General features: G+C 43.7%; 4 protein-coding genes across 16 annotated transcripts; 2 read left to right on the top strand and 2 right to left on the bottom strand.

The window, feature by feature from the left end:
- Nucleotides 1–38,679: 38,679 nt before the first annotated feature.
- Nucleotides 38,680–76,875, bottom strand: USHBP1 (USH1 protein network component harmonin binding protein 1). 8 transcript variants are annotated; one of them, XM_016432368.2, is made up of 16 exons: nucleotides 76,062–76,875; nucleotides 66,449–66,610; nucleotides 65,986–66,057; nucleotides 65,476–65,645; nucleotides 53,535–53,653; nucleotides 53,099–53,238; nucleotides 52,773–53,006; nucleotides 51,058–51,180; nucleotides 49,466–49,554; nucleotides 49,161–49,301; nucleotides 47,517–47,693; nucleotides 47,127–47,376; nucleotides 45,877–46,086; nucleotides 43,713–43,801; nucleotides 43,447–43,569; nucleotides 38,680–42,792 (listed from the first exon to the last, which is right to left on the bottom strand). In XM_016432368.2, exons 3-16 carry the CDS (start codon nucleotides 66,040–66,042, stop codon nucleotides 42,612–42,614), a joined length of 2,103 nt encoding a protein of 700 aa, XP_016287854.2. In that variant the 5' UTR covers nucleotides 66,043–66,057; nucleotides 66,449–66,610; nucleotides 76,062–76,875; the 3' UTR covers nucleotides 38,680–42,611. The 8 variants fall into 8 exon arrangements, with proteins under 8 accessions (XP_016287854.2, XP_056678252.1, XP_016287853.2 ...); XM_056822274.1 differs by lacking the exon at nucleotides 76,062–76,875 and adding an exon at nucleotides 70,018–70,330 and having other exon boundaries at nucleotides 38,680–41,997; XM_016432367.2 differs by lacking the exon at nucleotides 76,062–76,875 and adding an exon at nucleotides 70,018–70,328.
- A 93-nt stretch (nucleotides 76,876–76,968) lies between these two features.
- On the top strand, nucleotides 76,969–86,602 carry BABAM1 (BRISC and BRCA1 A complex member 1). Of its 4 annotated transcripts, none has more exons than XM_056822277.1 (9): nucleotides 76,969–77,176; nucleotides 78,125–78,457; nucleotides 80,608–80,666; nucleotides 81,624–81,744; nucleotides 82,510–82,588; nucleotides 83,159–83,177; nucleotides 83,358–83,487; nucleotides 85,036–85,122; nucleotides 86,194–86,602. In XM_056822277.1, the coding sequence occupies exons 2-9, from the start codon at nucleotides 78,182–78,184 to the stop codon at nucleotides 86,392–86,394; spliced, it is 972 nt and encodes a 323-aa protein (XP_056678255.1). In that variant the 5' UTR covers nucleotides 76,969–77,176; nucleotides 78,125–78,181; the 3' UTR covers nucleotides 86,395–86,602. The 4 variants fall into 4 exon arrangements, with proteins under 4 accessions (XP_056678255.1, XP_001370012.1, XP_056678256.1 ...); XM_001369975.5 differs by having other exon boundaries at nucleotides 77,036–77,176; nucleotides 83,153–83,177; XM_056822278.1 differs by having other exon boundaries at nucleotides 77,098–77,339.
- Nucleotides 86,603–88,695: 2,093 nt separating this feature from the next.
- Nucleotides 88,696–95,738, top strand: ANKLE1 (ankyrin repeat and LEM domain containing 1). 3 transcript variants are annotated; one of them, XM_007489771.3, is made up of 8 exons: nucleotides 88,711–89,007; nucleotides 89,513–89,665; nucleotides 89,934–90,039; nucleotides 90,159–91,866; nucleotides 92,152–92,323; nucleotides 93,802–93,961; nucleotides 94,068–94,197; nucleotides 94,358–94,662. In XM_007489771.3, exons 1-8 carry the CDS (start codon nucleotides 88,850–88,852, stop codon nucleotides 94,528–94,530), a joined length of 2,760 nt encoding a protein of 919 aa, XP_007489833.1. In that variant the 5' UTR covers nucleotides 88,711–88,849; the 3' UTR covers nucleotides 94,531–94,662. The 3 variants fall into 3 exon arrangements, with proteins under 3 accessions (XP_056678251.1, XP_056678250.1, XP_007489833.1); XM_056822273.1 differs by lacking the exon at nucleotides 94,358–94,662 and having other exon boundaries at nucleotides 88,696–89,007; nucleotides 94,047–94,174; XM_056822272.1 differs by having other exon boundaries at nucleotides 88,704–89,007; nucleotides 93,802–94,197; nucleotides 94,358–95,738.
- A 131-nt stretch (nucleotides 95,739–95,869) lies between these two features.
- Nucleotides 95,870–103,858, bottom strand: ABHD8 (abhydrolase domain containing 8). Its single transcript, XM_001370032.4, has 5 exons — nucleotides 103,532–103,858; nucleotides 98,716–99,466; nucleotides 97,954–98,124; nucleotides 97,491–97,707; nucleotides 95,870–96,982 (listed from the first exon to the last, which is right to left on the bottom strand). Exons 2-5 carry the CDS (start codon nucleotides 99,456–99,458, stop codon nucleotides 96,818–96,820), a joined length of 1,296 nt encoding a protein of 431 aa, XP_001370069.1. The 5' UTR covers nucleotides 99,459–99,466; nucleotides 103,532–103,858; the 3' UTR covers nucleotides 95,870–96,817.
- Nucleotides 103,859–114,892: the final 11,034 nt, after the last annotated feature.

Here is a 114,892-nt window from a genome sequence, read left to right as displayed (position 1 = left end):
AGCCATCATCTCCCCGCCCCCAGCCTCAGCCCCAGCCTGAGTCACCTGTTCAGGTGTGGGGTGGAGGAGAATGGCCTCCTAAGGCTCCTGCCAACTCTGGGAAGGTGGAATCATCCCCCACCTCCAAATGCCTGCTAAGAATTCCCTGCCAATCACCATCAATGCCACAAAGTCCCTCTTGGAGAATTTCCCCCAAAGATCTCCCCCTGGGTCCAAGGACCCAGAGCTTGCTGGGCTCAGGAGTTTGGGGGGAAGGGGCTGGCTTGCTTGGGCCAGATCTGACATCTCCACAAAAGGCCTTCCCACTCACCCACCTTCCGCTAACTAACCTCCCTGTCCCCAGCCTACTGTGTTCTCCGTCTCCTAGGAGGCTGGGGGTGAGGGGAACGGGGGCTCCGAAGGGGAAGAGAACTCTGGGTGGATCAGACGGGAGGGGGGCTTCCGCCAAGGATGGGGCTCAGAGAAGAGGCAGGGCGCTTGGATGGGGGGAGAGGGGCGCCCTGATGACTCAGTGCTGTCAGGGACCCCTACCCTGACCTAGGCTAAGGAAGGGCTTGGGGAAGAAATGGAGGAGGGGAGAAAGAAGAGAAACCCTGGTCTCCGAAGGGGCCTGTTTAACCAGAATCTGTGGCTGAGGGCCAGATTCTGGTCATTCTTAAAGCGGGAGGGGACTTCACCCCCCCAACCCCCACCCGGACACATTCCTGCTGCCCTGGGGGAGGGGAACAGAGGGCAAGGAGTGTCTCAGGGCCTCCCTCCCCATCCTGGGCCTCTTCCCAGCCTGACCAATGGCCCCGCCTGCCTGCCCTTCAGGCTCCCCACTAGCACCAACGACCTTTGGGCCCCAGGAAGGGGGGGGGGGCCTCAAGTTAACATTTGACCTTGTGGGCCAGGCTGTGCAGGCCTGGGGGCTGGGGGCGGGGAGGGGGCTGGGACAAAGGCGCCTGCCAGGCCCATCTGGCTGTTTTAGGGCTCAGGCCTGTGAGAACTGCCAGCCAGACCTTTCTCAGTCCTCTGGCCCAGGGGGGAAGTGACCCTCGCTCTAGCCCCGCCCCCTGGAGACCCAGGAGTCCATAGACTCGGGATCATCGCTGAGAAGTCCCTTTAGAAATTGGGTCAGAAATGGGAGAGATTTTAGAATACAGAGTTGGCAAGACATTTTGAAAATACTGTCAGGATTAGGAGGGCCCTTAGAACACAAAGTCAGAGCTGAGGGAGCCCTTAGGACCCAGAATATCAGATCCTGGAGGGCCCTTAGAACATAGTATCAGTGCTGGAAGGCCTTCAAACACAGAATGCCAGAGCTACAAAGAAACCATTTAAAGTCCAATTTTTTAATTTTACACTTGGCCAAAGGGAGACCCAGAGAAAGGAAGTGACTTATCTAAGGTCATACGGTCCATTATAATGTCAAAGCTGGAATACAGCCTGGGTTCTAATGCCTAACCCAAGGCTCTCTTTCCACAGTATCATCCTGTCCTTATAATTGCCCATTATATAAAATTATATATACACACTCAGTCCCACTCCACCAGGAAATAAGATGCAAAAACCAGGGAAGAGGAATGACTCACTACTGTAACCAGAACCCCCAGGCCTACAAAAGTCAAGTCACAGTTGACCAGGAGCTCTGGAAGTTGGGAGCAGACCCAGTTTAGGGGGATCTCTGACCCTCCCCCTTCCCCCTTCCCCCTTTCCCCTTAGAGCCCAGAGCTGAGAGAGGGGCTCAGCTGGTGGGGCTTGTGTAAAAAAAGCAGCCCATGGTGGGGAAATGAGCCCTTTCCTCACTGACTAAAGAAGAGAGAAGGCAGCTCCCCTCCTGGGCCCTCTTGTCCCCTACTAGACTTGACCTTGGAACAATGGCTTGTCTTCATTCCTAGCATTATCCTGGGATCTAAGCTCTCTTCTAGGAGAAAGAAGAATTCTTTTCCAGGTCAGAGAGCCTTCCCTCCAGTCCCAGGGACACACACCTTTCACTGACTTTTCCCTCCCCTCTAAGGGGGCTGCTTAACAAAGGACTGATCTCCCCAATCCCTGGAGTCCTCCAGGGGAGCTTAGACCCCACTTGACAGAGATGCTTGTAAACATTTCCATTCCAATACAAAGTTAGACCAGATACTCTGGGATTCCATTCAACAAACACTAGACTGTTCAAGGCAGTGTACCCTGGGGGAAAGAAGGCCAAAAGAAAAGGGAAAAAATTGTCTCTCCCTTCAAGGAGTTGACATTCTACTGGGGAACTTTTCATGGAAGCACCTAAGTAAACAGAAGGTATTTAATTTAAGGAGGAAATATTTCCCCATGGGTGGTACTGAGCCTTGAAGGAAGTTACAAGGATTCTAAGAAGCTAGGTTGGAAAAGGGCGTGTGCTCTCCAGGTGAGAGGCGCCGCTCACACCAAGGTGTAAAGGTGAGGGGCGGAAGGTTACCTTTGGGGAACAGCAAACAGATCAGTTTTTCTAGGCCCCAGAGTCCTGTATATGAAGGAAGGAGTTCATAGGAAATCAATCAAAAGGTGTCCTGGAGCCATATTGTAAAGCACCTTAATGAACAGACTGAGAAGGGAGTCACTGAAGACTTCTGAGAAGGCAGTGTCATGGAATTGTAGATCTAGAGCTTTAAAGGACCTTTAAAGGTTACCAAGGGAAAGGTGTGTATGTGTGCAAAGGGAAGGCATTCCAGAAATCAAAGACTCCCTGAACAACTCCATTTTGCAAATGAGGAAACTGGGGCCCCAAGAGGATAAAGAACTTGCCAAAGGGCATTTGTAGTTTAGTTATTTCAATCATATCTAACTCTTGGTGAGCCCTTTTTTGAGATTTTCATGGCAGAGATATTGGAGTGGTTTGCCATTTCTTTCTTCAGATAATTTTGCAGATAAGGAGACTGAGGCAAATAAGTGACTTGCCTAGGGTCACACCACTTATAAGTGGCTGAGGCAGAATTTGAACTCTGATCTTCCTGATTCCAGACTTTACCCTGTATCAACTGAGTCACCTAGCTGCTTTTGCCTAGGTCAGACAGGTAGCAAATTAAAGAGCTGGAATTGAAATTCAAGTCCTGAGCCTTGGAGTTCAGCAGGCGTTCCACTGCATTAGGCTATGTCTCTTTGTCAAAACTGTGCTTTTGGGATGTTATTCTTGCTGTTTGTCCTTCATTATTAAAGCAGACCAATGACATCATAGGATGATGTCTTGACTTGTGGATGAATTGGATTTTAGTGAGATGATGTTGCTCCCTTTTCCAGAGTCATCAAAGTCCAGTGGCAGGACACAAGTCAAGATGACCCGTGATGGCTATGGATGGATTGAATGACCATGGCATCTTCTCTGTCTGATATGTTATTCTAAAAGCTCAATGGAGGTTGGTTTAGAGAGAGGATACATTTAAGGCAGGGGAGGCTAGTTAAAAAGCTATTGAAGAGGCAGCTAAATGGCTCAGTAGATTGAGAACCAGGCCTGGAGACAGGAGGTCCTGCCAAGGGTCACACTGCTAGGAAGTGTCTGAGGTCAAATTTGAACCCAGGACCTCCCGTACTCTAGGCCTGGCTCTCAATCCACTAAGCCACCCAGCTGTCCTCCTACTTAGATACTTATTGGAAGGTAAGGGTTTAAAAAAAAGTAGAGAAAGGTAGGATTGGGAGATCCACTGGGAAGGGGAATGGAAGAGAAGAAGGGTAAGTTTGATTATATAACTTGTGAAATCTTGTATGGATATTTGTTATATGTAATGGGTAAAAAAATAAGAAAAGAAAGACTATTGCACTGTGAGAAGGGATTAAGGGGAGATTGGTAACCCCATCAAGAAGAGGAAGAAGGGGACAGGCAGATGCAAAGGGACAATCTACCCGGCTGTGGAGGGTGAGGAAGGGAGAAGGCTTAGGGATGACTCAAGTTGGAAGCCTGAATAAGTAGAAGGAGAGATTTGGGGGCTGACTTAGTAGGAAAAGGGAATTGAATTACTTGTCAACTCCAGGAAGGGGGAGGGAAGACAGGAGGGAGACAACATGAATTTCATAATTTTGGAAAATATGTGTGGAAATTTGATGTTGAAATAAAATATAGCTAAAACATCAATAAAATAAACAAATGAATAAATTTTTTAAAAAGAAGTAGAGAAATTTAGAGAAAGGATAGGAGTTGTTGTCTGGAGTCTTTTGAGGGAGAATATGAGGACTGCCATTTTGGATCTCCTGAGTAGGTAGGGGATGCTTATAGTGCAGCTATTTGGCCCAGAGGTTAGAGTTGGACATTAACTTGGCAGGGGAGGGGGCATCTGAGGAGAGATGCTTATCAAATCCTTTGGAGCTCAGGAGGTCACGAGAGAGATTAGAGAAACGAGAAAGGAGGGCAGGGGACAGAGCCTTGGAGGACATAAAAAACCTTAATGGGAGGGAACAAAATGATAATGCCCTAAAGAAACCCAAGGAGCATTCAAAAACAGAAGAAAGCAATGTCACTGAAGCCAGGGAGGAGAGGGTGCTTTGGAGGAGGGGAGAGAAGAGAGGGCGGCAGTGTCAAAAGCTGCCAAGAGGTCAAGAAGGAGGAGGACTGAGAAAAGGGCATCGGGTTTAGCTGCTAAGTGATCCTTGGTAACCTTGGAGAGGATGCAGGGAAGCAGGGAGGACCGGAAGCTGTGTGGCTGGGATTTGTCTGAGGATCACAGATTTGGCTCCGGAAGGGACATCAGTGCTGGCCTGGTCTGTATCCTGGACCCCTCTGGCAGTCAGTCCCAGGAAGCCTAGTATCTGGACCCTTTCTCAGAGTCATGTTTTGAAATGAATCATAAAATGAAATACATAGTTATAAAGGAAGTCAACTATATTGGAATCTAGTCAAACTCCCAGAGGAGGCTCCTGTAGCCCTAAAAGCTTAATCAACTTTGTTCTAATTAAACAAGCATTCTCTGACTGCCTACTGTGTGCAAGCAATAATAGATATAGAGACAAATACAAAATGTTCTTGCTTTAAAGTTTACATTGTATCAGAGATGCTGGCAAATCATTTGTTCTAAACTATTTTATTTTGTTCCTCAATGACAGAAAATAACCATTTTGGGCCTGTTTTGAAAGTTTGAGCCAGACTCTCCCCCTCCCTTCCTCTCTTCTCTTCCCTTTCCTCTTACACAGATGTGTAACAGTGTAAAACATTTTCCCATATTAGTCATTTTGCAAAAGAAAAATGAAGAAATGCAGTGAAATAAAGCATCTGATTCCTTCAGTTCTTTCTCCAGAGGCAGATGGCATTTTTCATCCCAAGGCCTTTAGGATTGTGTTGGATCACAGAGGATTCAAGTAATTTCAAGAGTAAATGGGGGGGGGGGGGCAAGCTGGGTAGCTGAGTGGATGGAGAGCCAGGCCCAGACATGGGAGGTCCTGGGTTCAAATCTGCCTCAGACACTTCCCAGCTGTATGACCTTGGGCAAGTCACTTAACCCCCATTGCCTAGCCCTTACTGCTCTTCTGCTTTGGAACCAATACACAGTATTGATTCCAAGATGGAAGGTAAGGGTTTAAAAAAAAATAAATGGCAGCAGGGCAGCTAGTTGGCTCAGTGCCAGACCTGGAGACAGGAGGTCCTGCATTCAAATCTTAGACAAGTCCTAGCTATGTGGCCCCTGGGAAAGTCACTTTACCCTCATTTCCTAGCCCTTACTGCTCTGCTGCCTTGGAACTGACAGTTGGTAATGATTCTAAGACAGAAGATGAGGGTTTTAAAAAGAGAAGATAGGACCTGAGCTTGGTCTTAAAGGAAGATAGGGATTTAAAGAGGGGAAAGTGAAGAGGGAGAGCATCCTAGAAATTGAGGACCACTTGTGCAAAAGAAGGGCCCTGGGATGCAGATGATGTAACTTGCCCAAGGTTATTTATACAGGTAGGCAATAAAGACCCCTGATTCTGGGTGGGCTTGCTGAGCACAAATCCATGACATTTTTTTCATAGCACCTACATGGCTTTTCTAAACTGGGCCAACCTAGTGTGAACTTCAAATTACTCCACCCTACTTAGATCCTGCTTTATGGGAAGATAAAGTTGTAAACTCCTGATTGAACAATGAAGATATTTAGCTCTCACCTTATAGTGAAGTTAGAACTTTAAGCTAAGTCTATTTTTAGATCTTATACAAAAAGGTGTTAAGTAACTATAAAGGTTAAATTAATCACAAAAAGGTCAAGTATCTTAATACAAAAAGATGTTAAGTAACTATAAAGGTTAAATTAATCACGAAAAGGTCAAGTAACTTAGAAAAGATGAACTTAACAAAGAAGTGTTAAGTAACTCTAAAAATATGATCTAATCAAAGAAGATGAGAACTAAAGAATGGGCATTTAGAGGAGGGGACACAAGAGTAAAAGGTCTATATATTGGCGCCACTTCCTCTCTCTGGTACTGTTGGGTGGCGAGTTGGCTGATAGCAGCCTGCTGGGCCTTTTGGCATCTTAGTGTGGCTACAAGTTATTGTCCAGTTTGGTGGTGAGTTTCTGGCTGAGTTTTCCTCCTTTACTTTCCAACTTTATCCTCTTAGAAGTCTCTAATCTTCTTCAGAGACCTAGAGGTAGGGATTTTAAAACTCCCCCTGGCACAGGCCAGGCAGGAGAAATCCTATATCCTCTTCCCTCCTTCCCCTTAAATTCCTTCCCTCTATATTAATTAAAATACCGTAAATTTCCAGACTGACTTGGGTATTTTATTTGGGATTTCCTCCAGCGACCAATTAAAGCTAGATTTTAAGTCACAACCCTAAAATTATCTTTACAGTCGGTTGTTGTGGTCAGCTAAGCCTTCTCAGATAGTACTGCTAAGTGGCGACAGCCCATGATTATGAAACATTTAACAGTATAATAACACTTCTATAGCAATGCCAAGCCTTTTAGTGAGACAAGTACTAGATGCCTTATTTTCCCCATTTTACAGATAAGAAAATTGAGGATCAAAAAGGGGTGAGTAACTTGATCACAGTGGCCCAGCTGGTAAGTTTGCTCTCAAGCCCACATTTTTAGGTTTTAAATTAAATGAATGACCCCAAAAGTTACTAAACTATACCTACCAAAGGAAAGAAACTACTACTAGGCTCTACACCAAAGAAATCATCATCAGAAGAATACATACAAAATATTTATAACACAGTTTTTAATAGTAGCAAAAAATTGGGGAATGACTGAACATGAATATAATGGAATATTTTTTCATTTTCCCCAATTACATGCAATAACAATTTCTGACATTCATTTCCCAAAAATTTTAGTTCCACATTCTCTCTGTCTGTCTCTGAGATAGCAAGCAACTCGATCTAGGTTGCCTGATGATTCAAAATGTATCTCTACATACTATGGAAAAAGACATATAAGACAAAAAAAATCATGAAAAACATAAAGTGAAAAATAGTCAACTTTGGTCAGCATTCAGACTTCTTTGGTTCTTTCTCTGGAGGTGAATAGCCTTTTTCATCATGAATCCTTCAGAATTGTCTTGGATCAGTGTGTTGTTAAGTATAATATAAGTAATTCACAGTTGATAATCATACAATATTTCTGTATATGATATTCTCCTGGTTCTGCTCACTTCCCTTTGCATCAGTTCATGTAGGTCTTTTTAGGTTTTTCTGAAATCCCGCTTTGCTCATCATTTCTTATAGCACAATAACATTCCGTAATGGAAAATTCTTATGACAAAAGGAATGGTCTCAGAAAAATATGGGAAGGTTAGTAGAAACAGGCACAGAGGGAACCAAACAGAAACAGGAGGATGAGTTTCTAGGCCAAGAAAAACAACTTAGAAGAACTTAAGAAGTCTGACCCATGAAATCACCAACAAGGATTCCAAGGGACGAATAATGAAGCATGTTACCCACCTCCTGCCAAAAAACCGATAGACTCAGGGTGCTGAATGAGAAATATATTTTTGGACATGGCTGGTAGAGGAATTTGCTTTCATTGACAATGCATTTCTGTTTTGAAGGTTTGAGGTTTTTTTGTCATTTGGTGGAGGGGGGGAGGTAGGAAGAGAGGTTATGCTTGTTAATTAAAGAAACAAGAAATTATATATATTTAAATCATGGGCATGATATTGAATATCCACTTCCCCTCCCAATTCCTGACTGGGGGAGGGAGAATGTGGGCTTGAGAAGGGAGAGAGATCCCAGCATGAATGTGTCTACCCTACCAGGTTCTTCTTCTGGCCATCCACACCTGTACAGGTGAAACACACCTGGGCTCTCCCTAGCAGGGAAACAAAGACCAGAGCTTGGATTACTGAGCTGGGGCTTATGGGCCTCTCCTTGTTTCCCCCTCACCACCATTATAAGGACACCTGTGGTCACTAATCCCTTGTCCCTGCAGGGTCTAGTGGGCCTCCGCCCTTCTCCAGGGACCCCTTTTCTGCCTGGGAAAATACTCTGTTGCTAGGACAAATCCCTGGTTGAATAAATGGAGAGGGAAGCCCTCCCCATGGAGCTCACAGGCCTCTATCAAGGTTGGAGGTCCATTATGTGAGCAATGTGATGTGATGGGAAGAGCACTGGCTCTGGAATTTGGAAACCTGAGTTTTAGGCTTGCTTCTTCCACTCCTTGATTCCCTGTATGACCAGGGCAAAGTCCTTTCTCCTCTCTCAGGATCTCAGTCCCCCTATGTTAAAAAGTTGAATAAGAGGATCTCTGAGTTTCCCTCAAAATAAGATTCCAGGAATTCAATAGGGAGAGCAGAGGTAGCCAGCTCTCAGCACCAGAAGGGGCTGGCAATTCAAACAGCCCTAGGGGAGGATGGATACAGCCCCAACATAAAGGGAAAGTCACAGAGCTAATTCTAGGCTTTTCCCATGCCTCAACTTCAGTTTCTGTTTCTGTAGAATGGGAGCAAGGAGATGATGTCTGTGGAGATGGCAATAATAATGAATATGGGAATGAATCTGACCAGGATACATTTTCCCAGCTGCCTTGAATGGGTCCTATAACTACTAGCCTAGCATGATCAGTGTTACTCCACTATACTGACCGAGGAGGAGATTTACAGATAAGGGAGAGGTACCTATCTTGGCTATAAAACCTGACCTGCTTGTTATAGGCATAAATCCTGCATAAGAGTAAATACCTTCTGGCCCTGAAGGAAACCCCTAAATCTTACAAGTGTCTTCAAGGTTGTTTCCTGTTATCTTATGGGGAATAAGTCCTGAGTCCTGATAAATAATCAAGCTAGAATATAACTTTCCAAATGGAGGCTGAGCATCTCCATCTCCTGTTGTAGGAATTATAACTCCCCTAGTTTACTCAGCCTTCCCCAATTTTCCACAAACGAAGAAGTAGAAAACTTGAAACTGGGAGCTCCAACACAATTGTGTCTGAATTCTCTCTCTCTCTCTCTCTCTCTCTCTCTCTCTCTCTCTCTCTCTCTCTCTCTCTCTCTCTCTCTCTCTCTCTCTCTCCCTCTCTCTCTCTCTCTCTCTCTCTCCCTCTCTCTCTCTCCCTCTCTCTCTCTCTCTCTCTCTCTCTCTCTCTCTCTCTCTCTCTCTCTCTCTCTCTCTCTCTCTCTCTCTCTCTCTCTCTCTCTCCCCCTCTCTCTCCCTAAGGAAATAAATAAGTGCTATGGAAATGATTTTTCTCTTTGATTATGACACCTTCCATCCATAGGAAACTCAAATTCTGTCTAATCAAGTCTTGTAGGGAAATGGTAAGAACTGGATTTAGAATCAGGAGGCCTGGGTTTGTATTTTAGCTCACCCACTGAGGGATATTAGCAATATCATTTACCATCTCTTGGGCTTAGTTTCCTCATCTGTAAAATAAGGGGGTTGGGCCAGATCAAAGGCATCAGACACCCAGCATTCCTGCAAGCAGCCAGAACCAGGATGAACATGACTGGGAAATATTTAACAAAAGAAATAAAAATATTACAGAACATAGTTAATGTTAATCTGTGGTTTTTGTAGTCAATATGGGATCCAGAGGGGTCTTTAAGGTGTTCCCATGTGTCTATTTGAGTTGGACACTTCTGGCCTTGGAGTGCTCCAAAACCCATGATCCTCCAGTCTTGTCCATGGCTCCAAAGGTGGCTTGGCCTGTGGATTTGCCTGGGGTTTCCCTATCTCTCAGAGTCTGTGTTTCTTCCTCTGGCTCCCAGGGCTCTCTAGGTCTCTGATTCTGAGATCTGCATCTCAGTCTCTTCCCTATCTCTCCTTTCTCCCCCAGCATGCCAGGCCCTCCCCTGCAGTGCAGTGTTGGCTCTAGCCCCAGTCTCCCCTGGGAAGGACCTGATTTGAATGAGAAAAAGGCAGGGAGCTGACCTTCAACCTGGGCCGCCCCAGGGCTGTTGAGGCCAGAGCCTCGCCATAGGAAGGCTGGGCTCGGGGAGGGGGAGGAGGAGATAGGGGCGATTGTTCTCAGGCAACCATCTACTCTCCCGGTGCCTGGAGGGGGGAGGGGGAGAGAGAAGGCCTGGGTCACCGCCGCCACGCCGGGAAGACTGCTTTCTGTTGTCTCTTCCCAGCCCCACTTCCTTCTCCTCAGGGACCAAAGGAGAGCAGCTGTGACCAGGACTGGTGGGGCATTGCTCTGGGCCCTTTCAGCAGGAAACACTATAGGCTGGTAGAGACCCCCAATACCAGGAGAGAAACAGATAATTGGAACAGCAACAACAACAATAATAATAATATCTAACCTGTATAGAATACTTTAAGGTTTGCAAAGCACTTTACAAAGATTATTTAGTTTAGTTTTCACCATAACCTTGGATTTGTTGCTGTTCAATCATTTCAGTCACATTTGACACCCTGTCAGGGTGGTCTTTGGCAGAGGTACTAAAATAGTTTGATATTTTCTTCCCCAGCTCATTTTACAGATGAGGAAATTGAGGCAAGTGGGATTGAGTGATTTGCCCAGGTCACACAGCTAGTAAGTGTCTGAGGCCAGATTTGAACTCGGGAAGCCTGACTCTCTATCCATTGTACCACCAACAACCCTGGAAGGTAGGTGCTAATATTATTGCCATTTTACAGATGAGGAAGCTGAGTCACAGAACAGTTAAATGACTTCTCTAGAGCCATATAGGCAGAAGGTATGTGAAGGGGGATTTGAGTCTATGTTTGTCTGACTCCAAGTTCAGGAGTATGTCCATTAGGACAGTGGTTTCAAAAAGGGGTGAGGGGCAAGTGCTCCTGGGGAATGATAGGTCATCAACCAATTGGAAAGTGGAAAAATGGGTTGACTCTCACCCCAGTGATAATCCCAGTATTCTCCAAAAACAGGTGCTTCCAACACCCCCCTCCCAATATATTAGGGCTCTACCCTCTGCTGTTCTCTCTCTCTCTCTCTCTCTCTCTCTCTCTCTCTCTCTCTCTCTCTCTCTCTCTCTCTCTCTCTTTCTCTCTCTCTCCTCTCTCTCTCTCTCTCTCTCTCTCTCTCTCTCTCTCTCTCTCTCTCTATATATATATATATATATATATATATATATATATATATATACATACATATATATAGTTGTTGTTTTATAATTGTTTGCATGTGGTCCATTTCATTAGACTATGAGCTCCTTGAGAAAAGAAACTATTTTTGGTTCCTGACTGTTCTCAACCTCCCTTAGAATTCTGGTTCTCTATAGGCCCCGCAGAACAGTTATAACGTAATCCCTACCAGAGCACCCACAGACACTGCAGTAGTACCTGGGCCACTGGGAAAATCCCCACCCCTTTCCCCAGATCATGTCAGGCCTGTAGCAGGTACCCACTTGAAGGGCAGGTTTTGCTTTTACCCACAATGTCTGGTGTCTAAGAGCTTCCCTGCCTCCCTTCTTTTCTTTTTGGTGGGACAGAGTGGAATATTTTATGTCATTATACTTCCTAGCAACTCATCCCTCTTCCAGATTCCCCTGTTCCTTTCCTGGGGCACCAAGTTACCCATGCTTGAAGCCCTGTCATCCTTGACTTCCCATTCTTCCTCACCCCCATCAGTTGCCAAATGTTATTATTTCTCCCTCCCCAACATCACTCCCACCCATCCCCTTCTTTCTTCTCAAACAGACCACCACCCTTATCCTTTCTCACCTGGACTATTGCAACAATCATTTTTTTTAAACCCTTACTTTCTGTCTTAGAACCAATACTAAGTATCAGTCCCAAGGCAGAAGAGCAATAAGGGCTAGGCAATTAGGGTTTTAAGTAACTTGCCCAGGGTCACACAACTAGGAATTTTGTATGAGGGCAGATTTGAACCCAGAACCTCCTATCTCCATGTCTGGGTCTTTATACATGGAGCGGCCTCCCTGCCCCTTCCGTGAACTAGTTTAAATTTTTTTTTAATAATTGTGTTTCAATATAATTGGTTTCTTTTGTATTTCTCTCTATTTTTATTTTATACATTTAAAAAGATTCTGAGAAAAATCCCATTGGCTTGTCCTATGGATCCAAAAGGGTCCATGACACACAAAAAGGTTAAGATAATTAGAATTAATAATTCTAAGACAGAAGATAAATGTTTTGGTATTTTTTTAAGTTTTATTTAAATAGATGATTTTGAATAATTTTCCATGATTACAAGACTCATGTTCCTTCCCTCCCCTCACCCCTCCCCCTTCCCATATATAACACACAACTCCGCTGGGTTTAACATGTGCCATGGATCAGGACCCATTTCCTTGTTATTAGTATTTGCACTAGGGTGATCTTTTAAGAGTCCACTTTCCCAGTCATAGAAGGGTATATTTTTAATGCTATTGTTGTCACTTAGATAAGAATCATAGGATCAGATCTCTCAGACTGTAAAGGACCTCAGAAGGTATCTAGGCAAAGCCTTGTCCCCCAAACACTTGACAAATCATCACCTACCCTGTCTTTGCTTGAAGACCTCTCTAAGAAGAATCAACTATCTCCCAAGGTAGAGAGCCCTAATTCAATATCATATCATCTTTTCTTTTTTTTTTAACTCTTACCTTCCATCTTAGAATCAATACTGTGTATTGGTTCTAAAGTAGAAGAGTGGTAAGGGCTAGGCAATGGGGGTCAAGTGACTTGCCCAGGGTCACACAATTAGGAAGAGTCTCAGCCCAGACTTGAACCCAGGATCATCCCTCTCTAGTCCTGGCTCTCAATCCATTGAGTCACCCAGCTGCCCCTGCTATCATACTATCTTAAGAACCATCCTAACTAATCAGGACACAATAAGAAGCTGAGACATCTCCTGGTGGAACTAGGACACAGTCCCAAATGCAGGTGGTAAACTATCCCAGAACTGCCTTTAGCAGCAGTTCTCAACCTGTGGGTCATAACCCCGGCGGGGGTCGAAGGACCAAAACACAGGGGTCACCTAAAGTCATCGAAAAATACATATTTCCGATGGCTTTAGCCGCTGAGAAATCGCGCTACTTTACAGCAAGATCTTGGAAAGAACGGGGACCCTGCTGCCCGCACATTGTACTAATATTAGTTACCTATCAGCAGCCCTCCCCCTATGAGTTGCAATGGATTTATCCTGTTGCCTGGAGACCGGATTCAAACAGAGACCCAGAGAGAGCACCTGGGCGCTGGCTCCAGAGGGGTTAAGAACGAGTCCTGGAGTGGATAACTCCTGGAGCGGATAACGGAGCCGAGTAACCCCAGCAAAATGAGGCCTCAGCTCGAGCTGGAGGGAGCCGACAGGAAGAAGGCAGCGTCTGCGAACCCCCTCCCCAGGCAGGACTTACCTCCCACCCCAGCGCTCAGGCTGCCTCCTGCTGGATTAATATTTCTCAACATATAATTAAATATTGTTTTTGTGATTAATCACTATGTTTAAATTATGTTTGATTTGTAGCAATGAGAATACATAATGCATATCAGGTATTTACATTCCAAATCATAACTGTAGCAAAATTACAGTTTTGAAGTAGCCACCAAAATAATTTTTTGGTTTGGGGTCACTGCAACATGAGGAGCTGTATTGTGGGGTCACAGCATTAGAAAGGTTGAGAACCACTGGCCTATAGGAATGGATATCCAAAATGGTTGACTTATTTGGGTGACCTCTTGAGATCTTGTATGATATAATGTTAGGGTATAGAAAAGCTCTCATTCAGTTGTGGTAGGTGGGAGGAAGCCTAATGACCCAGCTTTGCTGAGGGACTCAGGTCTCTCTCAAGAAATCTGTGTTTGGCTTGGAGTTTGCCTCTTTGGTTTTTTTTTTCAGTTTGACTGAAAAATATTTGTCAGAGTAGCCCAAGATTACATTAGATTCTTGCTATGATATCACGCTTCTAGATTCCTATTGGGTCTTCTGTCCATTAATACTTCCAAGTGAGCTATAAGTAGTACTGGGGCCCAGTGGATAAAGCATGGACCTGGAGTCAGTAAAAGCTGAGTTCAAATCCAACTTCAAATGATTACTAGCTGTGTGATCCTGGGCAAGTCATTTAACCTCTGCCTGCTTCAGTTTCCTCATCTATAGAATGAAGATAATAGTATCTACTTCCCAGGATTATTGCCAGGATCAAATGAGAGCACTTGGCATAGAACCTTGGGTAATTGGAATCTGAACCCCAGAACTACAATTCCCAGCACCCCACTCTCCTTCTCATGTTACATGCCGATATAGGGAGGATATAAATTTGGTGTAGCCCTGCCTCTCACTCTCTCTTCCTGTGATTGGGTTTAGTGGAGGTGGCGTGGGGTGAGAGCCAGGAGAGTTTTTCCTCATGTGGTCTGTCATGGGGAATTTAGGAAGAGGAAAGGTTTATACAAAGGGGAAAAACACACTTAAATAAATGAGTTTATTAACAAAGAAAGGGATGATGGGGAAGGAAAAGGGGAAAGGTTTGCGTCTGACTGCGCAAGATATTTAACCCTCTATAGTTCATTTCCTAAACTTAACCTGTCTAACTCACTCAGCGAAAGATTACTAAGGATAAGCCCGACAGGGAACCCAGAATCTCGCACACAGAGTCCTTGGGGGGTCAGGTAACAGGCATCCAGCTGTTGAGTCCTCAGATGCCCCCGGAAAGAGAGAGAAGCTCTTCCAAAATCACTGTCCACCAGAGCGAATGGGGAACTTCCTCTCAACCTCTGCTCGGTGGCATTATAAGGCAGACAGCTGGTAGATGGATTTGTCCAGGGAGAGTCTCAGATCCACACCTCCAGGCTTGAACTCCAGCACCAGACTCTCCTCCTTCAACAGCTGAGAACTTGGACCCAGCCAGCTCTTGGAGATTCTAGGCTTGAGGGCTGTCGCTCAGACTCTGCAGCTTCTGTGCACTTTGTAACTTCTCCCGCTACAAGTCTTAATTTTGTTAGATAATTAGGTTTTTGTTTACTCCTATTTCCTTTTATTCCTTCTACGTTAAGTGATTATTAATAAACTTTATAAAATATAATTCTTGGCTATTAATTTAAATCTTACAATCTAGAATATAGTCGGCTCTATATAAATGTTAGCTACTATTGTTGTTATTAGTTGTAGATAATTCTTGATCATTAGATTAATAAATTATTATTGATTGAACACTGTATAGTATATATACATTATTAATCATTATTAATATCAGGTTTAGAAATAATATAGGTATTTTTACTTATGCGTTATTAATAAGTTACTATTAACTAACAACAGATAGCATTCAGACTCTACATAATGTTAGCTCATTTGACCCTGGAAACAATCCTGTATTGACAAGCATTTATTAATCTCCTCCTGTGTGCCAATAGCTGTACTAAACTCTGGGGACACAAGCAAGACAAAAGACAGTCCCTGCCCTCAAGGAGTTCCCAGTCAGTCTAATGGGGGAGATAACCCATAAACAACTGAACAAAAAAGATTTGGGTAGGATAAATTGGAGCTCATCAACAGAGGAAAGGTATTAGAATTAAGGGGGATAAGAAAGATTTCCTGTAGAAGGTGGGATTTTACCTAGGACTTAAAGGAAGCCAAGGATATTAGAGATAAAGATAAGGAAGGAGAATACTATTATTATTCCCATTTTTACAGATGAAGAAACTGAGGATAAGCAATTTGTTCCAGGTCACACAGATAGTGCCAGAGGCAGAACTTGAATTTAGGTCTTCCTGACTCCAAGTCTTGTGCTTTTACTTATTTCCAAATATGAACAAATCTAAAAATCTAATTGCTAAATATTTCTGCCCCCCCTCAAATTCTTACCTTCAATATTGAAATCAAGGCAGGAGAGTGGTATGATAGGGACTAGTCAATGGGGATTAAGTGAAACCAGGACTAGCCTTCTCTATACTTGGCTCTCAATCTACTAATCCTCCTCACCCCTCCCTTTGCTAGATCTTGTAAAGGTGAACTGCTGCCTAACCACCACCCCCTCTTGAGATATGCCAGGTTGATTATTTGAACCAGAGTGTAAGATTAATCTTATTTTCCTAGCTGTGACCCTGGGCAAGTCACTTAACCACAATTGTCTAACCCTTTCCACTCTTCTGCCTTGGGACTGATATTTAATATTGATTCTAAAACAGAAGGAAAGGGTTTTATAAAAAACAAAACAAAACTGTATAAGTCAGAGTTGGAAGGAGCCTTTAAAACCATTTAGTCTGATCCCCTTATTTTTCAGATGGGGAAACTGAGGCTCAGAAAGGGCAAGTGACTCTTATTTAAGGTCATATCTTGACTCCTCAATGAAATTCAATTCCACCGATATTTCTTCATCTTCCATAATGTGCATCTAACTATGTATGTATCCTCTGTACCACTGCTATCATTTATAATGACGATGGGGGAGAAAGACAGAGGAGCTGTAAGTATGAATCAGCAGTGGCATGTGGCAGCCAGAAATATGAATGCAATCTTGGGCTGCATTAAGAGAGGCAGAACTTCCAGGAATAGGGAGGTAGTCCCTCCTCTGTCCTCTGCCCCGTCAGCTCACATCTGGAACCCGTGTTCAGTTCCAGGCATCTGGATTGGAGAGGGATATCGATAAGCTAGAGAGTGTCCAGAGGACAAGTCAAGTGGCAAAGGGCCTTGGATCCATGGCATGTAAGAAGGAGTTTAAGGAAGTGGGGATGTTTCAAAGAGAGCCTCGGGAAGGACCTGTAGCCAGGTTCAAATAGTTGAAGTGCTATTACAAGGAGGAAGGATTAGACTTGTTCTATTTGGCCTCAGGAGGCCAAACTGGAAACAGTGGGTGGAAGTTACAAGACCAATTTAGGTTTGATATCAGAGAGAACAATTTCCAAGACTTGTGGCCCAAAGGTAAGATAGAGGGAAAATGGAAAAGCAGACAGAAAGCTTGGCCTCTGAATCTGGAAGATCTAATTTCAAGTGCCCCATTGAAACAGATTGAGTGACCCTGGGTAAGTCACTTTACCTCTTAAGGTAACCCTTTAAGATAACAGATTGGAGAGCGAGCACAGACTTGCATTCCTTATCTGTATTTCTGATTCCTCTTCTGATGAAATCAAAGGCTGTTTTGTTTTGTTGGTTTGGGGGATGGTATTTGCCCGTCCTTGGAGGCTAGAAGACCCTGGGTCAGGTATAATCTAGGGGGAATTCCTTTTGTGTCTGGGTCAGACGAGTTGGCCTTTCAGATCTCCAATTCTGTAATTCTGGGAAGGGGCAGAGACAGCTTTAGCTGGGTCCAGTGTTTCCAAAGGATGCTGGCGGCTGTCTCTTGGTCTGGACACAGGCTCAGCTGGCTTCCTTCCTGACCCACCCCCAACCCTTGTCTGCTCCCCCCCTCCCCATGTCCCTCAACATTTCCATGTGAAAGGGGTGGTGACCTTGGGTGCTTCTTCCACTCTTTGCCTTCTGACCCTTGATCCCTACACCATCACCTTCAGTCAGGCCCCTCCAGAGGGGATGGATGGATGGACAGGCAGCGCTTATGGGTCACTGACCTCTGGGGGGAACAGGGCCACTGAGGACAAAGGGGAGAGGAGGGGCTGGGGGCCACAGCCCCACCATGGAGGCCAGGCTCCCCTCCCCTTCTTGCTCTCCCCACCAGGGCATTCAGCAAGCAATGGGGGAGGGGATGGAAAGAGGGAGGCCAGGCTCTGATCCCCATTCCTGGACACATTGCCTTGGATATCCCCTCTGCTGGCTTTAAGCACTGCCCCACCCCACTTTTCTAAAACAGATCCTGAGCCTTTCCTCAAGATATTTAACTCACAAATCCTCTTCCAGCCGCCTTTCTTCCCCTTCTAGGTGGCCCTGGATGGTCACTATGAGATTTCTGGAGTGGGGTGGGGTGGGGTGAGGTGATGAGGGTCAGGGGCACGTGTGAATGGACTCTGGCACCCCCTAGAGGTAATCCCTTTCCGACATGATGAAATTCTAAAATGGTAGAAATCTTAGAAGGTGGACTTGGCGAATCTTGGGATTCACAGAAGTGGGGATATCCCTGCTGGTCTTCATCCCTCCTAACTCCTTGTCTCTTCCCTTGTCTCTCATGTAGCTTCAGCCTCTTCCTGTCCATTGGCTTCTTTTCCCACTTTCTTTGAATATGATCCCTAATTCTAAAAACCTTTCCCTTCCCTTGTTATTTCTGTCCCATTTAGGTAGCTACCTTCTCATCTCTCTCCTCTCCTCTCCTCTTATGCTAAACTTCTTTTAAAATGTCCAAACACTGGAATGTAATGGGCTTCTCTACTAGTAGCAATGCAGTGATCCAGGACAGTTCTGAGGGACTTATAAGAAAAAGCACTATCCACATCCAGAGGAAGAACTGTGGGAGCAGAAACACAGAAGAGAAACAACTGCTTGATCACATGGTTCGATGGGGATATAAACTAAACAATTACCCTGGTGTAAATATCAATAATATGGAAATAGGTTCTGATCAAGGACACATGTGAAACCCAGTGGAACTGCACATCAATTTTGGGGGGAAGGAGGAAAGGAGGGGAGGGAAAGAACATCAATCACGTAACCATGGGAAAATATTCTAAAATAAATAAACTTAATTAAAAAAATAAAATAAAATATCCAGCCAAGAGGGAAGTTTGGTGGCTCAGTGGATTGAGAGTCAGGTCTAGAGATGGGAGGTCCTGGTTGCAAATTTGACCTCAGATACTTCCTAGTGACCCTGGGCAGGTCACTTCACCCCGATTGCCTAACCCTTATTGCTCTTCTGTCTTGGAACCAATACATAGTATTGATTCTAAGATGGAAGGGTAATAGTTAATAAGTAAATAAAATGTCCAACTGAATGGAAAGATTAGTAAACCTACTATGAATAAAAACTGGGGAGAAGATGCATAGTTTAACTAGAAACTTGGTGAAAACTCATTAGCAATTTGGTGGGAAATGATTTTAAATTCCTATTTCTCACATTTTAGTTCAGCAAATTTGTTTTAAAACTTTCAAAAGCTACAAAAAAAGATGGAAGAAAATGGAATAATGTAGATTTAAAAATGTAATGGGGAGCTAACTTTATTAAACTATTAGAAGGAGTTATTAAGGTTAAGATAAATGCTCTTGACAATGTTATAATTTTTAATATTTACAACAAAAAACAATATAGTAGCTGGAAGAGTTGTTTGGTGCCTATGATCCTTGTGTTACAAGGGAATCACTTTAAAAGACTGATATATATTAATTTAAGGTCGCCAAGGAATCAGCTATGTAATTCCTAAGTGAAAAACTCAAGTCAGCCGTCAGCCTTTTTTGGAGTTTAATTACAATAGGAGCAAGAAAGGAATTAGAGATATATATAGAGAGAGAAAGGGGAGAGAAGGGAATAGGGCTTAAATACCCCTTCTGTTTAGGCTGGGCCAAAAGGCCCAAGCCCTTAGATAGCTGGGGCAAAGAAAGGAGATCAGTCCCTTTCACTCACGTGTCCAAAATGGAGAAACAGTCTCAGAGGCCCCCACCTTCAGCTTCCTTCAGAGCAAGCTTCCTCAGAGCCCAGGAACCACACCGACCAAAACTCAATCCCTCTCTCTAGTACCCAGACCCTCCTATCTTTAAGGACACCATCCAAGTTGCCTCCCCTCAGTCCTCACATCTACCAATCACTCTTCATCAATTTCCCTTTCAATGGAGGCTCTCGCTTAACCCAGGACCGCCCAGAGGTTTCTGGCTTTTGCACATGTCTGTTGAAGGTCATATTTTCAAATGATTAAATCTATACTCCTTTGCTACAGCCCTTTCTAAATCCTGTTAACTTGAGTATGGTAGAGATTGGAATAATTAAATTTTGATCTAGGCTGCAGCCCTTACTCAATCCTATTAGGACTGAATAGGGTGGAGTATCTCCATTGTATCAATTCTAAATCAATCAAGACTCAAAGAAATTCCTGTTCTATGCTTAAGCATAGGTCAAAGTCCTTTCCATTGTTCAGCAAAGGGTTTCTGTCCTAAAGTAATCTTAAGAAGGGAAGAGAAGGAACCTCCCATGCCAATGGAGTTCCCATTCCAATAGACTATCAGTAAGAAATTTTCCAAGTATGAAATATCCCAATGGTGAAATTACCAACAATTATAAGTCTAAGGAAATTTGAGGTTTACAATCCCCCCTGATGATCATTGGGAGACTAGTCTCCCCATTGATCATTTAACATAATCATTTTGTAGTTCTAAATTCACTTCTAACTAAAGATATACACAATATTCAATTTTCTAAGAGAAATTAGAATAGTGAGAGAGGAAATAGAAAAGAAAAGAAAGCAAAACCAATGTTTGCTAGGCGCATTGACAGAAAGCCAAATTAGGGGCAGTCCCTTTTGGCATAAATGTTACAATAAATGTTCAATCAAAAGTTCAGTCCAATCAATCACATCCAAAGTTCATTCTTGATCTTCTTGATGAAGTGTAGGTTTTTGGCATCTTTCTGCAACAGTTCATTCTCTGGATATAAAAGTTTCAAGCTTCTTTCTTGAAGATCTTTTCTTGAACAAAATCAAAATCTTTGAATTTTTTATAAAAGTAAAATCTTAAACAAAAGTCTTGGATTTTTATAAAAATAAAATCTCAAACAAAAAAAATTCAAAAATTCTTAGATTTTAAATTAAAATACAATCCCCCCTGAAGTAAGTATTAAAAAAAAAATATCAAGTTTAGCTCAGAATGCAATGTTCAGTTATGGGGTTGTATGTGTCAATTATCAAAAGAATAGAAAAAATAATCAAAAACATAAGAAAAACTCAAAATAGACCTTGTATAGGTCCAGTTTAAAGTAATTTCTATCCCACAAGTATGTAGGACAGAATGCAGTAATATTTCACTTAGCCATTTGTAGCCAAGACTACAGGAAGTTGCCATAATATAAGAGGAAAAGAATTAGAATTCTATTTTGATGGGGAAATGTCATTCCCTTGTCTGATTTTTTTTCCTTCAGAGATATAGGGAGCCAGCATGATAGTCAAGCTTTGTACTTGTTTGAGTACTTCGAAAGGAGTGTAGATACAAGGAAGTCCTACGACTTAAACATAAGTTAAGCGTCGCAACCTTGAGTCTCACTTTAATATTTCTAGTGTGCTCTATTGGCACTATTCAGGTTTAGTCTGTGCTCCTTGTTTTTATCCCTTTTCCTGGAATCAGACACAAACATTAATCACAGTCCTATAATATTTTATCAATAAATGGCAGGTTCCGATAGTTTAAAGCTTTTAGGCATATATTGATATTATAGCAAGAGTATATATATTAACTTGTATTACTGCAGGGAAAAAATATTAATATTAATTATGTGTACCTTCAGTACAAAAAATGAGAAAAAAAATCAAATATTCTGATCAAAAAATAAAAGAAAAGAAATAAGAAAAAATAAGAAAAAAAATCAGTAATTCAATATATTCTTGAGAGAAAAAAAACCAGCATCCATTTGTCTATGGATTATTATCTCCAATTCTTATGATAAGATAGAGTCACAATTCATATGATAGGATAGAGTCAATCAGTCTCAGCAGAAGATGCTTTCTTCACATGTGAGCAGTGAATCCAAGAGTCTCTTTCTCCAATCTTTATAGATGTTGGAGTAGTTAATAATATTTGGAATGGTCCTTCCCATGAAGGTTCAGTTGCTCCAGTTCGCTTGAAATTCTTGATATAAACTTTATCTCCTGGGTTCAGGTCATGCAGAGAAAAGTCTAATGGTCCAGCTTGTACTGCAGCTCCGGATTCATGAAGTTCACGTAGTTTGTGCTGTAACTCCTGTATATAGGAAGCAATAGTAATATCTCCCCCTAATAGCGATGTATAAGCCGGGGAGAAAGGCTTAGCCTGTATAGGCGGATGTCCAAAAGGCATCTCAAATGGTGAAATATGTAAGTCTCCTCTAGGTCTGCTTCTAAGATAAAATAGGGCCAGAGGGAGAATTTCAGGCCATTTTAAATGGGTCTCAGTGCATAATTTGCCAATCATAGTCTTAAGTTCTTTATTCATCCTCTCCACTTGGCCTGAGCTCTGGGGGTGATATGGAACATGGAATTTTGGAGTTATCCCCAAGCAAGAATATATTTGATTTAAGACAGAATCGGTAAAATGACTCCCTCTATCGGAGTCAATACGTGCTGGTAGGCCAAAACGAGGAATAATTTCTTTTAAAAGTATCTTTGCAACAAAATCTGCTGTGGCTCGGGTCGTAGGAAATGCTTCTGGCCATCTGGTTAGTTGATCTACAATTACTAGACAAAATTTATAACGTCCAGCTTTTGGCATTGTAATGAAATCTATCTGTAGATGTTCAAAAGGTGTGTAAGCCAGAGGACGTCCCCCAAAGGCTTTTCCACGATATGCATGTTGGTTATATGCCTGGCAAATAGGACAGGCTGAACATACTTTAGAGGCTACAGTAGTTATACCAGGGGCTATCCATACTCTCTTGACAGAGTCCACGATGCCCTGGGTGCCAAAATGACCATTTTTATGAATAGATTGGCAAATTTGGTTATAGAAACTTCTAGGGAGCAGGGGTTTTCCTTCAGGTGACACCCATACTCCATTAATTTGTTTTGCTTTAAATTTTTGTTTCCATTTTTCCACTTCCTTTTCATTATAGGAGAGTGATAAATTTAAATTATCAGTGGTTGTTAATGTTAAAATTAATCCAGGTCCTTCTATGGCTGCTAGTTTTGCAGCAGCATCTGCTCGGTCATTTCCTCTAGAGACAGGGTCAGAGCCACCTGTATGGGCAGAGCAATGAACTACAGCTAGGGCTTTAGGCAGTTTGAGAGCAGAAAGAACTTCATTTATAATTTCTGCATTAGCTATGGATTTTCCAGCTGAGGTTAAAAATCCTCTTTGGAGCCATAGCATCCCGACTGAGTGACAAATGCCGAAAGCATATCTAGAATCTGTATAAATTGTTGCCTTTTTATCCTTGGCAATTATACAAGCTTGTTTTAGAGCTATGAGTTCTGCTCCTTGAGCGCTAATGTTAGAAGGTAGTGAAGCTGACCATTCAGTGGCAAATTCTGAGACTACGGCAGCTCCAGTGTAACGTATGCCATCCCTCATAAAAGAGGAACCATCGGTAAATAAAATCAGATCTGCATTGTCTAAGGGAGTGTCCAAGAGATTATCTCGAGGCTTTTCTGCCATGGACACTAATGTTTCACAGTTATGTAGTGGTTCTCCTGAAGTGGGTAAATCTGGAAGCAAGGTGGCAGGGTTAAGAGTTGAACAGTGTTTCAAGGTAATATTTTCACTATTTAATAAGGTTATTTCATACCTTGTAATTCTCTGATCCGAGAATGCCTGTGTTCTATGTTTTACCAATAATGCTTCAATCTCATGTGGGCACATTATTGTTAATGGACATCCCAATACTAAATCAACGGTTTTTGTTACTAGTAAGGCTGTAGCAGCTACTCCTCTAAGGCATGGTGGTGCTCCTGCTGCTACTGGGTCTAGTTGGGCAGAATAATAAGCAATTGGGCGCTGAGAAGGTCCCAAAGTCTGAGTTAACACACCAGAGGCTACTCCTCTTCGCTCATGCACATATAAAGTAAATGGCTTGTTGTAATCTGGGATGCCTAGAGCAGGGGCAGACATGATAGCCTTTTTCAGATCTGTTAGAGCTGACAAGTGTTCAGGCTCTAATTTGAGGGGTTCAGGAACCGAATCCTTTGTTAATGCTATAAGGGGTTTAGTGATTTCCCCATAGCAAGGAATCCATTGTCTACAAAACCCTGTTGCTCCTAAAATTGCTCTCAGCTGTTTCTTAGTGGTAGGAGCACTCAATTTTTGAATGTTCTCAATTCGTTTTGGAGAAATATAACGAGCACCCGCAGTCAAGATGAATCCCAAATATTCTACTTTTTGGAGACACCATTGAACTTTATCCTTAGAGATTTTATGTCCTCTTTTGTGCAATTCCAAAAGAAGGTGTTTGCTATCTTCTTGACATGTTTCTGCATCTGTTGAAGCCAAGAGTAGATCATCTACATATTTGATTAATTTGCTATTTTTAAATGTTATATTGTCTGTGTCTTGGCTCAAAATTTGCTCAAATAAGCTCGGACTTTCGACATAACCCTGTGGCAGCCGACACCAGGTATATTGTGAGCCCTTCCAGGTGAAAGCAAAAATATGCCTGGAGTTTTCATGTATTGGTATGGAAAAGAAAGCTGAACACAAGTCTACTACTGTAAAGTATGTAGCTGTGCTAGGAATAGATGAAATAATAGTATGTATGTTAGTAACTACGGAGTGTCTCTTTATAACGTGATTATTCACTGCCCTTAGATCCTGTACAAATCTATAGATGTGTTTGCCATCGGGTCCTTTTTTTGGTTTTTTAATTGGCAGGATGGGCGTGTTGTATTCAGATTTGCAAGGGATTATTATTCCCTGTTCTATTAATGAGTTAATAACTGGTGTAATACCCTCAATTGCCTCCTTTGAGAGGGGATACTGAGGGATAGAAGGAGGTGGGCTAGATTTAGTTTTTATCTGCACAGGAACAGCAGATTTAAGTAAGCCTACATCAGAAGAAGATGTGGCCCAAAGAGACTCCGGTATATCTTTAGGTATTTCAAAAATGGAAGGTTCTTTTGCTTCCTGGTTTTCCGAGAGAAGTACAGGGAGTAAATTTAAAGATTCCTCTGGTACTTCTAATGATAATGAGCCATCTGGGGAGCAGGTTATTGTGGCTCTGAGTTTGCATAGAAGGTCCCTCCCCAGCAAATTTAAAGGGGAGTCAGGCATCAAAAGGAAGGAGTGTTGTACCTCTAGGGGTCCTACAGACACCATTCTAGGAGGAAGTCTTTTAACTCTTTGGGTTATTCCTGATACTCCCATTACATTCTCTGAGCCAATAGAATAACATTGTAAATCAGGTGTTCTCTTTAATACAGACCAGGAAGCTCCGGTGTCTAATAGACAATCATAATAGGTGTTACCCACTTTTAAGGTAACATGGGGTTCATTAGTATGGGGAGGGCAGTGGATAGGGACAACGGGTAGTAGGACATCAGGGTCTGGGAAATCAAAGGTTGTATCCTCTGATTCCTGTGCCCCAGCCCCCCCGGGCACCATCATTGTGTTTGGGATATTCCTTGGGCACCCCCCTGAAGGGCACCTCTCTGAGGGTCATTAGTACCTCGAGTAATTTTTGGACGAGCGCCATTTCTCATATATTGTTGAGTATTATCATTAAAATTTTCTTCAATTTGAGCATTGTCATTAAATTCCCAATTCCTATTTCTATAATTCTGGTTTCTAAAGTTCTTATTTCTATATTCATTATAGTTATTTCCATAGTCATTATTATAATTTCTAGAATTCTGGTTTCTATAACCATTATCATAATTTCTATAGTTATTTCTAAAACCATTATTAAACTGTGTATTCCTTCCAAACATCTTAAGAAAGGTTCTACATTCCATCATTTTGTGGCCCTTCTTCTCACAGAAGTGGCAAGTAATGGATTGATAATTGGATTTCTGGAGAGGGGCAATTGTCGTTGGTTCATTATCATGCCCACTTTCTAATTTAGTTATCCTATCTATTACACATCTCATTTTTTTCTTCATTTCCTCCATGTCATCATTATTCTCTTTCTCCTTTTCTTCGTTTCCCTTAAAAACATATATAGCTGTTTTTCGCAATTCTTCAAGGTCCATATCTGACCATCTTGGGCATTGTGTTTTAAAATAATTTTTAATTACTTTGCAAGAATTGTTTACAAAGATTCTTCTAACTTGTCTTAAACTATTCTCTTTATTTAAGTCCCAATCTAAGTATCTGTCCCCAAACTCGATAATTCTGTCCATAAATCTGGAGGGTGTTTCGTTTTCCTTTTGCTTAATTTTTTCCAGTTCCATCCACTTATCTGTACTGTCCGCACATTCCTTCATGGCTGTGAGGATGGCCTCTCTACAACGGTATAGTTGTAGATAGTCCTCAGGATTATTATAGTCCCATTCGGGATCCTGAGATGGCCAATGTGCTGCATTACGCCCCCGGGTTTTGTTGACATGAGCAATTATTTTATTTTTTTCACGTTCACTTAAAAAAGCCTGTAGTAAGCTCTCAACGTCCTTGTAAGACGGATTATACTGAAAAAATATGTCTCCCATCTTTTTTGTTACTAGAAAAGGATCTTGTTCATATGTGGGGATATTTCATGTAAATTCATTTATTTCTTGGGGAGTAAACGGTATCCTATGTCTTAAAGTCACCACATCCCCATTTCGTCCTATTTCAGGTACTTCTCTTAGAGGAAACAGGCCTCTAGTTGAATTTTGCACCTGTGGGTCAGTTTGACAAGGACAGGTTTCTCTAGGAGGACAAGATCTCCCTTGCATTGGAATTTGGTTTTCTGTAGGAGAAGTTACATGAGAAGCTGGGATTGCAGGGGAAGGTTTTTGGGGATTAAATTCAGACAAGATTTGCACTGCACGAGAGAAGTAGTCTGTTAACTGGGCTATAGGGAAGGTGTTTTCCATCTCTATTTCAGGGAAGGAAATTTCCTCATTCAAAGGTTCAGAAACAGGTCTGTTTCTGGTAGAGTGGGTGTTTGCCCATTGATCCTGTAAGAAACATTTTAGATCTTCTAATTGGGCTTGCATTTTTTCCTCAATTTTTCCTATTTTATCTTCCATATCTCCCATTTTATCCTCAATATTTCCTATTTTATTCTCAATATTTCCTATTTTATCCTCAAGTTTTTCTATTTTATTCTCAATATTTCCTATTTTATCCTCAAGTTTTTCTATTGTATCCTCAATTTTTTCTATTTTATCCTCAATATTTTCTATTTTATCCTCAATATTTTCTATTTTATCCTCATTTTTTTCTATTTTATCCTCAACATTTTCTATTTTATCCTCAATATTTTCTATTTTATCCTCATTTTGTTTTATTTTATCCTCATTTTGTTTTATTTTATCCTCATTTTGTTTTATTTTATCCTCATTTTGTTTTATTTTATCCTCAATATTTTTTATTTTTTCATCTCTAAATATAGTATTGAGGATTACAAAAATGACAGTACCTATTAATATAAAAATTTGGAGGTATCCTTCATTCCTCAATGCCCCTACTTCTTCAGCTGCCATATAATTGTCAAAGAATGTAGTACTCATTTTTATATATATATTTTGTAATTTCACAAAACACGTGGGGAGCAGGGCAAAGCAACAAACTTTCCACAGGGTTTTTTTTTTTCTAATCCAGGAAGTTGTTCCTTAAGGGAAAGGATATTTAGAAACAGTTCTTCCAGCCAGGACTTTAGAGTCCTGTTGCTGAGATTTAAAACAGCTGTTTTCTGTCTATCAGAGTCACACAGCTGGGAAGTATCTGAGGTCCGATTTGAACCCAGGACCTTCTGTCTCTAGGCCTGGCTCTCAATCCGCTGAGCTACCCAGCTGTCCCTTAAGATTAAAGGGAAGAAAAAGAAAAAAACTGCTGATTCCAATTTAACTTAAGGAGAAAAGAGAAAAAGTTTTTTATACTCACGTGTTCTAGCAGCTGTGTCTTTAAGCCAAGTTTTTTGTTAAAAAAAAAGAACTAAGTGGTGAAACAGTATAGTAAAAAGGCAAGGAAAAAGTTTTATTGAGAGGATTCTTTAGACTCCCGTGTGGTCAGCCACAATGTTACAAGGGAATCACTTTAAAAGACTGATATATATTAATTTAAGGTCGCCAAGGAATCAGCTATGTAATTCCTAAGTGAAAAACTCAAGTCAGCCGTCAGCCTTTTTTGGAGTTTAATTACAATAGGAGCAAGAAAGGAATTAGAGATATATATAGAGAGAGAAAGGGGAGAGAAGGGAATAGGGCTTAAATACCCCTTCTGTTTAGGCTGGGCCAAAAGGCCCAAGCCCTTAGATAGCTGGGGCAAAGAAAGGAGATCAGTCCCTTTCACTCACGTGTCCAAAATGGAGAAACAGTCTCAGAGGCCCCCACCTTCAGCTTCCTTCAGAGCAAGCTTCCTCAGAGCCCAGGAACCACACCGACCAAAACTCAATCCCTCTCTCTAGTACCCAGACCCTCCTATCTTTAAGGACACCATCCAAGTTGCCTCCCCTCAGTCCTCACATCTACCAATCACTCTTCATCAATTTCCCTTTCAATGGAGGCTCTCGCTTAACCCAGGACCGCCCAGAGGTTTCTGGCTTTTGCACATGTCTGTTGAAGGTCATATTTTCAAATGATTAAATCTATACTCCTTTGCTACAGCCCTTTCTAAATCCTGTTAACTTGAGTATGGTAGAGATTGGAATAATTAAATTTTGATCTAGGCTGCAGCCCTTACTCAATCCTATTAGGACTGAATAGGGTGGAGTATCTCCATTGTATCAATTCTAAATCAATCAAGACTCAAAGAAATTCCTGTTCTATGCTTAAGCATAGGTCAAAGTCCTTTCCATTGTTCAGCAAAGGGTTTCTGTCCTAAAGTAATCTTAAGAAGGGAAGAGAAGGAACCTCCCATGCCAATGGAGTTCCCATTCCAATAGACTATCAGTAAGAAATTTTCCAAGTATGAAATATCCCAATGGTGAAATTACCAACAATTATAAGTCTAAGGAAATTTGAGGTTTACACTTGCTAGCCCTAGGAGGCTGGCAGGGCTGGTAAATCTCTTGAATTAGGGAAATCTAAGCTGCAGTAGGGTTACAGCCAATTAGGCATTTGCTCTAAATATGACAACTCACCCCAAACCCTCCAACCACCATCAGAAATCCACCAGGCTTCCAAAAGGAGAGGCAAACTAGTCTAGGTCAGAAAAAGAGCAGATTAAAGTTTCCATTCCAAGCCAATCAGTATTGATATTTCCAGCTTACTCAGACAGGAGATTTTCTTGAAAAGGTATATTTAGGGGCAGCTAAGTGGCTTCAGTGAATTAAGAGCCAGGCCTAGAGATGGGAGGTCCTGGGTTCAAATCTGGCCTCAGACACTTCCCAGCTGTGTGACCCTGGGCAAGTCACTTAACCCCCATTCCCTAGTCCTTACTGCTCTTCTGCCTTGGAACCAATACTTAGTATTGATTTAAAAACAGATGATAAGGGTTAAAGAACAAATTATATCTATATGCCTCAAAATTATTTTACTTTGCATGCTTTTGAGTAGTAGTGAGGCTGAACATTTTTAAAAAGTGATAATTAACCATTTATGTTTCCTCTGCAGGAAAAGGGTCACAATTCTTTCATCATTTATCCATTGTGGAGTGGGAGTTGCTTTTTAAAAACTTTAAATAGTTTCTCACTTGTTTTAGATGTTATATTTTTGCTCTTAGATTTGCCATAAGTAGTTCTCCAATTTGTTATTTTTATTTTTTGTGGGCATGCATACAAATTATAGAAATATATGTATCTACATAGTATATCTAAATCTCTCTATAGAGATAAAGATATAGATATACAGATATACTTTGTATACATACATTCAGATACTTTGTATAGAAATATATATTTATATCCTTTGTATATATACACACACAAAATAAAAATAACTGAGGAGTCTTTGTTGCAAACTGTCTTTCTAGAGAGATATACTTTGTATATATCCATATCTATTTCTATACCTATATGATTTACATATTTGTATATATAACACACATATAAAAAATAAAAATAACAAATTGGAGAAACTACTTACGGCAAACACGAGAGCAAAAAATTGACATTTAAAATAAGCAAGGATAGCTAGGTTATGCAGTGGATAGAGTGGTGGTCCTGGGATCAATATGACTCCTCTTGAGTTCAAATTCAGACACTAGCTGTGTGAGTCTGAACAAGTCACTTAACCATGTTTGTCTTGGTTTCCTTATTTGTCAAATGAGCCAGAGAAGGAAGTAGCAAACCACTCCTGTATCTTTGCCAAGAAAACCCCAAATGGGGTATAAAAATTAAAATTAGATCTAAATAAATAAAACATTATATTTTAAGGGATTTATTAATGATCATTAGGAGTAAAGGAATAAGAGGGATACAAAATAAAGACCACGTGCCCATGGCTGATTAGCCATCTTAAAATCCCCGCACTTGGCTTACTACTGCCACCAAGCTCGCTGTCATCATACCAAAAAGAGAGAAAGTAGGACTACCCATTCACTAATATCCTCTATCTATAGGAAGTATATAATGACAGGGAGTCAGTGGGCTCCTGGGAAATGTAGTTCTTTTTTTTAGGGTAACAGATTTTCAATTATACATGCTCCCCTGAGATCTGTGGAAGACTAGTCTCTCCAATGGATCTTGTAAACATAACCAACTTTGAAGTTACAATAATTTGAGGATAAGAGGAAAAGAGAACAAAACCAATGATTGCTAGGCGCATTGACAAAAAGTCAGTTAGGGGGCAGTCTCTTCAGCATAAGAGTATACATACAAAACAACTGCATTCAATCCCACAGAGTTCAGATCACCACACCCCAAAGTTCACTCTGGATCTTCTGGTGCAGTGTGTGGTCTGTGGAGGTATCTTTATGGTGCCTTCTCCAAACAGTTCACTTTCTGGTTTCAGAGAAGTAGCATGTTTCTTATCCTAAAATTATTCTCAAAAAGAATTTAAACTTTGCATTTTAGAATAATAATGCATTCCCTCTGAAGAGGGGGTTGAAAAACACAGGGATTCACTTAGGGATGCATGACTGAGTTATGAGGTATATGAATCAATTGGTAAGAGAAACCAAAAACACCCCCCCCCCAATCCAAATAAAAGAGAAAAAATAACTTTTGGATGAAATATAGACTATCAAAGTCTTGTGTGTAAAAATTATAAGTAAAGGAAAATAAACCTATAACAGGTCCTTGAATCAGGGCTCATTTAAGTCAATTTCTATCCTACAAGTGTGTAGGACAAAATGCAGTAATATTTTACTTACCCATTTGCAGCCAAGACTACAGGAAGTTGCTATACTATAAGAGAGAGAAAAGGACTAGATTTTTGAAGCAAATGGGAAACAGCATTATTTGGTCTGATTTTATATATTTTTCTCAGGGAAACTGGAGCCAGAACAATTGATGTTACGTATTTGATATAGAGTGTGTGTTACAAGGAAGTCCTGCATTTAGCACATGTTAAACAGCTGCAATCTTGAGTCTCACACATGATCAAGTCTTTGTGCTCTTTGCGCAGAATGTCATCAATCCACATAGGATTGGTTTGGTCTCTTTGACCTTGTGCTTGATTGTGCTTGATTGGCACTATGCAAGTAGCTTTGTGCTACTTTGGCACTATGCAATAGCTCTTTTTGTATTCGCTTCTCCTGGAATCAGACAGGATCATTAAGCAAAGTCTCATAATTAAAAAAAGTAATTAAACACATCATTTTTTATAGTCTAAAACTTTTTGGTTATGCATTAATATTATAGCAAATGTTAATTTAAACTTATATTACTGCAAAATCAAAAAAGTTAAAGAAATCCTCCCAATACTGGTGACATGTGCTTCAAATACAAAAAGGAGAGAAAAAAAACTGAAATAGTATATTACACATGCAAGCAAAAACAATAATAAAGTTTTTTTTAATAAAAAATATAAAGCTTACAATCATTGACACACTGGGTCAGCTAAGGAAAGGTAGAATACAAAGGTTTCTTCCCCCCCCCCCCCCCCATGAGATCCATTTCCTCTTCAAATTTAGCAATGATCCACTCTGTGTGAGTGCAAATGATTTTCACAAAGCAAGAGTTTGTTATAAACAACAGTAGTGCAACAGGTAATGCACATTCAAAAAGTATCAAAATCCCCAAAGTTATAATAACCCATTTAATGGCAATAGCAAACAAACCCACTATCATTAGGATTCATACGAGTCTGCTGTATGACATTTAAAGCTAATGGATACTTGTCACAATTTTTCTCAGGTGTAGCAATGTTCCCACCTTGGCTAAGATATTTTTAAAAAAATCTATTACTGCCATCATTATAAAAATTTGGCAGAGGAGTCTAGAAAAAAACAAACCCCTGTTGATGTTGGGTCTAAAAATGTCATCAAGAATTGAAGAGTTACAAATGAGAGATGCTCTCTCTTGAGAGCCATCCAGGGGTACCATGCCCTGGGATCAACTTCCCAGCTCCTTTGGTATGAGACTGTTATGTCCCATCCATTCACATTTTACAAATGCAGGAGGTGGGGATTATAATTGCACTTCACCTCAGCCACTAAAATAGACCCCTTACCTCTTGTTACAAATAACTCGGAGGTAGGCAAAATGATCAATTAGGGTTATTGAAAGAAAAAAATCTAAAATATCTTAAAATCAATTTGAGATATTTAACTCATTAAATTTCTCTAAAGGTTGTTAACCAGGTTGATGGAGTCCATCATCATCTATGTGACACTTTAACAAAGCCAAAATGGAAGAAAAAACTGGTTATGGGCTTTTACAATATTTTGTTCAGTAGTTATAGGGGAAAAGTAACAGAATATATCTAATAGTTAAAACACAGTAGATTAAACTGATTCAGTGTAACAGAATAGTATTGAATACATTAATATATGAACTTAAAACAACAGAATTAAATCTTAAAGCAGACAATCAGCAAAATACAATAAAATACAGACTTTCATAAAACAATGGAGGCTCTAGAATCTTTAAAGTTCCTTTCTCTATCCTTTCAGATTCCTTTTGTTAGAACTGTAGGATTTCCCATAGCAAGGGAGAACATCGGTTTGAGGAATCTCAAACTGGATGAGACTGGGCAGGCCCAAATGGCAAAGGGTTGTAGGGAGATTAATTTCTTCCCTGAATCTCAGGCAAGATAAGTGAAAGGATCAGTGCACCCATGAATGGTAGAAGCTATTTGAAATAGGCAAGGTACTGCTCTTTCATAGAGCATGCCATGCTTGCAATTTACTTCCTGTTTGGAAGAGTAAAAACTTTTTCCCTTCCATCCCTGGGGTCCCCTTCCATGTGGACAGGGAGTTAGGAGGCTAGCTATTGCCTAAGGAAAGCACACCCTGGTTTTTTTACCAGCTGCCCGGAGAGTGGCTCCAAGGACTCCTAGCTTCTCAGTGGCAACAATCAGCAGCCCAGGAGGATCAGTAACAGGGGCAGCTACCAAAGTTGGGGGGAGTGGAGGAGGGGGGCAGGGCCAGAGCAGGAGGAAGAGTGACTGGGATCAAGAAGGTCAGGAGCGGATGACTAGGACAACCCAGGAGGCTAGATCAGCAGCAGGAACAGGAGCAGGAGCAAGAAGCAGGCCTCTAGGATTTAGCAGTGGGAGCAATCAGAAATCAGGAGCAGCAGTACCAGAGGCAGCAGTGAGAAACTGAGGAACACAGGCTCAGGCAGATGGGCAAGAGAAGCGGCTTATTTCTTCTTAGCCAAGAGTCCCCCAGCTAAAAATAGCCCAGCCAGTAGGGAGAGTGACTGGCAAAAAGTAGGGAAAGAAAAAACAAACAAACATACAAACTGGCAGGAGCAGGGCAGCAGCTTAGGTAGAGAGTTTGGAGTCCTTCAGGAGTTTGTGAGGGGAGGGGGGTGCAAAAAGCTGTGGCAGGAGAAATGTGGCTCAAAAAATTTTATCTAGGTTATCTTAAAAAAATTGAAAGTTCTTCTCCAACTAGTGGTTGCCATAACTGTAAAATTTTAAATTAATCTCAAGTAATGAATCCCGGTGCTTAGCTTACCACTGCTACCAAGCTTGCTGTCATCATGCCAAAAAGAGAGAAAGTAAGACTGCCCACTGGCTAATATCCTCTGTATGTATGTAATGGAAGTATGTAATGACAGGAAGTCAGTGGACTCCTGGGAAATGTAGTTCTTTTTTAAGGGTAACATTTTCAATTATACAGGGGTCATGAAGAGTTGGGCATGACTGAAACAACTGAACGACAACAGCAAAATAAGCAAGAAACTATTATAAGTTTTTTTTTTTTAAATATTCTAAGTTTTTTGAAAACATCTCCTACTCTGCAAGGGATAGTCAGAAGACTGAACAATTTTCAAAAGATGTCAAAGTAAAAATAAAAATATATTTAAAAATTTTAAATATATATTTATTTAATATATTTATTCATGTACCAGTACATTTAAATATATGAATATATTTAAATATTTATTCAATGTATTTATAAGCTATAACATTAACATATTATATCACATACTATTAGTATATTACTTATACTATGTTTAAATATATAATAATAAAATAATGAAAGGTTTAAATAATAATAAAAGTTGTTAATAACTTTTTAAAACGTTTGACCTCACTAAGAATCAAAGGCATTCAAATTTTGAAAAAGTTTAAACTTTAACATTTTTCAATTATATGTAGAAATAATTTTTGACAATTGTTATCTGACATTTTGCAATTCAGATTCCCTCCCTCCTTCCCTTCCCTCCCAGAGGCAGTAAATAGTCTGACATTGGTTATACCAGTGTAGTCATGCAATACATATTTCCATATTCCTCATGCCATGAAAGCAGACATGTCACACATATGATAAAAAACTCATGAAGGAAATAAAGTGAAAGATGGTATGCTTTGATCTGCATTCGGTTCCTTCTTTGGCTGTGGATGGCATTTTTCATTATGAATCCATTGTAGGGATCTTGGAAACTTACTTTGCTGATAGTAGTTTAGTCCTTCATAGTTGATCGTTGTACAGTATTTGTAACTGTATACATTGTTCTGTTTCTGCTCACTTCACCTTGAGTTCATGAGTCTTTCCAGGTTTTTCTGAACTCCTGTTTACTATTTATGGCACAAGAGTATTCCTTGAATATAACTTGTTCAGCCATTCCCCAGTTGATGGACATTCTCTCAGTTTCTAGTTCTTTGCCATTACAAAAAGGCTGCTAAAATATATATTTGTACAAGAAGGTCCTTTTCCCCATCTCTAATTTCTTTGGGATACAGACCCAGTAGTGCTATTATTGAGTAAAAGGGTCAGAGTTTTATGACATTTTGAGCACGGTACCAGAAACTCTCCAGAATGATTGCACAGTTCTAACAACAGTGTCTAGCACATAGATGGTACTTAATAAATTTCTTTTCTTCTCTTCTTGATGCCTTCAACTAATCTGTCCTCCACCCTTACAATAGACTCTACTCCTATGGTGGTGAACCTATGTCATGTGTACCACAGAGGGCCCTCCTGCCAGAGATCATTACTAGAAAGCCTGAGAGACTGGGATAGAGCTTCTGTCCTCCTCTCAATATGCTTGAGGATATTTTTTCACATCATCCACCCCTCTGCTTAGCAGCCCAATGGGAGTGCTTCTTCCCTCCTCAGTCTAGGGTAAGGTGGGAGGCTCACATGGTGTAAGGGTGCAGTACAGGGCTGTTGAGTCTGTGGTGAAAGTGATTCCAATGATGGGGTTGGGGAGGAGCTAGGTTTGAGGGGAGCATAGCTCACAGCATTACACATAGCTGGAGGGGAGCAGAGCTAGAGTGTAGTGGAGTGCTCTGGCCACTCTCTTCCCTCTTTCCACATGCTCCTCTCATTACCCACCTCTTTGCCCAGCAGCCCAGAGGGAACACTTCCTCCCTCCCCAATCTGGGGTAAGGGGGGGCAGAGCATAGTACTAGAACTGGGGGGGGGGACAGGGCACTCCATCTCTAAAAGGTTTGCTATCATTGCTCTACTATTGTCCATGACTTCCTAATTCTCAAATCCACTGACCTTTTCTTTGTTTTCATACTTCTTGAGCTCTCCCCCAAAACCTTTAACATCTTCTATTATTCTGGGTGACTATTTTTATTTCTCTTTTTCTAGTTTCTAAGCTCTAATATCCCCACTCTAAATCCTATCTCCCAGGATTCTCTTCCCAACTTCTTAATGTGGGTGGTGCCCAAGAGTCCATCCTGAGCCAGAAGCCCTTTTTTCTTTTCCTGGTCAATTTCATTTCCTTCCACTGTTTTTACCTGCTACCTCTATGAAGACATCTCCCACATCCATATCCTTGCTTCTAAGCATAAGCTCTCATATAACTAGCTACCTAAAGGATATTTCCCTATGGTTGTCCCATGCAAATCTCAAACTTAGCACCTCATGGCTCAGGAAGTTTCAATGGCTCCCCTCCCTCCCTCCCTCCCTCCCTCCCTCCCTCCCTCCCTCCCTCCCTCCCTTCCTCCCTCCCTTCCTTCCTTCCTTCCTTCCTTCCTTCCTTCCTTCCTTCCTTCCTTCCTTCCTTCCTTCCTTCCTTCCTTCCTTCCTCCCTCCCTCCCTTCCTCCCTCCCTTTCTTCCTTCCTTCCTTTTTTTTTTCTTTCCCCTTACCTTCCATCTTGGAATCAATACTGTGTATTGACTCCAAGGCATAAGAGTGGTAAGAGCTAGGCAATGGGGGCCAAGTGACTTGCCCAGGGTCACACAGCTAGGAAGTGTGTGAGGCCAGATATGAACCTAGGACCTCCCCTCTCTAGGCTTTGCTCTCAAATCACTGAGCCACCCAGCTGCCCCCCCCCATTATTTCTAAGAAAAATACAATTTCTTCCAATTGGAATTTAAAGTCATTCACACTCACTATTCTTCTAGCCCAATTTCATATTACTCTCATTATATATATATATATACATATATCTTTCTTTTAATAGATGGATAGATACATAGAGAGATAGATATAGATATAGATATAGATATAGATATATATCAGCTATGTGTTGCAGTGGATAGAGTATCAGGTCTGAAATCGGGAAGACCTGAGTTCAAATCCAACTTCAGACATTTATTAGCTATATGACTCTGGGCAAATCACTTAACCCTGATTACCTCAGTTTCCTCATCTATAAAATGAACTGGAGAAGGAAATGATAAACCACTCCAATATCTTTGCCAAGAAAACCCCAAATGGGGTCATGAAGAATTGTGCATGACTGAAATGACTCCTCCAACAACAACAACAACAACAACAACAACAACAACAACAACAACACACACTCTCTCTCTACATTCCAGCCAAACCGGTTCTTTGCTGTTCCTGGTACATAATGTTCCACCTCCTGCCTCCAGCCTTTAAACCCTGTCCTCAAATGCCTGGAATGCTCCCTCACCTGACCTTTGCCTCTTGTAAGCCCTAGCTCCCTATAAGCCTACATCTCCTATGTGAGGTCTTTCCTGTTCCTCTAATTATTAGTGTTTTTCCTCTTATACCCCAGAAATTCCTTTTGTAACCCAGAAGGTTTCTCCTTTCTCAACTGTTCTAACCTTCACTATGCTGGAATAATCCTTTCCACCAATGGGGAGAGTCTTAGGCATTTGCAACAAGCCTGGACTCCTGTTTACCTTTTGTAGTGACTTCCCTGTTTTGTCAAAGGCACCGCCATCTTCCAGACCTTAGAACCACCTCGGTATCCTGGCCTCCTCACTCTCCCTCATCCCCATATCCAATTAATTGCTGGAACTTGCCATTCCTGCCTCCATCTCTCCCATCTGACTCCTCTCCACTGATACAGTTTCCTCCCTTATTTCTGGCCCTCATCAATCTCTTGCCCAGATTGCTGCTAGTCTCCTAATTGGTCTCCCTACTTTAGATTCTTTCTCCAATACATTCTGTCCAACACACTGCTGCCAGAAGAATATTCCTTAGGCTCATATCTAACTATGTGACTTGCATACTCATTCAACTCCAGTGACTTCCTATTGCCTCTAGTATCAAATATAAACTCCTCTATTAGGCTAGGTGGCATGGCAGAGAAAGCACCTGACCTGGAGTAAAGAAGATCTGAATCTAGATTTGGCCTATATATACTTACTAGTTGTGTGACGCTGGGCAAGTCACTTAACCCTGTTGGCCTGCCTCAGTTTCCTCATCTATAAAATGAGCCAGAGAAACAAATGGCAAACCACTCCAGGATTTCTGCCAGGAAGACCCCAAATGGAGACATGTCAGACACAACAACAAACAGTAACAAATTTTAGAACCCTCCACAGCCTATCTTTCCATTCTCACTAGATGTCACTTCTCTCATACTTCCAATTCAGCCAAACTGGCTTTCTCTTTGTTCCTTCCCTATTACAATAGAGGGTACCACCATTCTTCAGTCACTGAGGCTCAAAATATTCATGTTGTCCTCAACTCCTTTCTTACAATTGTTCTTCTCTGATTTGTTGCCTTATCTTGTGTTTCTGTCTCCTAACGTCATTCAAATACCTGCCCTTCTGTCCATTCCCATAGCCACCATCCTGGTACAGGTTTTCATCTCATCCCCAGAGTATTACAAAAAGCCTTTTGCTTGGCCTTTCTGTTTTAGATATCTCCCAACTCCAAGCCAAACTCTATTCAGCTGTCAAAGTGATTTTCTAAAGTATAGACTTAACTATATTACTCCCCAACATCTCCACTGGCTCCCTATTATCAACAAAGCAAATATAAAATGCATTATATGGCATTTAATCTTTCCCCTTCCTATTTTTCTGGACGTTTTACTCTTTTTATGTACTCTATGCTCTAGCAACACTGGTCCTCTTGTGTTCCTGGCATGATTCCTTCCTGTGCCTTTTTTTCTTTTTAAACCTTTACTTTTTTAGAATCAATACTAAGTTCCAAGGTAGAAGAAAGGTAAGGACTAGGCAATTGAGATTAAGTGATTTGCCCAGGGTCATGAAGCTAGGAAGTGTCTGAGGTCCCATAGGACCTCCTGTCTCCAGACCTGGCTCTCAATCCACCTAGCTAACTAACTGCTTCCTCCCTGTGCCTTTTCAGGGGCTGTTCCCCATACCTAACAGAGTCTCCCTTCTCCTTTCTGCTAATTGGTTTCCCTTCCTTCCCTCAAGACAATTCAAATCCCCACCTTTTGAAGAAGACCTTTTAGTGTCTCCCCTTACCCCCTACCTCCCACTGCTCTGAGATGACCTTCCACTTCTATGTACATAGTTGTTTTAGAATGTAGCTTTTTGAGGGCAGACACTATGTTTTTATCTTTCTTCACATCACTAGCAGAGTGCCTAGAACACAGTAAGTGATAGATGACTCTCGTTGACTGATTGATTCCTTGACATTTCTTGAATCTGTTCCCTTCTTTCTATTTATTGTACAACCTAGTTTAGGCCTTCATTATCTCTCACCCAGACAATTATAATAGCCTGCCATTGGGTCTCTTGTAGTCAGTCTCTTCCCTCTCCCCAGTCTATCCTTTAAACAAACTGATAGTCTTGAAATGCCAGTCTGATCATGTCACTCCTCTGCTCAAGACACTTCCATGGTTCCCTATTGCCTTTAGGATAAAATGTGAACTTCTCTGTTTGTCATTTAAAGCTCTTCACAGTCTGGTTCCAACCAGCCTCTCCAGGATGATTACATGTTGTGACTGTTCATAAACTCTACCCTGCAGCCAGACTAACTTACTTTTTGTTTCCTGAACATTTCATCTCCTACTCCCATGTCTTTGCATAGAAACTTAGATCTGAATCTTGGCTGGTAATGTGAGTCATCTGGACTGTAGGATTGCTCAACTCTCTAGCAACCTTGATCTATTTCCACTTGAAGAGGGAATGAGACAGCATAGTAGTATTAATCTGGAGGATTGATTAGGACTTTGGTGAAGTCTAAGCCAATTGAAAGAAAGAAGGGGGACTTATTTGACCATTTATGTGTTTCACATGCCAGTCTGTTTATATAAAACCTAATCTATAATCAACATTTCATTAGTATAGATGAGAGCAAAGGGCCCTTCTAACAAAATGCACAAAATATTGATGTTTCCGGGGAAATCTTGGTACAGAGAATTACTGGCAAGCTTCCTATATTCAACCTAATTCTGTTTCAGGATGGAGCATGGCTAATGCAACCATAGCTTCTGCCATGCTTCCTAAGTCTGCTCTTCTTCCCAATTTCCTCCTTTCTGTTTGTGGCATCACCACTGACCTATTCTTCCATGTTGATAACTTTTCTTTGACTCTTCCTAAGCTCTTATATCTGATTAATTGCTTGAGTATGGTGTTTTCCTCCTCCTCATCTCTTGGATCTGTCTCCTCTTTTATCCTCACTGCCACCACCTTTATTACCTCCTGCCTGGACTACCGCAATATCTTTTTTTTTTTTAAACCCTTATCTTCTGTCTTAGAATCAATACCGTGTATTGGTTCCAAGGCCAAAGAGCAGTAAGGGATAGGTATTGGGGGTTGTGACCTGCCCAGGGTCACACTACTAGGAAGTATCTGAAGCTACATTTGAACTCACAACCTCCCATTTCTATGCCTGGCTCTCAATCCACTAAGCCACCTAGCTGCCCCTAATATCTTAAAAAACAAACAAACAAACAACTTTACCCTTTATCTTAGAGGAATACAGTGTTTTGGTACAAGGCAGAAGAGTGTAAGGGCTAGGCAATGGGGTTAAGGGACTTGCCCAGGGTCACATAGCCAGGAAGTATCCAAGGTCATATTTGAACCCATGGCTTCTCATCTCAAGGCCTGGCTCTCAATCCATTGAGCCACCTAGCTGCCCCCACTACTGCAATATCTTTACAGGTCTTCCCAACCCTAGTCTCCCCACTTCTAGCCATCCACCTTTCTTATTATTTATAGAATAATCTTCCTTTTTGCATGTCTACTTCCAGTCATGAAGCTCCTCTGCTCAGAAATCTTCTGTGGTTCCCTACTACTCCAGAATTAAATTTTATCTCCTAAATTTAACTTGAGCATCCACCAAGCTGTAAAGGCCAGTTAGTCAAATGTAAATGCCATTACAGGCTTATCTTATATTATTGTCTTCTCTACTCTCAATTTCCCTCACTTCATTTCCCTCTCCCTAACCTACCCTTTGTGGTTTTCTACCTCCATATCTCTATTCCTTGTCCTTGGAATGTCTTTACTCTCCCTTCTTACCTTTTGAGTTTCTAACTATTCCATCCAATTCAAATGCTGTCAAATCTCCATTAAGAAGCCTTCTCCGATCTCCTAATCTATAGGGATATCTCCTTTGGATGTCATCCTAATATTCTTATTTAATGTATAAAATATATCTCTGTGTTCTTTTCCCTCTATGACAGAAATGTCCTCATCTACATCTGGCCTCAACCTCTGTGTTTAGCACAATATTCTGCCCACTTTAGGCATTTAATTTTTGTAGAGAAAGATGACAGGAATCCTGCAGAAGCCTAATGCCTGCCTGAAATGACCTCAAGCTCCAGTACAGCCTCTTGCTTTGAAGCTCCGTGGTTTCTTCTTCCCTAGACTGAGACTGTGATTATCGAGAGATGATTTATTCAGAGAAACCAGATAACAAAGGGTCATCGGAGCTGCCCTACCCATCAGGGACTCTGATACAGTTGACTCTGGGGAGGAGCTCCATTGCTTTATCCAGACAGCCTGTCAGTTTAGGATTGGAGAGGGGGCAAGTCTGGGGTGACCTTGAGGAAAAAACAGAACCAATATCTCTAAAGAAGAGCTAAGGAATGAAAGGGGAATACTGGGAAAGGAGGCAAATCGGGTAGTAAAACAATTGAGGAAACAGGATCCAATATTTTGTAGAGAAAGTTCCTAGGGAGAGCTGGGTTTGATGCTTTTTTTTTGGTTGGGAGAAGGGGGTGGAGAGACCCCATACTTTTCCCTGTTCCAAAGGACAGTGGGTACTGCGAAGCCTGGCAAAGGGATCGAACAGAGCTTCTTCTCTTTTTTTAGTTTCCTGGGCCCTTTAAGATGCTCTCTCTTCTGTGGGTCTGGTCAGTGAGACCTGGGTCCTCCTCCTCTCCCATCTGTTCCTAGGCCTGAGCAGTGTCCTCATTTGTTGAAGCAGCAGCTGGTAGGCTGGGAGGGGGCAGAACTGAGTCTGAGCAAACCCAACTCCAAAACAGGGATCGTACCAGGTGACCAGGGAGTGGAGGCCAACTCCTCTCTAGGTGGACATTGGTGTATGCCAGCCCAGTACCAGGCTGACAGAGAGCATCTAGGCTCAAATCAAGAGAGGGCCTAGGCCAGAGTCCAGGAAGAAGGAAGAAGTCAGGATGGAGGCCAGGTGGGCAAGCACAGACATGAAAGAGGGCTGGATAGGACAGGTCATGCTTGGCTTTGCCACCCTGCAGCTCCATAGATGATCCATAGACCTGCCAGGAGTGAGAGCAGACACAGGGATGGTGCCACCTCTAAATGACCCTGAGTTCAAAAAAGACATCTGTAAGAAAAAAGCTCCATGGACTCTTCTAGCTCCCAATCATATGACCTTATCAGAAGGGAAGCAGTTCCATCTATGCCCCCCCCCCCAATCTCTCCTCCTCTCAGGGGCACCAGGATTTGGTTGAGACAGCCCTGACTAGAATGACATTTTTGGTACAGAATGAGTAGGGTGGGCACAAACGGGTATGCTGGGAACCAGACATGGGGTGATGAATGCGGATGGGATAGAGAGAAAGAGGCTGGCATTTCTAGAGAGAAGTTTCTCCCCAGGGCATGAGGACTCCAGAGTCCTCCAGAACTTGGGCAGCTTGGGCCAGGGACTCTAGCTCCTCCTCCTGACGGGCTGCCATCAGTGCTATCTGCTGGTCCAGGGTCTGCTGATGCTGCTCCTGCTTCCGCTGGGCCCCCCTGAAGGCCAGCACCAGGGCACTGTGGGCAAAGAGGCCAGAAGCACTGGAGGAGCCCTCCCAGGAGTGCCACATGGGCCTTCCATACCCCAATGGGATGGAGAGCTTAGATATAGCATCCCTTGTTCCCAGACCGCCCCCCCACCCCCCAGGCTCTGACTTTGTGTTGTAAGGTTCCTTCCAGGTATGACATTCTGGGTTCTAAGAGCCCTCCCAGCTCACATGTTCCATGTTCTACCAAAATGATCAGAAGTTCCAGGGGTCAGGAACATGGTCTACTGACCTTTCATGCACAGCCAATGGGTAAGGATTTGGGAAAGGAGGCTCACCCAGCTCAGACATTCTGGGGTTGTTTGTTTGTTTGTTTACATTCCTAACAGTCGGTCTTAGATAGTTCTAAGACAGAAGATGGCAAGGGCTGGGCAATTGAAGTTAAGTGACTTGCCTAGGGTCATACAGTCAGGAAGTATCTGAGACCAGATTTGAACCCAAGTCCTCATGACTTCAAACCTGGCGCTCTATCCATTGGGCTACCTATCTCTTCTCTTTTTTTTTAAAGACACAAAATTAGCTTTATTTCACTATTTACAGTCATTTAAGGCTTGATTATAGCAAAACATATAAAAAGACACCTTCCAAATGAGGGGCTGGGGGAAGTCCAGCTGCCTAGACTTACCTGTGGGCCTTGCAGAAATCATTAGTAAGTTCCAAGCACTGGGTTCGCTGGAGTCGCTCATCCTGGGCCATCTGTTCCAGTGAAGACTGTAGCTCCATTAGCTGTCCTTGCAGCTCCTGGATCCTGGTGCCCCAGAAGTGGGGTGGGGAGAGATGGACATATGAGGGCTTCTTCCCTGCCCCCTGCAAGGAGATAGCTATGGGGCAGGATATCCTCGGGGCATTGAGATGCCCCCCCTCCCCCTCCCCCCCCAGAGAGGTACTCACCGAGTCAAGGAATTAGTGAGTTCTTGCAGCATATCCTCTGAGTCTCGGGGTCCCCCCGGCCAGGCTGGCTGGTCCCCATCTCCAGGAATCTTGAGTAATGATATCAATCAATCAGTTTTCAAGGCATTGTCTTTGTGAAGACTCCAGGAAGTGCATCAAACAACTACTATTATCTTCATTTTATTATTATTATCTTTGTTTTAGAGACACAGAAACTAATGTCTTGACTAGGGAAGTGACTTTTCCAAAGTCACACAGGGAGTCACTGATAGTCAAGACAGTCAACAAATTCTTCAGTGCTATCTACTTTATTATGTTAAGTCCTGGGAGTGCAAAAAAAGGCTGGAAAAGAAAAAAGAAGTCTCCGATCTCAAGGAGCTCAAAAGTCTGGAGCCTGGAGATGGACTGTCTCATGCAAGGAACGGTATCAAAGATACGCAGAGTAGAAAGTAAGGGTAAATAAATAGTAAGGGTAAGAAGGTAAGAGGCAGTTAGATGGTGTAGAAGACGGAACTCCAGGTCTGGAGTTAAGAAGACTCATCTTCCTGAGTTCAAATCTGGCCTCAGACACTAGCTGGGCAAGTCACTTTCCCCTGTTTGCCTCAGTTTCCTTATTTATCAAATGAGCTGGAGAAGGAATGGCAAACCATTCCAGTGTCTTTACCAAGAAAACCTGAAATGGAGTCAGTCACAAAGAGTCAGAAACAACTGAAACGACTGAACAACAAACATACCAGCAAAGAAGGTAGGAGGAAGCCAGGTTATGAGGTGTCTCAGATATCAAACTGAAGATGGTATATGGGATCTTGGGGGTTATAATATAAAGAGAGAAGAGGGTTCAGTATAGAGCCTCGGGAGATGCCAACAATCGGTAGGCAGCGTAAAACCAGAAAAGAAATCCTGGGAAACAATGATCTGAGCCAAACTGACATTTATTTGTAGTAAGCTGTAAATTCCCATATGTCAGGGTCCAGACCTATCCCAGCTCTGCCAAACACCCAGAGCTTCTGTGTCAGCCCGTTATATCGGAGTCAAGTTACACAGACTGCCCCCCCCCCTTCCAAGAGGAGTGGTCTTCAACTCTTCTCAGCACGGGTGACAAGAGAAGGTCTCTTCTATGACGGAATGATCGATTCCATATATGGGAAAAGCCAAGGTCAGCCTTGTAGCTTCGAAGCCAACTGAGATAGCATAATGTCTGGACGCCTTCCAGCATGCTGGATGCATGCACACAGCTCCCCTCTTGCCAAGGCATTTTAGAGGGTTTTCTAGGTGATTGTTACTCGCTACGTCATCTTTATTGATGACTGATTCTCATACACAATTATTCAATGAATTAATAATTGGGGTTATTCCTGATCATTCATTCTATTATGATATTGGCTGTCTCAGAGGCATTTATACAACACAAAATAGTAATAAAACAATGAATATGTCCTAATTAAAATAGCTTAACAAAGTTATTTTTTACAGTAGTTCCTGGGTGAAGATCTAGCAAAGGAGATGGAGACAGATTGGTCAGATTGATAAGAGGAGAACTGGGGAGAGCAGTGTCATGGAGAACCTAGAGAGAAGAGAGTATTTAGGAAAAGAGGGTGAGCTACAGGGTCAAAGACTGGGGAGAACAAGAAGTATATAGACCAAGAAAAGGCCATTAGATCTGGCAAAGAAGGCATCATAGGGAGTATATGTATAACGCAGGGGAATTGTTACTCAGCTCCAGAAGGTGGGAGGAAAGAGGGAAGGGAGAGAACATGAATCATGTAACCATAGGAAAACATTTATTTACTTATTTATATTATTTTTTAAACCCTTACCTCCCATCTTAGAATCAATACTGTGTATTGGTTGTAAGGCAAAATAGTGGTAAAAGCTAGGGAGTTAAGTGACTTGCACAGGGTCACACTGCTAGGAAGTATCTGATCTGAGGTCAGATTTGAGAAAAATACTTAAACAAAATAAAATTAAAATTATATTAAAAAAGAGAGAGATCATTAGACCATTATGGAGGAAGCAGTTTCAGCTGAATTGATGAGGTTGAAAGCTGGAAGTGGCTTTTATCACTGGCTTCACATCCTCTTTCTACCATATTGGATTGCCCCAAAACTATTGGTGCCTCCATGGAACCCAAGGCTCAGTTTTGCCTTCCCCCAAAGGTGCTTACCCATGCTCCACAGCTGCTATCACTGTCACTGTCACTTTCCCCTGAGCTGAGGGGATCTTGGGGCCTGCCCTGGCCCAGCTGCCACTGCAGCTGCTCTAGGAGCAGAAGGTAGAGAGTTCCCTGTGCCCGGTGGGCTGCATCTCTTAGCTCCAGTGCCCGCTTCTCCTTCTTCACCAGCTGCAGCTTCAGTGTCAAGTCCACCAGGGCTTCCTGTGGGCAAGGGCATGGGCAGAGCTGGGTTCCTCCTGACTGCTTACCCCATTACTCCAGGGTTGGGCACTGAGCCCTCCCTGGGGGAAACAGACTTCAAAAGGACCATTTAGGGCACATTGAGTGAAGGATCAAACTGTGGTATTCAGGTTCCCCAGGACATATCCTGGGCACTGACCTACCCTTTGTGATGGCAGGGAGCAGAGGCTCAAAGATAAGATAAGAGAGGACAGTGACCTGTATTCCAATCCCATAACTGGCCTATATTTGAAGACTCTCCCAACTCAGCCATTCAATGTTTAAAGAACCCTCCCAGCTCCCACATTCTGGATTCCAAGGCCCTCCCCCTTCCCGGCTCTGACTTTATGTTCTAAGGGCTCTCTCACCTCTTAACATTCTGTTTTTTGATCTCCTTTTTTTCCTGTGACATGTTGCTTTCTTTTCTTTTCTTAAATCCTTACCTTCCTTACCTTACCTTAGAATTAATACTATGTATTGGTTCTAAGACAGAGGAATGGTAAGGTGTAGGCAATGGGGGTCAAGTGACTTGCCCAGGGTCACATAGATAACACAGCTGGGAAGTGTCTGAGGTCAAATTTGAACCCAGGACCTCCCATCTCTAGGCCTGGCTCTCAATCCACTGAGCTACCCAGCTGCCCCTAACAGACAGTAAGGGCTGGGCAATGGAAGTCAAGTGACTTGCCCAGAGCCACACAGCTAGGAAGTGGTTGAGGCCAGATTGGAACGCAGCACCTTTCATCTCTAGACCTGGCTCGCAATCTACTGAGCCACCCAGCTGCTCCCTCTAATATCCTTTATTATTTTTTCTATTGCCTTTTATGATTTCTGACACTACATTCTAAACCCCTTCCAGCTCTGGTCTTCTATCCTCTAAAGCTCCCCCTGATTTTCATAAGGAAAATCTCCCTTCTAAGATTATTCCAATATTCCATGTTCTAAAGTCATTCCTGTTTCTTTCTAAGAGAGTTGGAAGTTAAGGGAGGAAGAATAAACAGTGGAGGATTATTAGGGGTACACACCCTCATAGTGGCCAACTCTTGCTGAATCTGGGTCTTTTCCAGCCTTGGCAGCTCCAGGTTGGGCTGAGCCCCCAGCACTGCCTGGAAGATGGCTTCTTCCCGAGGCACATTAGACCCAAGGCCTGGTCTGGAGTCTGGCTCAGGGGACACCTTCACCAGGGCTTGGTGAGCCCGGAGCCTCCCAATGTAACTCTGTAGGAGTGCTGCCACCTCCAGCTCTGTGGGTGCATCTACACTGCTGCCCTCGGGGCTGTAAGAGACAGAGGCTTTGCCACCCTTGAGGGCATCAAACTTCGTGCCAGCCTAAATAAACAACCCTTTAGCTTCTCCTCCCGTTTTCCCTTCCACCTCCCAGGGCTAGCAAGCACAATGCCCCCAGGATCCCTGTACCTTGCATAGACACAAGCCAAGATGCCAGCCTCTGCAGGATCTTCCTCTGACAAAAGTCTCTGTGCCTCTGCCATGGCGGACTCTGCTTTGCCTTCTCTGGCCTGCAGGCCTGGGACGGTCCTGGTGTCGACTGTCCGTAAAGCCAACAGCACCCCATAGGCCTCCACACACTGCTCACTGCTGGACACAGGCCTGCTCAGAACACTCCTGGGGCAGCCCTTTAACCCTTTGGGAGTCCCTGGTCTTCTCCCTGACTCCCAGATCTCTCTTAGGGTATGTTATCCATCCCTAACCATCCTTGGGCACATCATTAGTGTCTCCTGTATTGATGTGAAAATGACAGAAGTCCTTGTTCTGTGGCTATTCTCCTCATCCTGGGGCCCAATTTCCTTTCTCAGCCTTGGGCCATGTCTCTGCCCACCTCATTGTTAGGCCAGGGACACTCTGAGCCTGACTCTATCTCCTCATTCCAAAGCTTCCATGAGGGCAATACTGGGTCTCACCTAGCGTGATCGAGGAACATGAGGTGGCCAAGGCTTTGGCACGGGCACTGAAGTTCACCAGGGGCAAGCTTTTTTCCCTCTGGCCCCAGAGTGATTAGCCACCTGACCTATCCATTTCCTTGCCTGCCCCCTGGGCCTCTATCCCCCTAGGGCCCCATGGCTATCATGCTCTTCTCATGAGATCTATTCCCCAGCAGAGAGACAAGCCCAATGTGCACGCCAGTCTCAGGGACCCATGCCACATGGAATGTCCAGGACCTGCTGGGAGATCAGCAATCAAAGTGGTTTCCTTTTTCTCTCTTCCCTGATTTGTCCACTCAGCCTGTTTCCTCTCTACAGTCCCTATCCTTTTCTGTTCTAATAAACTTCCCTTGATCCCAGACCTCTTCCTCTTGTACCTTCCATCTTCTGACATTCACTGATACCTCAACATCTCTTGTTGATGGTGAAGACACCAAGGCTGGCTGCTCCTTCTCTCACACTCCAGGACCCACTGAGCAAGGAAGAAGAGCTGATATACCACTCCTTGAACCCTATTGCCATGTTCAGACTCTCCCTCTGCCATTATCTCTCAGCACACACACACACACACACACACATCCCCCCTTTAAGGTTCATTCCATCCTCTCCATATTGCCAGCACCATGCAGTGGATAGAGCCCTGAGCCTGGAGTCAAGAAGATAAGTCCTACTTCAGATTCTTATTAGCTGTGTGAACCTGGGGATGTCACTTAACTGCTCTGTGCCTCAGTTTCCAGATATTTAAAATAAAAAGGTCAGACTAGATGACCTCTGAGAGCCCTTCTGACTCTAAATCTCTGATCTTGTAGGGTCCTTATTGCTTCCGCCTCTGGACATTCAGGTCCCTATCCTCTCTCCCCAATAATTTCAATATCTGACTTATGATCCTTTCCATCCTAATCCCTGACTTCTTTAAACATCTTAGAATTTAACTTCCATTTCCTCTGGCTTCAGGCCACCTCAGCAATAGCCAAAAGGGTCATATCTTAGATAGCTGGTCTAGGTGCCTCCCCAACAAGAACTCAGATGTTTACTCCAGGTGCCAGGTAGGACTTCTCATGAAGTCTAGGTGCCAAGAGCCACCTTAGGCAGGTGCTGGTTTTTAACCGTGTTGGCTCACCTGTATTGTAGAGCGAGGTGCAGGGCAGTAGTCTCAGCTTCCCTCTGTCCCAGCCGCATGCTCAGCCCCTCTGAGTGGCCCTTGTAGGCTTGCAGGGTTCCCAGCAGCATCTGGTTGAAGCATTTTAGCCTCTGGATAGTCCTAGGAAGGGAGGGGAAGGAGGAGAGAAAGGATAAAAGGTAGGGGTGGGATGAGTATAAATAATTTAGCCTAGTATGCCTAGGTGGCTGCCTTGAGAATGAGACAGACTGGGCAGAGAAGGACCCCAGCCTGCACCTCCCTAGCCAGGTTTAGACAGGTTTTACCTCCGGTGTTGTTCCATTTGGGCCTCCAGGTCCTGTAGCTCTGGCGAGAGGGGTGCAGAGATTACTGGACTGGAAATACTTTGTAGTTGCTGTAGCAAGGGATGAGATGCCTTAAGAGAGGACCTGAGATTGGATCCCCACCACCACGGGCATTCTGGGCACCCCACTGGTCTGCATTCCAACCTGGACTGAATTGGGGATTCTGATTTACTAAGGGGGCTTCAGACTAGGGGAAATAGTGGACAGGAGACCTTTTCTCATCTCCAATATAAAGGAGGCTGGGATAGGACAGGCATTTTAAAAAACCAAACAAACAGAAACAACCCTTACCTTCTGTTTTAGGATTAATATTAAGTATTGATTCCAAAGCAGAAGAGTGATAAGGGCTAGGCAATTAAGGTTAAGTGACTTGCCCAGGGTTACACAGCTAGGAAGTATCTGAGGCTAGATGTGAGTCCAGGACCTCCTGATTCCATCTGGTGCTTTATCCACTGTTTTACCCAGGTGCCCTGGTCAGGCATTCTTAACCAGACATGTTCATGGGCCTCCAAGGCATCCATTGACTTTGATAGGTTAAACACACACACACACACACACACACACACACACACACACACACACACACACACACACACACACACTTCCCCCCTATTAACCTTTAGTCTCCTTGGTGGTCCTAGCTTGTTTTTTAGTCACTTAAATGGATTATTCTCCTGCCAGTGAATACCTTCCAGGACTTCCTTTTTGGAAGGGACCTACGCCTGTGAAACTTCATTTCCCTCCTGGTTCTACTTCTGACTTTTCAGACTTCAACACCGTGCCCTCCCCAGTGGGCACCTTCCCCTCTTCCCCCTTTCCCCTTCCGATTCCTTTTGGTTCATCATCTTCCCTATTAGATTGTAAGGACTATTTTTCTGCCCGTGTTTATATCCTATCCGCAGTCCTTACACAGTGCCTGACACATAGTAAGCACTTAATATATACTTCGCATTATTCTGAGAAGTGGTCCATAGGCTTTCTTGCCCTGCCAGAGAGGTCCATGATATAAAAATATGAAGGGCTTCTGGAGTAGGAGAAAGAACTCTGGACCTGGAGTCAAGAGATCTGGGTTTGAATCCCAGTTCTGCTGCTAACAGGTTATTAAACTGTGGCCAAGTCACTCCTAGGGGCAGGTAACTGGCATAGTAGATAGAGCACTGGTGGGGTGGGGTGGGGTGTCTGGGACCAGGAAAACCTGAGTTCAAATCTGGCCTCAGATCTTTACTAGCAGTATGACTCTGGATAATTTTCTTAACTTTTTCTGCCTCAATTTCCTCATCTGTAAAATTAGCTGGAGAAGGAAATGGCAAATCACTCCAGTATCTTTGCCTAGAAAATCCCAAATGGGGTCACAAAGAGTCAGACACAACTGAAACAATTGAACAATAACAATAACATTTTCCTCATCTGTAAAATGGGGATAATCTTTTCACTCCCAACATCACAAGGCTGTTGTGAGAAAAGGGCTCTGTAAACCTTTGAGAGACTAGACAAATGCCAGCTATGATAAGGAGGAGGAGGAGGAGGAGGACAAAGATGGTGATGGTACCCACCTGGGTTCCCCAGAGCTCTTCCTCTGCTCCTGGGCTGCTGGATCTGCTCATGGAGCTATCCTGGCTAAGGGGGAGTGCTGGAGGCAAATCCAGTCTCAGCAGAGACTCATGCAACTCCCAAACCTGATGGAAAAAAGTGGGATTGGGCATGACCAGCCCATCCCCAATTCTGGTTCATACTTCAAACTCAAGACCTCTCCCTCTGAGCTTCCCATTAAGAAGTTGCTTCATTGCTTGGGGATTATTTAGTCTTCTGTAAATCTTGAAATCTTTCAGACTTGTGAATGTTAAAAATTTCCCCATCAGGGAATTCTTAATTGGAACAAATTCCCTACTGAGAAACATTCCCCATTTTGATGTGAGAACTCCCCAGGATCAGAAATGGGAGGACCTCTATTCCACCCGTACTTAAGACTGCTTTAGGGCAGAAAACTCCTTGCTAAACAAAGAAAGTACTTGGATCCATGCTTATGGTGGGGCAAGGAGTTCTTTGAGCCAGGCCTGTTTTTAGAATTGATACAATGAGATGCTAGGTACCTAAAAGGGTTTTGTCTTAATAAGATTAGTTGACTCAGCTGTGTTTTCTCTAGTTCAGACTTACTGAGGATCTTGGTCGACACAGCAGCATTTTTTCTGGTTCAGACTTACTGAGGAGATTTGTCGACTTAGCAGGAATTCAGATGGACAGTCCTTTGGAAAGCGTCTACAGTGATTGGTAGATGTAGGGGCTTAGGGGAGGTGACATGGGAGAAAAACCCCTATATAAGAAAAAGCAGAATCTCTAGGAGAGATATATCCTTTTGGAGAATCTCTGATGAGGACCGCTTGGGAAGAATCTCTTGAGAGAGAAGGGAAGCTCTTGGAGGACAATCTCTAAGGAGGTCTCCCTGGAGCTCCTCTAAGGGGACTCTGTCCCTCTGGAGAGAGGCCCTTTGGAACAGTATCTGGCTGGAAGGCTCTCTGGTGAAGTCAGCTGAGATGGAGCTGGCCTGGTGTTACTAGAATCCTTGTTTAGTCAGACCTTGTGGTGAGTGTTAAAAAACTGACTGATTTCTCTTTTAAGACTCAGGTCTAGGCCATATTGGCTTGAGGCCCTTCATACTTAATCCTTTCTTACTCTCTCTTTCTTTCTTTGACTACTCATTGTATTGTTAATTAAAATCTCTATAAAACCCAATTGACTTGGGTATTTGAATAATTGGAAATATTTCCCTGGCGACCACCTTATATTTGATTTTAAAACCAAGACACTGTAGTGAAACATATTTCTGCAGTCAAATTTACTCACCCTCTCTTATATCTATCACAATTTATATCTTCCACTATTTTAATCACTACAGTTTAAGACCTCAACCATTTTAAATCTCACACTTCTTTGGATGATGGGAGGCTGTACTTCCCTTCTTTAAAAAGGGGTTCCTCCAAGAATAGGGTAGACCATATCTTTTCTCAGAATGGAGTCTCTTCCCAGACCAGGTACTTCCTTCCCCACCAAAACACCCTCCTCAAAACCCACCTGATGGGGTGGCTATGTGGCTCAGTGGATAGAGTGGCAGACCTGAAGATGGGAGGTCCCAGGTTTGAATCCAGTCTCGGACAATTCTTAGATGCATGACTCTGGGCAAGTCACTAGATCCCAGCTGACTAGCTCTTACCTCTCTTCTGCTTTGGAATCAATATTTAGACAGAAGGTAAGGGTTAAAAAAATATCCTACCTGTCTCTGTAGCATCTCCTTTTCATCTTGAAAGGCCTGTAGGGAGGCCTGATCCTGGGCTAGCTCCTCTTCCTTGCTTTTCAGAGAACTCCGAAGGCTGGCATTCTGCTCAGTCAGACTCAGGGCCTCCCGTTTGTAGTGGATCCTCTCCTGCTCGGCCATCCCTTCCTCTTGGCCAACAGGGCTCCAGCTCCTGACCAACTCCTCCAGTCTTTGCAGAGGACGGAGGCTATCCTGAGAGCCCACACATAGAGGAGATGACTTCAGACCTCCAACCCCAGGCTTCCTTCAGGAAGTCTTCCCTGTTTGATTGGGAGATGTCTTACCTCCTCAGCCTTGCCCTGCTCCTCTGGGACTAGTGTAGTCGAGGCTGGGAGGCTGGAGGCCTGTTGGCGACAGGAAGCTGCCACCTTCTCTAAGGACTCAACTGCTTGCTGCAAGGCCAGGTACAGGTTGGGGCCATTACCTGAAAGTCAGAACCAAGGAATGCTGAGCTCTAGGAATAGTTAGAGGTGTGTGTGTGGGAGGGGAGGGGGGACATACCCTAATCCAGGGAATCTGAGGCAGAGGGGCCAAAGCTTGGATGGGAGGGCAGAAATCTCTAGGGAGGGACAAGAAGTGAAGTTACTGCCAATAAATTCTGACTTATACTGGATTAAGGTGATGGGGTGAAGGGATATTAAATGATAGCTTGAGGCTGGCAGGGAATTTTAAGAACCTTCTAAAGCAATGACAGCCCTCCAGAGTGTGAAAGGAGCTCACCTTCTGGGGCATCTTCCCCCGAGGGCTGGTGGTGCTGAGAAGGGGATGAGGCAGGCATCATGGGCAGCTTTCCAGGAGTCAGACTACTGCTGGGCTCTGAGGCTTCTGTCTGTGCATCCCTAAAGAAACCAAGACCCAACACACTAGGGCCATTGGATCACTGTTCCCCCTACCCTCTCTCATTTGTCCCTTCTTCCATTGATGGTCAGTGCATTTTCTCTTGATGGTCCCAGGAGAGAAGGCAGCAAGACAGCCTGTCTTGGAGCCTGTACAGTTTTGTTCCAAGGGCAAAAGAGCCTGTATCCAGTGAAAGTGGGGATCCTAGGGGAAAATACAGAGGAATGGAGAGGGGGGAAGCCAGAAGGAAAATCTGAGATGAGTCTGTATGCATGCATGGGCTTGCAATACATGCAAGAGGCATGGACATATGTGTAGAAAGGGAATGATTTTGTTACCACAGGGAAGCAGAGCAAAGTTCACTTAGCCTTGTAGTTCTCCACCCAGCCTAGACTGAATAACTTTCACGGAATTCCAGAGGCATGATGGGAACTTCACCTATCTCATTTAAAATTTAGCTAATTGTAGCCCTGGGATAGTTTGCTGAAACCTAACCACAGAGATTTATATAACCCTTTATGGTTTGCAAAGGTCTCTCTCTCTATCATAACTCCCTGATCATAATGCAGACAAAAATTAGATGGGGAAGGACTAGAATAGAAGAGACAAAGTGTTTTGAAAAATACTTTTAAAAAAAGGGCAATGGGTGGGAAAAGAGAGGGAAGGAGAGAATTTGGAACTAAAAAAAAAGGTTGTTGTTTTTTTTAAATGAATGCTAAGGGGTAGCTAAGTGGCTCAGTAGATAGAGAGTCAGGCATAGAGACTACATGAAGTTCTAGGTTAAAATCTGACCTCAGACACTTCCTAGCTGTGTGACCCTGGGCAAGTCACTTACCCTAGCTGCCTAGCTGTTATCCATCTTCTGCCTTGGCACCAATACTTAGTATTAATTCCAAGATAGAAGATAAGGTTTTTAAAAAATGAATGTTAAAAATTAAAATAAAACTTAACTGGGAAATATTTAACAATAAATAAAAACATGGCTGGATGGATGGGAGTACCTGGATGGGTCTACCATACAATAGATGGGTTGAAAAGGGCTGAAAAGCCCATGGATCTCTCCAAAGGAGCCACATTGCAGGGAGAGACCAGCAGGTGGCAGAAGAGAGCAGCATGAGATCTGCCCAGTGCAGAGGATGTCAGCAGAGCCCAGCAAGCCTGGGGGGAGACTGTCAGTGACTCTGCTAAGAGGGAGGCATGAATTGCTCCCCCAACTTTGGTCCCAGCGCTTAGTACAGAGCCTGGCACAGAGTACTTAATTAAAAAATATTGATTGATGCCTGATTGGCTACAGGTGTTCCCTGTGTCTGCCCCTCCTTTCCCACTAGCAATATGGTAGCCATTGAGGACAATCTACCTCCCTATGGATGGGGATCATCTTTTATTTTTATTTTTATTTGTTTAAAACCTTCACCTTCTGTCTTGGAATCAATACTGTGTATTGGCCCCAAGGCAGAAGAGTGGTAAGGGCTAGGCAATGGGGGTCAAGTGACTTGCCCAGGGTCACACAGCTGGGAAGTGTCTGAGGCCAGATTTGAACCTAGGACCTCCCATCTCTAGGTCTGGTTCTCAATCCACTGAGCAACCCAGCTTCCCCCAGGATCATTTTTAAAAGTTAAGTAATTAAGTAATTAATTGTAAGTTATTTTTTATGTTTTAAAATTAATTAATTTAGAATATTTTTCCATGGTTACATGATTCACCCCCTCTTTTCCCTCCCCCCCTCCCAGTGATGAGGAGCAGTTCCACTGGGCTATCCATGTGTCATTGTTCAAAACCTATTTCCATGTTATTCATATTTGTAATAGAGGGATCTTTTAACACCAAAACCCCAATCATATCCCCATCAAACCATGTGATCTCTGATGCTTTTCTTCTGCGTTTCTACTTAAGGGGATCATTTTTGCTATGGTGCTTTTTACTTGGAATCAGTGAGTCCTCCGGTAAAAATATGGGACAGAGAGCCAGGTCTGGAGTCTGGAGCACCTGGCTTCAAATGTGACCCTGAGCAAGTCCCTTAATACTTTGTCTGGACCTTGTTTGTCTGTCTTGGAGTTGTTGATAATACAGAAAGAGGGAGTTAAAAAAATATGGAGGAGAGAGTTGGCTCCTGAGCTATATAAATAAATGTAGCTATGTGTATAAATGTGCATTTGCATATGTGTACATATGTACAAATACATGTAGAAATATGTGTGTGTATACATAGCTTCGAGTAGTAGATTGTCCCACAAGTTCTTCCAAGCTGGGGTCTCCAACTAACTGGGATGAATCCTTCGCTTGGAGTCCTTAAAAGCACAGAGGCAGCACCTTCAAGTTAGAAGACCTGGCTTTAAATCCTGCCTCTGATGACGGAACTAAGTAACCTTTCGAGTCTCCAGTTCCCTCATCTGTAACACGGGTGTCCTGAGATTCTTTACCTCACAGGGTTATTGTAAAGCTCAAGTAGAAATGTACATTCATGCTCAGCAACCTTTTAAGCCCTATGCAAATGTCACAGTTAGAAGCATTGCAAAGTGGATTCAATTCAATCGGAATTAAGTACCTAGTATGTACCAGGCACTGTGCTAAACCTTCCTCAGAGCCAGGAAGACATAAGATCAAGGTCTATCCTGATATATACTGACTATATATGACTCTGGGAAAATCATTTAACTTCTCGGTGCTTTAGACTAGTGATGTCAAGCTCAAAGAAGGTCACTAACCTGTAAACCTCATAATGACTTAGAAAATCATGGGGGGCAACTCAGTGGATTGAGAGTCAGTCCTAGAGATGGGAGGTCCTGGGTTCAAATTTTACCTCAGACACTTCCCAGCTGTGTGACCCTGGGCAAGTCACTTAACCCCCATTGCCTATTGCCTAACCCTTACCACTCTTCTGCCTTGGAACCAATATGAAGTATTGACACCAAGGCAGAAAATAGGGTTTAAAAAAAGGAAAAGAAAACCACATATTCCCATCACCTACATTCTATTGTATTTTTTGTTGCTTTTGTTAAATATTTCCCAAATACATATTCATGTGGCCCAGGGTACACTTGAGCATATTGGGGGATGCCCCTGGACTTCAGAGGTTCTGAAACCTCTGCCCTAGCAGACACTCATTAAGACTGTTAGTCTTACAAGTAAGGTCCAGTGGAATTGCGTGTTGGCTATGGGAAGGAGGTGGGGAGAGGGGAGGGAAAGAACATGAATCTTGTAACTATAGAAAAATATTCTAAATTAATTAAATAAATTTAAAATTTCAAAAACAAAAAATACCATCATTTAAACAACAACAATTTTAAGTCTGTTGAGGCTATTTTTATGTCAGTAAATGTAGAAAAAAACCTTTGGGAAAAAAAAAAGACTAAGTCTCAGAGAAACTCAAAACTTTATGATAGAGAGTTTCCTCCTCTGGGAGTTCTCTTTGCCAATGAAATCACAGATCTAGACCCTGGTCCTATGCATATCATTCTTTTATTTTAAAAAAAATCTTACTTCTATCTTATCTATTCTAAGGCAGAAAAGGGTAAAGACTAGGCAGCTGGGGTTAAGTGACTTTCCCAGGTCACAGCTAGTTAGTGGCTGAGGCCAAATTTGAACCCAGGACCTCCTGGCTCTAGACCTGGCATTATCCACAGTGCCACTTAGCTGCCCTCATTATTCTTTTTTCCCTATCTTTTCCCAGACTTTGTGAACAGCAACTTCTGTCTCTTTCCACTGACTCATCTATCTGCTAAACAAACCAGAGAGCTGGAAGGTTCGCATTGTCTCCTGATACTGCGAGTTTACGCAAGCTGTCAGTCCCTCAATGCACTCCTTTCCCATCTCTAACTTTCCCAATCCTCTTCCTTCCTGGCTCAGTTCAGATGCCACATCATATTTCATTCTAGAGGGCCCTTTTTGGCATTCCACCCTGGGAAAAGCTGTTTTGCTTGGTGGATGAGTGAGTAAATAAAAATCCTCCACATAAAAATCATGGGGGGCAGCTAGGTGGTACAATGGTTAGAGTGCCAAGCCTAGAGTCAGGAAGACTCTTTTTACTGAGTTCAAATTTGACCCTTACTAGCTGTGTGATGTTGAGCAAGTCCTTTAACCCTGTTTGCCTCAGTTTCCTCATCTGTAAAATGAGCCAAGAAGGAAATGGTAAACCACTCCAGTACCTTTGCCAAAAAAACCCAAACAGTGTCAGGAAGAGTCCAACAAGACTAAACTACAATAACCAGAGGCCTCAGTCCATGTTTCACATCTTCTCCTCTAGGAAATTCAGGCCTGCCCTAGAGGGCATCATGCTACCTGTCCCATCCCCTCATCCAACTCTTCACCTCTTTCTAGGAACAGTCATTAAATCGGCACCTCCATTGGTCCTGGAAAGTGTGTGATGATCTACTGTTCTGTGCCTCCATTCATAATCTTGGCTAACTACTTAGGTCTAACCTCTAATGCTGTATGTTACCCCCATTCAAATAAATAAGTCAATGGAACACTGGGCCCAGAATCAGGAAAAGCTAAGTTCAAATTCAACCGTGGATACTAGTGGAGTGACTCTGAGCATGTCACGTAACCTCTGCCTCAGTTTCCTCAACTACAAAATGGAGTTAATAAAAGAACTTACCTCCCAGATATTGGTATAGGATAAAATGAGACTATTTTAAAGTACTTAGTAGGTTTAATAACACACAGTAGGCATGCAGAAAGCATTCATAAATGCTTGTTTCCTTCCCTTTCTTCTTTCAAGATGCAGCTCAAGCACTATCTTCTCCGTGAATCCTTTCTTGATTGAGTCCCTTGTATTCGCTTTTATACTTCATCTATGTATTCTGACATATGTATTTGCTGTCTCCCTCATCAGAAATAAACTCGAGACTAGGAATTGTTTCAGGCTTTGTATTTGTATTTTGTAGGTCAGTACCTGGCATGTAGTAGCACATTAGTAGAACCTCAATAACTTAAATACTTGTTGATTGTTAATTTATTATCTCCTTTTTTTTTTTTAAATCCTCACCTTCTATCTTGGAATCAATACTGTGTATTGGCTCCAAGGCAGAAGAGTGGCAAGGACTAGGCAATGGGGGTCAAGTGACTTGCCCAAGGCCACACAGCTGGGAAGTGTCTAAGGCTAGATTTGAACCTAGGACCTTCCGCCTCTAGGCCTGGCTCTCAATCCACTGAGCTACCCAGCTGCCCCCTATTATCTCCTTCTTATCCCAGATACTTGCTTCTCTTTTGACTACAGAGACCATACACTTGCCTGGTTCTCCTATTTTTATCAGTTCTCCTATCAATCAATCATTTCAGTTGTGTTGGATTCTTCATGACCCCATCTGGGGTTTTCTTAGGAAAGATGCTGGAGTGGTTTGCTATTTCCTTCTCCGGTTCATTTTACAGATGAGGAAACAGATTAACAGGGCTGAGGGACTTACCCAGGGTCATACAGTTAGTGTCTGAGGCAATATTTTGTGAGATTTAAAATAGTGAAGCCCATAAACTGTAGTGAGTTAAAATGGTGGAAGATATAAATTGTGATAGATATAAGAGAGGGTGAGTAAATTTGACCGCAGAAAATATGTTTCACTACAGTGTCTTGGTTTTTAAATCAAATATAAGGTGGTTGCCAGGGAAATATTCCCAATTATTCAAATACCCAAGTCAACTGGGTTTTATAGAGATTTTAATTAATACAAATGTGGAATTAAAGAAAAGAGAGAAAGAGAGAAAAAGGAAATAAGTATGAAGGGCCTTAAGCCAACATGGTCTAGACCTGAGTCTTAAGAGAGAGAGATCAGTCAGTCAGTCTTTTAACACTCACCACAAGGTCTGCCTAAGCAAGGATTTTAGTGACACCAGGCCAGCATCATCTCAGCTGCTTTCACCAGCTCTCTCCTCCATCTGAATGTTTCAGAATCAGTCCTTCCTCAATCTGAATGTTTCAGAATGACTTTCAGCTCTTCCCTGAGCTCTTATTTTTAAGGGCAAAATCTCCTATGTCACCTCCCCTAAGTTCTTCCATCTACCAATCACTGTAGATGTTTTCCAAAAGACAGCCCCTTCTGAATTCATAGCTGAGTAGATTAATCTCTTCAGTAAGTTTGAACCAGAGAAAAATGCTGTTGTGTCGACCAATTTCATTAAGAGAAAACCTCTGAGTAAGTTTTCACCTTTTAGGTCTAAGTAGTTTATAAGTTGCCCCACCTTTATAGGCACCTAGCATCCCATTGTATCAATTCCAAAAACAGGCATGGCTCAAAGAACTCCTTTCCTTTATAAGTATGGTTTTCAAGTACTTTCATTGTTTAGCAAGGAGTTTTCTGCCCTAAAGCAGTCCCAAGTAGGGATGGGGTAGAGATCCTCCCATAGCAAGGAGTTTTCACATTAAGTAGAGTTCTCACTATCTGGTAGGGAATTGTTTCAATTGAAGATTTCCCAATGGGGAAATTTTTAACATTCACAAGTCTGGGAAATTTTAAGGTTTACAATTTGAACTTGTGAAGATGAGTATTCCTAATTCCTGGACTCTTTCCACTGCACCACCTACTCTCTGGATAACTGTCACTGAATAACCATGAACATCAGTTTCCTTTATCTGTAAAATGAGCGATTGGATGACTTCTAAGGTACCTTCCAACTCTAGATCTATGGTCCTATGGTCCTTTCTCTCCACTTTTTTCTTTGTAATCTTAGTCACTCTTCCAATTCCCACCTCTTTGCAGATGGTTCTCAAATCTGTAAGTAGAGACAACTAGGTAACATAGGGGATAGAGTGCCAGGCCTGGAATTAGGAAGACCTGAATTCAAATCTGGTCTCAGACACTTAATAGTAGTGTGGTCCTGAGCAAGTCATTTAACTTGTTTACCTTAGTATCCTCAACTGTAAAGTAGGGAATAGTACCTACCTCCAAGAGTTTTTATGAAAATCAAATGAGGTCACTTGTATAAACAGAATATATACACATATATTCTGAGTCTACTGCTGGTTGTTGTTTAGCTATTTCAGTCATGTTTGACTGTCCATGATCCTATTTGGGGTTTTCTTGGCAAAGATACTGGAGTGGTTTGCTATTTCCTTCTCCAGCTCATTTTACAGATGAGGAAGCTGAGGCAAACAGGGTGAAGTGATTTGCCCAGGCTCATGCAGCTAGTAAAGTGTCTCAGGCCAGATTTAAACAAACAAACAAAAAAAAGAATCTTTCTGACAATGTATCTACTATGCCACCTAGATTCTGTAAAATATATTTATATACATATATGATTATATTACATCTATTATAAATATATTCTAAGATTCTATATTAATCCCATGAATCTATATTACTCTATTCCCATATCATATATCTCCTAAGATTCTATAAACATATTACACATCATATTACATATATTATAGTTACATCCTAAGTTTCTACATATACACATATATTCTAAGATCCAATGTTCCTGCTATATTAGTCTATATTCTATTATTATACATATTAAAGATATATATTCTTAGATCCTATACATTTATCAATACATATAATGTAACAACAGAGATTCTCAAGAGGCAGTATTTCTTAATTTTAAAATAACTTTTTAAGGCACCAGTCAAAACATCCTAATTCTGGTCAAAGGATTCTCTCAATTTCTCCAAAGACCCTGAAAACTCCTGGCCCAGGTACCCATATGCACTTTCACTTTGGGGAGCTCATTATTCAACTCCTCCCTTGAACGACCCAAGACATCTCTAATTGGTGAACAGCAAATTAGGAGTTCATCCATTAAACCCTCAGCCCCACCTCACACTGACAGGTGGATAGTTTGTCAGGAATGCTGGAAAACCTTCCAGTTAGCCAGAATCTATGGAAGGAGCACATTCCTAAGGACAAAGAGAATGCAAAAAGCCGTAGTCTAAGCAGTGACTCAGATCTACAGAAATCATTTCGGATATACAGGAACTAATTTGGGCCTTTCTACTCCAGGGACCTGATATGAGAATTAATATAGTATGTGAAAAATCAATTCTCACATCTATATTACATCTATTATATATTCTAAGATTCTAGAAATGCATGCATATAAGATTCTGTATTAATTCCATATTAGTCTATATTATTCTATTTATTCCTATATTGTATATTTTCTAAGATTATATAAACATACACATATTATTCTATTTACCTATTATATATTACATTACATATTATATAGACAAAGTTTCCATCAATATATATGTATGTCCCAAGAGTCTATATTTATTCTGTTAGACTATAGTCTATATGCTTTTATATTGTATCTATCCAAAGATTTTTAAAATGTGTTTATATACATATATTAGAATTATTATATATATATTCTAAGATTCTACATTAATCCCATATTAGTCTATATTATTCTATTTTTCCTATATTGTATGTAAACCTCAAAATTTCTCAGATTTATGAATGTTAGGGGTTTCTCCCGTTGGGGAATCTTCTACTTAAAAAAATTCCCTAGCAGATGGTGAGAACTCTACTTGAGTGTGGGGGCTCCTAGCTATGGGAGTGTCCCTGCTCCACCCTACTTAGGACTACTTTAAGACAGAGAGCTCCTTGAGAACAATGAAAAGTGCTTTGATCCATGCTTATGGAAGGGACAGGAAGTTCTTTAAGTCATGACTTTTAGAATTGATACAATGGGATACTAAGTACCTATAAAGGTGGGGCAACTTGTAAACTACTTAAACCTAAAAGGGTGATAACTTATTCAGAGGTTTTTTCTAATGAAATTTGTCAGCACAGCAGCATTTTTTTCCTGACTTACTAAAGAGATTAAAATTACTCAGCTGTGAATTCAAAATGGGCGGTCCTTTAGAAACATCTACAGTGATTGGTAGATGACAGAGAAGATTTTGCCCTTAAAAATAAGAGCTCAGGGAAGAGCTGGGAAGTCATTCTGAAACATTCAGATTGGAGAGACTCATTCTGAGGAGACTGATTCTGAAACATTCAGATGGAGGAGGGAGCTGGTGAAAGCAGCTGAGATGTTGCTGGCCTGGTGTCATTAGAAATCCTTACTTAGACAGATCTTATGGTGAGTGTTAAAAAACTGACTGATTTCTCTTTTAAGACTCAGGTCTAGGCCATATTGGCTTGAGGCCCTTCATACTTATTCCTTTCTTATTCTCTCTCTCTCTCTCTCTTTGATTACTCATTGTATTGTTAATTAAAATCTCTATAAAACCCAATTGACTTGGGTATTTGAATAATTGGGAATATTTCCCTGGCGACCACCTTATATTTGATTTAAAAAACCAAGACACTGTAGTGAGACATATTCTGCGGTCAAATTTACTCACTCTCTCTTATATCTATCATAATTTATATCTTCCACTATTTTAATCACTACAGTTTAAGACCTCAACCATTTTAAATCTCACATGTATATCTTCTAAGATTCTATAAACTACATACATAGATTATTCTGTTACATTTATTATATGATAGAGACAATAAAATATATTACATTCTATATTATATATATAGTTTCCATAAATATGATCCTAAGATTCTATATTAATTCCACATTAGTCTATATTATTCTGTTTATTCCTATTTTGTGTATCTTCTAAGATTTTTAATTCTATCATATATATAATTTATTTTGTGTGCTATATTGCATTATATGTTATATATATGAAGCTTCCATATATAGATATATCCCAATATTCTATATTAAATTTCATATATTATTTTATAATATACAATATATTATAATTCTATACATATTGATTTAAAATATATTAGGTTATATAATTCTATACTAATGTAATTAATATTGGTTCTATATTAGTCTACATTTTATTTATTTTAATATGGTATCTATCCTAAGATTTTATAAATGTTTATATGTTATTATTATGTTAGAACTATTACATATATTGTAAGATTTTATAAGCTTATGTGTTTATTATTTTATACATATAGAGGCCCTGTGGCATAGCAAATAGAGCGAGCTGGTTATGGATTGAGGAAAACCTGAGTTCAAGTCCTTCCTCTTACAGATCCTGGCTTTGTGACTCTGAGAAAGTCTTTAAAAGGGTGTAAACTCTTTAAATGGCCAAGAAGTTGTCCAGATGTGTTGGGACAGGAAGTTCCTTACTCCGTGCTTCCTACACCAATAAAATCCCAGGTCCAGCCCCCTTTCCTTTTCCTATTACAGCTCCCTGGGTGGAATTGTCCCCTTTCTGTATTGTCAGCTCCAAGAAGATAGAGATTCTTTATCTAACCCTGGTATCTCTTCCAGGGCCTCAGAGTTTTTAACCCAAGCAGTGTGTGTGGTTAGTTGCTAGTAGTTTTGCTGTTTTGTATGAGGATCTTGTGTTGAAAGGGCTCACTCAATACCAGGTAAAGGGTTGGACCTGCTGACTTTCAAAGGTCCTTCAAAAGATGAGATTCAGTGATGAAATAACCAATAATTTGTCTTTTTTTTTATCCTTACCATCTGTCTAAGCATCAGTACTGTATATTGGTTCCAAGGTAGAACAGTAATAGCTAGGCAGTGGGGCATGTGTGTAAGTGACTTGCACAGTCAGGAAGTGACTGAGGTCACATTTGAACCCAAGACCTCCCCTCTCTGGGCCTGACTCTCAGGTCACTGAACTACTAGCTTCCCCCTAATATGGCTTTTCAAAGGAAAAACACAACTACAGATTATTTGAAAATAATAAAGTTCTTTCTGAGTCACTGTGACAGAGCTAGAAGGGCTCTTAAAACACAGACTATCAGAAAGGATAACCTAGAAAAGAGGACCAAAAAATGGCAGAGCTGGGAGAAACCTTGGAACATGGAATGTCAGAGCTGAGAAAGCCCTTAGAACCCAGAATGTTGGACCTGGGAGGGCCCTGAGAGGGCCCTGAGAGCACAGGGTGTCAAAGTTGGAAGGGACCTTAGAACGTGAATTAGCAAAGTTGTAAAAGAACCTTGCCACAGAATACACAGTCAGACCTGGGAGAATTATTTTTTTCTCTTCTCTTTTCTTTTCTTCTCTCTTTCTTTCTTTCTTTCTTTCTTTCTTTCTTTCTTTCTTTCTTTCTTTCTTTCTTTCTTTCTTTCTTTCTTTCTTTCTTTCTTTCTTTCTTTCTTTCTTTCTTTCTTTCTTTCTTTCTCTCTCTCTCTCTCTCTCTCTCTCTCTCTCTCTCTCTCTCTCTCTCTTTCTTTCTTTCCTTCTCTTTCTTTCTTTCCTTCTCTTTTTCTCTTTCTCTCTCTCTTCCTTCCTCCCTCTCTCCCTCCCTTTCTTTCTTGTCTTTCTTTCCTTCTCTCTTTCTTTCTCTCTCTCTTTCTCTCTCTCTTTCTTTCTCTTTCTCTCTCTCTTTCTCTCTCTCTTTCTCTCTCTCTTTCTCTCTCTTCTTTCTCTCTTTCTTTCTTTCTTTCTTTCTTTCTTTCTTTCTTTCTTTCTTTCTTTCTTTCTTTCTTTCTTTCTTTCTTTCTTTCTTTCCTTCCTTCCTTCCTTCCTTCCTTCCTTCCTTCCTTCCTTCCTTCCTTCCTTCCTTCCTTCCTTCCTTCCTTCCTTCCTTCCTTCCTTCCTTCTCTGTATTGGTTTCAAGGCAGAAGAGTGGTAAGGGCTAGGCCATGGGGTTAAGTGACTTGCCTAGGGTCACACAGCTAGGTAGTATCTGAGGCCACATTTGAATCCAGTCTCTGGGCCTGGCTCTCCATCCACTGAGTCACCTAGCTGCCCCTCTGGGAGACAACATTTCTAGCCCACATTTCCCACCTTCCTGCCTGTAAAGTTGGAGCTCAGAGCAAGGATATGGAAATGAGAAGACAAGGAGATGAGAGTGTGAGCACCCCGAAGACCTTTCTGTTCCTTGCCACCCCCAGTCCAGTCCTACCTGTCTCTATCCAGCTGTTGGCAGTGGCCTTGATGGTTCCGTTCAGCACTGGTGGCCAGAGGCTCTGCTGGTGATTCTTTCAGAGGCAGCCTGGGTGCCTGCTCTGACTCAACACTGCTTCCCACTGCCTCAGCCTCTTCAGTGCTCTCCACCACAGGGTCCAGCTCCCCCTGCAAGCACCCTTATCTTTGGGCATGGATTTCTGAGCCCCAATGGACTGACATCCTACATCACTTATGGGTCATGGCAGGACACTGATTAAAGAATGTTGGGGACACCTCCATTGGGAAGAACCTATAGCTCTGAACTTTCTGGGAAGATGAGGACTTCATTGGGAGATAGGGAGGGAACCCCAGAATTAGGCCTGTCCTGGGCCTCTCCATTCTTTCCCCCTCCCCCTCCCCAGAGGTAGGTCCCTGCCTGACTGAGGGGGGGGTTGCCTCACTGCTTCCTATTTTCAGGAAGAACAACAGGGAGGCATTGGCCCATCCAGGGCTCGCCATCACTCACTGGGGGTGGCGCCCTCCCCCTCCGGCTTCGGGGTCGGGTGGCTCGGCTGCTCATCATTGGCTTGGGCCTGGCCTGTGGAGGACAGAGAGGAGGAGGGCCCTGCTGATATCCCCCCAGCCTGTGTCTGTCCAGCCAGTCATTCCAAAGGTTTTGGCTTCGTGACCTTTCTCCTTTGCTTTATTGCCCCTTAATTCTTGGTATCCCACACCTACCCAAACATGCTCATTGTCCTGATTCCCCGATCTCTGTCATGAACACCACCTTACTTCCAGGGGCCCCAGGCTGAACTCTCAGAGCCCTTCCCCTCATCTGTCTCCCTCCCCAGCTACACTCTAGCTCATGGAGTCTTTGTAAAGAACCTTCCAACCAGACAACTAAGTCAGAGACAAGTCAAGCCCCCACAACCTTCCTTCCCTTCTTCCCTGGGTTACTACTTTACCCAACTGTACCCAAGGCTACTTACTTTACCCAACCTGCCAGCTGAGGCCAAGAGATATCAGTGACAAGCCCAGCAAGAACTAGAGGAGAATCCCATGAAAGCAGTTTACAAATGCATGATACTCTGACAGCTGTTTGGCAGTTGGTCTGATGAGGCCTAGGGGCCTCTTCTCAGAAGCGTGTTTTTCTAGGCATAAAATAAAAATATAGGAGATTGTAAGAAAACCCAATTCTATTCAAATAGTTGGATATGTAGGTGATATTGGCATATATATGCATATGGTCAGGGCTAATATGTTTATGTATATGTGTATATATTATTTGTATATACTTGTGATATATGGAATCAATATATCATTAATTATATATATTTAAGCCCTTACTTTTCATCTTGGAATCAATACTGTGTAATTGTCCTAAGGCAGAAGAGGTAAGGGCTAGGCAATGGAGGCTAAGTGACTTGCCCAGGGTCACACAGCTAGGAAGTATCTGAGGCCAAATTTGAACACAGGACCTCACTGCTCTCTGGGCCTGGCTCTCAATTCACGGTGCCACTTAGATGCTATATATATACATTTATATGTAATATGCATGTATGTATAATATATAACACATTTATTTATTATATAACTATATTTATATAACATATAATATAGAGTATATAAAATGCTTGACTCCCAAGAGCATATAACAGACCCCTAGGGGGACCAGGGGCCTGAGGTTAAGAATCCCTGTTCTAACATGAATTTCTTTGCTACCTTGATTGGGGATCTTTTGTTCACTCCAGCCTCTGAGAGCTGCCTGCTGTTTTGACCTCTGCTAAGGGCACATTCCAGATAACTGCCTGTTTCTCCTGGTCCCCAAATCCAGCAGATAACTCTTTTCTTCCCATAATTTTCATACATTAGTCTCCCTGTCTGCTTCTAGTCTTTCTCCCTCTCTCTGAACTCTTACCTTCTGTTTTAGTATTAATTCTAAGACAGAAGAGTGGCAAGAGCTAGACAGCTAGGGTTAAGTGACTTGCCCAGGATCACACTGTTGGAAAGTGTCCTAATACAGATCCAGGATCTCTCAGCTCCAGACCTGGTACTCATTCCACCATACTAGCTAGCTGCAATCTTGTCCCTTCCCAAACTCTGAACACGTAGCACAGTGCTTGGTACATAGCAAATGCTTGAAAATGTCTTTTATCCTTCTAATACCAGCCACCCTCTTCCAGAAAACCTTCCCTAGTCAAACCATTTGGTAGTACTCTCTTCCTCCTCAAATGAGTTTTCATTCAACTTATCTGAGCACATACTGAATCTCACACAAAAATATAAACTCTTTGAGGGTAGAATGTTTCATTTTTTACTTTGTATACCCAATGCCTAACATCACATACCTCAGAGATGCTTTCTAAGGGATTATTAAATGTAAGATTTTTAAATTTTTTAATTTATTTTAGACCCTTACCTTCTGTCTTAGAATCAATACTGAGTATTGGTTCCAAGGCAAAAGAGTGGTAAGGACTAGGCAAGTGACTTGCTCAGGGTCACACAGCTAGGAAGTGTCTGAGGCCCTCCCATCTCTAGGCCTGGCTCTAAATCCACTGAGCTACCCAGGTGACCCTATTAAATTTAAGTTTTGACTCTTCTAAAAACTCAGCTTTGGTCATGCTTTCTCCCTTTCACCTTTTGTGGCTCTCCTGGGAGAAAAGTCTGAACTCCTTAGCCAAGAATTCCAAGTTCCCTCCTTGTCTTCTCCCTTACCAAAAACTTCGCACTCCTTCCTCCTGTCTTTCAATATCCATTTACTGGGTGCTCTGGGGGAGGTAGAGCTAAGAATTCACTGTCTAGCTGAGAAAATTGCTTTGTTCCTTCATATTCAGAACTGCAGTTCATGACAGTATTAGAGAGATAGAAACGAGTAGTGATGGGGTCTCAGGGCAGGTTTCTATTTCTGAAAGGGATGGGGTGGATCAGGAAGATTTCCCAAAGATCACATTGGAACTGAGACAGGAAGGAAGGGCCTTTAAGATACTGACAGGCAGAGATAGAGTAGGAGACAATCTTCTATGTGACTCTCTGGACATCCCATCAGAGTTTCCCCAAGGAGAGAGCCCAGTTTTGCCTTTCTCCTGTCTCCCCTCACTCCTCACGGAGGCTGCCTGGCACTGGGCCTGGCATACACTGGGCTTCAATAGAAGCTGGTTTTTGATAGCTAAGATGGTCCTTTAAGGAGACTTCATCCTGACATAGGAGTGGCTAAAGTTAGCTTTGGCACTGACTCCTGTGAGCAGAGGTAAGTCACTTTCCCAGTTTGGGCCTCAGATTTCTTATTTATAAGATAGTCTGGACTCTGAGATCTCTTTTTTAAACCCTTATTTTCTGTCCTAGCAATAGCTCCAAGACAGAGGGGCAAGAGCTAGAGTTAAGTGATTTGCCTGGAGTCCCACAGCTAGGAAGTGTCGGAGGCCAGATTTGAACCCAGGTTCTGTATTCCCTGTGCCACTTAGCTGCCCCTTCCATGATCTCTTTTTAAGGTCCCTTCTAGTACTAGCGGGCTGTGGGTGAACAGTTCATGGAGATCCCATCAGTATCATGTAGTCCAGTGGTTCTTGATCTCAGGGCTTTGGACTCTTGTCAGTCTCAAAAGTGTTGCAAAAGTTCCATCTCTTGGAACAACTCAGTGTAACAAATGAGTAAATAACATTATCTTCTGTAGGCTAAACAAATGCTTTTGCCCATACATACATACATACATATACATATATATCACTATTTTTCAAGTACACATTGTGCAGGGCACCTAGGTAGCTTAGTGGATAAAGAGCCAACCCTGGAGATGGGAGGTCCTGGGTTCAAATTTGGGCTCAGACATTTCCTAGCTGTGTGATCCTGGACAAGTCACTTAACCCCCATTGTCTAGCCCTTACCACTCTTCTGCCTCAGAATCATTACATAGTATTGATTCTAAGACAGAAGTTAAGGGTTTTTTTTAAGCATACATTATAATTAACAAAGCTGTTATTAGCAAAATACAAATTCATCTTGAATATATGTATTTTCTCCACCAATGGACACAAATAATGCCACTGCTTTCAAGAAGGGGTCCTCACAGACCTAGGCAGAGAAGGGAGGTGATGTGATAAAAACCCCACAGGTGATAAGCATCAAAGCTTTGAAAACATACCCTTGGTGGAAATTCTGGAGCTGGGCTCAGAGTAGGAGTACTATAGAAAAGTTTGGGAAGCTGATAAATTATTCCACATCCAGACCCAACCAGCTTGAGCCCCAGGATACCTCTGGTTGGTTGGTACTTAGACTTCTGGGAGGAGTGATCCTGGGGCTCTAGAGCTCCCATTCTAGCCAGCTTCATTGTTCTGAATATTACCAGAATTTCAAGGGATGTAAATATTGGATATTATAACATTAATTACCCTCCAATCTACATTTACAAGATTCACTCTCCGGGTCAAACTGAGCTCAACAACTATGTCCCTCATCACTCTTGTTCCCTTCCCTTTACTAGGCCTCAAGGGGGTCAGGATGCCCAAAGCCAAAAGTAAAAATAGGACAGGGAGATCAGAACCCCAGGTGCTGGACAATGTACCTCTGGCTCACAGTGGGGTCATCAGATGGAGGAAGGCTTCAAGGGACCAGGACTCTCCTAGGGGCTCCCAGTTACTGGCAGAATGAAGACCCCCGTCACCACACAGACTAGTAGGACCATCACTGTCAATTGTTGGTCAGGCCAGAGCAGGAAAGACCTGGGGCTGGACTCAAGGAAGTAGGACATTACCTCCCTTATGTCACGTGGGACCCCATTGTGTAGCTTCCTCCCTAAGGGCATCTGTTCCCTACACACCCTAGGACCTAGGGCAAGGAAGGAAATGAGGGAGGAGAATGGGGGGGGGGGGAGAGACAGAGACAGAGAGACAAAGGGGAGAGAGAAGGTGAGAGAGGGAGGGAGGGGGAGAAAAAGAGAGACAGAGATGGAGATAGAGAGACACACACAGAGACAGAGACAGAGAGTGCAAGCTGGGAGAATGAGAAACCAGGTTAAGGATGTAAGAACTAAGGAGTAAGATGAGGCAAAACCTAGAGAGTAAAGGATAAGGATGAAGAAGTGAAAACAAGAAAAAAACAGAAGAATAAAAATGGGAGATAAATTCTAGATGTGAGATTGAGGAGAGTATTGGGAGAATAGGAGAGCAGGAAGCATAGGATAAAAATAGTAAATGGAGAATTGAAATTCATGATAATTGAGGACATAGGAAAAGAACAATGAGTTCAAGACATCAGATCTGGATGAACTTCATCCTGCCTGGACTGACGACATAACAGGATATTTAAAGAATAGGGCTGGCTGATGTGATTGTTAAACCACTGTCAATGATCTTTTGAAAGTTCTGGGAGAATAGGAGGGGTCCCACAGGATTGGAGAAAAGCAAATATCCTGATTTCCAGTGGGGCTGTAGAGCTTGACTCAGTTCCTGGAAAAATTCTAGAACATAATCATTACACTCTCCAGGACTATTTCCTTAGTTCCCACTCACATTGGTGGGCTTAGTCCCTAGAAAGCAGATGTTACTGTGAATTTTGGGGATCTCTGAATAACCCTGAGAGGCTAGTTACTAGTACTATTGTTTATAAGCCCCCATCAGTGTGCTTCCTATTGTTAATCAACCTGACTTAATTTGCTTTTTAGCAAAGGCAGTTGTAGAGAGTGAAAAGCATTCTCTCACAAAAACAGCAACCATGGGAAGAGTGGGCTCAAATTTAAAACAAAATGGTGGTGAGGCATATGTGTAGAGAATATATATGGTCAAGGTTAAACTCACAACTTTTGGTTACTACAAATCCTTTTTTTAGTCCATAGCTTGTCATTCTCTGGTGAAAGTTGTCATGATCCTTGAAGTTACTTCCTTCAAGGTGACTATCTTTTCTTTATCTTTTTGGGTCCATGTTTTTCCTTAGTGTGGCTCTCTCTGCTCTTGACTGGATGCCTTGTCTCTCTCCAAGACATGATCAATAGAAGGAAAAAGAGGGAAAGAGATCTGTGTGTGTGTGTGTGTGTGTGTGTGTGTTACATGTATAATAAAGACAGAAGGAGGTGGAAAAGGGGAAAAAGGAGAGAGACAACTACTGATATTTCTCCCGTTATTTAAAGCTCTTAAGGGCCTGGTGAGTTTGTTTGTTTGGCCAGTCAAGCTGTTTGATCCTTGCCCCATTAAAAAAAAAAAGTTAAAATCTGATAAAGGGATCACTAGGAGTTCATAGCATTCAAAAATATAATTATCATACGTGTTGCTTGACTGACTGAAGTAGGGATGTAGAACCCCTTTTTTATACATAAAATCAAAGAAAAAGGTTGTGAGTTTTTAGAAAGGGAATTTAGAGTAGTGATTGGGTACAGGGAGCCGGCAGGCCACAATGTCTTGACATAGTCACTCATGGAAGCCACAAGGTCACAAAGTGACTCCTTAGAAGGATGGCATTGCCTACTCAGCCCCCTCTGTATGACTTCTCCTGTCAACATCCCTTACTAATGGAATTGATATGATTATTGTCCTCTCCCTAGTCTCTGAAAAAGTTGTATTAGAGCAAAATACTTGTACACTATTCTCCCAAAATATCACCAAAAGACCAGACTCACAAAACCAAACCCAAAAGACCATCATGAGTTAACTTTTGCTTACGTACATAATTCTCAGCAAAAGCTGTGCTTACAAGCCAAGCCCAGAAAATCCTCTACTCCCATGCACTGAAATATCCTCCTAAGCCAGCACATAAATCATTCATAAGAAAAGACCTGTACAATATGCTTTAGTATACCATGCTTCAACATGCCTCAGTGACTTGACTTACAACCCAAACTCCCCAATGAGATTCTGAAAAATGATCAGTTTAATATTAGAACTAGTTATGCCTCTATTACCCCTTTGATCCCTTAACTTGGCCACAGTGTTCTTGATTGTTTCTAAAACTTTTGATTATCTATTTTTACTAAAAGTAACATATGATTATCTTTGATTGTCTGTAAGTCCAAGCTTCTCACAGGTTAATGAGAAAATTAAGCCACCTGTAATGAAATCATTTATTTTGTGTAAAAACCTTTGTGTATCCTGTCAGAATCAATAGTTACAATACAAATATATAGAATGATCTCAGAATGTTAAATAATTTGTTAAAAATTAATGTATCACTTCTCCAATTATCTTTACTCGAACATGTATGTTGCATAATGTAACTGTGTGCCAAGAAAATGGGTATAAAAATAAAGGCTAAACCTGGGCATGGTGAAACAGCTACTTCATGCAGAACTTTGCCCCAGGCTGATACACACACACACACACTGTAGAGCCGATAAGCGGGTCTACAAGGAGGGGGGTTGTCCTTTGTGATAGGGACCCAAGGAGAGGTAGGGAATCTGTGAACCAGGGTGAAGAATGACAGACACGGACAAGTCAGTGTTTAAATAGGACAGGCAACCCCTATGATTTTCCCCTTGGGAGGAAAATATGAGGATCAATGGAATAAGAGGTAGAGGAGAAGATTAAGGTGGAGAATGTAAGCTGACAGGGGCTGGAGCCTCATGGAGGAAGAGATTCAGAAAGGAGAGAGAAAGAGGGAGAGAGGATTAAGGAGCCAGTGGAGTTCCACGAAAGGGGAGAGAAAGCCAAGAGGAAGTTCATGGGTTTGCCTCTGAATTTAATCCTGTCCTGCTTGGGCGGTACCCCCAAGCACGTAGTAACCACATCACAAAGTATAGACAATTAAGACTGGGTGGCAAGGTAGAGGGAACACCTTTGGGCATGTAGATTGCAAACCGGGCTTTCTCCGGGAATTGAGTCCGAGCATGTTAATGAGTTTGTCTTGGGCAACAGGCTGCATGGCCAGGTCAAGATTACATTCACAAACCTCATTGGTATAACCTTATGCTTGGAGACACAGTAACCATACAATGATTTATATTTCATAGATGTGAATATGCTTGGAATGCTACACACACACACACACACACAAAACACACACACACACACACACACACACACACACACACAACTGCCTTCTGTCTTTCATTTCTACCTAGTTACTCCACCTGCCAAGGACCCCCTGGAGCTGTGGACTGGGCTGGATCTGAGACTGCAGCAAGTGGAGAAAGTCAGTATGTTTTTGGGTCATGCCAGACTAACTTCATTTCCTTTTTGACAGTTACTACAATGGAAAATTACAGGGCCTTCAGTCCATATGAAGACTGTTCGAATTAAGGTAGTCTCAAGAAGAGAAGGTTGGGATATAGAGGGAAGAGGGAGGGGAAATGAAGAGGAATGAGAGTTGTTTTGATTGATTCTAGAGGGCAGAATCAGGGAATGGGTTGAAGATTCAGAGTGGCAGATTTAGGCTTGAGATATGAAGAACTTCCTAGCATTTAGTGAGTTTCAGAGAGAAATGAACTGTCTCCAAAGGCAGCAGGCTGTTTCCTCCTCATTGAAAGTCTTCAAACAAACATTAGATGATCAATCTACAGATGGGTGATAGAGGAGATCCTTGATTGGGTTAGACTAGATGGCATCTCAAGAACTTCCTGGGACCATCTCAGTTCTGAGAATGTAGGTCCCTGGTCTTGTACCTTTGAGTCACAAGTCAGGGGGCAGTCAGTAATAAGTCAGAGAAAATGCCCAAAGCCCAAAGGTGGAATGTCAAGCTAGGAACAGGAAGGAGGCTAGTGATGCTGGATAGCGGAGTTTGTGGACAGGAGTAAAGTATAAGAAAAATTCTGGAAAAGCAAGAAGGGGTCAAGTAATTAAGGACTTTAGAAACAAAATACGATTTTCTCTTTGATCCCAAACGGATTAGGGAACCACTGGAGGATAGTGATTAGGACAATGATGTGGTCAGATCAGCGCTTTAGGAAGATCAAATTGACAGCTGAGTAGAGGATGAAGTAGAGTAGGGAGAGACTTAAGGTAAAGAATCCAAATGACAGGTTATTGCTATTGTTCAGGCAACCCTCATCCAGGTCATGCCCTGTAACCATAGGTGTCCCACAGGACTCTGTCTTGAGCCCTTTTCTCTTCTCCCTAGGGCTATAGTACTTCACTTAGTGATTAGATCTTGTGGATTTAATTAATATCTCTGTGCTAATGATTTTCAAATCTAACTATCCTGCCTAAACTCTCTTCTGACTTCTTGTCATCTCTTATCTCCAAATGCTTTTCAGACTTCTTGAACTGGATGCTCAGTAGAAATTTTAAATTCAACATGCCCCAAACTAAATTCATTATCTTTCCCTCTCAACTCTTCCTTCCTCCAAATTTCCCTATTATTGTTGAGGTCATCTCCAGGTTCCCAATCCCTTAGGCTTTGTAATCGTGAAAATGTGGGTTTCAAGACTGTAAATTGCCAAAACTGTAAAGATAATTTTTAGTGTCTTCATTTAAATAAAAAATAAGTGGTCGCCATGGGGAAAATCCCCAAATATGAAAATACCCAAGTCAGCTGGGTTTTATGGAGATTTCAATTAATACAAATGAAGGAATTAAGGAGAGAGAGAGAGAGAGAGAGAGAGAGAGAGAGAGAGAGAGAGAGAGAGAGAGAGAGAGAGAGAGAGAGGGAAAAGGAAAATAGTAGAAAGGGCCTAGGCCTGAGCCTTAAGGGAGACTAGTCAGGTTTTTATCACTCACCACAAGATCATCCCAAGCAAAACTCCAGTCCTTCACTGAAATCCTCAATGCCTGAACTGAATTCAGAAAGCCAGCTCCTCCAAACTAACTCCAAACTCCAACTAAGTTCAGAGAGAGCCTCCTATGAACTCATGACCTCCTTTTAAAGAGAATTTTCTCTTATGTCACCTCCCCTAAATTTTCACATCTACCAATCACAGTAGATGCTTTTCCCCAGGACTGTCCATTCTTAGTTCACATCTTTTGTTATCACCTTCTCTGATTAGATTATATTTTCTGAGTATTTCACATCTCTTTGCTAAGCTTGCCCTTTGTAAGTTGCTTGATCTTTTAGTGATTAATTTAACCTTTATAGGTACTTATCACCTTTTTGTATTAGATCTAAAATAGACCACCTAGCTTAGGATTTTTGCTTCACTATAAGTATGAGTTGGGGACTTTTCATTGTTCAATCAGGAATTTTACAACTTTATCTTTCCCTAAGGCACTATCTGAGCAGGGTGGAGTAATTTTAAAGTTCTCAATACATTCCTGACTAAGTACCTCCATGGTAGAAAATGGGGAATAGCTTAATCAAATCTTCTGAAGTAGAGTCTGAGATAGCTTGCAACCTAGGTGTCATCCTCCACTCCTCACTCTCTTTCACCCTCCATATCCAATCTATCCTCAAGGCTATATTTCACCTTTGCAACATCTTTCTCTCTTCTGATACTGTCACTACCCTGGCTCAAAACCTCCTCACTTCATACCTGGATCATTAAAATATCTGCTGTTGGGACTGCCTGCCTCTAGGTTCTCCCCACTTTAATCCATCCTCCATTCGATTATCTGTGATTTTCCTAAAGCATAGCTCCAACTATGTCAGTTTCCCACTCAATAAACTCCAGAGACATCCTATGATCTCCAGGATCAAATGCAAAATGTTCCATTTGGCTTTCAAAGGCTTCATAACCTAACTCCACCTTACCTTTCCGGTCTTCTTACACCTTTCTCCCTGTTAGGTGCTATTCCATCTGGTGACAATGGTCTCCTGGCTGTTCCACTCCAAGACACTCAATCTCACCTCCAGGTATCTTCTCTGGCAGTTCCTCATGTTTAGAATGCTCCCCCTTCTCATTTTTGCCTCCTGGTTTCCCTAACTTCCTTCAAGTCCCAACTAAAATACAATATTCTACAGAAAGCTTTTCCCAACCTTTCTTAATCCTAGTGTCTTCTCTTTTAATTATTTCCTGTTTATCCTGTATGTAGCTAATTTGTACATATTTTTTACTTGTCTGTCCATTAGGTTGGGAGCTTCTTGAGGGCAGACTGTCTTTTGCCTCTTTTTGTATCCCCAGTACCTATCAAAGTGTTTGGCACATAGTAGGTGCTTAATAAATGTTTAGTGACTAACTGATGATGAATTTACTGGAAGAACTAGGAAGTTGAGGTGTTTTGGTGTTCTTATACCCCTTGGCTTAACTTGTGTTCAGTATTAATAGAAGTTCTAGTTTACCATGAATATGCTTATGAAAAATAAAGGGATGAATTTTTCATAAAGAAAGCATTATTCAGTAAATAACATTTTTCCACTAACAAGTTTTGGAATATTTCAGTGAAGTAACATAGGTATTTATGAAATATTCCCTCAATTCCCTTGTTGCTTTCTACCCTCTGGCAGACCCCAGGCTGGGAATCTCTGCTTTAAAAGTAAGGATTGAAGTGCACATGGTTCGAGGAAGGAGGAGAGTAATCTTCAAGCCCCACCCTCAGCTTGCTCCGTCAGTTTGGGCCCAGGTGTCCTCCGGGGCCCCGCCCCTATACGTATGGCCCCTCCCCCAACTTATCGTGTCAGCCTGGGCCCCGGATAATTAGGCCCCCCCCAAATTTGGGTCCCGCCCCAAGTCTTATCTGCCAGTCTGGTCACCGAATGCCGCCCCCAGACCCCGCCCCCTGAAGATCCCGCCTTCTCTTCTCTCCTCTCACGACCAGACTCCCAGCAGGCGCCTCGGCAGCTCTACTTCCGGGGGCGGGGGAGAAGATGGCGGCCTCCAGGAGGAGCTGCCGCTACTGAGGCGACGGACTGGGAAGCGGCTCTGGGCGGTGAGAGCCGAGGCAGGGACAGCTCCGGCTAGTTTGCGGCAGAGCTCTCAAGCTCCGACTTGACGGCAGCCACACTGAGAGGGAGGGGACAGTGGGGGGAGTGGCCGGTCTGGCCCGCTGGAGGGACTGGAGCCGAACCAGATAATCTCCGAGGCCCCTACCGGTACCGACATTCAGCGTTCTGCTGGCCTATGTGGTCGTTCCGGGTACTCGGGCTATCATCTACCGCCTCCGTGCCTTTGCATAGGCGAGGCTGACTCCCCATGCCTGGAGTGCATTCGTTCCGCTTTTTTGTTTTTTAAAATTCCCTTCCAAGCCCAACCCGACCTCCTTTTCCTAATCCCCCGAACTGCTAGTGCCTCCCCCAGAAATTTCCTTGCATTTATTGCCTTGCATTTCTTTATTTACAAGAGCATGTATTTTGTCCCAATAGAATGTGAGCTCCTTAAGACAAGGGTTTGTTTCTTTTTTGTGTTTGTTTCCAATGGCTAGCACTCATCTCGACAGACAGTAGGTGTTGCTTTAATTTGGAGAACCTTAGGAACATAGATGCTAAAGTTCCTTACACACCTGAGATTGCATATTCTCTCTTAGATATTCCAAAGTCTCTTCTAGTGGCAGCAGTCTGTGTCCTTTGTTTTGAAATCCCTCCCAGCTTTGGCATTTCAAGTTTTAAGGTCCCTCCCAGATCTGACATTCTGTAAGGGTCCTCCCAGATCTGACATTCTTTCAGGACCCTCCCAGCACTCATCCTATATACTAAGGGTCCTCCCAGCTCTGTTCGGAGGTCTCTCCCAGCCTCTTTCTACCCTACTTCACTGACTCTTACTCAGATGTCTTGTGAGTTAGTTGACTTTGACCCTATGAAACAGAATACCCGTGTACCTTCAGCTTATCTTTCTGCACGCTGTTCCCAACTATTTTCATCTTTCACTGGTACTGTTTCAGAGGCAGTTGGCCTGCCTTCTGGGCTGAGTTTTCAGTTTGACCTTGAGTTCCCCAACCATGGAGCCTGTAGAATCTGGAAGTACTGCGGATGAGGAGGAGGAGCGGGTGATGGAGCAAAGACCTCGGACACGATCCAACCCAGAGGGAGCTGAAGACCGAGCCCTAAGTGCCCAAGCGAGTGTGGGGAACCGGAGTGAAGGGGAGGGTGAGGCAGCCAGTGCTGATGACAGCCCACAGAACCCACCTAGCATCAATGGGAAATCTTGGCAGGTGCCACCACAGACTCCAGAATTTCAGGTCCGGACTCCCAGGGTCAATTGCCCAGAGAAGGTGGTATGTATCATCTTGAAGGAATTGAGGGACTTTTGATTTAGTACCAATTGCAATAGCATTAACCCTCAATGCAGACCTCTCAGTTGTACAGACAAAGATGACGAGGGAAGACCCAGAATGAAAAGGCATGGAGAATCACATATCTGTATGAGCCAGAAAGTTTAGGGGCCCCCTTACCCACAAAGTTGCATCCCTACCTACCAAAGAGATTTTTTTTTTTTTGCTTTCCTGTTTCCAGGAGCCAATACTGAGTACAAGAATCAGGGGACAGTTAAACACCAGAACTTCTTTTCTTCCCCCTTCTCTCCATTTTTTTCCATCTTCCTCTCATCTACTCCCCTGCCCCTGAAGGAAAACCCCAGTTCAAAACACATATAGTCTACTTCTTAGCTATATGACCCTGGATAAGTCAACTTAACCTTATTTGTCTACCCATTGCCTTTCTGGCCTAGAGTTGTTCCTAGGACAGAAAGTAAGAGTTTAAAAAAATGTATAAGCAGGCAAAGGAAATTCTCACTTTTGATGTGGAAAAAAAAATCATTTAATAGTCTGAGCCTATTACCTCTCAGTCAAGAGATAAATGGTATGTTTTATCTCATGTGTTCTCAAGGTTGTTTGTCTTTACACTATTGTTATTAGTATATTAATTGTTCTCTAGTTCTCACTATGCATCAGTTTATACAACTCTTCCCAGATTTCTCTGGACTCAGTAGTCCCTTTTCTAACATATTATGGATGATTAGGATTAGAGTTGGGCCTCTTAGGGTTTCTTCATAGAACTGGAAGTTTTTGCCATTCTAGGTGGAATAGGTGCCCACCTTGCTCACTCCATCAGTTAGATCAGATTATATTCCTATTATCAGATTACATTTATAACATTTACAGTTTACAAAGTACTTTACGTCTCTGTTGATCCCTACTACAAGCTTTTTTTTAAAACCTTTAACTTCTGTCTTAGAATTGATACCAAGTACCAGTTTCAAGACAGAAGAGCACTAAGGGTTAGGCAATTGCTGTTAATTAATGGATTTGCCTAGGGTCACACAGCTAGGAAGTGTGTGAGGCTAAATTTGAACCCAGGACTTCCCATCTCTAGGCCTAGCTCTCTGTCCACTGAGCCACTTAGCTGCCTTTCTTACCCAAATCTTGTAAGTTTGGATTGTTTGGTCTTATTTTATGGAGAAGAATTGAGGCTTAGAGAGACTAAATATGTTTTATCCAGGGTCACATCTAGTAAAGAGTCATATATAGGTTTTAAAATCCTTGTTGGTTGATTGAGCCATAACCGAGATTGAATCCCTCTTATCAAAGGACTTTCATTTTTGGGGTGACATTTGTTAGAAAAGAAATCCTACTGATGGGGCCAGCACAATTTTCCTGAGGTGATATTATTACTTTGGACCTCACATAAATCCTTGGTCTGTAGACACTGAGCAGCCTGAGACTTTGAGCTTTGGAATGAGATGATGTTATATATATCCAGGGTAGATTATGCAAGTTCAGTTTATTAGGTAGGGTCTTTCTTGTCAAGAGGGTTGTTTTCTTCCTTTGGAGGAATGATACCCCCCTGGAAAGAAAGTCTACCTGGTAGGATTTTTTCTTATGCAGATCCTCCCTTGAAGGCCAGACACCTTTTTGACAAGAAGGTCTAAGGTTTTTCTTGCCAAGAAGGCCAGACTATTTGGTTTTTTGTTTGTTTGTTTGTTTTTAATCAAGGAGATTAGATCTTGTCACATATCTTTTCTATAAGACAGATTACATCTCCATTCTATATATGATAATAATGACAATAACCAAGGTTATTCTGTAGCTTCAGAGGCAAATGAGATAATAAATAGCCTCAGAAACTCCTGGTTATATTCGAAGGCTTTCCCTGACAAAGGACAAGGGCTTGCTTCTATGATTATATTTTAAGCATACAATTATTATTAATTACTGATTCTCATATACAATTACTTAATAAATGTATAATTGGAATTTTTCCTTATTATTAAATCTATTATGATTATAATTATTAAAATACTAATTAATAGGATTACATAAAGAGAATATATAGTTATGTAGAGCATAAAAGCAATGAGTATAAACTGAAGTTGCTTAATTAGATTATTTTACATCATTCACCTCCTTTTTCCTTGTCTTTAACACAGATTATATGCCTGGACCTGTCCGAGGAAATGTCTTTGCCAAAACTGGAGTCATTTAATGGGTGAGAGTTTTTTACCCCCTCTTTGATAAGTCCCCTTGGATTCTGACCTTGCATTCATTCCCATCTTTGGGTCTTTAGGTGAGAACTGATCAGAAGATTAGAGTAACAGAGGTGGAATTGGTCTTTAGTAAAAAGCTGAGCAGAGATTTTAATGAGGCAGAGGAGTTATGTATTGGGGAGATCACTTCAGCAGCACACAGCATGAATTGGAGAAGAAGAAGACTAATTAGAAAACAGTTATACTGGACTGATAGCAATAGGAAGGAGAAGGCTAGTGGAATCATTGTGATTTGGCACAGGTTGTACAAGAAGTAGCAGAGAAGGTGAAACCATTTGTTCCCAATAGTCTTTTTTTTTTTTAGTAAAAACCCTTACCTTCCACCTTAGAATCAATATTGTGTATTGAGTCCAAGGCAGAAGAGTGATAAGGGTTAAGAAATGGGGTTAAGTGACTTGCCCAGGGTCACCCAGCTAGGAAGTATCTGAATCCAGATTTGAACCCAGGAGCTCTTGTCTCTAGGTCTGGTTCTCAATGCACTGAGCTACCCAGCTGCCCCACCCCCATCCCCCAATAGTCCTTCTGGGTAGCATGTCAGTTGTGATAGTCCAGAAGGAGAGGGGAAAAGTTTAGTCAGAGATCTATAGGACAGAAATTCAGAGCATGAAAAAGAATCAAATGAACCCTGGTGCCTTCTGTTGCATGAATGGGAGGATGTCTTAGCCTGATTCTTCTGTGGCCTAGGATCCCATGAAACATTATACTATCTGACTGTGACAGTAAGGAGTTGTTTATGACTTAGCTCAGAAAATGACTACTTCATGAAGTCTGAACAAGACTCCATTCTCAGGATAATGTCTTAAACTTTGGGTATAGAGAAACAATAGTGCTTCTCCATACCCGAAAGGTACCTTGGCATGGCCTAGAACCTATGCATATCCTCTGTCTTCCCTGACCAGCTCAAAAACCAATGCTCTGAATGTATCCCAGAAGATGATTGAGATGTTTGTTCGGACAAAACACAAGATTGACAAGTGCCACGAGTTTGCCCTGGTGGTGGTAAACGACGACACCACTTGGGTGAGTGAGACTGAGAGGAGCCATATCTCCTCCTTCCCTTTCTGCTTCTTTTCCCTTCATCCTTTTCCATTTCTGGGAAAAGATTAGGTATCCAGCCCACCTGGACTCCAGCTTCCAGTGAGGACCTTTTTCTCACCTTGAGTGAATCATAGATTATCAGGTCTAGATGAATCTGACCTTAGAACACAGAACACAGAATATCAGAGATGGAAAGGCTCTTCTCATCCTAGAGCTAGGAAGGATTTTGAACATGGAATATAGAGCTAGGTGGAACCTTAGAATATGGAATATCAGAACCAGGGGAGAGTTTAAAATATAGTATATTTGAGCTGGGAGTGGGACCTTAGGGATCTGCTAACTAGTCCAGCCCAGTTTTATTTTCTTTTGTTTTTTTTGCAAATGAAGAATGAGGTTTATAAAGGGGATGTGCTGGTAGGTGGCAGACACATACGTTGAACCAAGGTCTCCTGACTGCAAGTCCAGTCCTCTCCATTATATGACTTTGTATTATATGTCTTCCATTATATGATACCTAAGTTATGTGGTTTCTGAGCCCTGTGGCCCCTTCTCCTTCCCCCCTAACTTAGATTGGCTGATTGGTCTGAGGAGCCTTGGGGTAGAGACTGTTCTAGGACCAGCTGACTTGACATGTAGAAGAAATAGTGCTTGCCTCCAAGGATCTGATTGTCAAATGCTTATCTGGGAGGTGGGACCTACAGATCAAGAAAGACCAACCTAGGTTAGCAGCCCTGGTTTTGTTTTTAGCTCTCAGGCTTGACCTCTGATCCCAGGGAACTGTGCAGCTGCCTCTACGACCTCGAAACTGCTACCTGCATGGCCTTCAGTATCCTTCTGAAAGGGGATAAGGGGGGGTTGGGTAGTCTTGGGGAGGGGACCTGCAATACCAAGAGTAGGGAGTAGGGGACTTGGTGGCCCTGCAGAAGCATTGCTCAGTGCTGATGGCATAACCTCCAGAGTTGTCAGAGAAGAAATCTCCCTTGACATAGTCAGCCTGACCCACTTCCCAATCTCCTTTGTTCTCACTCCACCTTCTGTTCTGTCCAATTTCTCCTGCCCTTTCCAGCCTGTGTTTTTCAATTGCAGTGCTCCTGTGGTGACCTGATCACCACAGAGTATTTGTCAAAAGGCTTTTGGTCGTCATTAGCCTACCTACCTTTTCCTCTAGTAGACCTGTACTTTTTCTTGTAAACTAGACTAGAAAGGGAGGGTACCCTCTCTTTTTTGGGGGCAGATTGAAATGAGGTGTTGGGAGATATGAGGGTAACAGAGGACACCCATGAGTTGTGGAGGTCTTGAAGAAGGAACCCCACATTTCCAGAGATGGAGATCTGGTCATCGGAGAACTGGCCTCTGGCATTTTCACTGGTCCTTATCTCTTCAATACCAGACTTAGACAGCCTGTTCAACCTTATGTAAGTTGCTGCTATTATTTCCTGACACAAAGGTTAAAGTTTTTGGTGTTTTAAGCAGCAGGGTACCATATTAGTTGGATGTATGTTGAAGGGCACCGCACAACATCACTGAAGTATTACCTGACAGGAAGTCAGAGATACTCTGAAATGTCACATACCCCCTTTTCTCCACTGGTTTAGACAGCAAAAGATTGAGCTTCCAGTCACAGAGAATGTCCAGACCATCCCACCACCATATGTAGTGCGGACCATCTTGGTGTATAGTCGCCCTGCCTGCCAGGCCCAGTTTGCCATGATGGAACCCATAAAGGTAGGTGAGAAAAAGGTTAGGATGTCCAAAGAAGAATCATCCTTCTAAGTCTGCGGACCAGATGATCTGGGAATAGGTTTTTAGAGTGGACTTCCTTGTCCAGTGCCATGATATCTTCCTCCCCTGATCAGAACCCTTTATAGTTGGCAGCTAAACAGCACAGTGGAGCGAGGCCTTGAATCAGAAGGACTTGTTCAAATATGACCTCAGAACCTTCCTAGCTATGTGACCCTAGGCAAGTCACTTAACTCCAATTGCTTCACCCTTGCTGCTTTTCTGCCTTAGAACTGATACTAAAATAGAAAATGAAGGTTAAAAAAAAACTGAGACCCTTCTTCTTCTGGTTCCCCCTTACCCATCTAGCCTAATCTCACACTGCTTCCTTTCCTGTGCTCTAGCCAAACTGGACTACTCACTATCACCAAGCTTATCCTGTACTTTTTTCCTCTTTTCCTTTTTTTAACACTATTCCTATATAGAGAGAGATCTCTCCCTATTACTTCCTGTTGACTATTCACCCTTCTTCAAGGTTAGGTTCATATATCACTTCTTGAAGTCTAATCTGGTCTTTTTAAGTTGGGAGTGACTCCTCCATAACCCATCTCATAGCCCCTTGTTCTCTTGCCAGACAATTTCCTTTCTACTTTGGATTTTGTCTGTATATGTTTCATACCTCCCTTGTTATGTCATGAGATCTTTGAAGACAAGGACTCAACTCTTATTATCCTGTCATATCCCTCCCTCCCTGCCCCCACCTCCAATCTGGCACAGTACAGTGCACATAGTTAATTTAATAAAGGTATTTTGGACAAAGGAATGAAAGATGTGCCAGGAACGAGTTGATAAATGTTCTAGGCTGAAGTGAGTGGGCATACCATGGCCATTTCCATTTAATCTTCTGTCAGGAAGAATTTCCTAACCCTTTGTGTTGGTATACTTGGGCAGTGAGCTGCTGTGGAATCCATTTTCCTTGATGGAGGAGAGAACCCTCTTTATCAAAAGATTATGTATAGAAGTCATGGAACTGATACAGTGTTTTGTTTTGTTTTTTTGCTACTCAAAGTTCTGGTCAGAGACCTTTATAGTGTCTGTGAAACACTTTTATCCATGTTATCAGTTTGCTTCTCACAGCAGCCCTGTTATTATTGGGTAAACTATAGGTATTAGCCCTTTTTTACAGATGAAGGAAATAAAGTATGAGATTAAATGACTCGCCCCTTAGGGACATGGCTAATGGTCAGAGGTAGAATTTTTTTTCCATTCTTAACTTCCATTGTTTCCAAGGCAGAAGAGCTGCAAGGCCTAGGTATTTGAGGTTAAGTGACTTTTCCGGGTCACACAGCTAGGAAGTATATAAGGTCAGATTTGAACCCATGACCTTCCATTTCTAGGCCTACCTATCCACTGAGTCACCTAGCTCACCCCAAAGGTGGAATTTGAACCCATGTCTCTTGACTCCCAGACTAGCCCCCTTTCTAGTAAAACACACTCCTTTTTTGATTTTTGAAAAACAATTGCTGTGTTGTTTTGTTTTGTTTTTGTCTGCAGAAAATGCTTCAGTGTCCATATTTCTTTTTTGATGTGGTATATATACACAATGGCACTGAGGAAAAAGAAGAGGAGACCAGCTGGAAGGTGAGATGAGAGGTGAAGGCAAAGTTGCCAAATTATAGAATAATAAACTTGGCTTGGATTCCTGGAAGAATACTAACATTTTGTGGGAGGGACAGTATATGAGCATTTAGAAGGGGGCAGTAAGTCTCTCAAAATGCCAACTTGAGGTCCTTAAAGACAGTCTAGTTTTGGATAAAAGAATCGATAACTGGATTGTTGGCCAAGAAGCATGAAATCTCTTCCCACTCAGTCTTTCCCAAACAACTTGCTGATATGTCATAACCTGAAAAAGTTTGGGAAGCCTCAACCTCAACAACAAACTTTTTGACTGAATAACAAATTTGACTTTACACTGTAGAACATAGACTATCAGAAAACAGAATGTCAAAAGTTGGAAGAGACCTTTGAACATAAATGGTTATGCCTAGAAGAGCATAACTGTCATTTTTATAGTCAGGGACACTAAGGCTGTAGAGAAGTCATAACTTAACCAGTGGTACTTGTTTTATATGTGGCCAAAGGACTAGAATAACTTCTGATTCCCAAGCCCGGGGCTTTTTCAACCATACCGAGGCTGCTTCTGAAAAACTGAGGCCACCTCCTATTTCTGGTACATACTGACTGTGTGCTGCTAGGCAGGCTACTAGCTCTCAGGCCATACTCAGTTGTAGAGAAAGGTCTGCTCTTCATAGGAGAAGGAAGCTTTTTCAGCATGGGCTTCAGACAGCAGTGAAACCACAGGTTTGGGCCCCTCTCCCCAAAAGTCAGGCCAGATATTGCCTGAATTTGATGAAGGTATCGAGCATAACTTTCCACGTCAGCACTTGGTCTCACTCCATCCTCCAGTGAGCATGGCTATTGGAGGATGGTTACTGGCTTCAGAGAGCCCCTTTCATATTTTCCTGGCCCCATAGTAGGGCATCTTGTGGGAAATGTGGGGAATACCATAGTTAAGAGGGACTTTGCCTTCCTCTCAGCCAAGAGACCTCTCTCTCTTCATTGCCTGTGTGTAGAATCTTGGACTTGTGTGTGTTTGTAGATGTTTATGTGCACACAGGTGATGACCTTTGGCCCCTTCTCACTCTTGCCCAGGACACATACGCCCTCTTTGGAGGCTTGGATTCCAAAGGCACCAGCTACAAGTATGAGGTTTCGCTAACAGGGCCGGCTGTGGAACTGCACAACTGCATGGCCAAGCTGCTGGCCCACCCGTTGCAAAGACCTTTCCAGACACATGCCTCTTACAGCCTCCTAGAGGAAGAAGAGCCAGCTGAAATGGAAGCCACCGTTTGAGACCTGCCTCAAGTCTCCAGGTTCTTCCATCTCCTCCTTTGCCTGGGATAGGCCCTGGAGAAGGGTCCTTAAGAACAGTGGAGATGATGGCTTTTGGGGGAGGTCCAATCAATGACTGATCTGGGTACATGGGCCTGTGTTGCCACAATGCTAAATGCAGCCTGTGGGCCCTGTGATACATATTTTGACTATTAAACTGTCAGTATCATGTTCTGTGTCTGGATAGGTGGTTGGTTTTTACCCCTCTCCTGGGTTCTGGCATCATGGCTAGAATGAGAGGAATACATATATGCCACCCTTTACCCTGGTCAAATCGCATTTAAAGTATTTTGTTCAGCTCTGGGTGAACTTTATTTTGGGCCAAACACTGCTAAGTTCTGGGGATACAAATACAAAATGAATAATCCCTATTTGAGAGGTGTATATGTAAGTGGGTCACATTTTAGGAGAAATAGTGCTGAATAAGCATGATAAAAAGAGGAAAACTAGCCAGGATGGGGGGGGGGGGGGAGATTGGAATTAGGCCATGAGGATAGCCTGAAGGAACAAGGGATATTTCACCAGGAGAAGAGCTGACTTAGAAGGGACATGGTGTTTCTTTTCATAGATGTGAAGATGGGTGGGGAGGTGAAAAGCAGCACCAGACTTGTTTTGTTTGACTCCAGAGGGCAGCAGTGGGAAAAATGGTAGGGAGACAGAAGATGTCTATAGACCAGCAGAATGTAGGCATCAGGCAGAGGCTAGGTCACTCCTTGTCAAGAATACAGGCCATTAGGTAAAAATGGAACTAGAAGATATCTGAGGTCTTCTCTGCCTCTGAGATCAGGACTTGGGAATGTGGACAGGAAGAGGGATATTGAGATGTTAGCAGAAAACTGAGTTTTCCCTTCCTGAAATGCTTGGGAATAAGACCAGTTAATGTTGTAGGTGCAGCATGATACAATGGAAAGATTACACACTGGTTCTAGAGTTAGAGGAACTGAATTCAACTTCCATCTCTGATAAATACTACCTGTAGTACTGGCCAAGTCACTTCACCTGTCTTGACTTCTAAGCTCCCTTCCAGTTCTAAATCTGTGGTCCTGTGGCTGAGGTCCAACACAACTATCTTTAAAGAACTTGGAGTGTTGTGGGAACATTTCCCAATCAGATTTTCTCCATGGAAACCTGTCATTTAATGAATCAGTAAGATTGAGAATCTTTTATTTGGAAACTGGGCCCAGAAGTAATCTTTGTTGTTTCCTGAAGAGAGCTAGCACAAAGATGGGGAATTACAGATTTTGAGTCTGGAAAAGAGACTATTTGAGAGGAACTGGTGTTGTCTCCAAGTATTTTGAGAGCTATGGTCTTCGAGAACGGAATTGGCTATAGAGAATAGTTTCCACTTCACTATAAGGGACATCCTGACAGATGGAATGGGTTGCTTGGGGAGAGAGTGAATACCCCACTAGAGGTATTTTAAGTGGCATCAATAATGTACCAGGGAAAGAAGGGATGCCTGCTGTTTTAGCAGGAGTTGGACAGGAGACATTTGGGCTCCCCTTCAAATCAAAGATTCTGTAATTCAGTGATGAGTGTCAAGTTGAGAGAATCAGAATCAGAGAGAAGTCCATTAGTACAATCTCAACCTGAGAAACCAGCTTCTTGGAGACCCCCCAGTGAAAGAATTCATCTGCAGTCTATTTCATCCCCAACAGGTCCAGTTATTAGGAAGGTCTTCACAGTGATTTGGTTTGGAGCAGCCCCTAGAAACCAGGGACCCAACCAGCAAGACAAACAAGGACCCAGCTATAATCTGAGTAGCAGCACTGCTTACCTCTTGCTCTGTTGTGTTGTGACGGGTTATATTTTAATTAAGTATCTCCCCTCGCTTCCCACATAGCTACCTGATCAGCGCTGGAAACTAATATGGGGTTGTGTTTCACACTATCTTGGACAATCCTCTTCCCTTCCCTGAGCCTTTCTTTGTTAGATCTCTGTAGAGATAGGAATTGGAAGGGTAATCCCTAAACAAGACTAGCCAGTGCCTGGGCTGCTGCCCTGCTGCACAGGAGTCGGTCCTCTGCCACAAGCGGCTGGAGAGAACTTCCCAAATACCCCGGTAGTTCCAACTTCACTCATGCCTTCACGTGACCTTGGCTAATCGTGTTTGTGCAGTGAGCGGGAACACCCAACCTGGACAGACTCGGGATTGTTGCGCCGGGACCTGAAAGCCGGGGAGCTGTCCACTCCAGCTCGCCCTCCTCCTCGCACTTTATCTCCTCCGCCCAGGCCCCGCCCGCCTGTTTATCTCAGCTGTGTGGGAGCCAGGGATTAGGAACTCTTCAGATCCCAGAGCTCCGAGGCGGTAACACCTCTGGCTCCACCCCTGTCATACCTCAGATGGTGGAGACTGAGACCGCCAATAGCCGGGAGACAGGTTGCGCAGGCGCACAGAGTAGGGAGGGAAGTTCGAATGGCTGCGGCGAGGGAACCGCGGACAGCGGATCGTACAGAAGACTGCGTGGATGGTCCCGGCCCGGACCCACCTGGCCGGGAGAGGAGAGAAACGATCCCGGCTGCCTTGGCTCTGGCGCAGAGGCTTCGCGAGGCCCTGTGTGACCGACAGGAACGGTGAGAGGCCGGCCCGGTGCAAGCCCTCCTGCCCTGTAGGGGCTGGGACCCTACCGCCCAAAGGAGGGAAGAACAAATCCCTTCCCCCGGGCTGTCCGGGCTCAGCTAGGGACTCTGGGCTCGGCCGGGGCGCTCAGGGCTCTGCTCCACCTGGGGCTGGGCTGTCAGGGGAGCCGGGGCACATCTACTCCGGTTTGGCCGGGGCTCTCGAGGTTCTGATCCTCTTGGGGCCCGGGCTGTCAGAAATGCTGGAGCATGTTTTTCCCGGGCTTGGCCGGGGCACTCAGGACTCTGGCTCTTCCTGGGACTCAGTGCTTGTCCTAGAGTCTCTCCAGCTCTGCTTCTCCTGAGGCCCAGGCTCAGTCGGGGAGCTCAAGGCTCTGCACCTCTGGCGGCCCACGGCTCAGCTGGGGGGCGCTTGAGGTTCTGGAGCCAGTTCCAGGCTCGGCCAGCTCCGGCCGGGATCTGGGCCCCGCTCCAATTCGAGGTTCTCTGCTCCCTGCAGGGTGGTGGAATCGCTGCTGAGAGCTGGAGCTGACCCTAACCTGGTGCTGTCCGATGGTGTGGCTGCGGTCCACCTGGCGGCAGGGAGCGAGCACGAGAGCAGCCTGCAGTGCCTGATGGTGCTGCTGCGGCACGGAGCGAACCCCAATGCCCGGTACTGCTCCGACATTCAGTCTTACATGGGCCTGTGACGAACTCCCCCGGTGGGGACTAGCATCCCAACTTGCCCTACCCGCCCTAACTCCCAGCAGTGCCATTCTCTGAAGAGGGGGCCCTTGGAAAGGGAACAGACATTCATAGAGGGAGATCTCGATCTGAGGACCCTACAAGGACCACCCCTTCCCCCCCCACCGATCAGAGTCCCTACAGCCAGGAAGCTCCTGGTCTTGTGCTCCCAGGCTCTGATTGCCTCTTGTCTCTAGGTCTGAGGATGCCCTGACCCCTGTGCATGTAGCTGCATCCTGGGGCTGTTGCAAGTGCCTGAAACTCCTTCTGAGGGAAGGAGGGGACCCGGAGCTTCAGGACCAGGTGTCTGGGGTTGGGAGGAGATGCAGGGAAGACACAGGGTTTCTTTAGGGGTTGGGGAAAGGCACAAGGTGGGGGTGGGGGGGTGGGGAGGGCTAGTATTCTAACAGTTTTGCTCATAGGATGGGAAACAAGCACTGGACCTCGCCCTGGAGCAGGGGAACAAGGAGTGTGTTGAGATCTTGAGGGAACATACTGGCCCCCAGGAAGCGCCCTCTTGCCATGCCCTTTGCAGAGGGGAGGATCGAGGTGGCAGCCCCTTCTCAGCCCTGAATGGAGAGGACCTTGACACCAGCATCTGGGGACTTTCAGATAGGACATTTAGCCCAGGGCCTCTGGGCAGCATAGTCAGAGCCCAGCTGGATGGGAGTGAGGTGGAGAGGACAGCTTTAGGGGCTGGGCACAGCCTCCCAAGCCAGCCTCTCCCAGCTCATCTTCAGCTCTCACAGGAGAAAGGACTCAGGATGGATAAAGTCTCTGAACCTGACATCAGCTTCCCTGCACCTCTCTCACCCCACCCCACATCCACACCTCTAGCTCCTAGGTTGGGCTCTGTGCCCCACCTGGGACAGGATGATATCTCCCCAGACCACAGCTGCTTCTTTTACCTAGGCCCAGATTATTCCTGGAAAGCTCAAACTGAGACACCTCCCAGTTCTCCCCTGGCTGAAACAGGCAGCTCCTCTAACGAGTCCTTCTTCACTGCAGTGGAAGTCTGTGGCCCTGATGCCCAGGCACCCAGGGCTGTCCCTTCCAGCTCAGTCACCCCAGAGGCTCCTGGGGCTGTACCACTTCAGCCCAAAAAGAGTGGGAGTGGGTCCCAGCCAGGCAACACTGCAGAGTCCAGCCCCACCCAAATATTGCCTGTGGACATGGGCTCCCCAGATAGCAAAGCTCCCCAGACATCAGGGCCCCTGAAGAAGGATGTGACCTACGCATCCCTGAGGGCCGAGCTCAGGGCCATGATACTGAATACCTGGCACTCCCAGCCCACTCTGGATGAATCAGACATGATACCAGCCATGACAGACCCTGTGATCCACCTGAATGCTCAGCTGAGGGGACTGGTGCTGGGTTCCCCCCCAGAGCCCCAAGATTTTGGGATATCCTGCAAGCTTAAGGGCTTGAGCTCCCACAATAGAGAGGGCAGTATCACTTCTCATTCTGGCAATAGTGGGGAGCAAGGCCCACCCCCAAAGATACCTCCTGGAAGGTATGGCCCAGGCTCTGGGGGTAATGAGAGTCCTAGGGAAGGAAAGTACCTAACCCTGGACAGTTTAGAGGTGGCCAGAGCAGCTCTCCCCACCACCCAGACTGGCAACTTGGCAGAATTCACAGAAGACAACCCCTTTAATGACTTCCTAACTGATGACCAAACTTCCCAGGGTAGTGAGGATGGGGCCAACATATGGCTGACAGAGGATGGTGAAGATGAGGAGGACCATGTCCTCCAAGGCCTCAGAGTCAGCACCAACCAGAATTGCATCCGAAAGCCTCCAGAGCCATCGAGGGCACGTCCAATCCTGCATCCCAAACAGTTCCCTGTGGGACAGTCTCTGCAGCCTTCTAGGCCAAAGCCCACAGAACATATACATACTGATCCCAAGGCTGGGCTCAAGTTGCCAGTGCACACTGAGGACATAATCACGGATAGACGAATTAACTGTGATCCATCTACACCTTTCCCACCACAAGACCCTTCAACCCTGTCCAACCAGGAGCTGTTGAAGCATCTCCGGGCCCTCGGGGAGAGCCCAGGCCCTATCACTCCCTTCACCAGACAATACTATCTGAGGCGACTGAAGGAGGGGAGCCTTAGGGGGCCAGCTGGTAAGTTCCCTTTCCGGGGAGGTGATGGGGCTTTGGGATGGAGAGAAATCCCACGTCCAGGTGAGGGAGGCTTAACGTATCTTCCCAAGAATCCTGGAATCTTTAATAAACTCAGCCTGACTGTCCTCATAGTCAGAGGATCTACTTTGTGACTATGGGTAAGTCTGTTCCTTGGGCCTCTGTTTCTCTCATGAGAGGATTCATCAGTGCACACTTAACTCCCCACTTGACAGTGAGCCCAGTAGTTTTCTGACTCTTTCCTCTCCTGGTCTGGATGTGGCCCAGCCCCAACAAGGTACAGCCCAGAACTGACCCTGGCCCTGCAGACAGGCTGTGTCCCTAATGCCCAGGATGATGAGGATGTCCTGGCCCAGCAGTTTGACCAGCCAGACCGGACCCAGAGGTGGCGAGAAGGGATTGTTAAGTCAAGTTTCACCTACCTGCTCCTGGATCCAAGGTATGAAAACTGCCACTAGGGGTCAGGTAGGTATCTTGGTATCTAGAAGAAAGAGCCTCAGATGGACAGTTAATGGGCCTGAGTTCAGGTCCTGACTTTGCAAAAGGCTCCTGGATGACTTTGGGAAAATCTCTTCCCTTCCCAGGACCTTGGTTTCCTCAACTGTACAATAAAGGGATAAATGTGATAGTCCTGAAAGTTCTTTCTGATTCTAATATTTTTGGGCTGTCTTCTGCCATTTTAATTTCTAAAGTCCCTCCTAGCCCTAAAATTATGTTCTAAGGACCCTCCCAGCACTGACTCTACATTCTGTATTCTAAGTTCCTTCCTAGTTCTGATAATCTGTTCTAATTTCCCTCCCAGCTCTGACATCCTGTGTTCTAAGGGCTCTCCTAACTCCAGCATTTATTTGTTCTAAGTTGCCTCCTTGCTCTTAACATTTTGTGTTTTAAAGTCCCTCCCAGCTCTGACATTCTCTGTTGTAAGAGTCCTCTCAACTCTGACATTCTCTGTTCTAAGTGTCCTCTCAGCTCTGACATCCTGTGTCTAAAGACCCTCCTAGCCCTGACATCCTGTGTTCTAAGGTTCCTCCTTGCTCTGACATTCTGTGTGGAACATATCCTGTATTCTAAGGCCACTTCTAGCTCTGACATTCTGTAGACTATGTTCTAAGGGTACTTCCAGCTCTAGCATTCATACAGAAGGAATCTCAAAGGCCATCTAGTCCAGTCTATGGCTAATAAAATACATGAAAACGATAAATGTTCATTAAACGTAATGGGAGGGAAAGGAACTGGAGAAAGCTTCATTAGTTTCAAATGGACATGGGAAAACTGCTTGGTTTGTTAGAAGAGAGTTCTGTGTGGGTGAGAGAATCATTGGTAAGTGGCAAGAATATGAGGGGAAAAACATCAGTAAAGCATTTATTACTTTTAAAAGGTAAATGGATTAGCAGCATGGTGGGAAATAAGTTAGACCTGCATCCTGCACCATACTCATTGAATAATTCCAGCTTTATGATAGACTTAAATATAAGGACTACAAAAAAGATGGAAGAAAGTGAAAGAATATATTTATCTTAATTGCAGAAAGAAGACACCCCCCCCTTCAAAAGAAGAAGTTATTAGGAACAAGAGAGATGTCTTTATATAAAAAAAATTTTAACATTCTGTACAACAAAAAGAAATATGAGCAAAATAAAAAGAAAATAGATTGGGGGGGAAAATTTGTGGCAAATTTTAATTTGAGATAAAAACTTGACCTCCAAAATACATGAGAACTGTTAAAAAACATACAAAGGCAACATGCTCTCAGGCCTTAATGGATAAATAGAGCAGTGGTGGTGTTAAAGTGAGAGGGGTGGGGACACTGATCAGGGGATGATGAATTGGGCACCAAGAGGCAGGACAGGAAAAGTGTGGAACAGACTGGCACCACAGGTATCACCTACATTGTGGAGACATTTGTTTTTACTCCAGGGTGACCCAGAACCTGCCTGCCCGATGCCATATCCTGAGCCCAGCTGAATGCTTCCAGACCTTTATCCATGCCATCTTCTATGTGGGCAAGGGCACTCGAACTCGACCATATTCCCACCTCTCCGAGGCCCTGAGCCATCAACGGAACAGGCAGAAGCAGGTGCTGGGATCGGGAGGTGGCAGATGGCGAGGTGTGGAATGGGGTGGGGGGTACAAAAAGGCATGGCCAAATTGTTGGATCCAAGACCTAGTTTCTCTCCTCACAGACTTGCCCCAAGGTGCAACACATCCTGGACATTTGGGCAACTGGCCATGGTGTGGTCTCTCTGCACTGCTTCCAGAATGTCATTGCAGTAGAAGCCTATACTCGGGAGGCGTGCCTGGTGGATGCCCTTGGTGCGTGCCAGTCAGGGCAGCAGATGGGAAAGTCCCTGTCCCACAAGTCCCTTTCCCTGGGAAAGACCCTGCACTTCCCACTGGAGTAGGGCAAGTTCCCTAATGGCTCTCCAACCTCCCTCCCTGTCTCTGTATGGATATGGGTCTCTTTATCTCCCAGGGATGCAAGTGCTCTCCAATCAGAAGAAGGGCCACTACTATGGGGTAATAGCAAGCTGGCCGCTCCATCGGCGCAGACGGCTGGGTGTACACCTGCTGCACCGGGCTCTGGGCATCTTCCTGGCAGAAGGGGAACGGCAGCTTCGGCCTCCAGACGTCCCAGTTGGTACTTGAATGGCTGCATCCTCCTCTGGTTGTTGAAGCAGGTCTGTGAGCGGCTCTTCCTGTCTCCAGAGTTGCAGACCAGACCCAAGAGGCCATCAGAGATCCAAGGCAGCAGGCACTGAGTGGCCCTAAGATGGGAAGGCTGGTCTCCGAGGGTTCCCAAGACATGCAAGTGGCTCTGCCAGGTGTCCAGGCCTGAGGAGATCCTGTGTGTGCCTGCCAGTCACTCACTGGCCACATAAAACAGTAGCGACAGCCTCCAAGGATAGGGGCTCTGGACACATCTCCAACTGTTGGGAGACCGAGGAACCTACAGCAGGTAGCTGTGCCTGCTGAATTTGGCTCCCTCATCTCTGCTGAAAGCAGAGACCTTGCCAACAGTCCTAGCTCTTCCTCTGTGGGAAGGCTGCCACTGTCCTTAAAGGAGCCAAAGGGTTTCTGTCTTAGGAATGGGCGCCTGGCCGCTGCCTCCCCTCCCAATTTCTGGCTCTGGGGATGCAGGCCTCAGTACATCCAGATGTCAGTGCTGTTGGTAGCCCAAGGGTTTTCAAGGCCTTGTGACATTGATGACGGAATTATTAGCCACAGAATCCTAGCATGCCAATGATGGGAGGAGCTCTTATCCACCCACTTCATTTTATAGATATGAAAACATTTTATAGGTATGAAAACTATGGCCCAGACAGGAGAAGGGCCCCACCTGATGCCATGGGGGCCTGTACATGAATAGCAGTGCTGACTCAAACCCCGGGATCCTGATTCCAAGGCAAACTGAGCCCACATGAGAGTCTTTTTTATCCCTATTTACAGAAGCAGTATGATTATTTTTCTTTCTCCTCACTTTTATCCATGAAGAACCCGAGTCTCAGAGAGGGCACATCGATTTGCCTAGTCACACAGCTAGTTTCTACTGGTGGAGCCTTGAAGTGTGCCCTATTATTCTTTCTAACCCCAGCCCCTATTGAATAATCGGATTGCCAAATGGCTGGGCTGATTTGGTGGGTGATAGAAGAGTTAGGGGCCAGTAGAATGGAACTCCCTGCCATGTAGACAGTGCTCTGGGCCCCAAACTGTACCCTCTACATAGGATCCCCCACAGAAGTGGCTGAAGGCTCTTCCACATCTACTTAAGCTCAACCTTCTACCATAGGTCTTAACCTGGAGTTTGTGAACTTTAAAGTGTCCTATTTTGATAATTATATTTTAGTCTAATTGGTTTCCTTGGTAATCCCATCTCTTTTATTTTATGTATTTAAAGACATGTTTCTGAGAAGGAGCCTTGCCAGAAGCCCAATCCAGCTTAGGTTAGATTCCAGGAACCCAGCTCACAACATACGAGGCCTGGGGATGACGTTGATTGTCACATTTATTGGGCTACAGGATGTGGTCTGCACAATCCACATCTGCTCCCTTCCCACCCACCCACCCACTTCCATCTCTGCCCCCACAGGCAGCAGCAGACCCCTCTCTCAAGCTGAAAGGGGATTTCCAGCTGGGAGGAGCCCCATCAGGTGGGAGAAGGCAGGGGACCGTAGAGAGGGAAGGAGGGAGGAAGAATCTTCCCCAGGAGCAGCGGTGCTGATGACGGAGAGAACTCTCACCTTCCAGAAATCAGTCCTCAGCAAAGACACACAAGACAGATGCCCAGTGGGGAGACAAAGGAGTAGACCTTAATACTGAGAACTGGAATGGGGATCTGGGAGGTCTGGGGGAGGCGTTGCAACATGGAAGGAAGGCGAGTTTCTGTACAAGGTCCTTAACTATAGAGGGTGATTTCCAGCTCCCTAGAAATATTGGGAATGGTATATAACTAGTCCTGCTTGGGGTAGCCAGAGGCCATAGCTGGGCACGGGAAGAAGGTCCCCTTGCTGTTCTGGCCAGCCTGGGGTGGTTGTCAAACCCTCCCAGAAAGCCAGGCCTGGCCATCTCCCTCCCAGGCGGGTAGGGGTTTATCCCTAATTTCCCCCAGGCAGTCTGCCATGGGGAGCTCTCTCCCCAGATAGCGCCTACAGGTACGCAAAGGAGACAAGCAGGAAAGGGGGATGGGGATGGGGGGAGGCTTCAGCCCCCTCCTTCAGTGGCCAGTCTGGCCCTGCTGGACAACTCCGAATGCCACTGGGCACACCTCGATCCCTGGGTGGGGAGGGGGCCCCTCTTCGTGGCTTTCCTCTCTCCCTCCATTAGCCGGAGGGAGGGCAACCATGGCCCTCCCTGAGGCCTGAGGGAAGGCGTCTTCTACAGCAACCCGCCTTTTGAAAAGCGCCCTATTGGTCGGTCTGTCCATCCATCTATCCGCTTATTTCTTCTCAGTGGCACTGGCGTCAGGATGGTCAGGAGGCCCCAGGATCTCTGGTTCCCACAGAAGGAATTCATGGAGCAGCGTGTTGACTGTCTCTGGACACTCTAGCATCACCATGTGGCTACCCTCATCAATGAGCTTCAGAAAAGCTAAGAGGAGGATCTGGAGGAGGAAAGGCCAGAGGTCATCCCATCCAGTCCCCTGCCTCAGGTCAAACTGACCATTCTCTAAAAGGAGCCAGGCTTCCTCCAAAATGAATCACTACCCAGTCCCTCTGAGACGGGGATGGAGGAGGAATTCTACAACTTGACCATCACCCTGAAGAAGTCTTTCCTTCTGACTCCTGGAATAACATGGGGTAGAGTTCCCTTTCTCCTTTTAGCCATCCCTCTAGGTCCACTTATCCAGTATTAAGTCAAGAATCAGGATTCTATCCCCTCCTCCCAGGGTTCCATCCCCTTCTCTCTGGGCTCCATACACTCCTCTCAAGGTTCCATCCTCTCCTCCCAGGGTTCCAATCCCCTCCCTAAGGTGGAACTGACCCTCAAGATTCTTACCATGAGATCTAGCCCCCCTCCAACCCCAAGCCCAATGTTTCCTGAGGCCTTTGTGGCTTGTTCTCTTGGTGATCCTGAGATAGAAGTGCCAGTGCCCCTGTATTTCCTCATACCTCCGCCATACGCTGATCCTCTTCTACAGGCACAAATTTGTCGTGCATGCCGTGCACCAGCAAAACAGGTACAGTAAGCTCAGCATGGTAGACCTCATCACCCTCTGGCCAGTACTGCCCACTCATCATGGCCCGAAGCACAAAGGAAGATACATTGAAGGCATTGCCTTCCTTCAGCAACTGTTTCTCCTTGGTCCCCTGGCGAGCAAAGCCGGCCCTGTGGGTATAAGGGTTTGGGGGAGAGGGGTGGAAATCATTTTGGGGATCTGTACCTGAACCCCTTTTTGGGCATCGTGCTAGCCTCGAAGCCAGGGTAGAACCCCTCCAGGGCCACCCTGTGGGCAGCATGCTAGCTCTGAAGTCAGGGCCACATCCCTCCTGAGGCCACCCCAGGGGCTTTATGCCAGTCCCAATATCAGAGTGAGAAAACCCCTCCAGAGAGATTCTGGGCCCCAGGTCTCACTTGAGGAAGCTCCAGGCCAGGCAAGGTGAGAGACATCGGAGGACACAGGTGGGCATATTGAAGATGGAACAAAGGCTAGGCTCCAGGGCCGTGGGACCCCCACCATTGATCATGATCACTTTATGAACCAGCTCCGGGTACTCGTGGGCCAGGAATGTGCAAAAGGAAACCCTGCAGCATCAGGGAGAGGTGCCCCGCTCAGCATGACTGGAGAAGAGCCTGGGTCCCCCTGACCCCTCTAAAGAACGCTCCCCTCAACTGCCACTGCCCCTCATCTGACCTAACCCCTCAGGGTGGTGCAGAATCAATCCATAAGCACTTAAGGGCCAGCCACTTAATGTTAGTCAGTCAGTAGCAGTAATTAGGCACCTATTGTGTGCTGCCCCCTGCTAAGTGCTGGGGATCCCAAGGAGCAGGGGAAATTGGGGAAAGAGGTTCCGGACAGGAGAAGGGCCCTGTGAAACACAGGGCTGTGCTTTAGAGCTGTCACAGGCCTAAGGACAGTTGACTTCTTCCTGATCCCCTGCCCCAAGAACTTGCCTCCTCTCCTTGCTCCCTCCCCCCTTCCTAGAAGAGACAGTCTGTCCCGTTTCAAGTCAAAAAAAAAAAACTGGGGCCCAGAGAAACAACTTGCCACAGGCCACATGACAAATTGGTGACTAAAGAGGGGCCAGAACCAAGGGGTCCTCCATCCCAGGAATAGTACTCCCTCTCTCTGACACTGCCCCTCCCCACCAACTGCCAACCCCTTCAAGGCCTCACCCATACGAATGCCCAATGAGCACATTTCTCCTCTTGGCATAGCGTTTGAAGATGGCTCGCATGTCCTCAGCGAGAGCATAGAAAGTGTATGCAGCAGCCACCTGTGGGGCAGAGCTGGCCCCGTGTCCTGCCAGGTCCGGAGCCACCACCTCGTAGCCCAGCCCAACAAAGAAGTCTAGTTGCTCCTTCCAGATGGCCAGGGAGCCACCCACACCATGGATGAAGAAGAGGACCACGTCCGCCTGGGCACCCTTGCAACTGGTGACCCGCTTCTCACAGTCGATATTGATGGTACGCTTGGGACGCCGAATCTTCCGTCGCCGTCCACCAGGCCCTGAGCCCGGGCGGACTCCTTCACCCTGCCCATTTCCCATCATGGAAGAAGGTTCAGACAACTCCAGCTCCAGCGGGGAAGGCGTCTCGTTAATATTATTGTACACTTGCAGGAGGTCAGTGCGAAGCATATCCCCAAGGTTTTCCACCACCAGCTGCCCGTTGCGGAAGACTGTGATACGCCTCTTGCAGTGAACTAGCCCGCCCTGCTCCCCTTCTGGCTGTATCGGCGCTGGTGGCTGGTCTCCCACAGGAGGGGGGCACACATGTTTCACCCGAAGGATTCTCCCTGGCTTTACCTCCACAAAAGTGTAGCCATCACTGGACTCAACGCTTTCCAGAGGACCCACGGCATTGTTTGTTGAGCCTAGGAGGCAGCACATGATGCCATCAGCCACACCGGTCAGCATGATGTGTCCTGGTGGAAGAGAGGACTTGAGGTGAGGGCCTGGCTATGCACCACACGAGATACCAACCAAGGGGTCTTCCATTCAGACTCTTAAACAGAGTAGGAACGTCAAAACAGTGTCAGAACAGCAAATAACTTAGGCTGGCAGCAATGGAAGAACTCTTAGGGTATAGGACTTAGAGCTAGAAAGGACCTTAGAAGTCATCTGGACCAATCCAATCTTCATATTTTCTGGATGAGGAAACTGAGGCCTGGGAAGGAAAAGTGCCTGGTCCAAGGTCTCACAGTGGGACCACAAAGTCCCACAATGGCAAAGTTTGGGCTAGAAGCTAGAGCTCCTGATTCCTAAGCTAGTACTCTTTCTGGTTTGCCATTGGTCTTCGAGGCTCCTTCGGGTTCCAATAATCCTCATTCTATGTTCCAAGGGCCCTCCCAGCTCCGACACCCTATGTTCCATGTTCCAAAGGCCCTCCCAGCTCTGACATTCTATGTTCCATATTCTAAGGGCCCTCTCAGAGCTCTGACACTTGGGATACTTGGGGATGGAAAGTGGGAAGAAGACCTATAGGAGTCAATAGTTGTCTTGTTTGTTAACTCAATGAGTCTTACCTGCTGAAGGTTTATACTTTCTCACCCTAGTCCCATACCCCTTACAGCTTCTCTCTTTCCAGCCTTTTGGAATATAAATAGGAAAGAATTCAATCTCTCTCTCTCTCTCTCTCTCTCTCTCTCTCTCTCTCTCTCTCTCTCTCTCTCTCTCTCTCTCTCTATCTCTCTCTCTCTCTCTCTCTCTCTCACACACACACACACACCCCCCAGTACCTTGTCCTATCCTTTCTCCTTTGTTAGAGAAGTCCTTACATTACTAAAAAAAAAAAAAATCTTGTTTTTAAAGTGCTTAATTTCCCCCCTGTATCCTTTCCTTTTCAGTTTCCAGAGAACCATTCTTTATAACAAAAAATTGGAGGGGGGATGAAGGATGTGGGGGTTATGTTTCAAAGCTCAGAGTTTCAGAGTCTGGAGAGAGGAAGAGGGGGGCAGGGGTCCCAGTCAGGTCAGAGGTGAGGAGTATGGTTGGCCCCTTGGCTAAGATTTAATGTCTTAGTGGGGGCTTTGGAAGGAAATTCCAGGCCAGAGATCAGGGATGGAGTCCAAGCCTGTAGGAAGTACTTTTCATACCAGCCTCCAGGGGATACTTTCTCAATCCTATGGTGGAGTGGGTGTAGGAATTGTGCTTTGCTAGAAAAATAACTGAATAGTCTAATTTGAAAAGTCAAAAAATCTCTGGGAAGAGAGGAGATGCCAGAAGTCACTTCACTCACTTTGAGTCTGTGCCTGAAAAACAGTATTCTGCCAGGAAAATGGTGCCATAGTCTTCTCCATTCCTGTTCTTACTCACAGTACAAACATCAGGAAAATTCTTCCAGATGTGTAACTCACTGTCTCTCACTTCAGTGGAGATGGGTGAGTAGGTAGTGGGGCCCTCAGCATCATGTGTGAGACGTTGGCTTGGATTTTGGCAATGGGCAAGGTCCCCTGAACTTGTTTAAGGAAGTAAGCCTGGCCTCAAAAGACTGGAGAAGCTGGGTTCAGAGTTCTGGGAATCTGTGAGGGCAAGAGTGATGGAATCCTAGATTCACAGAATGTTAAAGACTGGAAAAGAGAGACCTCAGAGATAGGGAAGAATGGAGGTGAGGAGTGCTCTTTGATGGGGAAGATGACATTAGGGGACAGAAGGGATGTGGTAAAACAGCTTATAAAGGACTAATAATAACACTAAAGTGGGGATAGGAAAGAGGGTATATTTATTCATTCGTTCATTCTTTCATTCCTTAGTTCAACAAATATTAAGTGACTGTTGGGTGCAGAGCAGTCCTAGGACTGAAGTCTGGAGTCCTGGGTTCAAACTCCAGTTTTGTTAGTATTTGACCTGTCTGGGCTTCAGTTTTCTCACCTGTAAAATGAGAGGGTTGGGCTAGACACTCTCTTCCTAGCCTCAAACTTAAAATTAAGATCCTGTGACTCTAAGTGCCAGGGGGAGATACAACATTTACACGAGACAGAGCCCTTATCTTTATGGAACTCACAGTCCAGCAGGGATGACACAAACAAATTATGACCTTACGATATATTACACAAATGTTTGGGGGATATTGGGATTTTTTTTGGTTCAGACCAAAAGAAATTTCACTGATAGAACAAACTCCCTCTTGCCCCTTAGAAAGTTAGGGAGTCACAGGGGCTATGAATGAGGCACAGAAAGATTAAATCACTGAGTTGCACTGGCCAGTACGGGTCAGAGGTGGGATCTGAATTCAGGTCAGATCTTTAATCTACTATATTTAAGCTGCCTCTTGCCTAGAGAGGGACAACACCAAGTGTTCTCTAAGGTCCAAGAGGAAGGTCATGAGCCATGAGGCAGGTTTGGAAAGGCTTCCTGGAAGAGATAGCATTTGATTGAGTTGGATGCTGAAGGAAAGGTAGAGGGCTCAACAAGCAAAGAGAGAGGCTCTTCTGAGTGAATGAGTAAATGCTCGAAAGTAGAAGAGCAAAGGAGAGCTTTGGGGGCCAGAGCTATCCAATCTGGCTTGAGGAAGACTGAACTGGGGAATCTGAAGCTGACTTTATGACCAGAGGAGGTATTAAAATAGAGGAAGGGGGCAGGTGTGGGTGAAGGAGGGAAAGGATGTGGAGGGGAATCTGTGAGGAAATGTATATGTGTGTAGGATGTAGATAGGAAGTGGGGGGAGATACTTGGGGCTGAGGAAACACAAGGGGTAAAAGATACTGGGACATAAGGGGATTTGAGGGATGGGGACACACTGCTCTGGAGAAGGGGTGCTGGAGGACAGGGAGCCTGGCAGAAATGGAGAGAAGGGCATGAAGGAGGGGATATAAGCAGAGGGCAGAGGAGAAGAGCATAGGGTAAGGGATAGAGGAAGAGGCAGGGAAGAGAGGTGCTGGGGACAAGAGAATGTTAAGGAAGGGAAGCCCAAGTCTTAAGACAAGAAGGCCTAGAGACCAGAATGGGGAGGACAGTAGGAGGTCCTGGGCCTTGCATCCCCAGAGGCCTCTTCTCCTGCCTCTCCCCTCAGTCCCCCAGCCCCCCCTTGGTAACTATGGTTACAAGGCTGTGGCCTTGCCTGTTACATAACAGATATCCTTGGGCTTTGGGGAACATCTCCCCCCCACCCAAGGGAAGGTTACCTTGGTTATGAAGTGGGGGTACTATAGTTTAGTCTCCCAGTCCCAGGTCACTTTATCTCAGCTCTTCCTCCCTAAGGCCCAATAGGAGGGGGTGGGGGTAGGAATCCTCTTCCAGAGCTGCTCTAGCCCTATAGGTACAGCCTGGGCACAATGGGGGGAGGGAACCCAAAAAGGGACAGTCAGGAGCAATGACATTCCTGATTCTCCCCTTAATGCAGAGGGCGATGCAGCCAATGCCAATGCCAAGGCCGAGACAGGGGCGGAAGGGGATCTAGGCTTCGCCCTGCCTGCCTGCCTGCCTGCCTGCCTTGGCCCCCATCCTGCACCTGCAGCGGCAGCACAAATGAGAGGGTGGGGGCGGAGAGGTGGTATGGCAGGGTTAGAAGGCAAAGTGGCAGGGGCATCCGGGGGCCCTAAGCTCCAAGTCATAGATTCTTTCCCTTCCCTTCCCAGCCCTGCGGCTCCAGGACCCTCTCCATTTTCCAGGACCCCATCCTTCATCTCCTGGGTTCCCCATTCCTGCCCCCTAGGCCCCGGTATGGCGCGAGGATTCTTTCATCTTCACCCCTCCCCCCAACCAATCACTCCCCCCCAGTCAATCGCTCCCCCATCCCCCATCCCTTTCTCTGGTCCCGGGGACCTCCTCCTAGATTCTTTACCCACTCTGACCCTATTCCAAGCTCCCAAGGGGTCCCTTCTGCCACCTTCTCTTTGGCACCCCTTTGCCCTTCCTGGAACCCCAAGATCCCCAAATCTCCTCACCCCGCCCCCCAAACCCTCAAGCCCTCTCTTGCAGGGGTCGCCCCCTCGCCCCAAAGCACCCAAACCATTGCTCCTCACCCCCGGTTAGTCCTCCCTCCGACTCACCTCATCTGTGGCCCTGGCGGGCCGAGGCTGCGGGCTGCGGGGGGACCCAGGAGTCCGGGCACCGACCGCGACATGCAGTCGCTAGGCTCTACATGGTGGCGGGCGCCCGTCTGGGTACGGACCCTGGCTTGACTTCTTCCTAGCCCACTGCCCAGCTGGGGTCGCGGGAGTTTGGGGGGCTGGAGGATGGCTGAGGTCAACGCGCTCGCATCCCACAGCCATAGAGAAATTCTAGGCCCTTTAAATCCCTCCCGGGCGGGAGGGGTAGAGGGAGAAAATCCATGCTCAGGGACAGGCAGGCACCCGAGCCAATCCGCAGCCTGGGCAGCTCTGGCCTAGATAGGAGCCAATCACAAGCGTCATGGAGGGAAAAAAGGCGGGCGCATGGCGACACTCCCCTCCATTTCTCCCCCCTGCCCCTCCCACCCAAGGTGAGCTAGGGATGGGAGGGAGTCGCCGGGAGGTCACTGGATCTCACAGCTGGATGGGACCTTACTCATCCATTTGTTCTAGCCTTGGTAGGAATTCCTCTCTACAGTATCCCTGATAAGAGGTCATCTGGCCTCCCTGGATGGGGAGCACACTACCTATTAACGTAGACCCATTCTCTTTGGGTTAGTGACTGATTGTTAAATCAAGCGCCTTCTCGCCGCTTGCAGCCACTACTCCCAGCTCTCCTCTGAGGAAGCAGACAAGTCCAAATCTCCCACTGGACAGCCTTTCCAATCCTCAGTCAGTTATCATACTCTCTCTCCATCATCTTGTCCTCTAAACTCCTCCAGGAACCTTTTTCGAGGGCTCTAGCCAGGAGTAATCGACCCTTTCCTTCTTCTAGAAGATCGATACATTTAGAGTCGCAGTATCTGAGTTGGAACATTGGCTCTGCTACATGACCTTGGGCAAGTCAACCCTTCAGAGCTCCCATTCCCTGGGGGGGGGGGAGGGGGGGGAGGAGCTGAATTAAATGATCTCCGAGGTCCTTTCTGCGATGAGTGGCACAGCGCTGTGTCTCTTTCAAGTCAATTCAATTCAGCAAACCTTTACTAATTGAACACAACCAATTTATCTTGTGCTAGACACAGGGGATAGATAAAAAGAAAAATGAAACAAGACCTGCCCTCAAGGAAATTACATTGTACTGGTGGGATGCAGCCTGCGGATGTGCTGGAAAAATGCTTTTTAACAAACTGCTCTCCTGGGGGGGGGCATTTAAAAATGGAATCCATATTTAATGTTGACAATCCACACACACAGAAATATCAAGCCCTAATGTAGCACTTGCCTATTTCCAAGTTTATTCCTTAGAAAATGGAAATTCCTGAAAATTTAACAATCGGCTCTCCAACTTGTTCAGTTAACTCCAACACAGTCACATTTTATACAACTACACAAGCAAATGAACACACAAAAAGTGTTGGATTTGTTTACATTGTTATCACTTCCCAATGATTCCCCATTACTCAAACTCCCTTGTAATAAATAAACCAACACAGCAGCTCATGACTCATTTGAAACTTGTCTGATACCTTTCAGTTGAGAGGGAGGCCTATTTCATCATCATTCATCTGGAATCAGGATTGGTCATGGTGCTGATCAAAGTTCTAAAGTATTTTGCTGTTAAAAAAATTTTTTTTGCTTGCTTTTGTTTTTATGGAACCTCTATTTTCTAGCTATAATTCTAGCGATTACATTTCCCACCAAACTCTTCCTCCTCCCCTTCCCAGAGAGCCACCCCTAATTCAGTCATCTCCAATTCTTCATGATTCCATTTGGGGTTTTCTAGGCAAAGATACTGGAGTGTCATCCCTTATGATTAAGAATTAAAAAGCAGAAAATAGGTCAGCAAAACTAACCCACACTTCAAAAGTGTGACATTCTTTCTCTAACCCAGTAATTCCAGATATGGGCTGTTCTGTTTTTTAGTTTTCACTTGGGGGTTTCTTTCATGAGATGATCAGTGGATTCTATTTCCACTTTGTCTTAGTTTTCTTATGTGATTTTTATTTATTTTTAAACTGTGAATGCTGTTTATTTTAAACTACTCCTGAGTTTCTTGTATGGCTTTAAAAAATATGTCCAGGTTCTTATTTAGGTCAGGGCTTTCAGGTAGTGCAATGATTCTTTTTATTTTTCTAAACTCTTATCTTCTATCTTAGAATAAATACTATATATTGGTTCTAAGGCAGAAGAGTGGTAAGGGCAAGGCAATGAGGGTTAAGTGACTACCTCAGGGTCATACAGCTAAGAAATTTCCGTGACTAAATTTGAACCCAGGACCTCCAGGCTCCAGGGCTGGTTCCCTAACCACTGAGCCAACTAGCTAGACCCCAGTGATTCTTAAATCACTTCTCCTCAGTGTTTTCCTGTTGAGTTGTGTTTGTTGTAAGGTACTGTCCGTTTTCTTCTATTTCTTTAACTCTTCTTTTTGCTTTCTTATTTCTTGTTGTCTCACAGAGTCATTATCTTCTATATGATTCATCCTTTTCTTTTTTTGGAAATTTTATTTAGTTAATTTAGAACATTATTCCTTGTATAGGATTCATTCTAATTTTCAGGGAGTTTGTTCTTGAACAAGGTTTTGTACTTCTTGCTTCAAGCTTTTATTCCTTTCCAAACTCACAACTCTTATTTCTTTCCCAATTTTTTCCTCTACCATTCTCATTTCATTCAGAGAAACATTTAAACTTTTTTTCTTTTAACTCTTGCTTCAAATCTTTCACAAATTCTAATTAAACTTGAGCTCAAACTGTTTTCTTTGAAGCTTTCCTTTCCTTTTCTTTTCTATTCTTTTCGGTTTGTTTTTAGCATATCTATCACCACAATATTGTTTTAGGGTGGGATTCTCTTTTTGTTTGGTCATTCTTCCAGCCCCCTTCTTGACTTTGAACTTCATGTTAGGGCCAGGCTCTGTGCACTTCTGAAAGGGATTTTGGGGTTGATATGTATTCTGGGTTCCTGATGCTGTTTTCTTGGGGTATTTATTAAGTGTTGTGTTATTCCAAGATCAGGTATAGCTCAGGCTGGGACCTCCAAACTTTCTGTTCACCCAAAAGGGCTTAATCCAGAGCAATCACTGTACTCCTAGTAAGAACTTTACAAATTCTGACCTGGGTTTGTATCTAAGCTATATACCTGTGGTCTTGCTCCTAGTTAGAGTTTCCATAAACTGCTGCTGGACTCAGCTGCTATCAGCAACTGGAGAGTTCTTTTTTTTTTTTAAGCCCTTACCTTCTGTCTTGGATCAATACTGTGTATTGGTTCCAAGGCAAAAGAGAGGCAAGGGCTAGGCAATGGGGGTCAAGTGACTTGCCCAGGGTCACACAGCTGGGAAGTGTCTGAGGCCAATTTTGAACCCAGGACCTCCTGTCTCTAGGCCTGACTCTCAATCCACTGAGTGACCCAGGTGTCCCTGGAAAGTTCTGATGGTTCAGAATGACAGAACTATAGGTTCTCTTTTGTTCTGGGATTCCTTTCCTGTTTATTCTACTGCAGTCTTCAGACTGGGCTAGAGTTTAGAACTCTATCTGTGACCTAGAACTGAAAAATGAACAAGAGAGCACCCAGCTGGTATCTATTCTTGTACTCTGCACAAAGTCAGGTCCCTTTGTGTTAATTTGAGACCTCCTCTTGCCCTGATAAATAGACTCTCCCTGCACTGAAATGAAAGCCTACTTCAATTGCTATAGTTACAGCCCTTGCTGTCTGTCTACTTAGGCTGACCTGGGTGGAGAAAATGACTCACTGTGATTCTTTCTTGGATTTCTGAATCAAAATTCTGTCTTGTGCATTTTCTGGTTCAATTTGGAGGTGGTAGAGATGTGGGGCAGGACTCAGTTTACTTCTTCCTACTATTCCATCTTCTTGGCTGTGTAGAATATAGTTTCTCATTAGAATTTTTGATTATTATTCACTTCAAGGCAAACTTTAGAAGGAAGTTTGTGGTTGTGGTTCAGGAGGAAGAATATGGTTGCTAGATGGGCTATCCCCTGTTCCGGCAACTTTTTTAGCTGGAAGTTCAGCTTTCAGTTTTTCATTTTTTTCTCTTACATTGTCTTTTTTTTTAACCCTTACTTTCTACCTTAGAATCAATACTATGTATTGGTTCTAAGGCAGAAAGAGTGGTAAGGCCTAGGCACTGGGGGTTAAGTGACTTGCCCAGGGTCACACAGCTTGGAAACATTACATTGTCTTTACTACTACTACTGGTTTTCACAATTTGACTTCAAGAGGTCAAAAATACTAATAACTGAGGGGGTAAACAAAGGCCTCAGGTAACAAGTGACAATCTGAGTTGTGCTAGCAAGGTAATAGGGATTCTTTTAGGCAGAGGTGAGAAAGGAAGGCATTGTAAATGGGAGGGATAACATGTAAAAGCACTGAGAAATGCTTTGTATGGGAAACAGCTGGTGGGTCATTTGAACTACATTGGAGAATATATGAGCAAGTCAGATAAAGTAGGTAGGAGCCTAATGGTGGAAGACTTTAAATATGAGGTAGAGAAGTTCTTTTTCCTGAATTTAGCCTCTCATTGCCATCTGACTGTTAAATATTTACAAAACATCTCGAAATCAACACATATGAAACTGAACTCATTAGTGTCAACTAGATAGTACAGTGGATAGAACACCTAGACCTGGAGTCAGGAAGCCCTGAGTTCAAATTTGTCCTTAGAGACCTATTAGCTGTGTGATCCTGGGCAAATCACTTAATTCTGTTTGCCTCAGTTTCCTCATCTGTAAAAATGAGCTGGAGAAGGAAATAGCAAGCCACTCAGTATCTGTGTCAAGAAAACCCCCCATGGGGTCAGAAAGTTGGACACAACTGAACAATAGAGGAATTTTTAGTTTGCATTTTAGGAATATCTATTTGGAAACAGTGTGGAGGCTGGCCTGGAGGGGAAAGAGAGTGCAGGAAAACCAATGAGGAGGTTGACATCAAAGGTCAGATGAGAGGTGATGAGACCTCCTGAATGCAGACAAGGTCTGATTTGAGAGATGCTGGGGAGTTAGAATTGACAGGATGTGGCAATGGGAGGTAGGGGAAGAGGAAGAGTAAAGGATGGCTCCAAGTTCATAAACCCAGGCAAATGGAATGACGGTGATGCCTTTGGTAAGGAGGAGAAGTTCAGAGGAATAACAATGACAACAGATTGTTATAGCACTTTAAGGCTTCCAAAATGTTTTACAGTGATCTCATTTTATTGTCACCACCACCGTTATCAGGTAGATGTCATTATTATCTCCATTTTGCAGATGAGCAAACTAAGACCAAGCAAGATTAAGTGACTTGCTCAGGGTCACCCAGCTAGGAAGTATCTGAGGCGAAACTTGAATTTAGATCTTCCTGACTCCAGATCCAACAGTTCTATTCTCTTAGGAGTAAATACGGGGGAAATGTAATGAGTTTGATTTTGTGCATATTGGTTTTGAGATGTTTTGTAAATGTTTAGAAGTCAGATGGTAACGAAGGGCTAAATTCAGGAGAAAGATTAGGGCTGGATGTATAGATTTGGGAGTCATACATAGAGAGAGATAATGATTGAATTGATGAGCTGATGTGCCCGGAGCCATCAAAGACCACGCTGTTTGACACAGTCACACATGGAAACCAGTGTAATAAGGGATTATTTGAATGATAAATGATAACTAAAGATCAGATCTGCCAATCTCCTCCCTTCCTCCTTTCCTCCTTTTACTCTCCCTGTTTCACCTCTCTCCTTGTTCCTTCTCCTCCCTTCCCCCCTCCCTTTCCAGTTGCTTCTTCTGTTGATCTCTCTAAATCAACTCATAGTAAGTATTATGATGTATCAATTAAATCACTCCTTTCTCTTCTTTAAGATTAAGTAAGCGGTTTATTGGGGAGAAAGAGAAAGATAGGGAAATGGAAAGAAAGAGGGTTTGGGGTTTCCCTAATACTAGAATATTTCCTAGGTTGGAGGATGGTAGAATATAGTTCAGATTGGGGAAATGGGTTAACAGGTCTGGAAATTCAGTCACTGTAACACAGCAGAGAAATCAGAGAGCTGGACTTTGTCTTTCTTTCTGTCTCAAAAACAAAGAGACCCAGTTTTCAGTTTGTTCTGATCCTTTCTCAACAGTCATTTCTGGTCATCATTCCAAATAGAATGTTCTCTTTTGAGTGACAGCTCAGCAGTCTCAGCTATTGCATTTCTGTTGCAGATTTTTCCATTTTCTCACTTCCACAACATCACACCAGGGACTGTAAAGCAGTCCCCAGGAAGGATGGAAACACCCACTGAAACTCCCCTAAGTGACTTTCCTTATTAACATTCCCTTATTATTGGAATTGCTATGATTATTATTCTTACTTAGCCCCAGGAAAAATACATGAGAGCAACATGCTTGCGGGGTTAATACAGATGTCCCACTCTGTCCCCCTGGGATATTACCAGGAGAGCCCACTTACAAAATTAAGCCTAAGGATTCTTATATACTCACTTAGATAGGACCCTTTTGTCTAGGCATAAAAATTTCTGGCAAATCTGTGCTCTGAATTCTCCAACCTATATCTGGGTCATGTTGATTCTACCCTCTGTCCCTCCACTTAGCAACAATGTTTCATTGATTATCTCCCTAGCCTTCCCGTCTGTTGTTAGGTTCTATGGAAACATGTATGTTGAGAATGAAACTGTGTGCCAAGCAGATGTGTGATCATGAGGGTATAAAATAAAGCCAGGCCTCAGCCAAGGTGGAACAGTTTATCCTGCGAAACCTGTGCTGCAGGTTGAATGCCAAAGCTGTATCCCATCCATCATTCTGCTGACACCATCCCACATCCAAGACTTCATCCCCTGTGGGAGAATGACCCACCCCAGAGCAGGGACTCTTGGCTAGGTAAGCTCCCCTCCCCCAGATATAAGAAAGGCCCCCAGAACAAAAGGCTCTCTTAAAATTCAGATGCTTAGGATCTCACCCAGGGTGCTGCAGACCCCCTGTAAGTAAGTAAGTAAGGAGGGGTGGGCAAATTCAGAACTTTTGAGAAGTAGTAACAGGGGCAGCTAGGTAGAACACCAAACCTAGACCTGGGTTCAAATCTGACCTCAGACACTTCCTAGTTGTGTGCCCCTAAGCAAGTCACTTAACTCTCATAGCTTAGCCCTTGTCACTATTCTGTTTTAGAACTGGTACCAAAAGAGAAAATGAGGGTTAGAAAAATGATGACAAAAATAACTGTAGAAAGGCTAGATGTGGTCTGAGCAGAGTTCACTACCACCGAATGGCATATTGTGTTTAGTCCTGGGTACGGTTTAGCAAACAGTCAACAAGGACATTAACAAAATGGAATGAGTCTAAATGATGGTACCTGGGATGGTGAGATCAGGCAGCTGTGCTATATTTGAATATTAAATTAATGTCCTTTTTTCAGTCTTCATTCTACTTGGTCTTCCTGTTGCTTTGATAGGACAGGGAAGGTGGTATGGAGTCCATTGAAGGCATCAGGACAAAGTCTACCAGTTTGTTGGCTCAGATCTCTGTCTGGGTACCATATTCTGGCCCCAGAGGTTTGCTGGGATGGTTCTGGTAATTGACCTTGACCTTGATCACTTGTTAGAGTATTGACTCTGTCTGGTAATGGAATCTGAGTGGCATGTTTTGGATTCACTGAAAGGAGTTCTTGTGTATTGCCAGGGGAGAAAGAAGGCTCTTGGGGCCAGCTCAAGGCAGAGATCCCATAGCTCTTTGAACAATAAAGGAAGCTTAAAGGTTCTTAGTCCTCTTGGCTGGCTGGCTGGCTCTCTCTCCCCAAGGCACCCAGGCAGTGTAGTGTGAGAGGCAACAGAGTGTAATGGAAATAACACAACCCCAACTCTGTTGCTTAGTGCTTGGATGTCTGGACAAATCTATCACTTTCTTTGAGTTTCATTTCCTCATCAGTTAAATGATAGGGTTAGAACTAGATGACATCTAAATCTCAGAAATCAGTGGATTACCATCCACTTACAACCTCTCCCCCTCTCCCCCATCTGAACCTTCTTCTCCAAATGTTGTTGAGCTTATCCCCAGGAGGTCATCTACCTGGTTAGTAAGCTCTGTGGATGCTACTTCTGCAAAACCCCTCAGAATCTCCCTCCCCTCTATTTCCCCGTCTCCTCTTCAATAAGTTACCTCATTATAACCTACATGGATTTTTGCAATAATCACCTAGTAAGTCTTCCTACCAATAAAATGGATAATTTTTATTTCATCAAATTAAAAAAGTTTTGCACAAGTAAAACCAATGTAGCCAAGATTAGAAAGGGAGCAGGAAACTGGGGGAAATTTTTTATAGTGAGTATCTGACAAAGGTCTCATTTCTCAAATATATAGAGAACTGAGTCAAATTTACAGAAATACAAATTCCCCAATTGATAAATGATCAAAGAATCTAAACAGGCAGTTTTCAGAAGAAGAAATCAAAGCTATCTATAGTCATATGAAAAATTGCTACATATCACTCCTGATTGGAGAAATGCAAATCAAAACAACTTGGAGGTACCACCTCACTCCTATCAGATTGACTCACATGACCAAAAAGAAAAATGATAAATGTTGGAGGAGATTCAGAAAACTAGGTATACTAGTGCACTATTTGTTGGTTGAGTTGTGAACTGATCCAACCATTCGGGAGAGAAATTTAGAACCATGCCCAAAGGGTTGTAAAACTGTGCCTACTTTTTGATCCAGCAATAGCACTATGAGGCCTATACCTCAGAGAGGTCAAACATAAAGGAAAAATACCTAAATGTATAAAAATACACTGCTATAAAGCATTGATTTTTGTAGTGGCAAAGAATTGGAGATTGAAAGGACAACCATCAGTTGGAGAATAGTTGAACAAGTTGTGGTATAGGATTGGGATGAATTTATTATGAATCTATATATTGGAGTACTATTGTGCTTTAAGAAAAAATAAGCAGGATGCTTTAAAAAATCTGGGAAGACTTACATGAACTGATGTATAAAGTGAAATAAGCAGGACCAGGAGAACTTTATACACAGTAACAGAAATGAGTACAATGACTAACTGTGAATGACTTGGCTATTCTCAGCAATACAAAGATCCAAGACAATTCTAAAGGATTTATGATGAAAAATGTTGCCTACCTCCAGAGAAAGAACTAATTGTGTCTGAATACAAAGAGAAGAGTAGTTTTACAACTTATTTGGTATTGGTCTGTATCTTCTTTCCCGACATAGCTAATATGGAAAAGTTTTGCAGGACTGCAGAATCTATATGGGATTGCTTGCTTTTTTAAGGAGGTGGGAGGGAAGGGAGAGAATTTGGAACTCAACATTTTAAATAAATGTCAAAAACTTTTGTTTACATGTAATTGAGAAAAAAATTATATCAATTGTTTAAGAGTAAGTCTTCCCACCTTCATTGTCTGCTTTCTTCTATCTGTCCTTCACAAGCTTCCAGACCTATCTCCATGAGAATCTGCCTCCCCTCAAAACTCTTCAATGGCACCTTTTTGCCTTACCAGATCATACATAAACAGTTTAGTTTAGCCCTCCACAATCTGGTGTCAACATACTTTCCCAGCTTTATCTTCCAGTGTCTAGCACAGTGTTTTGCACTCATGTAATAGAAGGATTGGGAGGGGAACAGGGGGGATGGAAAGTGAGAGGGAAATGGGGAGAGAGGGAGAGAAGACTCTTCTTCCCCTCTCTTTTCTGGGAGAGAGGTAGCCAAGCCTTGTCCCCCTGACAGAGGGAATGTCTCCTCAGAGGATAGTTCTGGGAGATGGAAGACAAGACCTGGAGAGATTAGCTTTGGTAAGATGACCCACTGCCTCCCCTTTGGTCCCAGCTATTGTTGAGAGGCAGGATGGATTCTTCTGCCTCTGGTCTCCTTAGGGACACCCATTGTCACTTCCCTTCAGAAACCTGGGGTCACCCCACTATTGAGGAGAGATGTTCCTTGGGTTGGGCAGTTTGGATCCCTGGGATCCTGAGCTAACCTTCCCCTTTTTGGGAGAGATGTGATTCTCCCCAAATCTTCTGTCCCCTTTCCTAGTGTCAGAAACCAGCCAGCCCTAATTCTAAAGTAGTAAACAATTTATTTGGGTTCACACAAGGAAGGAGAGGTAAGGGTGTCAGGCAAGGAAAGTGGGGAAGCAGGAAACCCTAACGCTTGTCCCCTCTGGAAGACTGGCTCTCCCAAAGTCTCAGGGTTCAAGGCACTCAGCCTTGAACCTTCTTCCAGCCAGCTGCTGGTTGATCCCTATTCCTCAGCTAACTAGCTTTTAATTCAGGAGTCTAGGAACAGGTCAGGGAGAGAGAGAAATCTCAGGGAAAGATCTGGATGGCTCTGGCCAGAGTGAGTCCAAATCCAAAACCCTCTTGAGAATTTTGGTAGCTGTTCTTGAGCTTTAGTGGAGGTATTTTTGTGTCCCAGAAGGAATAATGGGTCCCAAACAGATGGGCTCTTTCTCAGCTTCCAGGAAAACCTCCTTTCCTCCTCCACCTCCCAGGCTGGAAGACCATTGACAGTTGGCTTCTGAGCTCTAAACCTTTTAGATCTTCAGCTCTTCAGCTGATCTCTCCTTCAGCCTGGCTTCTCATTGCAACCCCCTGGATCTCTTTTTCTTATAGTACATGCAGTAGATAAAAAATCTGTTTAATGGAACTAAATATGATTTTCCTTTAGGTGCCATATTATTTAGCCAAAATGTACTATATGATCAATGCATTACACATTCTATGTACTTCCTTTTCTTATGTCTTTGCTCATAATATTCTTTTTATTTCTTCTCTTCCTAATGAAGACTTACTTCTTAAAAAAAAAAAAAACCTTTACCTTCTGTCTTAGAATAAATACTGTGTTGGTTCCAAGGCAAAAGATCAGTAAGGGCAAAGTGATGGGAATTAAGTGACTTACACAGAGTCACACAGCTAGGAAGCATCTGAGACCACATTTGAACCCAGGACCTCCCATTTCTGATCCTGGCTCTCAATCCACTGAGCCATCCAGATGCCCCTCAGGGTTGTTATTTTTGAAAATATCTTTACCTTCCATCTCAGAATCAATACTGTGTATTGTTTCTAAGGCAGAAGAGCAGTAAGGGCTAGGCAATGGGGGTTAAGTGACTTGCCCAAGGTCACACAGACCTAGGAAATATCTGAGGTCAAATTTGAACCCAGGACCTCTTTTCTCTAGGCTTGGCTCTCAATCCACTGAGCCAACTAGATGAGCCAACTGCCCCTAGATGTACTGCTTAAAAAAAAAGTTTACCACTCAGAGAGGCAGAGACACACGATGGCAGTGACCATGGGTTTGGGAGTAAAAGTCCCTAGAAATTTCCTGCTATTTGAAGAACTTGAAGAAGGTCAGAAAGGATGGAACTGTTGACTGGGGTCT

Source organism: Monodelphis domestica, chromosome 3, assembly GCF_027887165.1.
Source record: "Monodelphis domestica isolate mMonDom1 chromosome 3, mMonDom1.pri, whole genome shotgun sequence".
Lineage (NCBI taxonomy): Eukaryota > Metazoa > Chordata > Mammalia > Didelphimorphia > Didelphidae > Monodelphis > Monodelphis domestica.
Note: the sequence above shows the minus strand (reverse complement) of the source record. Positions and strands in the feature narration are given on the sequence as shown.

What these genes read in the sequence shown, in the direction of transcription:
- USHBP1 (XM_016432368.2), bottom strand. Translation starts at nt 66,042, where the DNA reads ATGATGAGCAGCCGAGCCACCCGACCCCGAAGCCGGAGGGGGAGGGCG. An exon ending in AGCAGGGCAAGGCTGAGGAG is followed by an intron (nt 53,007 to 53,098) that starts GTAAGACATCTC and finishes GTGGGCTCTCAG; the next exon opens with GATAGCCTCCGTCCTCTGCA. An exon ending in AAGAGTTGGCCACTATGAGG is followed by an intron (nt 46,087 to 47,126) that starts GTGTGTACCCCT and finishes CCTTGCCCACAG; the next exon opens with GAAGCCCTGGTGGACTTGAC.
- ABHD8 (XM_001370032.4), bottom strand. Translation starts at nt 99,458, where the DNA reads ATGCTGACCGGTGTGGCTGATGGCATCATGTGCTGCCTCCTAGGCTCA. An exon ending in CTCATTGGGCATTCGTATGG is followed by an intron (nt 98,125 to 98,715) that starts GTGAGGCCTTGA and finishes CTGATGCTGCAG; the next exon opens with GGTTTCCTTTTGCACATTCC. An exon ending in AGGATCAGCGTATGGCGGAG is followed by an intron (nt 96,983 to 97,490) that starts GTATGAGGAAAT and finishes TTCCTCCTCCAG; the next exon opens with ATCCTCCTCTTAGCTTTTCT.
- BABAM1 (XM_001369975.5), top strand. Translation starts at nt 78,182, where the DNA reads ATGGAGCCTGTAGAATCTGGAAGTACTGCGGATGAGGAGGAGGAGCGG. An exon ending in TGCTACCTGCATGGCCTTCA is followed by an intron (nt 82,589 to 83,152) that starts GTATCCTTCTGA and finishes CTTCAATACCAG; the next exon opens with ACTTAGACAGCCTGTTCAAC. An exon ending in CCATGATGGAACCCATAAAG is followed by an intron (nt 83,488 to 85,035) that starts GTAGGTGAGAAA and finishes TTTTGTCTGCAG; the next exon opens with AAAATGCTTCAGTGTCCATA.
- ANKLE1 (XM_056822272.1), top strand. Translation starts at nt 88,850, where the DNA reads ATGGCTGCGGCGAGGGAACCGCGGACAGCGGATCGTACAGAAGACTGC. An exon ending in GGAGCGAACCCCAATGCCCG is followed by an intron (nt 89,666 to 89,933) that starts GTACTGCTCCGA and finishes TCTTGTCTCTAG; the next exon opens with GTCTGAGGATGCCCTGACCC. An exon ending in GAGCCTTAGGGGGCCAGCTG is followed by an intron (nt 91,867 to 92,151) that starts GTAAGTTCCCTT and finishes GATGTGGCCCAG; the next exon opens with CCCCAACAAGGTACAGCCCA.